The sequence below is a fragment of the Delphinapterus leucas genome, chromosome 1, assembly GCF_059928025.1.
Source record: "Delphinapterus leucas isolate spDelLeu-1000000601 "Yukka" chromosome 1, BTC_Dleu_Yukka2, whole genome shotgun sequence".
Taxonomy (NCBI): Eukaryota; Metazoa; Chordata; class Mammalia; order Artiodactyla; family Monodontidae; genus Delphinapterus; species Delphinapterus leucas.
The window spans coordinates 45,749,687-45,871,582 of record NC_143129.1 but is presented as its reverse complement, the minus strand read 5'-3'; the positions used below and the strand labels follow the sequence as shown (position 1 = coordinate 45,871,582).

The 121,896-nt window shown below is 38.1% G+C and overlaps 1 protein-coding gene, 1 long non-coding RNA gene and 1 pseudogene across 7 annotated transcripts; 1 reads left to right on the top strand and 2 right to left on the bottom strand.

Moving 5' to 3' along the window:
- Nucleotides 1–512: 512 nt before the first annotated feature.
- RCOR3 (REST corepressor 3) lies at nucleotides 513–50,833 on the bottom strand. 5 transcript variants are annotated; one of them, XM_022593455.2, is made up of 12 exons: nucleotides 50,499–50,833; nucleotides 50,049–50,105; nucleotides 41,611–41,688; nucleotides 38,922–38,974; nucleotides 37,135–37,296; nucleotides 36,081–36,205; nucleotides 35,239–35,317; nucleotides 25,693–25,911; nucleotides 20,660–20,737; nucleotides 12,636–12,693; nucleotides 3,554–3,795; nucleotides 513–3,094 (listed from the first exon to the last, which is right to left on the bottom strand). In XM_022593455.2, the coding sequence occupies exons 1-12, from the start codon at nucleotides 50,662–50,664 to the stop codon at nucleotides 2,750–2,752; spliced, it is 1,662 nt and encodes a 553-aa protein (XP_022449163.1). In that variant the 5' UTR covers nucleotides 50,665–50,833; the 3' UTR covers nucleotides 513–2,749. The 5 variants fall into 5 exon arrangements, with proteins under 5 accessions (XP_022449163.1, XP_022449162.1, XP_089765505.1 ...); XM_022593454.3 differs by having other exon boundaries at nucleotides 50,496–50,821; XM_089909379.1 differs by lacking the exons at nucleotides 50,049–50,105; nucleotides 50,499–50,833 and adding an exon at nucleotides 41,055–41,405 and having other exon boundaries at nucleotides 41,611–42,366.
- Nucleotides 50,152–67,252, top strand: LOC149750494 (uncharacterized). 2 transcript variants are annotated; one of them, XR_016392780.1, is made up of 4 exons: nucleotides 50,152–51,609; nucleotides 54,134–54,348; nucleotides 60,461–60,617; nucleotides 65,590–67,252. It is a non-coding gene; the product is annotated as an uncharacterized LOC149750494 (long non-coding RNA). The 2 variants fall into 2 exon arrangements; XR_016392781.1 differs by having other exon boundaries at nucleotides 50,154–51,609; nucleotides 66,541–67,244.
- On the bottom strand, nucleotides 61,109–63,172 carry LOC115803092 (small ribosomal subunit protein uS7m pseudogene; annotated as a pseudogene).
- Nucleotides 67,253–121,896: the final 54,644 nt, after the last annotated feature.

Sequence of the window (121,896 nt, the reverse complement as noted above, 5' to 3'; positions counted from 1 at the left end):
CATATTTAATAACTAAACTTGGTACTTTAACCAAAGTATTTGCAACATTCTTAGTATAGTTGAAAATCATGACTGCCAGGTTTTTTTGGCTTGTTCTCTACATCTATTCCTAAAAAGAATGTAGGCCTATATTAAGACAGAATTTGACGTTCTTTCACCTTTATTTTACATTATATTTTACTCACTTTATTATAAGACTATTAAGAAAAAGTGTTGATCATAACCTACTTTTACCTCCATCATATTACACTGGAATTAAATCATATAGAAAAATAATTTTTATTAATATCACCAGATGTATCAACAGCGTGATTTATTTTTAGTTGAAAAAAATACTTGGGTGTAGATTTTTTTTTAAACTGATAAACTTGAAATTAATGAAATGGTCATTAAAAGATTTTCAGGTTTTGCTTTTTTTTTTCCTTTTTATAAAAATCAGTATTTAGAATTTCACAGTGAAGAGGTCCTAAATTTCTCATACAACATGAAATTATATAAAAATAGAAGACATACACATCTTTAACTCTTTAATCCTTTGATTAAGCAGCAAGCATATCACTCTTCCAGGCCAAACACTGCTTAAACAAAAAAGAAAAATAATGACGTGCAAAATATTTACAAAATATGCAAAGCACACAATAAAGACATCTCACTATATACATGTGTCATATTACTAACGAAGCTAAGATTTTTCTACTGTGTGCTCTAGTGTATGTAAATCAAATTACAGCACATCCCTCAGATACAGCACCTTTGCCCATGGTTGGGATAGAATGGATTTTAAATGAATCACAATATACTTAACAGCTGGACAGATGCTGGTGCTGACCAACTTGACTCACATATCCCACACACTGTATACTGAAGGTCTACTGACAAGAGACAAGACAATAGAAGCTGTATAGTATGCACATATGCAAGACAATCTAAATACTTTAAAAAATGCTTTAGATATTTTCCTTTAAGATATATAACTGTCCCCATGGCTATTAAAATAAAAATAAGTATAAATTCTTGAATATTAGGAATTTTAAATCATAAGGTGATCCAATGAGAGAGAAAGAACACATCCTGGAAAAAGTTTTAGATTATGCCAGAACTTAAGGTCCTTATGGAAAGAAGTGGTCTAAACTTCAAAATTAAAACTTATCAATGGATTTAAGTCAATAGCTCGTTAACACTTTAGAGCCAAAGGCAGGGACTACCCAATATTTGGGGAATATATGACATCTCGAAATATAAACTAGGGCCTTTGATGTTGACCATTTCGTGAAATAGTTCTAAATGTGAAAATGTGAATGTGCAAACATTTAGCTTAAGTTCCACTAGTATAGCAATCTAAGAGATCTGTCCCTTTGCACAGGTCATGATTCCAATATGAAATCACTGTATCAAAAATATTAGTAATACATTGTTGAAATACTATCACTTGTAAAATATTCTTTGTAGGTGCTTAATGATTATGTGTTGAATTAAGAAGACTTTAAATTATTTGTTTCTTTATAAAAGGGGTCTCAGCATTTCAAGTTAACAGCACAATTGTGACAATATACTGATACATCTTTGGATAACACAGAACAAATTCTTAAATTTATTTTATGAAATAATGTTGATGATTTAACCCTAAACCAAACCCAGAAGTACAGGTCAGCTGCAAGGAATACACAAATGCATCCAAATAGTACAATAGAGATTTATCAAGAAAACATCCTTTATATTAAATACAGACCATATTAATAAGTCTGACGGCAATTTAAAGTTCAGGACCTAAACACAAAAAGGGTACTGTAAATAAATGCTTCCATAATCACTATCTCCACATAACTGACAAAATATAATTCTCTTCTAAAGTCCCCAATGTAGGCAACTACTAGTTAAAAGCAGATAGCATTTAGAAAGATTAAAAAAAAAATCAAAATTAACTCCATTTTCAAGAAACTTAAAGACACTGTACTTTAACAGATTAAATCCTCATTTATATGTAAAATTATTATTCCGATCCTCTTACTACTGCAAGATGGCAAGTCAATGACCTTTAAGCAAGGACTTTGCACTAGGACCCTAAACTGTGTGTTAAAGAGTTAGCAGGTTCAGTACATTCTTTGTGGGTTCATATAATTGCTTTGCAATTGATTAAATTGCTTTCTTTTAAAGGAATATATTTAAATTCCTTTAGAAAAAAAAGCAAGAGTTTTTGAAAAAAGGGATATGCAGCTATAATTTCTTAAATATGCATTAAATGAACATATGTCAAAATCTGAAATGCAGGCTATCTATTCTTGCACTCCTAACATAGGAAAATGTTAAAAATTAAATTAAAGAGAAAAAGTCGAACATCCTTAACTTATGAAACTTAAGGAGTTTTCACAATTCCTAAGTCAATATTCCTGTACTAAGAGCCTTGACTATGAAGAGGCAGGAATATAAAGATTCTCAATAAAATAAATACAGTAAAAACAAAACAAAACCCCTCGGTATATAGAATACCTAATCTCTTTTCCTTTAATGAGATCATGTCGCTGAATGTATACTCTAGAAAGGAGGCTAACTGTAGGCTTTCTGTTGTATAACATTTCAGTTGCGTGAACTAAAAAATTTCTTAGGCATCTACTTATGCTAGCCCACTGCCACAGAACTAGTTTGCAGCCTCAGTATCTAGGAAGGATTATTCTTTCTTCTTTTGCATCAGTCAGGTGAGCACTGTATAATGATGGGGTGAAAAGTTACTGCAGCTCTGTCCAATTTAATCTTAGTGCAGTGAGGACTGTGAATCTGTCTGAATTCCGATAAGTGATGGTGGCTGTTGACCACCAACTGTGGACAACACTGGTCTTGGGTTTAGACGGGGTGGCATAGAATTAGCAGGGCGAATGAGAGGTGGTGGAGGCTGATTTAAAGTTGGCCGGGGCTGGATGAACCGAGCCTGCTGCTGGAGTGGAGGAGGCTGCCGGTGAAGAGCAGGGGCAGCAGGCAGTGTTGGACGAAGAAGTGGTGGAGGCTGGTTCAGAGTGGCAATGGGGGCTGTTGGTGTTGGAGTGGATGATGGGGCAGGAGGTGACGGACCCAGAGTCCGAGGAGCCTGTGGGGTCTGTGCCTAGAGGTGAAGAAACAAAAATACACGTATGAGATGACAGTTCCTAATGAACTTAATACAATATAGTTTGGGCTGTCACAGGAAAAACAGAACAAAACAAAAACATAACACCAGTGTTTTTTGGAAGCACAAGCTTCTTTTATTTTAAACAAAACAAAACAAAAAACCAAAAACCAAAAAAGCAACGAAGCTACCAAACAGGCATCTTTACTAGTAAACAGCTTAACACTGGAAATAAAAATAAGACTATGAAAGAACAATACACTCTCCATTCTTCAAGGATCAGAACTTAGCATGTCATTATGACTTAAGAGTCACGAGAGATGCACCACTGAGTAAGTGTATTGTCAACCTTTCATGCTCATTTAGCTAGTCCTCTGACAAATTAACCTTACAGAACACCACACAAAATGGTGATTCCTCAACTCATATTAGCTCAAATTCCATACACAAACACACCTCCTCTTCTTCATCAGTGCTCTTCCCTGATGGCACATTAGAAGCACTTTTTGTCTCCTCCCCTAAAGTAGAAGCATCACCATTAGAAGCCTGGGTTCCTTGTTCTGCTTCCCACTCCTGCAATACCTCCTCTAAGTTAAACCGACGCCTGTAGTTTACAAAGAAGTTCTTCACTTGGCCAACAGTCTTGTTGCCAATTACATCTGCAATAGCTTGAAAATCTTTACCATATTTGCGGACACCTGGAAGGCAAAGTAAATAATACACCTGTGAAGGATCAATAAGGAGAGCTGTGTGTACTATACATCATGCACACACACAAGATACCAGCAATGAAAATCCTTTCTGATAAACTCTGCTCATTTCTCAATTCTGAGATAGAGGCTAAGATATCAGGGTCACAGATGAAAACTATCAATTATGTCATTTCATCGAGCCAGCCACTTGCCTTCAACTGAACAATCAGAAACTTACCATTTTTTACATACTCAGTTATTTTCTCCAATCCTCTCTTGAACTCTCAAATACAGTCCATTTATTGTAAAGCATTGAATTCTTTGTTCCATCCTCAATTCCACATTCATTTATTTCCCTAGTAGCCAGTCACCTAAATTTGAGCAACACCGTTTGTAAACAAAACTGGATGGGAACGAACCATCTCTTTTATCCCCTCAATGGACTGAGTGAGTAGTCTTAGGGTTCCCCCATTAAGAAAAGCATTGTAATTTTGGTCTTAACACCAACTTCAACATAATTACTTGCCTATCTTACCAGGTACCAATGAAGAGAAATGAGATAAGAATTTAAACATAAAAAGCAGGAGAATCATCACAATCTGATGGACGAAAAAAGGGGAAACTATTTTTCAGAGTTTGTTGGATTTTAACTCACGTAACAGTTCTAAGGACTGTATATATGAAGGATTCCTAGATATGCTCTGTAGCCTAAAGAATTAGGGTATAATAGTGACTACTTGTAGATACTTGTGCTTAATATCACTACCTTAAATTTAAGAAGGATTGTACATTCAGTTATTAAAAAACCTAACTTCCATAAAATTATGGAAATTTTATTAAATGAGGGATAATATTTGATTTATGAACTTGAGATAGTCAATTATGCTACAGAGTTTAAAGTGAGTTTATATACTCAGATGGACAATAATTTGCTCTTAAGGGAATTCTAAAAGAAATTCACTGACTCATTCTAGAAAGAGATGCACTTAGCTCAAAATATAAAAGCTGTCAAAATTTTTATTTTACAATTTGATAACTGCTTTTTAAAATACCAGAAAACAGTAACTCATTAATTAGAGATGAGAAAGGAGAAAAAAAATATTGATGTCTATGATATTAAAGTCTGTAGTTTAACCTAAGCAGCCAGAAATACAGGAATTTAGATAAACTTAACATGTATACAATCACACATAAGAGAATAATATAAGGACATATTAATACCCCAGCAGAAATGCTAGACATATTCTTACTGATAGCTATTTGGGTGATACACCTATTACCTAAAGCACCAGCATGATATAACTCCTGTTCTTAAATTCTGTGCTTATTTTTTATTGAAAACTTGGGAGTAAGTATCTCTTGCTACATTCAACTTGCTAGACTTGACTCTATGGGGAGTTCCTTTCTCTTAGAGCATTTTGGGTAGGAGGCCTGACATTATTAAGCTATAACCATATCCCATTGTTAATACAGAGTTTTGGGTTTATAAACTATGCTCATTTGCTCTGTTCTCAAAGGGAAAGACATATGCATGACAACAAAGTAATAATGATACTTAAACACTACTGATAATATTTTATTTTATATTCTTTTACAATATAAATGAATTTATATTCTCTTAAATCCATGAGCTGATTTCCAGTTTGAACTTCATAACTGAGTATAAATTCTAATGGTGACTAGGTTCCACCAAGGGTTTATCTGGCAATAAGAACCCAAGGTCATTTCGTATGAAGAATTACTGCTGCATACTCAAGTACTTCTCTACTACTTGTACTTTGGAAAACAGCAACTCAACTTGAGATGACTGCACTGAAAAACAGATAACAATTGGAAATCACACACAGTGTTCTACCAGTGTGCTAATTTTCATAATGGATATTTAATTTACATTCTAGAAATGTCCAATGCTACTGAATACGTGAGCTTAGAAATGAAAACCTTAAATAAATCTAGGATTAGATCTGCTATATTCTTAGCAAGAAGTCACATTAAGAGTAACTCTTGACTCCAAGTCTGACAATATTACAACCCTCCGAACACCCATTTGTTTAGCAAAATATACTCTAAAACCTACCACTAAGCTGTCCCCAAGTCTAACTCCACTATATAACTGTCCCCTCTTCTTCTGACTCTATTTTTTTTTTTTTTGGTCTTCCACTTTATTTTCTCTTGCTCGATAGACCTTGTCACTAATATTGTTGCATTTCCAGAATTGCATGCCCCCAAACCAAAACTACTTCCTATAGGAACTTTAGTTTACCCAGACACTTTGGATTTTCTTCAGTTCACCTAGGTTCTGAGTCACCTAGGTAAGTTTATCATTAACTTGTGTATGCTAGTCTCGTATCAACTACTTTGCAAAGTCTTAAGGCTCAGACCACACTGTAGACTTCTGTAGTCTGGCTAAGGATCTCAATCATGTCCTGAGAATAAGTGGGTCCAGATATTAATGTCTTTAACCTGCAGGATGGCTGGGCCGGGTCTGGAAGAGCTAGAGCTCCTTGGAAGTCTCCTCCGGACAAACAATAGCCTCATCTGTCTGCCTCAGTGTGTTATGAAATTTTTCATAATTTTCTCTGTGTTCCATGATGTGAAAAAAGTTGGAAAGTACTGTCCTATGGAATACAAAGTACCACCAGCATTACTACAACGCAGAGTACAGAGGAAGTGCTCAGGAAATACGACTGATTTTTCTCCTCCATAGGGCTTCATTCTATTATTCTTCCCAAGCTACAAGAGTCACATATGGCTGACTTCTTTATCACTTTCACATTCCCAGTGACGTTGCACATTTTGGCTAGAAGGTGGAATTCTTAAGCTCTGTACTATGGCTGATAACTAGTCAAACTCTAGTGAAACACCAAATGAAGACTTAATGGGACTGACTCCTTCCGATGAATCCCCAGGTAGGCTTCTGGAGGTCAGCCTCGCAAGGTAGTGGTGCTGAGCAACCATCTTTAACAACCTATGATATCAGAGCTACTTTGTTACAACTCGTACCTGAGGAAAGGGTGGTCCATTCTTTTTCCACAGTTTATAAAAAACGAGGTCCATCATATCTCATATTATATCCCTCATAAGAATTGGTGCTAGAATGACTTGGAAGTTCTTACTACAAAACTTGAAATTTCTCCTTCATTTTCATCATTAAATACTGCAGGTATGAGAATTTTGCTATGCTTTAAAGAATGTTCACCTTGATAAAAATTCTAGGCACAAAAAACACATAAAATGGGAATGCTAATATTAATGACCTTGAAAACCCAAATTTGTATTCTAATGAAGGATCAACTTCTCATGGATTTCTTCAATAAACAGACTTTTTTTTTTTTTTTTTCTGGTACGCGGGCCTCTCACTGTTGTGGCCTCCCCCGTTGCGGAGCACAGGCTCCGGATGCGCAGGCTCACCGGCCATGGCTCACGGGCCTAGCCGCTCCGCGGCATGTGGGATCTTCCCGGACCGGGGCACGAACCCGTGTCCCCTGCATTGGCAGGCGGACTCTCAACCACTGCGCCACCAGGGAAGCCCAAAAAACAGATTTTTATGGTCTGAATTATATCCCATATCACAGGCTGAATCAATAAAGTAATACTGTGAGACAATAAGATAGCACAACTATTCCTAATTAGTAACTCTATTTCCTTATGTGAAATACTATCTCTATCACTTTTGATTGACAATTCACTAAAGGTATCAAAAAGTAAACAAGTTAAATCATCTAATCACTCATTATCTCATTATGAAATAACAAATAAATGTAGAATACTTTTTAAATCTCTCTAAAACAAAACAAAAAAAAGATTAAATCTCTCTCACTCCTCCTGAAGATATAAAAGGCTTAGGTCCATCTGAACCACGGTTTTAAATTAAATTTGTGACCTTTAGGGCAAGAGGTCAGTTTTCAAAGGTGAGTGGGAAAAAACTTAAGAGAACCCCAGAAGAGGGAAATTAAATATTTCCCAGGGAGAGGAAAAAATTGTTTTCAGTAAAATTTCTAAATTTCATTTCAAAGTTACAGTGAAACAACATGGCTTCTACACTGGCAGATGAAACCGTATAATCTTTATAATATATACCTTTAAAGTTTTGTTTGGGAATTAATATAAAAACATAACTCATTAGGATATTGTGTTATCATTGTTTTATTTTCCAACCAGTGTTCTATATTACCCAACCAAAAAACAATTTGTATTTTTAGAGCTTTGGGTAGTAAAATAGTAAGTTCAGGAGCATTTGTAATATGGTGTTTCCCAATTCTGTACATGGTATTTAGACGTTTTTTTACTTTGACAGAAAGGATATCATAAATCTGCTTTCAGTACGTTTAAAAAGTTATTTTTAAAATCTTATTTTGGACTCCAAAAAAAACCCAAAGCCAATATTACAGTGACAAGCTACTTCTAGATATAGGTAATGAAAATTTGGGGGATACTTTTTCCTGCTTCTTGCACAAATGTCTTAAAGTGAGCATGTACTTAGTATAATTGGGAAATATTAATTTTTCAAAAATCTATTTTTGAAGTAAGAATACAGTGACATCTAGAAACTCCAAGGATATGGTTCTTTCCTATCAATAAGAGGTTAATTTTAAACTCAAACCATTCAGGAACATGCATTTCTTTTCACCTCCTGTAAATCTTGTCAAGAATTCCTAGTAAAGAAGGTAAAAAAGATATCAACAGCAGTGGGACAGTGATTGGTGCATCTGGGCAATGGCTAAAAGTCAAAATCGTATATTCTCTTTCCAATGTCTAGCCTTTCTCTTCTGAAGCTTCCCATCTTCTTGCTACAAGTTAAATTCCATCCCAAAAATGCTGGGAATTTTGAATCATTAATTATCTGAAGCAAGTGCATCAGAGGGTTGACAATTATACTTTTGGGCCTCCATTCTTGTGATATCAGTTATAACAGAAGAAACTGTCTAATGCAAACAGATAACTTTTAGATGGAAAAGTATGAATCTATCTCCACCTCCTTTTGATCATTCATGTACTGAGGATCATGTAAGGATCGTTACAATCCTTATGCCTTAATCTCTTCCCCCGCCCCCCCGACTTTAGGGACCATTCTAGCTTTTTTTAAAGTAGGAGATAAAATTAGGAAGAAGACAATTTCTAGACTTGCAACTTCATTGCTCCTAAAAAGGAATGAATGTATAAACTATAGGGAGAGAAGGTAAAATTTAACTGTAAGCATAACTCACTTGAACACAGTTCTGTCATTTCCTTTTTTATATGAGAAGGCAAGTAATATATAAAAAAAAAACCTAAAAATTAAAGTTGATGCCTTGATAAAATTAGAAAAATTTTTTGTTGTTTATCTCAATATAGCACAAATATTGTAGTTGGGAAGCATATTTTTTTGGTTGTTTTTTAGTTTTTTACCACTAATGACTAAGAAATGAATACATTTAAGAGGAGACATAAAATAAAAATGTCAAACGTTGTATACCATGCTTCTGCTCCTATACACTTTAAAAAGCAGATGTTTTGCACTATCATTTAAATGTATTGTTACTTTTTGAAAACAGATAATAATTGTTCCATTTTACATGAAAAAAATACACCTAGAATCTAATTCTTTTCTTAATTCTTGCTTAATAAGGAATGTTTATCATATGAATATCAAGACTGATTTTAGGATAATTTCTAAAAGCACCATAGATTAGAAAAAAATATTTATATATATGACATAAGCTACAAACAGGGGTATTTCACCATTAACACAAATATGTGAAGACTATAACTGGTCTTACTGTTAACTAATTTGTTATAATAGAAAATTTAGATACTCAAAGCTGAAACAGATTACAGAAATTGTAGAAATACCATTCTTGGTAAGTATTTTAAGAGGATTAAATTAAATTAAAGCAGCATTTATAATATCCCACTTGGGGACTCTCGAAGAATGCTACTGAAGTTATAACATAGTTAGAATAAAATCAACATAATAAAGTGATAGATTACACAAGTAAAAGCAGACATTCCTATCTGGTCTGAGCATGATTTTCCCCCCTTCCAAATAAGGGAGAAAGAAGGGGAAATGGCTTATTTATTTATTTAAATATTTGTTGTTAAAATAATATTTATTTACAATTTAAATGGCTAGTACTTAGTTAACAACAATATGAGCAGATGGAAGTGGGAAATATATATTTAAGCCCTAGGAAATGATCTTAATATACTTATTTGGTTTTCAGAATTACAACAAAAAGTTTATTTAATGGTAGAGTTATAAATCTCACTTGTGACACTAGAGCCAACATTTCTCTCTCTAGGTCACTGTAATGGTCAACTATGAGCAAGATAAAATAAAGCATTTAACAAATGAATGTCAAATCAGAATCTATATGTAAAATGTCTTGAATAGACAGTTCTATATAAATTAAAACATGTTAGTATCAAAACATAAATGATTTGAAACTGAAGTGGCCAGAAGAATAATATCATATAAAGGCTTATCATAAATAAAGATTAAAAAGAAGAAGAAAAAACCAAAAACAATTACCTGCTAAGTACTTCCGGATTACACATGTTAAAATAAAAAGTGCAATTATGTACCTTAACCACACTGAGACTCAGGTACAGGTGACATTACTATACGATTATACTGTTTATAAGACACACTTTTGAGTATTATATAAATACATGGGCACATGAAGCAAAGATGGTACTTTTTAATTCTCCCTAAAATAACTATTTTGGACACAAATAGCTTAGCTTTGTTTTATTTTATATAACAAAAACAAAACCAAAACCCAAAACAAAACCCAAAAAACCCTAAAAACTCAAAGTGAAAATAAAAATTTCCCACACAGAGTCAAAATAAATATTTAAATAAAAACGAAGACATTAACATACTAAGAGAGTGCTTTCAAAATCCTAAGAACATGAATCTTTCCATACAAATTGCTCCATTAGTGTAATTTATTTAAGGACTACTTTTTAAACGAGCATAAAAATATGACACTGAATATCCCTCAGGAGAGAGGAAATGTTTGATTATTTCTATAAATACTCCATTCTTTTAATATCTATAAGGTGAAATAATGTCCACATATATAGCTCAACTCCATATGTAAATCTTTCCATTGTCCTTCTCTTGAATGCAGCTTTTCATAATATCCAACTCAGCCATAAGATTCAATGGATCCTACCACTTAAAGGAGTACTGTAGAACAGTATCAAATCCTGATTCTGTACATATAGAGAAAGATTAACCCAGACTTCCTAGCCGATTCTCTTAAGAAAACCATTTCACTGGGATAATTTCTTATATGAAGAGTACAGGATTAGTATACTAACCTTTAAGCAATGAAATACTGGAAGACGGGGTTAAATTCTATAGGCTACTCTGATGAAGGGAAACAGTCAAACCATCAGTCAAACCAATGCCTACTCAAATAACTATGTTAGAGCCATAAGACATAATTCTAAATAAATATGAGACAGCCATTGAAAATACTGATTTTTTAATCAAAAATTTAAATTGTCAGTTTTTAGTTTTAAAACAGCTATTATTGAACATTATAAACTAATTAAACTTTGTTCTGACTCATTCAGAAACTTAATTCTACAATTACAGATGTGCTCAATGCACATCCAGCACCCTGCCTCCATCAAATCAAGTATTTCTATTTATGAAATGACTGTATACCAAAGGGAAGGCTGACATTATCCTGTTGGCACTCTCCTGTGACATTTTCAAGTCACACTGGGTGAGTAATTCTTACTCTAATTCAAACTGCAGAGTCATCCATTAATCAATCTTTAACTACATTATTCTCATATCCGAATGATACTTGCACAACATTTTTGAGTTAAATATTTTCTCTATGTTTGAATACTTGGAACTATTTTTAAAGGTATATGTTTCACTGGGGCCCAACCCTCTTATAGTCGTTAACCTAGACAAAAAAGCTATTAGTACTCAATACAGAGGGCTCAGCCAGGAAGAAACAAATTGTAAACCAAACTTAAATCACACAGTCAGTCCTGCAGATAGTTCATCTTGAAAGGGAAAAAAAGTCTACAACACTGAATTAAAACATACAATATGCCCTTCTTTAAGTAACTCAAATACAAGAAAATCCAAGATTATAGTGCTTCCAATTTGCCCATGGGTATTCATATTACAAAAAGTTTTCTGCCATACAATTCATACAACAAAGCATTCTTACAAATAGTGCATTTAAAATTGTATGTGTATATACATATATCTTAAGTCTCTCTTTTGTATAAATAGATATATTTAAAGTCAGGTTTTGAAGCATTCAGTGGCATATCTCTTAAGTAAGTTATATGTATATGTATATACATATATCTTAAGTCTCTCTTTTGTATAAATAGATATATTTAAAGTCAGGTTTTGAAGCATTCAGTGGCATATCTCTTAAGTAAGTTATGGTACACTGAAGGTAAAGCATATCATTAATATTTTCAGTACCTGACATTTATCAAATACAGAGTAATCAGGGAAACCAGAAACAGAAATTAGTTTATGCTTTAAGTAATGAGTTATTGACTGATACAGTAAGAATGAACCCAACTGCAGGAATACTGAAGTAGAGGCACGGAGAGACCAGGACTTGTTCAAGCTTGTCACCACCATCATTTATTTAGTGCTGAGAATGCATTACATGCTGTTCAGGACCCAAAATGCACACAGGCTCAGTATGTCACATCCACAAGTACAAAACAGAATTCATGGTCACCAGGACTTTGTGGTGAACACAAGACCCCTTTCTTGATCCATTTCTAAAGGAAGGGAAGAACTACGGTAGTCACCTTTCATGACAAGTTAAATAATTATTAACAACAGTAACTGCTTATCTTTAATATACCTTGCACTGCTAGAAGCTGCTCCTCTGTGGTCCAACGGGCATTAATTTTCTGATTTGACTACAAAATTAAAGAGAAGTTTCCTAATGAGGATATGAAGACAGACATTTTTCCAAAGTGCTTATTTTTTTTAAACTTTTCACCAAATCACAGACAAGAGATTACTAAAACTCTGATTTATGAGGATTTCATTTTTATAAGAATTAAAAAATATATTCTGAATTACCTTTTACCAACACAAAAAGATAATGAAAGGGAAATGTACCATTTTGGGGGAATGAACAACATTCGCACTTATACTCTAGGCAGAGATATCAAAACTGAGAAAATCTATTAATCGCCTATTTTCCAACTACAATGTTCCTATCATACGTTGCAGATGTTAATTTTAGCCTAGTTTTAAACATTTAAGAGACTTCGTTTTCTTTAGAGAAGGATCTGTGACTCTAAAATTTCTTCTCTTCATATTTAGATTAAACTTGTCCTTACTCCATCAAAAACAGTGTCGCATAAATTACCATAAAACTGTAGATCAAGCCTATGCCCTAAAATATTTCATTTCTAAAGCAGAGAGTGACCCACTATAAGAATAGATTTTCCCCCCAAGACCTCCTACATTCTTTCCAGTATTTTTGTTTAACAAATTTCTAAGTTTAAGATTTTTACTATGGCAGCATTACAATATCAATTAAACAGCTAACCACATTTCACTAGTGTATACCCACTGCTGAGTAATCAAGAACCTTTGGCAGTAGATGGAGGGACAGAAATAAGTATACCGGCTTACAGAGGTTTGCAGTAGAAACTGCCCAGATAAAGTGGCCAATGTAATACACGCACATGCTGGGCAAAACAGTAACAAAGGCTTCCTCTGAGAAGGGTGTTTAGGGCTTATCTCACTTGTAGTCTTAGCAATAAGAGTTTCCACAGTACACAGCGGTTCTGGGTAACACCAACTTTCTCACCATGAGTGAAGAGGTATAAGCAAGCATTTGGAAGAAAGAATGAAACAAAAATTCAAAAAAAAATTAGGAGAGAAGAAAGAAAAAATTAAAAAAAACACCTATAGTAAAGGAGGAAAAAGCCTAAAACACAAAGCACTGAATTCCAGATGATGAGATTATAAAGGGATAGCAAGGCAGGCCAGGCAAAGCCTGGATAAGCCTCCAGATTAGGATACTGGTGATAAGGTAAACGAATAACAGTAAACAGGCAAAGAGAAAGAGGGGAAATAGGACATACAGAAGCAGTAGTAAGGGTGAACCAAGGCTAAAAAAGTGAAAAGAAAAAGGAGATGACAGAGGAAAAACTAGCAGTTAATCCCCCAAGAGGAGTAACAAGAATGAAGTAGGAGCTAATATTTGAGTTAATACCCAGGCAATCTGATGCTACCGTGGCTGTGACAGGTAGACAGAAGAGGCCCTTGGTACCGAAGGATAATTGGTACTGGAACCTATTTAAAACAGGTCCAAATATTTCAGAGTAAATGGTTAAAAAATAAAGGGTTGATTGTAACTTGATCTGAAATATGAAAATAAAACTTAGGAAAATTAGCTCATTAAAAAATAGTCACTGATTCCACTTACATGCTTTAATTTTATTTTTTGGCATACCTCTTCTGACTATACAATGGTATAACATTCTCTAGCTTTGCAATTTACAACATGAGCATAGCATATAGGCCATTTTTGTTTTGAAGACTTCAACAAATTTCTCTTAATTCTTTGAAACCCCTCTTAATTCTTTGTTACTCAAATTATTCTTTTTTAAAGTGCTTGTCTCAGTCACCATCCTCTTTTTTTCCATTGTTAATTCTGCTAGATACCCATTTGTCAACAATTTTGCAAATGATTAAAGTCATTTTCGTGTACTTTCATAGACTTCATGAAGTTTCACATCTTTTGCAAGGCTTACAATTTCATTTTGTATTTGCATTGTATTAGAAAGAGAGTAACAGAGAAGGATGTTGCTGTGATGGACGGGAAGGACAACAGCTAGAGTTAATTAGGGAGAATTGGTGAATAGAGCCTAATTTTATAGGTGCTCAATTCATTAGTGAATATTTTCTTATTTGGCAACTTTTGCTTCTCCATGTATCCCTTAGATTAATGAACATTTGGATACTAAGGATCTCTTGTAATACTACATTGCAAGCTGTTCTTAGGATTAAAGTTAGGATACATGTAGAACATCTAGCACAGTGCCTTAGCAGCAGAAATTGATCAATCGACGTTTGTTAAACCTGAAAGGCATAAACTGGAGGAAAAGGTGTCATTAGTGAAAAGGGAATAAAAGGTGAAAGAGAAATAACAAGCACTATGAAGACTTATTTATCAGTTTACAAGCATATCAGGAGATGGGATGAAGACGAATAACTATTATTAAAATTAAAAAGTACAGAGTATACTGGGGATTCAAAGATGAGAGGGAAATGTCAAAATGATTAGAATAGGGAAAATGGAAAGTTGAAGGGACTGGAGTCTGAGATGGGTTTAAGAATAGGAGAAGTTTCTGAAAGGCAAAAATGAGGAGAAGGCATACCATGACAGGGAACAAGAGGATTTTTGCCAGGAAGAAGTGATAAATAAGCCTGGAAGGTTGGTGATACTTAACTAAACCAAAATACGGTAAGGACCACTTTTGGAAGTGCCATAAAAACCAAGGTTGATGAGTTCATACTAGATTTAATAAGCAATTGTGCTGGACGGGGGGTGGGGCGGTAAGGAGCAAGGGGAGAAGGGTAGGATTATGAGCAGAGTAAGACTTTAAGCCTAGAAAGCTGGGAGAAGGGTGATGCTGTTAAGGATTTAGGATTTGGGAGATGTGGGAAGGCAAGGCTAAGATGAGGAATTTAACTTGGGATACACTGAAAAAAGGTATTAGGCAGGAGGCTAAAACAGATTCATCTATTCAAACACTTTTTTTTTAAGTGTCTGGAAAATGTTTATGAGGGAAAACAATGGAGTCATCTTACTAAAACCAGCCTGTGAATTTTTTTTTTTTTCCTCCCAAAATTACTCTTGAAATGTTCTTACAAAGGTAGCCACGGAGACAGGCACAGTCTCTCAAAAAGTCCACATAGCCAATTATTCCTCCAGCATTGGAATGGGCCACTGTTTCTCAGTTAAATCCCAGATGAAGCCTGTGGCTCGAATTTAGGATAGTACTGAATGAAAAATATAAATACTTATTTAAATACTAGAATATCGCTCAGTTCAAGGAAATGCTCAGGAGGCATATGGAAGCTAAAGCTGACTAAAGGAATGGTGGATTTACAGTTTCCAGCTCATAACTGCTCACTCTGGGGTATACACTCAATAAATGGAGTTTAGGCAGAATTGCCAGTACTACTGCATTCGCTATTACTAAACATACTCTTTTTTATTTGGCTGATAGCTATGGTTGAATTTATGTCATTTAAATGTACATATGATATGACTTTAATATAGCAAAGTGATGAGACTGTATATTTCCAAACAGAAGAGAAATGCATTCTGAGGATAAAAATTTGGAGAATGTCTTTATTTATGTAGAGAAAGAAAAATTACGGCTGAGAAGGGAAAATAATAGTTATAAAAGAGAACATAACTTCTCAAAAGTTAGAGGAAGAAGGAGGTCATCACTATGTGAAGGGCTCAGAAAAAGGCAAGGGAAATGAGTTAGAGCTCATTAGTGGAATTTGGTCATTAGCACCAATATTAATCTTTAAGAAGATGCTTCAGTGGAAAAATGCAGAGGGGGAGTTGAAACTGTATGGAATTTAAAAGTCTATGTGTTACAAAATGGAAACAGTGGAAGAAAGGGAACATTATAGGAGAAAGAGAATCAACATTTAAAAAATACAAAGGATTCCTTTAAGTTACTGATTTTTATATTTTAGACCCAAGAAACTTTGGTAGAGATTTGTTTAACTTAAGGAAAGGACAACTAGACTATATCTAGGAATCTAAAACTGTGTGGCAGTAATGGTGAGCTATGAGGTACCACTGAGCTATGAGGTAATGGTGAGCTATGAGGTACCACTGAGCTATGAGGTACCACTGGGGTTTGCAGCAAACCCCAGTCTGAAATACTGTTGTTTTAAAAATAATAAAATATTAATATAAAACAATCCAGTATATAATAGTAACGATGATAATGTAGAAGGCCCCAAAGAGCCATCTAGAACAATCTATGACATCCTTAGTGAATTCAGCATCTTTACTACATCCTTCCCCTGCTAAACTGTCTTCACATCTTTCCCATTTTTGTCAGTAGTGGATTCATACTACCTCTACCTCTGACTTGGAAGAGTTAGAAAAGGTCACCGCTACTCAGTGTTGAAAATTCCATCCAACATCCATAATGAAAGGATGTCACACACCTATGCATGAAAATACCCAGACTGGGAAATTTTTAGCTTCAAAAAGCACTCCTTATTCAGTTTCTTCCTTCCTAGATTCATTAATCTCCTTGCCCCCCCACTTACCTCCTCCCACAACAAATCAAAGCATAACCAAACATACCACCGCTCCCCACAACACTCTCACATACTTTCTAGGAGATACAGTAACTTCTACTTTGCAATGTTCTCTAGATTTATCACTTGCTGTCCATTCCTACAACTAATACCTGACACTACCCAGTACCCGTTTACCATTTACTTTATCACTCACATGCTTGGTATTTTAGCAGCTCTAAAGTTTCTAATGTATCTTGTAAAACACTGCCAGGATACCTTTTCCAAAATAAAAATTTTGCATTACATCCTTCCTAAATTGAAGAAGCTATAGGGCCTTTCCATTTGACTTAATTTAAGAGGCAAACTTCTCTTCCTAGCTTTCACAAAGACTTTGTTTTCACAGTGTTCTTGCCCACTGACCTCTATCGCAAAGAAGTCCCTGTTAAACTCAACCTTATTAACATCTCTCATACACCCTGTGCATTCATCCTCTGCAACCAAGTTTGCCTTCCCAAGTAGACAATATGCTTCTTGAGAAAACATTGTTTTATACTTCCACTGAATTCTCAATAGTAATTAGCACAATAATGAGCACATAAGAAGTGCTCAGGGAATATCCAGTGCTTTTATTTTTCCCCACTGTATTTATATTTTGAATGTACTGCTCAACACCAAACCATTGTTCACGTTATTCCCTTCACCTGCCCTTTTTGTATGTGCAAAACTCCTACTCATCCTTCAAACTTCAGCTGAAACTTCCCCCTCTAGGAAGTCCTCCCTGATTACCCTAGCTGGAATGAATAATAGCCACTTATTTTCCTAAGATCTTTACTTATAAATCTATAACTTTAATCAGTTTGTCTTATAATATCTAGACTATAAATTCTTCTTTTAAGAAGTAGATGGAAAAAATCTATCCTTCCTCCTTTTTAGGTGTCACCTCTTCCCCCCCCACACACTGCCTAATGCAGTGCCTTACATGAAACAGGTGATCATAAATACTCAGGGAAGTGAATGGACTTTCTTCACCAATATTTTCCCTAAATCAGTGAAAATAACAAATACAACCAAATGAATAAGTAAGCATCTTAGTAACTGTTTACTTCCAGTTGAGTTACATAATTTAGTAGCCTATTGTTTAAAAGGTTAATAAAATTCTTTTATTAGGTATTAGGGAGAAATTTTTTAGGTTAGGTACCAGCTAACCTAAAGGTAAGGGGATAGATTACATGATTTTTCAAGGTCTTTAATATAACTGTTAATCTAGTGTTTTGAAATATATCTATTCAGGTTGCTCTCCCCTGTAAAGCAATAGGAACAATGTGATAAATATAAATATATCCCGGGCATTTTCTAGATGATAAAACATATATACATTTTTCAAGTCATGTGAGTTCAAAATCAACCTCAAAGTAATATATAAACTTCAGTGTACGGATTGTGGTGTGTTAAGATTTTGATTGTTTCATTTTGATCATTATTTTTACAATAAACCAAGAGATATAATAAATGATAACTTCTAAACCAGTAACTGCATTTTTTTTTTTAATATTTTTTAAGATTTTTTTTTTTATGTGGACCATTTTTAAAGTCCTTATTGAATTTGTTACAATATTGCTTCTCTTTTACGTTTTTTGGCCACGAGGCATGTGGGATTTTAGCACCCTGACCAGGGATCGAACCTGCACCCCCTGCATTGGAAGGTGAAGTCTTAACCACTGGACTGCCAGGGAAGTCCCCCAATAACTGCATTTAAATGTGAGAATCTAATATACGCTTTTACTATTATATGAAAACTTCCAAAAGTAAGAGGCAGCATGGCATTAATCTAGGACAGCATGGCATTAAACTGGACTCTAAGCATCTGAAATACAGCCAGTTTCACTATTTACTAGATGTGTGATCTTGATCAAGTCAGTTAATCTCTCTGAGGCCCAACTTCCTCATGTAAAATAACAGCATTTACTTCATCTACTTCTTTGGACTTATGCGATTATCAAAAGAAGCAACATATAGGAAAGTTATAAATGCTATTGTACTTTCACATCTTACTTTATATAATGTTAGTGAATGAGACTATTCTGCAATTTTCTGGAAAATTTGAGATTAGAATTTTATTTCCTTGAAAATTTGGTAGACTTTTTCTGTAAAGTTGTCTTGGCCTGCTGTTTTCTTATGAGAAAAAATGTTATTTGTTCCTTCAATTATTTAATGGTTATAAATTATTCAGTTTTCTTTCTTTTTAAGACACTTTTGGTAAGCCATATTTTCCTAGGAATTTCTAAGTTTCGTTTAAATTTTCAAACTTATTGGCATAAAGTTCTTCAAGATATTCCCATAATGTTTTCAACATCTGCTATATTTTTAAATTTAATTTTAAATTATAAACTCATAGGCATTTTAAGTTTTTTGCTTTTATGCATTTTATAATGCATAATTAAATATTAAATTAATTCCAATACAAAATTTAATTTTTTGTCACAATAATATAACATAAAATAAAGCAGTATTCTTTGTATTACACTATCTTTATTTAAATATCACTAGAATATTTGTCAGTTTACCTGGGGGTTTGGAATGAGATATTAGTCTACATATATTTCATTCTTTTCCATTGCCTGACCTTCTTGAAAGAGACTACTCAAAACAAACAAAAACAACTTCCTTCATAATGATTCTTCCTTTCTGAAAGATTCTAATGAGTAAGATGGCATATGAAGTACTACTCTTCTGCCTCCCCCCATCCCCTCATACATATTTCCTTTGTAGATATTTCAGTCAACCTGTGATTTGGGGGAAAAAAACATCCCATTAAGACCAAGTAGGATTATTTGATTATTACATACATAGAAAAGCAAGTCCAGGATATGAAGCATAACACAGGAGTCTTAAAAAAGAGAGAGAAAAGAGAAAAGACTTTATAATAGAAGTTTCTGTAAAAATATTTGATTGGATTTTATGAGCATTTAAGTACATCCTTAGTCATCACAAATATAAAAAACATATTAAATTTTAGCTGAAGTACAAGTAAGACTTGAGAAAATGGCCAATCTATATCTTGTTTTTGGATTTTATATTTTCCGGGATATGAGTACAAGAATGTAAGTCCACCTACTAAAATCCTAATTGGAAACCTGAGCCAAAATCCAAATACACAAAATTAAAGTAAAATTTTGTTAAAACTGTTAAAATGAGCTCCTTTTTTTGTGATCTTTTCTTCCTGTTACCAATTTACACAGGTAGGAAAGGGCTTTGAACAAACACTGCTCTAGGCCTAAAAATGCCCTGGCTTGTTCATTAATGACCTTCTAGTTTCACATGCACTGGGCCTACTAGTATCGCTATTTTCCCTAATTACTTTGCTTGATAAGAAGTGCTAAGGACAGGGACGAAATGATTTAATGTAAATCATTAGCCAAGTCTCAAGAGAGTAACTATTTAAATGACAAAATAGAGACATAATAAATTATCCATATTATAAAACCTTCAAAGTATTAACATGTAACCAAAATAGTAGTTGAACACTGGATAACTCAAAGAACAAGGTTTCACTGTACTTAGCACATGTACTCCTCAATAACATACCTCAGGAGGTTTGAATTCTTCAATTCCACCTTCCATTTTCTGTTTAAGTGCACTGTTTACTTGCTTAGCGTTCTGAACCTTCAACAAAATAACCCAAAATATGAATTAGATCATCTACTTAGGTGAATTTTTGAGTATTCAATAAGTGAAAAGGATATATATCAACACCCTGTTAAACTGAAGTTCGTGAGGATAGGACACTTATCACACTTAGTGTATGATACAACACTCATTCAAGTAATATACACATCAACTATATACATATCTAACAGACTCATAAATGATAGTGTTTGAATATCTGTAACAATGTCTCTTATAATCCAAGACAACTGGTATATATAGGGATTAAATTCCACCAATATTTCTCATTACCATAATGCTTTGATCAAATAACAATTATTCTAATAAGAATAATAATGATGACAGTGGATAATATTTATTAGGTGTTTATTATGTTAAGCATCATTGTCGGTGCATCATATGTAATAAATCACTTAATTCTCATAACTACTCTGTGAAGTAAGTACAATCAGTTCTGTTATAACCTGACATATGCATTCTCAAAAGCCACTGTACTAGGCAAAACTGCACAATAAAAACCACAGGGCTTATGGGGAAAAGGAGCTTGGGACACAACACTCAAAAACTTCATCAGTGACACGTAAGACAGACACCTAATAAAAATGATAGCATAGTTTTTATACATTCAAATAGTAAAGAAATCCACAAGCGTTACAATAAAGATGATACTTTACCTTAAAAGGTTGATTACGTAAGTGGGTGTCAAAATAACTGCAATTTGTGAGTCATTGGGAAGTGGTTGAAGAAGGGTTATTTGAAAACAGGCAAAAAGTTTTAACAGCAGATGTGGATGTGGATGGCACATAACACACAGTGAATTGAGGTAGCTGGTATACATCTGAAGTGTGTGGGCATGTACTCAGCAAGATGTAGTTTTTCCCTAACAAAAATCACATGTAAGCAAATGCAAAAGTCACATTATGTTCAAACTGTTCCCTAGTATATCAACTGTGTTGGAAAAAATTCATGTTTTCAAAACAAGCATTATAGCAGAACTATTTCTATTGTAACAATTTAATGATGAGGAAGGTAAGGTACAGAGAAATTAAGAAACTCCCAAGGCTATAGAAATAGGAGGTAGAACCTGATTTTGAACCATGCCAAGTTTGAAACTACTATTCCACTAGCAATTTTGTTAATCTCTACCTAGAATATTAAGGGTTAGGATTTTTTGTTTGTTCATTTGTTTATTTTTTTTCTATTTTTTGTTTTTCCGGTATGGACAATCTGATATTTATAAAGTGATGTGCAAAAGTTTTTTTCACCTGAGATCTTAAAAACAAAGCTAAAATGTATAAATCTAGGTTGGTTCAAATGAAGTTAATTCATCAGCCATGTTAGATAGATATAAAGAGATAAAATGTGAAGTCTCAGTTTTTAGGGATTTCATAGATTAGTGGGGAGATAAATAAATATAAAAGTATGATAAGTGCTAAAACACCTAACGTAGTCTTGGAGAGAGAAAGAAGAGAGTAAGTGTGTTTGCATGTGTTAGCAGGTGTGGATCATGGGGAAGATTAGGGAAAGTTTTCCAGAGGAGATGACACCTAAATTGAGTTTTAATGGATTAATAACAATGAAGCAGGTAGACAAGATTGTGGGGAAGGAATGTCTTCCAGGCAGAATAGCATTAGAAAGACATGACAGCCCTAAAGCAGCAGCAAGCAGTTAGGCTGGGGCCAGACCAAAGAATTTGAATCTTGCCTAAAGACTGAAGGAAACCTTAAGCAAGGGAGCAACACAACCATATTTCACTTTTATAACGATAATTCCAGTAGTAATCTGGAGAAGAGAATGGGGTGAAGAAGATAGAAGTTAATGTAACAATCCGAATGAGAAACGTTGAGGACTTCGATTTAAACAGTAGAAATGAAGGGGTGGCGGTGGCTGTGGTGCACAGAGATGGGTTAAGGAATAACCTGGAAACAAAATTAAGACGTCTTTGTAAACAACTGATTGTGGAGAATTAGGGAGGGGGAGTAATCAAGGATAACTCTTTGGTCACTGGTTTGAGTAACTGAGTGTATGTGGTGCTATTCACCCAGACAGGGAATGCAAAAAGAGGAACAGATACCTTGTGGGCACGGAAGAATTCAGTCTGGACACTGCTTATGAGATGCGTCTGGGATACAAAAGTGGTAGAATTTGCAAATCCAAGAGCGCAAATCTTTACTATGTTACACATCAAACGAATATCCAAGAAAGGAACTTAAAGCTTTAAAAAAGTTCCTTTGTAAAAATCAATAGGACTTCCCTGTTGGTGCAGTGGTTGAGAATCCGCCTGCCAATGCAGGGGACACGGGTTCGAGCCCTGGTCCGGGAAGATTCCACATGCTGCGGTGCAACTAAGCCCGTGTGCCACAACTACTAAGCCTGCGCTCTAGAGCCCATGAACCACAACTACTGAGTCCACACACTGCATCTACTGAAGCCCGCGCGCTCTAGGGCCCGTGCTCCGCAACAAGAGAAGCCACCGCAGTGAGAAGCCCGCACACCGCAATGAAGAGTAGTCCCCGCTCACTGCAACTAGAGAAAGTCTGTGTGCAGCAACGAAGACCCAACACAGCCAAAAATAATAAATTAAAAAAATAAATTAATTTAAAAAATCAATAAAAATAGTCTTAAGTGAGGTAGTAGTGAAGTAGTAGTGTTGAGGATTAAGTATGATTACAGGTGACTGAGTACATTTTATTCCTTCATTACTTAAAAAAATTCTGCGAGGGCTTCCCTGGTGGCGCAGTGGTTGAGAGTCCGCCTGCCGTTGCAGGGGACGCGGGTTCGTGCCCCGGTCCGGGAAGATCCCACATGCTGCGGAGCGGCTGGGCCCGTGAGCCATGGCCGCTGGGCCTGCGCATCCGGAGCCTGTGCTCCGCAACGGGAGAGGCCACAACAGTGAGAGGCCCGCGTACTGCAAAAAAAAAAATTCTGCGCACTTTAAAAATATCACAGGCAAAGTGTTTCAGAAGTTCTCTAAAGAGAAGGAGTGCTGTGGGTTGGAAGATGGGAGTGTTGCACACAAGTATGGTTCGACTAAAGGCAAAGCATTCAATCATATATATACTATATATATACTTGAGAGTCCAGGGTCATATAAGTCAAAACAAAGGAATTCTAAGAAGGAAGAAGTGGTTGTCAAAAGAGATAAGAACCAAGAAGAGGGCATTAGACCTGGCAACTTGTTCATAAACAATCTTAAGATAGCTTTTTCAGTGGCAGAACTGCGATGGGATGTAGGGAAGAAATTAGACTGGGAAGCCTCTGAGAATAAGTGGTAAGAAAGCAGAGTAAGCTAATGTGATAGATATTTATTCAGGAACTTTGCTGGAGAAGAAAACAGAAATATAAAAGCAGTTTGGGTGAGTAACCAGGGTCAAGGGATAGAGAAATTTGAATGTTTGGTATAGAGAAAAACTATCTTGGTCCATACTACCCTGTTGCAAGGTTCTTACATTATATGTGAAGTGGTATAATATTAACTCTAAGGATGCACATTGTAATATCTAAGCGAGGATGACACTGTAAGCTAAGGATGCATATTATAATCCCTAGAGCAACTGGAAAAAAAAATACGAAGAGATAAAGCCGAAAAACATAAATATGACCATGTTATACCTCTTTTAAATCCTTCAGTGGTTTTCTAACTCATGATGAATTTTAAATTTCTTAACATGACCTTCCTATAAATTCCTGTCTAGCTCTGCTGTAACCTGCTAAAGGCAAGTGGAAATTAATGAAGAGTTTTAAGATGAGTCATCTGGATTACACCAGGATTTTAAAAGGATAACACTAATAACAATGTGTAACATAGAGCTGAAGAGAGATGGACAGCAAGGAGAATCAACAAGACAGGGATTGTCAGATAAGAGGTGATAAGGGCCTGAACAAGGGTAGTAGGGATGAGATTAAAAATAAGGGGATTGATTTAAAGGAAATTTCAGAGATGAAACTCACATAACTTACCACTTATGTTTGTGTGTGTTGGGGGAGTGATAAAGGCAAGGGATGAGTCAAGGATGATTCAGATGTTTCAACAGACAAGGAACACAGAAAGAAATCTTTTGGGGGTTAGATGAGATGTCTAGCTCGCAGCTGGAAATGTAGCTATAGAGCTTGGGAGAAAAGCCACAGCTTGAGAAGTAGACTCAGAAGTCTCTGGCAAATAGTGTAAGGCTGGTTAATTTAGAGCAAGAAAGTACAGACTTAGAAGAGTACCTAAAACAAGAGAAACAAACAAATAAATAAAGGAAAACATGACTGAGAAAGACCGGAGACCTAATAACAACCATTAATTGAGTACATATTATGTGCAAGGCAGTAATGTTTTAAGCACTTACCATATACTATCTTGTTTAATTCCCCCCAAGCAAAAATATTATTATCCTCATTTTGAGATGGGAAAACTGAAGTTGAGAGAAGTTGAACAAGCTCCTCTATGGTTGCGCAGGAAGTAGACAGTGTAGCTAGGGTTAGAACTTAGGATCACTGACTCTAAAGCCTAACTTAACCACTACCTGATTATGATAATGATACTTTTAAATAATATTGCTGCTACTACTACTGGTGATAATGATAATAATGAAGAGGGCAGCCATTATTCACCGAGCATTCAAAATGTGCCAAACACTGCTGAACAATCTACATGCATTATCTCAAATAATTCCCAACCACCTGTGAGAGAAGTATGATTATTACGCCCAATTTTATAAATAAAAAAATTGAAGCTTATAGAGACTTCAGTATTTCCCAACATCACAAAGCTAACAGGTAGCAATGCTGGGATTCAAATCTAGAAAGACAGAGGCATCTTATAACTTGGAAACAAGGTAAATAAAAAAACAAAACTTATGTAAATGAGTGGCTGAGAAAATCTGCAAAAAAACTTGAGTTTACTGAGATAAAAGTATATAAGCAAAATAGATAGAATCATCGAAAATATGATTTTTATAAAATACCTGACGTTTTAAAGAGATCAACTCCATGTCCAGTTGCCTCAGGATGGTGTTGGCTGCATTGGGGCTACAGGAAACAGCTACCACATCTTCCTGGGTTAAATACATGCCCTTAGGTGGACGGCACTTAGAACGCTGAGAATGATGGCGGTGTTGTAAACTCTGATATTCTCTCCTCCCAAGTCCAATCTTGCTAGTTTGGACAGGTTGGTCAGTATTACCCTGGAAGAATAAAGACAGAATAATAGGTCATTTGGTTTTTACAAATGTATAAACTGAAAACAGTCTATTACTAGTAGAAGTATCTGTTACACTAAGTACACCTACAAAATACTTCTAACCAATTATATTACATACAAGTCCAAATTCACACACACACAACAACTCATCAATTAGGAGGAAATGAGCATATACCATAACGTATCTTTGATTAATCCACTCAATAAAATGTTTGGTTTCTATGCCCAGAGGACTATGAACAAATGAAAAAATAAGGTGGACTCTAAACTATTTCTGTTTGCTTCAAGATGGGATATATTTTCCCTCAGCAATAAAGGGGAGGGGGAAGCTATAACTTATTAAGTGCAAAGTTTTAAAGAAAGTAAAAAAAAAGGGCAAATTAGGAATCATGACAAGTGGCAAATTAGACAACTGGTAAAAAAGAGGTAACATCTCATTCTCACTTTAGCGCTGGTGAAAGAGAACTATGCCTTCTAAAAATTAAAAAGGGCACAGGGTTATTTTAATCCTAACAACATTTCTAGACTCCAAGTCTATTTATCCGTGAATAAAATAAAGTTCAAATCTGCATTTTGGAAGAGGTTAGGAAAGTTCTAACAATGATCACCATAAACTCTTAAGGAGAATTTCATTATTACTTGCAATATTCTTAAAGTGTGATGTAAAAATACAATGTTATTCTGTGCTTCTGAGACAGGAATCCATTAGAAACTTGTGTCCATTAGGCTGAAGGCTATTTCACTGAATAGACTTAATAATCCAATTCTTTAGAAAAGAAACTCCAAAAAAAGTCACAAAATAATTGTATAGTGAAGTATAATCCACCTTGTTGCTTAAAATGCAACTCAAAGCAACACATGGCAGATTTGATGTTCAGGGAAACTCCTCCCAGTATAGCACTTCTAAAATTGCTAGATCAAGTATTTTTTTTAAAAAATAAATTTATTTATTTTTGGCTGCATTGGGTTTTTGTTGCGTGCGGGCTTTCTCTAGTTGCGGTGAATGGGGGCTACTCTTTGTTGTGGTACATGGGCTTCTCATTGTGGTGGCTTCTCTTGTTACGGAGCACGGGCTCTAGGCACGAGGGCTTCAGTAGTTGTGGTGCACAGGCTCAGTACTTATGGCTCATGGGCTCTAGAGCGCAGGCGCAGCAGTTGTGGCGCATGGGCTTAGTTGTTCCATGGCATGTGGGATCTTCCTGGACCAGGGCTCAAACCCGTGTCCCCTGCATTGGCAGGGGGATATTTAACCACCGTGCCACTAGGGAAGTCCCTAGATCAAACATATTTTTTAAATCTTTTAAGTTAATTTCTGAGCTGGCAGAGAGGTGAGGAAATCCCTCAGAGACCAGAAATGATGAGAAAGCAGGAAACCAGAGGGATAAGCAAGGATGCAGGAGCTGACATTTGCCTAGGCTTCAATGGACAACAGGTGCAGGGCACAGGAGATAAAGCCAGAACTCTGGAAGGGGACTCCATCATTGTGCAAAGTAGGAAAAGTGCCCCTGCCCTGCAGAGGGAGAAGATGATTAAAGAAAGTCATGCCTACTTCATCTTTGGCCGAAAGGAAAGGAAAGAAACCAAAAAGTCTTCCCTAAGAATCCCTAACCACAGGCCTATATTCAGGCAGGTTTGGGGACTAAATTTACAGGAATGTCTGGCCTGAAAAACTCCAAGTCGAAAATGTACTCTGAAGTGTCTCAGGTTGGTAGGGCCTTCAGACAGTTAGCAGAAGTAAAGGCAAGCTATCCTCAGAAGAATGCACTGTAAAACCAGGTCTCAAAAATTTTCAACAAATATGTTCCAAGGAAAATGAGCTCACAACCACAAAGTGCCAAACAAGCCTCATGAGTGAAACACAGCAGAAAGCCAACAATAGAATTATATCTGCAAAGATGACAAATATTACAATTACTAGGTAAAGAGAATACAATAAATGTGTTATATGTGTACAAAGAAATAAAAGAACTGAAAATATGGAATATTCTTATAAGAAATGAGTCTATCAAAACTGACCAAGCAGATATGCAAAAGAACCAAATAGAACACCTAGAAATAAAAAATATTATAAATAAGATTAGAAACTCAATGGATGGGTTACTTAGCCGATCAGACAGAGCTCAAAAGAAAATTAGTGACTTCAAAAGCACATATGAGAAAAATGCCCAAAACATAGTACAGAAGTATGGAAAGACAAAAGGATGGAAAATATGAGTGGTTAAGAGACACGTGAAAAGTCCATTACATTTCTAAAAGAATTCCCAAAAGAAAGAATAGAGAGAATGAGGGAAGAATCTATATTCAAAGAGACAACAAATGAGAATTTTACAGAACTTAAGACAGGATTCAGAAAGTACAAATGAATCCGAAGCAAGTTTAAAAAAAGAAATCCATACCCAGATACATTAAAATGAAACTACAGAACACTAAAGACAAAGAAGAGATCATAAAAGCAGACAAAGAGAAAAGCTAAATTACCTCCAAAGGAATGGTAACTAGCCTGACAGCAGACTTCTCTAAAGCAATGACAGAAATCAGAAAGCAGTAGAATAATATCTTCAAATAATATCCATCAACCTAGGAGTCTAACCCCAGCAAAACTAAGTGTTCAAGAACAAGGAAGGACATTTTGGACATTCCAAAACTGACTGTGTTTATAATCAATAGACTCACTAAATTAACCTGTAAAAGATACACTTTAGAAAAAAGAAAAATTATTTTCAAAGGAAGTTCTAAGATTCAAGAAAGAATGATAAGCAAAATTAATTTTAAGCATGTGAGTAAATCTAAACTAACCCCGACTATGTGTTTAATATGAGATACTTTAAAAAATAAGATGTAACTAAAACTTGGCAAAAATAGCATATAAATCAAGAGGATAGTGGTTGAAGTCAAAGCAGCCTAAGGGTCTTATATTAATTAGAATCCCATTAAAAACACCAATATTAGGCTTTAAGTTAAATATGCAGAATAAAATTTCCAGAATACACAGTAAGAATAGAAATATAGAAACATTCCAAACTAGTAGACAGTTAAAAAAAAAAAATCAAACAAGAGATGGATTCTTAATCCAAAAAGAAGGCCATAAAGGAGGGGAAAGAAAACCAGAAAAAGCAAGTCAAATAGAAGGTAAAAATAAGAAAGAACAAAAATACAAATATCAATGATCATGACTGGTATATAGGAGCTAAACTCTCTAGATAAAATATAAAACCCAACCTATATGCTCCTGTAAGACACATACTTAAAATGTGAGGACACAGAAATGTTGAAAATAAGCAATAAAGATATACCAGGCAGGGCTTCCCTGGTGGCGCAGTGGTTGGGAGGCCGCCTGCCGATGCAGGGGACACGGGTTCGTGCCCTGGTCCTGGAGGATCCCACATACAGCGGAGCGGCTGGGCCCGTGAGCCATGGCCGCTGAGCCTGCGCCTCCAGAGCCTGTGCTCCGCAACGGGAGAGGCCGCAACAGTGAGAGGCCCATGTACCACAAAAAAAAAAAAAAAAAAAAGATATACCAGGCAAACACTTAACAAAAGAAAGGTGATAGAGTTATATCAGACAAAATAATCTTGAAAAGTAGAAGACATCAAAAGAGATGAAAGGGTCATTACATATTGATAAAAGGTTCAATTCAACAAGATAAAACAATTTCTATACACCTAATAACAATAGCTTCAAAATATAAAATGTATTATTTCTCAATAATCCATCAGATAAGCACATAAACACCAACTGAAACAACCCTAGCAAGTAGGCAAGCAGTAACAGAATATTGATTTCAAGCATATAACTGACAAGCTTCAATTAAGACACATAAAAAACCTGTAACCAATAATTAGAGTATGTATTACTCTCAAGCACACATGGAAAAACATTTATGAAAATTCGACATTCTAGACTTGGAGGTTTTAAAACATATCCTCAAATTCCTCAACATTTCAACCACTGAGAAGTGGGACTCTCTCCCATTCTCCTTGATTCTGGACCAACTTTAGTAACTCACTTAAAACCAACAGAATGCAGTAGATTTGGGGATGATTACTTTGGAGGCAACCAGCCATGGTCAGAAACCAAATTACTAAGGGACCACCAGGCTAGAGAGGAATGCTAGCTAACAGCTAGTATATCAACTACCAGTCATGTGAGCAAGTCAAAAACCTTTAATAACATCCTACTTGATGTGGAAACGTAAAAATCATTCTCTCTAAAGTCAGGAATAAGATAAAAATATTTGCTATCATAACTTCATTCAACATTATACTGGTGATTCTAACCAGTTCAGTAAGGGAAGAAATAAAAGGTATTATAAGGACTGAAAAGAAATAAAACTGCTGTTATTTTCAGATAATATAAACCTCTATATAGGAAATGCAAACTAATCTACAAACAATTAAAGATTCATTTCTCTCCAGTTTATATGTAGATTCAACGGAACATCAAGTAGCACTTTCCTACTTTGAAGTTTGAGAGCAAAAGTCCAAAAATAGCCAAGGACTTTCACCTTTAGAAGCACTACCAAGTAATGGGACTCATCCTAGCAGCTATCAAGACTTATAAAGTTATAGTAATCAAGACATTGTGTGACTGACAAGGGATATATAACTGACAAGAGAGCCATACATATATAGAAACCTCATCTATGATGAAGCTGACATGGCAGACCAGTTGAAAGAAATGAACTCGCTTCCATATTGGAAAACAAATAAATAAAAACGGGTCTCTATCTCACAACATAAACAAAACCTAATTACTGAAAGATCAAGGACTTAAGTGTAAAAAACAAAACTTTAAAACTTAAAAATTTTATACATTGTCTTTAAGAAAAAGACAAAACCAAACCAATAGATAAAAAACAAACACAAATAAGCATTAAAAAAAGACACAATAATAGACAACAGATGGAAAAATAATCGGCCTTATTAGTAATCTCATGAATGAACTGAGAACACAATGAGATACCATTTCAGGTTATCAGATTTCTAACATCTTGAAAGTCTTACCACATAAAGTATTGGCAAGGAACTGGATAATGAGTACTCTCATAGCCCAACAGAAGTACATCAAATGTAGAAAATGATTTGCCATTACCTAGGAAAGTTAAACATGGTTATACCCTAAAATACAGTAATTCCACTCCAAACAATCCTAGGGCATTATTACTCACTAAGTCACTGCTGGCATTTTGGTGGAACAATCTGTGCTGTGCATTTCAGGAGAGCTGGCATCCCTTTCCCATTATATGCCAGTGGTGCCCATCAACCAAAAACACATCCATAATTTTTAAATGCCCTTTATGTGAGTAATACTAAACCTAGCTGAGAACCACTGTCCCAAAGGAACTCTTATATATATGTATCCAGGGTATGTTCTTATCAGTATTGTTCATAATAATAAAAAGCTAGAAATGATGTCCATTAATTAGAGAGTGGTTAAGTTGTAGCATATGCATACAAGGGAACACTGTAATACAGCAATGAAAATGAACTGCAAAAACATGTTGGACAGCAACAAAAAAATGCGGGTAGCTGAACACATACAATATAATTCCATTTAAATCAAGTCTGAAATGTACAAAACTAAATGTGAGTTGCTCAGAGATACATAACTTTGTGATAAAACTATAAAAAAGGGAGTGAATAATTGATAAATTTCAGGATAGATGTTCCCACTGGAAAGAAGGGAGGGGTGCAATAAAGAAAACATACACAAAGGACTTCTGTTTCTTGAGCTCAGTCATGGACACACTGGTGTTTGTTTTATTATTATTCTTTAAATTGTACATAGTCTATGGTATGTATAGTTCATAATTTTTAAAAGTTAAAAATAAAAACCTTTCCATATAATGTGTCAACAACATGCAGAAGCAGCTATAAAGATGTGTGTTAAAGGCAATGCTATAGTATCATTCCCTGAGTGGTGTCCCTATCATCTGTGAAAGAACAGAGAAATGAATGAAGCTGCTGACAAACAGTACGAGCCTCGGACCACAACCTTGCAGTATGTTTTTAACACTTTTTAACTTTTACTCCCCTCACTACATTTGCTAACAGGATGAGATCACAGGCCAACAAAAGACCAAATGTGTAAGTACCATCTTGCATAGTTGGAAAAAACAGTATTCCACATACATACATTTCCTACATAACTAAACCCAAATCCCTAATCTCTCATATTTGTACAGTAATTAAGAATTCATAACATATATTCTCATCTGTTAAAATAAATTTGACTGAAAGCCTACTATCTACCAGGCCCTGTAGTTAAGACACAATTCTTGCTCTTTAAGGGCTTACCACCCAGGGATAGGTAAGCAGGTGAGGGGAAACCAGATGTAAACAAGTACCACTTAGCTCAATGAGTACTGCAACGGATTTAAAGAAAACTGAGGAGGTGGTCAATTCAACATAAGGCACAGGAGAGTTCATAGACAAGCTACATGTTGCAGAGTTATGAGGAATTTGCCTGGCAGATTTGAGAAGAAAGGGAATTCTAGAAAAAAAAATGGACCAACAAAGAACAAAGGCTGGGGGAACTAAAACACTTATCTGAAACTCTCTTAGGAATGTGAAATAAGTGGGGTGGGGCAGGGAATGCCTAACTAGAAAGACTGTTTTATCCTATGGACAAAGCCATGGAAGGGTTGCAAACAGTAAATTTGGTTTTAAAAAGATTGCTTTGGCAGCAGGGTGAAGAATGGACTTGGAAGGCGTGGTGCAGAGTCTGGAGGCATGGAGATAAGGTAAATTAAGATAAGATAGAAAATGTCAGTAATTCAGAGAAGAGAACCTAAAAATAAGGCAGTCACCTAGAAGACCAAAGAGAAAAGAACAAAATTTACAGTTATTTGAGAGAGAGAATTAAAAATGGTAATGACAAAATGAACAGAGTAATTGAGAAAAAGAAGTCACTAAAACTGAGACACAATGGTTAAAAAGGTAGACAGGAATCAGAGAATGGTGTTAGAAAACTCAAAAAGAGATTTTCAGAAGAAGGGAGGGGTCAATAACTTGAAATAATACAGGAAGCACAAGGAGAGTACACTGAGAAACCAGTCCTTGGATGTGGCAGTTAGCAGGTCACTGCTGGCCTATCAGCAGTTTCAGAGAAGTAAAGGGACAGAAGTCTGACTGAAGTAAACTCAAGTGAAGCCATGCTAAGGAGGATAATTCTTTCTAGACTGGTTGGGAGATAGTCATGCTTTTAAACGAAAGACTAGAGCTTACTTCTGGGCTGCAATGAAAAGGTTGAAAGTATGACAAACAGAAGGTCCTAGAGGCAATATGAGGGGATAAGATAGGTCAAACAAGCAGTGAAATTATACAGAACAAGGGGAGGGGCCTATCTTGAGAGAGAGGCATTCAGCTCAGACTGTTCATTCAGTAATTTCATATTACTGGATTTCTGACATTTTAAAAATCTGATCCTATCAAGTACCAGCAAGGAAGTGGACAATGAGTACTATGTGAAGTGCTAGGGGATACCAGATGTTCCAGTGTTGCTGAGGCCCTGACTTCAAAGAGTTCACAGCTTAGTGGGCAAAAGTGGGCAAAAGACAATAATTTTAATATAACATCCTAAGTGTAAATATACTCAGATAAAAAGGCTAGTATGGTAGCACAGAGGTTAGGGGAAGGGCTGGAATTTAAGGGTGTTCCTGCTTGATATTTTCTCCATGAAGTAGAAAGTGAAGTTATCTGCTAAGCTTTTTTAGGGGAGTGGAGAGGTGGTAGGTGATGTGTAGCAAAGGATGAATGTTCAAACAGTTGCTTACATAATAAATTTTATTCAAGATTTATTATGTACTGGGTACTGTAATAAGTACTTTTATACATATTACCTCTTTGATTGTCAGAACCTTTTAATTTTACCAATGGAAAAAACTGAAAATTACAGGTTAAAAAAAACTGAGAGGTGCTAAGGGCTACACTGAGATTGGAAACTACTTTTTGTAAGTAGCAACAATGTACATGATCCTGCAATTTTCTCCTGCTACACCAGACCAAGAATAGCAATTGATCCAGCATTGTGGGTTTATAGGGTTAGAGAAGGAATAGCAGAAGGGTGAGAGAAATGGGGAGTCAAAGATACTGGGAAGAGAGCAACTTAAGTAATTGGTCATTTGGTCTATGGTTTAGGGAAACAAGGAGACTTGGAAAAGAAATGAAGGAATCAAGGAATTTGAGAACATTTAGCAGTAGTAAGAAAATCAGTAAAATATCAAGTTAAGGGTAGGATTTATTAAATTTCATTGATGAAAGATGACAAGGGCCAGAATGGGCCATGGCATTGAGTTCCTTAAGAGGAGGAATGGGAGTCATATTGGATGAAGTCACATTCTCCAATTTTCAATGTTATTTTCACTATTCCACAGCTGCCAATACATCACAAGCCTTTACCCATCAACATTTGGTCTATTTTTTTACAATTATGTAATTCCTTGCCTTAATAAATGAGCATGCATATCAATTTAAAACTTTTCTTTTTAATGATTTTAAGTCATCGTTATTATCATTAAATTGAGGAATATGAGTGCTCTTCTAGTTGGGGATTCTTCCATGTCTTCCTTTGATGCGGCTTTCAATTTTCACTGCTGTCAGTATACCTGGTACTAATTAATAATTTGTTATAACATGGAATAAACTAAATGTTTTCCAAGAATATTCTACACCTAATATTGTATTATCTGAGGGTGGTTCTACTTCTTTTCTATGGATTAAAGAATAGGCATCGGGCTTCCCTGGTGGCACAGTGGTTAAGAATCCGTCTGCCAATGCAGGGGACATGGGTTCGAGCCCTGGTCCTGGGAGATCCCACATGCCACAGAGCAACTAAGCCCATGCACCACAACTACTGAGCCTGTGCTCTACAGCCCTCGAGCCACAACTACTGAAGCCCGTAAGCCTAGAGCCCGTGCTCTGCAACAAGAGAAGCCACTGCGATGAGAAGCCCACACACCGCAACAAAGAGGAGCCCCTGCTCACCGCAACTAGAGAAAGCCTGCGTGCAGCAACAAAGACCCAATGCAGCCATAAATAAATAAATAAATACATTTATTAAAAAAAAAAAAGAGTAGACATCGTGGCAGGGCTTTTATACTTCGGAGTGGATGAGATAACCCCAAAATTACTTAACTCACTGGCTAATTGGAGTTCTAGATGTTATCGTTTTTCCAAAAACCTCCAATTAACATTGAAATTTACTACCTTTTAACCCATTATATAAAAATGTTTTTCTTTATATGAAGTACTATTCGTTTTTTGGAGTGGATTTGTAGAACAATTATAAGCACCCTAATGATTATCATTACCTCTTTCTTGGCTTCTTTTTTGGGATCATAATCACTATCGTTTCCATCCATTGGGTGTGTTTCTTCCACATCATCATCACTGAAAAAAACCAAAGATTAATAAACTTAATTCACTTCCTTTTATTGTGTTCCAGTGCTCTCATCAAACTGCAATATACCTGGCTAATAATTTTACTAAATATTCCCCAGGAGTTGTCCTTGGGAAGATGAGCTTTTATAGTTTAGATTTCTGTAGTGTTTAGAAACATTTACCCTTTTAGGTATATAGAATCATTTAAGCAAACGTTTCTAGCTAAAAAACAGAGACCCAATAGGAAAGATATTTAGAAAGAAATATCATTTGGGAAAAAGAACACATTTATTAATTTGATATAATACTTATTTTCCAACTGGAGAACTGAAATAATAAGTTATTATATCAAATTAATAAATGTGTTCCAAGTGGAGAACTGAAAAAACGATCTTTTATACTACCAGAAAGATACAGCTACAATAATGTGGACCTCAGTTACTCAGATAACTGTGGAAAGACCATCTGCCAGAGAATATATTTCTTAATATATTCTAAATATATGTATTGAATACATCAGTACTGAAAGGAAGCATTTGTGATTAGTTAAATACAACTCACATATAACTCAGTTGCAAGGTTTGCTGGCTATGATTAACAGTTAAAGAGTTGAAGAGAGTTCTTACTATTAAGATTTCTGATCACTCAGTTCTTCTCGTCAGAGTGGAAACATGAATGTAAGGATAAGAAGCATTTACACTGTATTGTGATAATTGTTCTGCCTTAGGAAATACAAGCAATACCTGTAACTACATAAAGGCATTCAACCCACCTGTCACCCTGATTATGTCTATTGGCTAGTTTACGAGCCTGGCGATCCATCAAGCTTGTCCTAGATCGAGTTTTTTTCCAGGAATAGTAATATTTCACAAGGCTAGCAATTGTCTTATCTGGAAGCTTGAAAAAAAAATCATGTTAATATCAAGCAAGTTTATTCATAAACTCTGATTAACAGAATGAATAATATTTCTATTATTCTTTGATACTTAGCAAACAAAAGCATAGACAAAAAATATTTTCCCAGGTACCTTTATGAATTATAGAGCTAAAAAATGCAGCTATAGTCATAGCACCCCACCATACCTATGTCACTCACATTTCTAAATAAATATTCCTATTTATTCTGAGCAGGGAAAGGAGAGATAAAATTAAAATGATAAATGATGCAAATAGACTTAAGCTACAAAATGACTAATGATCATGCACTGCTTTGTCATACTGGCAAACAAGCACACACACTTCCAATTAAAAATGTTCTCTTTGATTATGGAAGACACTTAGATATATTTGCAAACATTATCTAATTTCCATTCATTCAAGTTAAAAGAGTTTAATGTAGCAACTTCTCAGATTTATATTATTTTGACACAATACTAGAAATTTAACAACTAGAAATAGCTTTTCTTTAAATAAAAAAAAAGCAACAGCACCTGAACAATGTTGAAATAATACAGAATTTCTAAAAATTGGTTTTCATATCCAAAGGAATATAAATTTGAAAATAAAATCCTAATGTTAGAAAAATGAAACATTTAAAAATAAAATTGAAATTTTTTTCCTGAAATGACAGACATATTTAATAACTCTATTAAACATATACTTAAGTCATAATAAATGTTAATTTATTACAATGAAATGACACATAATGATCATGCATTAGAATAGTAGAAAATAAGACTGTATGTAAAATATACTTATTTAAAAATATTTTTAAAAATTAAAATTAGATTGGAAAACTTTTTTGTTTTTAATAATTAGGAAGTGTTTAACAATAGAATAAGTTTATCACTCAGGTATGAATCACAGTAAGAGCAAAATTACCATACCATTTGCTGAATCCTGTGAAAGCTCTTCCCATGAAAACTAAAGGCTTGTTCAAATAGGACTTTATCTTCCACTGTCCACTCATCCGGAAAGGGAGTGAAATTAGGGAGATCAGCAAGGGACTTCTCAATGTTATGTTTATGCCAGAACAACATGCCAAGTGCCTTTGAAGAGAAATCATTCCCCTTTGGTTTTAATGGACTTATGTTCCATCACACTTAAGAGAGTTAAACACAAATTAGGTTAAAATCTTAAGCCTATGACTTCAACTGAAGACACACTCACAGTTTGGGGCTTTTAATCAGGGGTGCCCAGGTAGCAGACCTCATTTATTTATTTCTTTTAATCAGGGCCTCAGAACAGTAAATGTTCTTACATACCATATTTGCTGTAGAATCTAGAAAAAGTGAGCTGAGGAGAGTGGCTATAATTACTAAAGCAGGTTTGTAGGCTCATATCAAGACTTTCACTCACATTTATTCATTTGTCAATGTGTAGAGAAAAATATGCTAAAAGGAAAAATAACCTGTAAGTCAATACTTAAATGAAACTATCAATTATAACACAAAACTAGAAGTGCTCAGTCAAGACTCAGTAGAGAAATATTTAGGTTTTAACCTGTTACAAGTGTATCATGGGCTAAATACTTCTAAGAAGTAAGAGTACCTCAACTGCAACTTTAACAATATTTTACCACATATATTTTTAAATGTTCTTTATTATCATAATATACACAAAGAATTATTATGAGGCATATTAATAACTTCAATGACTTTATTACCAAATCATAGGAAAGCCTGAAATGGATAATTTCTAACAATTCAACAACTTTCCCTTCTATCGTAAGTAAGCGGTAGGTCTTTATCTTTACTATAAGGTACAGAGTATCATTTAGGGGATAAAGATTTATTTCTTAAGAAGAGATACAGCAACTTTTTAAATAGTGAGTTTTAAATTTCTGTACTTTGGTAATACTCCTTGAAAATGAAAATGAAAATATGTATAGTCACATTTTGAAGGATTAACCTTCTCAAACAAATATTAGAAAGCAAGCCGAGGCTTAAAAACAAAATACGTAATCAAAGTCTTCAAAATCCACAGAATAGTTAACTACATTTAGATAAACATCTCAGCTTCACTGAAATGACTTTCTATTATTTAATCATGTTACTAACTATAAAGTTAGCTCTTAATAATCCAGGTTACAGAAAATTCACTTACTTTATATTAATTCTGATAAAGGTTGATTTTTTACTCAGTCAAAATGAAATTTAAGAATTTCTATTTCACTTTTACTTTTCCATGTTCTCCATTCCCTTATTACTAGGGATATATATATCTCCTTTTAAAGTTATCTAATTTTTTTTAAAGCCCTTTGTGAATGATTTCCTTCAAAATCTAAAAATCTTAAGTATTTCTTTAAATTAAAAGTTTAACTTTTAGGACTTTTAGGTTAAAAAGTCAAAGAGAATTACCTCTACTTAAAAATATTTTCCCTTTTTCTTGAGCATCTGCTACAGTAGTCCTGAAGGCTTTCAGATACTTTAAGAACTCAAAACAGATAAGAAACAGAGGTGTCGAGAGAAAAATGTTCAAGTCCTTGAGATAAATAATGTTTATAAAAGCAAAATCCTTGATGATGAAAGGTCAGACTTTGCTAGGACTTTTGTAGTAGCTATAAAGTTGGTTGAACTTATGCAGTTTCTTAAGACAGAAACTATCATGAGATGTTCTTTGGATGTGATAAATACTGAGGCAAACTTTAATATTAAAATGTTTCTCTACATACCTGTTCCACATTGTAGCCATGTTTCTCCTTTGCAATTGCAATATATTCATCCACTGTAATGAAACAATGTTATATAATTAATTATTCTCATTTACTTCATTTGCCCGGTTGACTCTTTATTTTTTTAACAAAGCAAAATTTAAAAACAATTACACTCTAGGGGTAAAAAAATAGCCAAAGTCATTTTCCATGAAATACTATAAAAAAGACTTTCACTTCTATGACCAGGATCAGAAGTTCACTTGGTTTAAAATTTTACTTAGTATGAGTTATCTCTGTGACCATACAGCATCTACTTATTAAATTCACTGACATTACTATAATTATTTTTGTATTAAAAAAAAGACCAATCTGTGGTTAGCCAATAAAGCCTAATTACAGTATAAAATATTAGGTAACTTCTATTGCAGTCTTTATTTGAAGAGACAATTATTTAAGACCCCATCTCATGTTTAGAGTTTTCCCAAAGCTTTTACCTTCCCGTTTCTGATTACTGTATAAAGGATGGTTTATCTATAGTTTTGCCAGCTATACATAATTACAATTTATATATACTTCAGTATTCCTAAAATTTTCTTCAGCTCTTCTGGCTAGCTATACAAAAGATGTTTGAATATTCCATTTTTCTTCATCCTCAATTATTGTAATCAAGCCAGTAGAGTTGTTTAAATAAGCAGTTTCTATGATGATATATATACTGGCTATTTCAAGGCTTCATTGCTAAGAAATCTGCCACTTCACATTCAGCAGGACTCAGTTTTACGTGAAGTCCTTCTTGATCCTATATTTTATATATATATATATATATATATATATATATATAAATTCTTTAAGCACATTTTTGAGAAGCAGTGGTTGAGAATTCTAATCCTAGAACAGCTGGGCTACCTGGACTTGGTTCCCAGCCCTGTCACTTGTTTTTGGATTTTAGGCAATTAACTTGACCTTTTTGAACCTTAGTTTCCTCACTATAAATAGTGATAAAAATAGTACTATATTTAATACTATTCCTCCAAGGATTAAATGAGCTAATATATGTAAAGTGCTTGAAACAGCATCTGGCCCATTTTAAGTACTTTCTAAGAGTTTGCTGTTATTAATAGTACAGTACAGTTTAATATATAAATATGCTGTTATAACAATAATGCTGTTAAGATTAACTAATTTTTATGGATGTTATTATATCTCCCTAAGACTGGAAGCTTTTGATGAAGAAAATCCAAATATTATATTCTATTTAGAACCCATAGTACTTAAACATATGACAGGTCTAAACACATGCTGATTAACAAAAATGTCTTATAGTCCTATAAATAGAAGGCTGAACAATACCAATCACCCTGTGGTTCTCAACCCTGGCTATGCACTAGAATCAGTAGGGGAGCTTTAAAAAAGTAAGTCCTGGCTCCACCCCCAAGATTTCTGATTTAATCAGTTTGAGGTAGAGGCCAGACATCAACAGAATTTTTTTTAAAGTTCCCCTAAGTGATTCCAAGCACAGCCAGGGATGAAAGTCACTACCCTGTACCTTCAGTTGGATATTCCACATGGACACACCACTACCAGGACATGTTGGCTTTCTGAATTTTGTTTTCCATTTTGCTAAGAAATGCACCATTGTATAAAACAGTGCTAAAACAGCAAACGCCAATGACACCCTAATGCTCAGTTTGTGACTGAAAACCTCTGCCTATAATGAAGATTGAACCAAAAAACCTGATCGTCTCTTTCAGGTTTCTCAGTACACAAAATGTACAATTTTGTGTTTTCTGTTAAGAATACCTCAAGGGCATATAATTCCTAGGTTACCAGCTAGACTTTTTGCTGGTATTCTGAAGCTCTTAAATAGGAAGAATTATCAGGTATGCAAAATAATACCCCGTTTTCAATTTTTAGTTCTCTTACTGCATCAATAAGTATGACTAGACTTACTATGCACATGATATATAGGACATCATTAATTTTCATGAAACTAAATAAACCATCATGGGACATCTTTAAGATTTAGTAAATATTTTTAAAAGACAAGCTTATTTTACAGCCACTAGAATAGCTGTTCAGTGGTTTTTGTTTGTTTGTTTTAATAAATCAAATGATAACTGAATGGAGGGGTGGGGATCTTAGTTTTGTTACCTGCACGTTTCCTATATCTGATGTGCCGCAAAGGATCAGGTCCGCTACATCACATTGAAGTCTAAAGCCACACCATGATTCAAGAAGTGCATGGTCAATGATCCAGAAGGTCTCCGTCCAGAAATGGAGAGCACAAAGATGACCTGATTGATGGCTGCTGAAGTCAGTTCTTTCCCCTTTCCTCTTTAAAATGGTAATGATAGTGGGCTCTTGGAAGTTTGAAGGCATTTCTTTACAGCTTCATATACTGAGGAATAGCCTGTGCAGATGTCTACATAGTAACTCCCTCCCCTGCTTGAGGATTTAAGCAGCAATGCCATCAGATCCTAGGTATTTTCAGTCTTCCTGGGCCTGACACAAATTGGAATGATCAACCCACTATCTTTCAAAAGGAAAAACATTCTAACATAACAAGCTCCATCAAAAAAACAAAACAAAACAAAGACAAACTGATTTCTTATGAGAATCTAAGAGACCCAAAAACAAATATAAGTTGCATTTTGAATTGGTTGATAGATTCCCTATTGACATAAACATTCAATTTCAGAAAACTTACATTTGGCATCTGGGATACTGTGATATGGAGACCATACAAGCATTCCTCCATTGTCTTTATCGGTGTACTTTGTAGCACCTGGGGAAAAAATTAATTATTTTGAATATGATGAACTTTACATTCAAAATAAGTATAAACAAAGTAAGTTTTATTTCTATTTTAGTACAGTACCTGCAAAAGAGGACAAAGAAACAAAGTACAGGAAAACAAAGGAAGGAAAACAGATATACACTAAATATAGTAAATATACCACTTATAGATACCAACGAAATTTCACAAACACTGAAGCTTACCCTCTTTAAATTAAAAAGAAAGACTTTATTAAGTACATTTTATATCCCTATTTCTTAACGGGTAGTAAATCTGATTTAACCTTCTATACGTTACTTAGGAGTCATTAAAAACTCTGGCTTTAAAACTAGAGCAAATACCTCAGGTGATGAGTTAATTGTTTTGCCCATATCTAAATGGGCCAAGATTATTATAATTTTTAAATACCTGTATATGCTTTTTATGGTTTTTATTTAATCTTGTTCTCCTTGCTAGGAATCTGCCAGTTATTCCTTTTTAGAGTTAATTTCATTTATTACTTTTTATTTTTATAAAAGTTTGTACTCTGTGTAAGAGGAAAACAAAGTCAAACCATGGAAAAGTTAATAATGCTATTTCTCCTTAATGTAATCTGAGTCTACCTCTAATCTAGAAGCATACTATTGCTGTTTCTAATTTTTTTTTTTTTTTTTTTTGCGGTACGGGGGCCTCTCACTGTCGTGGCCTCTCCCATTGCAGAGCACAGGCTCCGGACGCGCAGGCTCAGCGGCCGTGGCTCAGGGGCCCAGCCGCTCCGCAGCATGTGGGATCCTCCCGGACCGGGGCACGAACCCGTGTCCCCTTCATTGGCAGGCGTACTCTCAACCACTGCGTCACCAGGGAAGCCTGCTGTTTCTAATTTATTTCTAATCTGTTATAATCTAAAAAGTCAGAAAAATCAAGCTCTATTGAAACTGATTTAAGTTAAGAATAGACAGAGGGGCTTCCCTTCCCTCGTGGTGCAGTGGTTGAGAATCTGCCTGCCAATGCAGGGGACACGGGTTCGAGCCCTGGTCTGGGAAGATCCCACATGCCACGGAGCGGCGGGGCCCGTGAGCCACAACTACTGAGCCTGCGCGTCTGGAGCCCGTGCTCCACAACGGGAAGAGGCCATGATAGCGAGAGGCCCGCGCACCGCGATGAAGAGTTGCCCCCGCTCACCGCAACTAGAGAAAGCCCTCACACAGAAACGAAGATCCAACACAGCCAAAAATAAATATATATATTAATTAATTTATATATATAAAAAGATTTATTAAGAAATAAAAAAGAATAGACAGAATGAACGAAAGGCCTGACACAGCTATCCCAGAGCCAAGTCCATGCCAGTAGGTTCTGTCTTTAAATACTTGATGGTCCTTTCCTGGCTTCTTCCTAGTTCTTAGGTGCATTCAAGTTAATTAAAACTATGAGCTGTTGTGGCCTCTCCCGTTACGGAGCACAGGCTCCGGACGCGCAGGCTCAGCGGAGAGGCCCGTGTACCGCAAACAAAAACAAAAACAAAAACTAAGAGCTGTTGATAGCCACCAGCAACTAATGCCTAGAATTCCAAAATTACTCACAGAAAACATTAATATAATTCTGAGGTTAAACTGTAATCATTTATAAAGTTATAAGATATTCAGAATAAAGAATATTCATTTCCAGGGGTAAAAGTAACTATTATTATACTCCCAATTACAGACTTTATCAAGCAATAATTTAATGTCATTCAGCCGTTCTTTATTTTTGGAGAATCATAACACATCACTACTGCATATTCAATCAACAAATTTTAGTTAGAGAATGACACACTGTTAGTGCAATATGAAGCTAAAATTGTTAAGTTATGTATGTCTTACTATAAGGAAAAATTAGGTATGGAGAAAAAAGTATTGAGAGAATACTATAAAAGTATTAGAAAAAAGCATAATAACAAAATAAACCTAAAAGCAAAACATATTGCATTTTGTCATAACTATCTTTAATAAGAGGATAAAAATAGGAGCTGAGAATTTAAGAAAATGCAAGTTAGAAGTACATTATCTAAAATTTATATTCAATAAAAATAAATTTTAAGCTGTCTTTAGAAAACTTCTTTAAAAAATATTAAGATATATATTTAATTTTTAACCACATAAAATAAAAACACAAAAGCAAAATAGCTAAACCACTCAGTGGAAATAAAACAGACATCTAAGTTGATCAGAAGCCTTTATTTAATTAATAAAATCTATTGCTATTTCTAGTGAGTATCCTAAACTTCAATCCTTTAGTATGGGACTGATTCATTTTCACTATGGACTGTGACAAAGATAATTTAAATACTACTTAAAAGAACATGGAATGCAACAAAGAAAAGGCTTCCATTAAGTCTCAAGTCTTGATAGCATACATGCTTAATATTTAGACATATTTCCTTGCATCTGATTCTTGTATTACAGAAAATCTGAATTAAAATATTTTCATTAAATATCTCTTCTTAAACAGATATAAACTTTTTATTTTTTTTTTTGTATTCTTGCCCATGAAGAACAACAGTTAAGTTTCCTCAAAAATTCTTAGCACTGTAATTAAGGGCCCGATCTTCTCACAGAAACTGGCATCCAAACTGTGGGGACTAACAGCTCTTCTAATATGGGTGTATATATCTGGAGTATAGAGAATGCCTAATTAGGCATTTCACAATGTTCTTTCCCTGACTACTGACTTGAATTGGGCTCCACCATTTTCAATCATATATGTGTCCCACTAGGACCAAAAGATGACTGATGTTTATAGGAAATGAGAGATAGCTTAGTATAATGGTTAAGAGTGTAACCACTTATAGAGCCAGACTCCAGGTTTGCATCCCAGCTCTGCCACTTCCTAGCTTTGTCACCTTGAGCAAATTTACTTAATCTGTCTCTGCGTCAGTTTAACCCATCTTTAAAAATAGGGATAATGAGAGCACCTTCTTCACAGAGTTGTTCGAAAATGAAGTGAATTCATATATGTAAAGTACCTGGCATGTGGTAAGCACTACCTAAGACTTATGATTACTACTATATGCTTACTGAAGACAGTTCTTTAAGTTCCCTTCTTTCTGTACTCTGGAAAGGCTGCTTCTTACCTATCAATCAAATAAAAATATAAATGTATAAAATCTCATGGGGCTCTAACTCAAACGGCTGATGACCTCTCTTACCAACCCTTTGAAAATGAAACTGAATAGCTGAAATGACTTTTTTGTTTTACTGACAACTCAGACCTGATTCCTCTCCTATAAAAGAATAGGAGAAAGTAACTTGCATTATTAAAAACAATTTACCTCTCAGGATGATTTGCATTCAGTAAAGCTTTACCCTTTCCATCATAAAAGTTGAAGTAAACCAAAATATTTAAAGGACACAAAACCACAATTTTTATTTTGCTTTTATCTATAACAATGTTTAAGATTATACCTCAAAACTGTCTGATATTCAGAAATAATACTGAGAATCCAATTTGACTCAGCAGCAAAATAACCAAGGCCTTAGAAGTAGCCTGTCTTCTGAATGGATCAAAAATAAACAAACCAAAACTTAGACAGCAAGTAACCACAATTTTAAAAGACTATAGTAGCTCAACAGCTATGAAAATAAAATTATTGAGCAATCAGTTTTTTTAAGTATTAAATGAAGCAAAAGTTCAAGCCTTCTGAAAACTTTTAGATCTCCTTAACTGCAGTTGGTAAAATACATTTATTAGACCAATTTGGGGAAAACCAACAACAAAAGTATAATTTTGATTAGGATTTCTATACAATAGCAAGTTTCAAAGTAAGTACAAAAATATAAATCTTCTATTTAAGATTTCATTTAAGACATTCCAACTAAGGATTTTGATGGAAATCATGGAACAAATATTCTATATAAAGAACTTAAATACTGAGATCAGTAAGACACTCCAAATATTTTTAAAATATACTTAATTCACCAATTTCAAACCAAGGTAAACAAAGACATTCCAAGCAGTACACAAGCATTAATAAGTTTTCTGGGAATCAGTTTTCAGGACTTCAAACTTCCCTATGTTTTCTTTCCCAAGACAATCTGCCTGAGAAATCACCTGCAGTCTAAGCTGTACACTTATTCTACTTCTGACCTCCTTCTTCACAAACACCCTTCCCTCACTTTAAAAAAAAAAAAAGGCAGGTCTCTCACCCATCCCAAATCTTACAAGAGTACACTGCCTAACATTTAAAAACATCTATGATGCCAAACGAACATCAGCAAAGCTCTCTTTTACTCAAGGCACCATGACTATTACAGTTTTAATTAATTACACATTAATTATAATAACTCAAAGCAGAAGAGATTTAACACTTAGAACCTTATGTTCACAAGAATACATACTATGACCGTAGAGAAATTGGATAGGTGATCAATAAAGCACTTTCAAGCACAAAAATGTATTATAAAATTCTGTGAGGAAAATGCATGGAAATGATTTCAAAAACAAAAGGAACAATGTTAGAAGACTGTTCATATATTTTATAAAATAGATACTACCACATCACTATCGTATTTACATTTAATTGGATGCATTTAAAATAAGTATATAACAACTTTATTTCAAAGTGTTAACATTTTCAGTACACTGAAGATTACATTTTTCAACTAATAAACTCAGTGACAAATAACAGATGTCAACTTAAAAATATGTGAATCTGTTTTTTCAAATTTCTTCTACGAGTATGCAGGCAAAATATTTTGAATGCCACTGCTTTATATACATGAATTTTTACTTAATCTTGTCATATAGTTAAGAGTATCTCCCTTTTACAAATGAGAAAACTAAGGCTTGGACACATCAGGTACCCAGTTCATCCAAGGTCACTACGCCATAGTGGCTAAAAGGCATATGATAAGAGGTAAGACTCTTAATCACCACACAAAACTGCTCCTCGTGACGTAAGCATAGTCAGTAGGCACTAAATAAAAGTTGGGGAGGGCCTAGCAAAGAATCAAAAGGAAAAGAGTCACCTAAAAAAGAATCAAAAATCCGCTTAGTAAATTTTTATAATGGCATTCTTAGCAATGGTCCATCAATTAACATAAGCTGTTCCTAATCTCCTAACTTCAGTAATTCCAATTTAAATCTCAGTTCTTCTCATATTTTGTACAATACTCATTTTAATAATTCATTCTTTCTGTGCTTAATTTCTATCATCTCCTCCAATAAAAATAACCTCCACAAAAAAATCCTCTTTTAATTTTCCTACATTCTGATCATCATAATCTTGATACCTCAGGAATTTTTCTTCCAAATGACTTGGATGGCTATGGGTGGGCAATCTTCATGAAGAAAGGCTGAGTGGTTTATGAGACTAAATAGTATGAAGAAGAGAAAAGGAGAGGAGCTGACCATTTCTCAATTTCTATCATTAATTAATAAACATCTTTTCCTCTTTATCTCTTCCAAAGAAATATGTTTAAGTTCTCACCCAATGATATTGATTGACATGGAGTAAAAACTTCACACACCACCACAACACTTAGAATAAGATAGAGCAGTGGTACTATGTTGAATGGCATACAGGCTCAAAATTTCCTTGTAAAAGGTGTCTAATAATTGATAATCTACATTTGCTTGACAAGATTTGCCTATAACAACTATAGAAAAGCCCACCTAAGTTTAAATGATAACTGGTTTTAGTTGTGTCCTTGGGTTGAATATTCTGCAGATTATTAAGGAGAAAATGAATACAGGCATAACTCATTTTATTGTGCTTCACAGATATGTCCGTCAAGTCTATCAGCACCATTTTTCCAATAGCATTTGCTCATTTCATGTCTGTGTCACATTTTGGTAATTCTTGCAATATTTCAAACTTTTTCATTATTATTACATTGTTATGGTGATCTGCAATCTTGGATGTTACTATTGCAGTAAATGGTTAGAATTTTTTAGCAATAAAGTACTTTTTAATTAAGGTATGTACATTGCATTTTTAGACCTAATGCTATTGAACACTTTTATATGCACTGGGAAAACTATAATTCGTGTAACTTGCTTTATTGTGACATTTGCTTTATTGCAATGGTCTAGAACCAAACCTGCAATTATCTCTGAGGCATACTTGTAGATGAAATTAAAGAATATCATATTTGTCCTTATTCTAATAAAAAGTATCAACTATATAGTCTGAGTAAATTATTGAGAATATAACTTTAAAAATTGTAATATTTGTGATTTTTCCCTCAAATATTCTACTTAGACAAATATTCTACTTAGACAAAATATAACATAAATTGGATAATACAAATAGTGGCCATGTGAAACCACATAAAAAGTATTCTGTACTTTCAATGAATTATTTTTCAAACTTTGAAATTTGTTCTAGTATTTGTTTGCTTGAAATTTTTTCCAAAAGTTGCTACAGTGATCAGGCTATGGCATGCATAAATTTGGTCTAGCATGAAGTCTGGGTCTTAAATACAAGATCCTTAATCAACTTGTGTACAGCTGTCTATGAAATATAAACCTATCTAATGGGGCAAAAAGATGGGTATGCTTATTACGCTGCTGAGTTCTAATTTGGAAATAAGTTTATTCTAGAAAAAGCAGGATACCAATGAAAGCCCCAAATCAGAAAGGAATAAATGTATGCAGAATCATTCTTCACAATTATGAAATTTAATCTTCATTGAGTAACTGCCATTTGTCCACTCATACAACCTTGGCAAGAATTCCCCTAAGTATTTTTGTTTCCATTTTACAGCTAGAGAAACTGAGGTTTAGGGAGGGCCAGTGACTTGCTCAGGGCACAAAAATAAGAGATGAGTGATTAATTCAGTCTGTCTTAAGCCAGAGCAAGCACTTTCCAAATGTCAAGCTAAAACCTGAGGCGGCACTGTAATATGAAAGTGCCATTCACCTACTAGCTACATTAATAAAGAAAATTAGTCTCACAACAGTTAAAATTATTTGAAGCCCTCCAGCACACACACTGATAGCTTTTGAATAAAATGTATCAAAGCCATGTGATTTAGAAGGCAGCTTTTGAATAAAATGTATCAAAGCCATGTCATTTAGAAGGCAACTCTGATCTAGTGAGCACTCTTGTATCATTGTTTTTACCTGTTGAAAATAGCCTGCATTGACAATCCTTTTAACACACATTATTTTACCCTCTCCCTTGGGACAAGAAAAGCTGTCTAAACCCTAAAAATCTTTAAATGGTTGGTAAATATCACTTTGCATTGCAGTAATGGGCAGGAGAGGAATGAAAATACCCACCGAGACCCTATAATCAAATAAACATGCTATTTCCCCCCCCAAGAAATACAAGTAAGCCCTATTAATATCTAATATAGAATTCGAGAGTCTGACAGAGACACATTGCTCTACGCGGGCAATGGGCAAAAACAAGAAGCGAGGGGGTGGGGAAGCCCCTTCAAAGTCTGCCCAAAGCCTGTACTGAAGAGGGTCTGTGGTGGGCTGGGGGGAGAAGGAAACACGCTCCACTCCGAGAGGCTCCAACAAGGGCGCCTCCATATGCGGAACTCTCGCCCAATCCCCGTCCAGGCTGAAATCCCGTGACCGCCAGAGAGCCTGTTTGGAGAAAAGTAGACAGGGAGCCCGCAAGCTGGGCTGGCAGAGGACGCTGGAACCTGGCTGCTAGGGGAGAAAATGTCTCCTTGGCAGCTGCAGTCACTGTCCTGTGGTCTGACTTCCCAGGGCTGGCTCTGGAGCGAGGTGTGCCTCTGGCTTCTCCCCACCCTCTTCCCCCAATCCCATTCGCTCCGCGGCTCCTACACTCCGCAAAGCTGTCGCCACCAAAGCTACACCACCTAGCCAAAAAGAAAGAAAAAAGAAAATCCCGTGTGTGCGCGGGTCGGGCAGGGCTCGCCCTCGGCTTCGGCCGGTGACAGCAGCCCGGGGATCGCCGCCCTGGCAGAGCGCGGGCCTCCGCTCCCGGGGGCCGGTGGTGTGGCAACTGACATTTGCATGGTTCTTCCACACACAGCCCGCACACCCTCTCCTCTAGCTCTCGGCCCCGCAGCCGCTCCACCCCCGGCCTCCGACCCCCGAATCCGCCGAGGGGCCGTCTTCCTCCGTTCACCCCGGGCTCAAGCGGTAGAAAGGTGATGCCACCAGCGGGCAAGTGGCCTCCAAAGGAACCATGTTAACCTTGCAATGCACACATCTGCCCACACGCCCTGTGTCACAGCCCTGCCAAGCGTGACAGCCTCCCCGCCAAAGATGCCTGTCCATCCCAGCCCCGCATCTCCTCCCAACCGCACACCCGGACCCCAACCCCACCCGCCCGCCCTCTACCCCTTCCACCCTAAACCAATCCCAGAAAAGGGGAGACAGGATTTTGCTTAAGCAAACAGATCTACCTGGATCAAATTCAGGGATCCGAGCTTGGTATTCAGCTCCGACTCTCATCCCAACATCTGCAAAGCAAGGTCAAAAAAGAAAAAAAGAAAAAGGCGTGGGGGCAGAAAAAGAAAGAAAAAAGAAAAAGGAAGAGACACTTAATAAAATATGAAAATTGCTGAAGGGAGGAAAGAAGCGGCGGGTGGATGGGAAGATATTAACTCCGGGCACTCCGGGAGATGGCAGCGGATGGGGGCGGGGAGCTGGGGGGGGCGAGGGCGGAGGATTGGGCGAGGGCGGAGGACGGGGGTCGCGGCGGGTGCTGCTGCACTGCACCGGGAGTTCGAGGCTACCGCAGCGCCCGGGCTCCGAGGGGAGAGAGGGCGGGAGCGCGGCGAGGGGAGGGGGCTGGGGGAGGGGAGGAGGGAGGGGGGCAGGCGGGCTGGCTGGGAGGAGTTCGAGGCTACCACCGTGCTCGTCGTCGCTGCTGCAGCCGCTCTCGGGCTCCGAGAAGTGCAGCCCGCCGTTGGTGGACGAGGCACCGCTGCCACCGCCGCCCGCCGGGCTCTTGGCGCTGCCGTTGGCCGATCGGTTCTTCCCCAGTAACTCGGGCCCTTTCTCCATCATGCCGGGCATGGTAGAAGAGGGGAGGGGGAAAGGTGAGGAGAAGAGGTAGGCGTCAGGGTGACGGGGGAGATGGCTTACGAGCGCGGGCGGGAGGGAAAGGAGGAGGAGGAGGAGACGGCGGTGGCGGCGGAGGAGGAGGAGGGTGTTAATATGGAGCCGCCATAACCGCCCCGGTCCGGCAGTAGCGCAGTCGCCTCACAACAACCCGCCCCGGCCCCGCCTCTCTCCCCTCCTCCTCCGCCCGCCGGCCGCCCCGCGCGGTCCCCGGCGCCCCTCTCGGCCGCGCCGCGCTCTACGGCGCCGCTGGTATCACTCCGCCCCGCAGGGAGGTTCCGGCCGCCGGGCGGGGGAGGGCAGGAGGGGCGCCGGGGAAGAGGGGGAGGGGAGGGGAAGCCCCGCTCGCCGACGGACCGGGCAACCCCGACCGAGCGCTAATAAAATCGCCGTAGAGGCGCGGCCGCCTCTCGGGCTTCCTTTCTAGGGGGCGCTTCGGCTCGCGGGCGGAGGCGCACGCGAGGCATCCGGACTCTTTGCCCTATCTGGGCGGAAGGAACGCGGCCGGCCTGAGAAAGGGCCTGGTGAGACCCTAGGCGCCCGAGTTATGAGAGCGGCCCCCCTTTTTTCTGGAGGGTTGTGCGGCGCGATGTCAGGACAGGCCTCGGCAGGAGCGCGGCCCTCTTGAGATGCTGCGGAGGACCGGCTGCCCAGTTTCATGGCTTCTCCAACAGCGTCGAGCTAGGGTCGTGCGCTTGCCCGCGGTGGAGTCGGGCGGAGTAACAGGGCGGTCTTCGGGTCCCGAGGCCCAGGTGGCCGGAGAAGTAGGCTCGATCCTAACCATCCAGACGCTGCAGTTTTGTTTCTGATCCTCAGAACTGGGGCCTGATTCCCTGGAGAGACTGAGGCTTCCGAGATGAGTTTCCAGTGCCGAGCAATACAGCTGTATATTGCTAAAAGGTGGTTGTTTTTGTTGGGTTTTTTTGGTAACCTTTCTCCTCCGTTTTCCTTCTCTTACCTTTTTTTTTTTGGTCTTTGCTATTTCATTAGGGGAGTGGGTGCTGTCAGTTGTTAAATAAAATTAGGACAGGGTCCTTGCTCTGTTGGCGCTTTCTCAATGCGCTGACCTGCGGTCGAGCCTTGGAGGAGAACTCTGGAGAGGGCGGAGGCCCGGAGTGGAGGTGAGGCCAGAGCTGCAGTCTGGCAGGGTTTCCAGCCTGGCAGGCGATGCGCTCTGTAATGCTTTCCTGAATTTCATTAGGCAGGAGTAGGAACTGCATTTTTCGTTCACCAGATTTGAGGACGTCTGCTCTGCGCCAGGCTGCCTGGCATTGGGAGCTACTTAGGATTTTCTTCTTTTTTAATTTTTTGGGGGTTTTGGTTTTTTTTAATTTTGCTCACCAGTAAGTAGAAGTGAGGACTTGTTGTGAACATCTAGTATGCAGATGTATGCAGAGTGGTATTTGAGGTCCACAGTAAGGTATTCTTCAAACACTTAAAAATAAAGATTGTCCTGGAAGATTTCTATAGTAGGTCAATGCAGAATGGATCGAACCAAAAATAAGCCTCTCTGGCCAGAAAATAGTTCACTGAAAGAAACAACATCCCTAAAGCAGGAATGTCTAAATCAGGAATTGAGCCAAGAAAAGCCTGGGAAGTAAGTATTTGACAGCGTCTCAGTCTAAAGGGGAAGGTCTCCTGAGCAGGTACAAAACCTATCTGGTTCTGGTAGTGGAGGTAATTTCATCTCTATCAAAACCTGATATGATGTCATTAAATATTTGAATCATAAAACTAAACCTTTTATTCCTTACCAAATACAGTTCTGAATATTATTTTAATTCCCATATAATTTTTCTACAAGGAATGTCTTCGCCGAATGAAATGAATAGTCGTTTCCCTTGACAGTTATATTTTTCATTGTGAATTAACACATTGGTATTTTGGTTTTCATACACAAGTTCTAATGATCATGATTCAGCATCTCTGGTCATGTAACACAAAGGCCAGACCCAGAACTGAGTGAATTCACAAAGATAAATGTCACCCTGAGGCTGCTTGGCCAGCCAGCTTTCTGACACCCCAACTTTGCAACACCTTCCAGCAACTTTTCTACAGAAAGGAATTTTCATGTATAGATCAGGACCAAAACATTGTGAAAGTTTGGGGACTTCTGTAACTTTTATTTATTAGTAAAACCCTTAAAGTGAGAAGATTTCACGATTTTCTTGAGCATAGCAAAGAAGGCAGAGCAGGCCAGACTGCATTCTACTCGGATGAAGAAGGGGTCTTGGGGTATGAAATTTAAAAAAAAAAGGCAGGGAAGCAAGTTTCTGTTTTGCCCCTGAAGAAAAGGGTTCTGAAGAATAATAATAGGCCTCAAAATGGTATCCCAACAGTGAACAAGGAGAGTATAGAAAGAGAAAAGTTTTAAGAAAATTTGGGGGATGTCTGTAAGGGATTAGAGGAAGAAAAGAATCTGGACAAGGAAGAAGCAAGCATTAAAAAGGGTTAATAATATCTAAGGATGCAGTCATGAGGGGTTTAAGAAAAGTCCTTTGGATTTGTTAACTAGAAGGATGTTGATTATTTTGTTTGGCTGCTTTTTTATTGTATTAAAATTTTCTAATATTATTTTCATTATATTTTAAGTTTGGAACAGACAGTACATTTTCATAGTTACAAAATCAAAATGTATAAGAATTTATAATTCACTCTTGTGCTAGCCCTCCCAGCGACTGTAAAAAGGCAAGGTAGAAATATATAAGGGTTAGAAAGAAATATGTAAACCTGTTATTTGGAGAAAGGGTGATAGTCTCTATATAAAATTATAATAATTTATAAACCATTTAGTATTAATAATGAATTTAGCAAGTTGATACAGTCAGTATGTAAAGATCAGTTATATTTTATGTACCAGCACTAAACAATTAGAAAATGAATTTTTAAAAAAGTGATACCATATACAAATGCACCAAAAATATTGAATACCTAGTGTATTCGTTTCCTGTGGCAGCTGTAGCAAATTACCACAAACTTGGTAGCTTAAAATGAATTCATCCTCACACAGTTCTAGAAACCAAAAGTCTGAAATCAAGGTGTCAGCAGGGCCATGCTCCCTCCAGAGGCTTTAGGGGAGAATCTGCTCCTTGCCTTTTCCAGTTTCTGGTGTCTGCTGGCCTTCCTTGGCTTGAGGCCACAATCACTCCAACCTCTGCCTCCATCTTCTCATTGCCTTCTCCTCTGTGTGTGTCTTGAATTTCCCTTTTTCTTTATTATGTAAAGACACTACTGGCATTTATGGCCCATCTGGATAGTCCAGGATTATCTCCTGTCTCAAGATCCTTAATCATATGTGTAAAGATGCTTCTTCCAAATCAGAAAACATTTTACAGTTTCTGGGGATTAAGACCTAATGTCTTTGGGGCACCATCCCACCAATTGCACCTAGGAATAATTTTTTTTTTTTTTTTTTTTTTTGTAGCGGTACGCGGGCCTCTCACTGTTGTGGCCTCGCCAGTTGCGGAGCACAGGCTCCGGATGCGCAGGCTCAGCGGCCATGGCTTACGGGCCCAGCCACTCTGCGGCATGTGGGATCCTCCCGGACCGGGGCACGAACCCGTGTTCCCTGCATCGGCAGGCAGACTCTCAACCACTGCGCCACCAGGGAAGCCCTAGGAATAAATTTTAATGAAAGAGGTACAAGAACTCTGTACTGAAAATTGTGTTATTGAGAGAAATTAGAGAAGACCCAAGTAGCTGGACAGATATTCAATGCTCATGGATCAGAAGACTTAATATTGTAAAAATGTCAGTTCTCCCAAATGATCTATAGGTTCAGTCTAATCCCTACTAGAATCGCAGCAGATTTTGTGTGTGTGTCTGTGTGTGTCTGTGTAAATTGACAAGCTGACCGTAAAATGTATATGGAAAGTCAGAAGATCAAGAACAGCCAAGACAATCTGGAAGAACAAAGTTAGGGGATTTATACTACCAGATGTTAGAAAGTAGACCAATGGACCTGAATAGGGTTCCCAAACAGATGCTTATGTGAACATTTTACTTATGCAAAAGTTGTAAATAGATTGTGGACCTAAATGTAAAAGATAAAATAATAGTGTCTCTAGAAAATACTTACGAATATATATAGCAGCCTATATACATGCTTAGAGGATGGGGTGTCAGACTCTGAGATGAAAGGGAGACTTTATCTCTTGTGTGTTCTGTTCACGGTTGGACTCTTACCATGTGTATGTATTACTGTTCCGAGGAAATAAATATTTAAAGAATCACTTAATAGACAAAACACAGGTAAATATAGTTTAAAAAACAATATTAAGACAATGTAACAAAGTAAACAATGTTACAGTTATTAGAAGCTGGGAAGTAGAATGGAAGAGGAAAGATGGAAAGGCGATAGGGGTTTTATCCTCATTTTACAAAAGGAAAAAAATTTAAGCATGGTGATGATTGTGGGCTACACCTTGATTCGCCAACTACAATAGGCACACAGGAAGGACCTCCACAGAGGCCCTGTTTTATTCATTTCCAGGTTCATAGTGAGTGTCTTTATGACACCACTTTTGCTGAAGAGTTTATTGATTTGCTCTTTGGTTCTCCTTTATTTTTACTTTAGCAGTGCCTGTTTTGGAATAAGTTTAACTCCAAGACAGAGTCAGGCAGCATGGCCAGGAGACTACCCACCACTAAGCCACTTATGTTGGACCAGGTCTGGTGGGGACAGTCCACACATGTTTTCAACAGGAAGGAGGAGCTGTGTGGTTTTGTTTTGTTTTTTAGAGCCCCTGATCCCCAGGTGGGGTGGGGTGGGGGGAAATCATACCTTAAGAGCTGAAAGAAACTTCAGAGTTCTGGTAACCCACTTTCTCTTCACCCCCTGGAATATTTACCGTTTCTGAAGCTAGTCTTACAGCCTCCATTTAAACAGATACAGAGATAGGTAACTGCATCACAAAGTAGATCATTTCATTTTTTTAAAGATGTCTAGGTCTTAGAAAATATCTCTTTTTTTTTTTTTTTGGCACTCAAAGCTCAACTACATATAAGAGAAACCCCAAATAACAGTGTCAAACAAAATGAAAATTTATTTCTTTTCATGTAAAAGGGATCCAGAAGTTGAAACTCCTTGGCTGAAATGACAACTGCCATGAAGGTGTCAGGCACCCAGGCTTCTTCTCTCTTACCCCTCCTCCATTCCTGGAGTGTCACTTTTGCCCTTATGATCCAAAGTGGCTGCTAGAGGGCAGTCATCACGATCACACTCCTCACAAGAGGATAGAGGAAGAAATGCAGGAGGGCACACCCCTTCTCTTTAAGGAGATTTTCTGGAAGTACCATATACCATTTATGCTGATATATCAATGTTCAGAACTTAGTCACATGGCCCACTAACCTCAAAGGAGGCTGGGAAATGTCAAAGTGGTCTGCTAAGAATCAAGGCTCTGTGGCTAAGGATGAAGGGAAAAATGAGTACTGAAAGGCAGCTAGCAAGCTTTGTCACATGGGTCCTTTAAATATTTGAAAACAGCAATCATGTCCCACTTCAGCTTCTCTTTTAGGGTAAACATCATCATTCTCTTTGACAAATCGACAGTGATACTGTTTTCAGACCCTTCACCTCTTCAGCTGTCCTATTAACATGCTCTAGTTTGTGTTGAGTACTTAGAATAAGACACCCCCCACGACAGTGTGAGATCTAATTGCTACAAAATCAATTTCAAATATTTTGACCCCTTTTCTTTGCACCATATTTTTATTAATCCATCCTAAAATTAGCTTTCTTGGCAACAACTGCACATGGTTACTAAATCTAGAATCAACTGCATCCTCCAGGCTTTTACATTTGTTAGTGTTTTGCCTGGTCTCTTCCCACTTAGACTCCAGTAGATTTTTTATTTTCCTTTTTTCCCCCCCACTCCCCTCCCTCCTCAGTAAATGAGTTTAAATGTATTGCCATTTAATTTCACCTGGCTTGTTTTAGCTTACCTGAAACTTTTGAGAACTTTTTGAATTCTGACTTTCTTACCCAACATACTAAATGACTTGGCTGTGGGCATTTCTACCTGTGATAAATGAAATTTATCTTTAAGGTCAGGAACAGTGACTTAATTTATATTCTCAGCATTGGGTACAATGCCTATGCATAGTAGATGTTTGTTTAAGGAATGAATTACGCAGTTAGACATAAAGAGCATTTTCTGGAAGAATTTTTTTTTAAGTTCTGGAATTGTTTGTGAAAGAAGACTATGAAATCTTCCTGTCTTTAAAAATAATATAGACTTTTATCTGGGAGAATTATATTTAAATGTGTATACAGTCTTTTAAAAGTAGGCAGGTGACTTAAACAATTTTGCTAAACTTCTAAATCATACAAATATGATTTTATAATGATTTGTTTGGCTAAATTTTTTAAAAAAAGAAAGAGAAAGACTAGACAGTGAAAAGTTTAAAGTTTACATTTTAATTCTGCCCCTGATACAGAATATACCAACTCATTCATTTCTTTCCCTTGGTTTCACAAATTATAAAAGAGAATTCACAAATCAATTTTTCTTGCTTAAAAAAGGTGTTTGCAAGAATATTCATTAGGGACTTCCCTGGTGGTGCAGTGGTTAAGAATCCGCCTGCCAATGCAGGGGACATGGGTTCTAGCCCTGGTCTGGGAAGATCTCACATGCCGCGAAGCAACTAAGCATGCAAGCCACAACTACTGAGCCCATGTGCCACAACTATGAAAGCCCTCGCGCCTACAGCCTGTGCTCTGCAAAAAGAGAAGCTACTGCAGCGAAGAGTAGCCCCTGCTTGCCACAACTAGAGAAAGCCCACGTGCAGCAATGAAGACCCAACACAGCCAAATATATATATATATATTTTCATTAAAACCAGTCTATAGGGAACTATAGAATCCAAATTGTGAGGTAATCTGAAGATCCAGGGATAAGATTAGATGTGTCAACCTCTGAAACGAATACAAACTAACATTAAATTGACTTTTGAAAGTAACTTGAAAATGTTTCAGAAACATGCTGCTCATGAGATTAGGGGCTCCTAAAATAAATTCTGGGAGATTGGAGATAGTAATCTAAATATAATGTATAGAATAATCTATAAATTTGGCACTTAGACATTGACAAAAACACAGTCATTGGCACATAGTAAATATTCAGATGTTAATTATTATTAAATATAGAGATTAGAAGTAAAATCAAAGCTTCTCCAGAACTGACCAAGGAGATGGCACCCCAAATATATACAATGGTCTCTTTTTTGGATAGAAATATTCCTAGAGATAACTATACAAAGAAAGGTTCCCTAAAGAATCTCAATTTATTAGGATATAAACAGGATTTTTAAAAAGTAACTGTTAAAAAGTCCCCCTTTCCCTCTGGATACAGGGTTTCTTAGCTACATCTTGATCTAATTCCATTACTTTTGGTTATCAGAGTAATGCGGTTCTATTTAACATAGGCCAAATTTGTGGGGTTTGCAGTGGGTATGGGACCCTCCCCCCTGTCATCCCCCAGCCCTTTGAAGTGGGTCCAGGGAAGAAGAAGAATGGAGGCAGGTTGTCTTCTTACTTCACTATTCTTAGGGTGGTAACCTTCACTCTGTCATTACTGCTGCTTCTCTAACACTTGCTGGTTATGGCAGTTCCAAATTCTGGGGGTGTTTTTGTTGGTCTTCAAAAGGCCTTTCCCGGGGTAGGGGGCTGGGGGCGGGGTTGGGATGAACTGGGAGATTGGGGTTGACATATATACACTAATATGTATAAAATAGATAACTAATAAGAACCTGCTGTATAAAAACTAAATAAATAAAATTCAAAAATAAAATTCAAAAATAAAAAACAAAGTAAATCCCCCTCTGCCTCAAAAAAGGCCTTTACCTCCTCCACTGTCCCTCAGCCCTTACTGTGGGTGACTCACCTTACTGGTCTGTAACCCTCACCTGGTGGGCAGCCCTCTTAAATGGAGTACTGAAAGCATGGTAAATATAAAATTTATAGTAATGGGAGTTATTAATTGAGACAGTTATTAGAAATTATTACTTCTCATTACTTCTGAGCCATGAATTGCATTTTGAAACTAAAGTGTTTTAATTATAAGATATTTAAGCCTCTGTGAAGCATCCAACATTTTATAGTTTGAGATGTAATGATAATGGGTAGGATGAATTAAATTGTGAAGAAAACTCCTACCTTTGTTTCCAACATTTAATTTTATATATGATTTAAGCTAAGAATACTGCAAGGAGATGGATTATAAACAGAATGAATATATGCCAGTGTGAAAACCAGGACTTAATACTATTAATAAATACTATTGTATTAGAACTTGAGAAAAGCTTCTCTACGAAGAAGCAACAGGAAACAGTCAATTTTAGGGACCTCAGCATATAAAATAAAGGCTTGTTGCTATGATGTCTCTGTCTCTTTCTGCCTCCCCACACAGACACCCCTCATTTCTCATCTCTCAGCTCTATTCTCTCTCTGTTTACCTTCATTCTTTATTACTGCAAGCAGCCACTCCCAGACAGGAACTTCCTTTAAGCTCATTAAATAGCAAGGAGTGCAGGAGAAACATGGTATTTTTCTAGACCAGTGGCTTTCAAACCTTTTGTTACCCACTGCAATACATATTATATTGTCAACCCAATACAGACATATAAATGTGTATCAGTCAGCTATTTGTTTGTAATAAAACAGCCAGAACATCTTAGGGATATACAAGAGCAAGCATTTCTTTCACTCAGTTGTGTGTTGGTTAGGGTCAGCTGATCTATGCTGGACTCAGCTGGGTGTCACGGCTGATCTTGGCAGGGCTTGCTCATGGGTCTGTGGGTTGGTGGGTGGTTAGCTGATATAAACTGATCCTGGCTGGTGGGGTCTAGCTTGGGTGGTTCTGCCCCATGTGTCTCTCATCCTATTATTGATTCTCGTGGACTAGCCTGAGCATATTTTTCTTATGGAAATGGCAGAGGTGCAAAATAGTAAGCCCAGTTGCACAAATATTCTTCAAACCTTTGATCATGTGACATCTAACATTCCACTGGCTAGAGCAAGCCAATGGCAAGCCCTAAGTCAAGGACAGAAAAGTATACTCACGGAGATAAGGGGAATGAATATTTTTAAACAATAACCTATCAAAAATGTATAAATATAACTGAATCAAAAGTTCCATAAAACAATTCTTAGCAAGTAGTTTGGGTCAAGATCTGTAGTTTGAAAAACAGTTTTCTAGAGGCATGTTGATTCAAACATACGTGATCTATGTCTTAGAAGTGTAATCTGAACACCAAACTGAGTTAATTCTGACAATTCTCTCTCCAGCCTCACTTGACTGGGGTAGGATGTTGGTGTGGGGATATAGTGAGATTTGCATTCTTGTCACTCCAATCAGTATTACTCGATGTGTAGTCCACAAACAAGCTAGTCCACTGACGGGTGCCAGCCCACAAACTGTTCATTACTAGACCGTAACCATAGTGAGGTAAGGTTCCAGAATATAAACGAACACACTGTTTATTTCATTGAGAAAAATCTTACTTAAAAAAAAAAAGAAAGTCCTCTGAATGAAACTGCGTGCTTATTGGTGTAGTTGCTTTACACTTTCATGAAACTTCCTTATCTCAACCTCTGATCAGTAACAAACAGTTCACAGACCAGCATTACCCAAGGAAGACCCAGAATCTTCTAAACAGGAATCTCCATGAAATAGTTATCTTGTGTATCTGAGACAAAGAAGGGATGTTTTGGAAAAGTAGATTCTTAAGCGTTTCATAAATATTGTAGGGGAAGAAACCAGTAATGAGAAAGGAGCTGAAGAAACAAGAGCAGAGAGAGATTAACTGATGGAGCAAAACTTTGAAGAATGAAGGAGCGACAAGGACAAGGTGGTCTTGACCAAGAGGCAGTACACCTCATCCTCCTAAAAAGGAGATACTTGTAGGTAAGTCTGTAGGAGAGGGTGCTGGACATTTGGGGTATTTCATGCCTGAAGGTATCATTCTTGTCTATGAATTAAGGGTCAAGATCATCTGCTGAGATGGCATCTTGTTACTGCCGTTTTGGAATTGGGGGGATTTGAATTAAACTCAATTGATTTAAAATCCTAGTAAGGATTTTGTTCCACTTTATTCTATTTACTTTATAAACATTCAGTTTCCTATTTAACCTAAAGGGTTTTTTTTCTCACAACCTGTGCATTTTAAATAAATTTTTTTTTTCCACATCAGAAACTGCTTTTTATACATTTTGTACAAGGACCACTTTGGAACCAAGCATGTTTCCTCCAGTTGGTTTCAATGAATGGCAATGCCACATCACATGCTACACTAGCTCAGGATGAGAATTTTCTAATAAACTTTTTCTGATACTTTTTCTCCTTCCTTTCATATCACCCAAAGATCCACCCCAATCTGAAGGAAGAGAAGGGCTGGATGAGCCCTAAGTTTCTTGGGGGAAATCCAAGTTGATATGTCCCCTCTTTGCAAGGGGATGGGGCAGGGAGAGCGAGTTCTAGCCCCCAAAGAAAGGACTAACAATCAGTAAACATGCTGCTCCATCCTTCTTATGAGGCCCGCCTGCCCTTGAAAGGGAAGTATACGCTTAACCCACAGGTGTTCTGCAACATGGAGGTGGCTCACGCCGTTTCTTGCAACAGAGTGCGCTGTGTTCCTCCCAGCTCCTGCGCCCACCCCTTACCACCAGCGGTAGTGGGCCCGCGCGCGGTTAGCCTCGGCCGTCTTGTGCGTGTCGTGCTTTCTGTTTACCACAGGGCCCCGCTTGTGAAAAGCCTCCAGCAGCTCCCGAGACAGCTTCTCCGGCATCAGCATCCGCCGGAGCTTCATTCTCCCTACATGCAGTAATCATCCACTTCATGGCCAGGAAGTGGCGACGCTGGTCGGCTAGCGGCACAGGGACCTGATAGAAATGGCCACCCTTGAGCATGGGTACCAGCCCAATCACAGGCTCACAGTTTTTCAGTGCTTGTTGGAAGATGGTGTAAGGGTTGCATTCAGTGGTTGCCTGTTCTTCTGCAGAAGCAGCGTGGTACTTCTCAAACTGCTTCCTTTTCACAGTTTCCAGAGTCTGCGTCATGAGGGATCTGGCCAGTATTTTGTTTCCTCCTTTCATCATCATGTTGGTGAATTTACTGATCACTGGGTCTTCAAACACAGAGCTTGTTTTCGTCGCTGGAGCAGCTTTGATAACCGGAGTCTTCCTGAGCTCCCGCTCATACTTTTCCTCCTCATTCAGCTCGGCCGAGGGCTTGCGGTAATATGCCTTGTCAATCTGGGGGTCCTGGTATTCAGGACCATAGCGGCTCCACCTCACCTGGGTCAGCCCTAGAAGCTGTAGGACAACACTCCGCACGCCCAGCAGCAAGCCCGACCACCCTTGTGCAGCCTTCACCGCGGCGGCAGCCAACTTGGCTGGCCAATAAATTTCTTTTCCTCAATATTTTGTTATGAGAATCATCAAACACAGAAATGTAGAAAGAATTATACAGGGAGAATTAACTTACCTACCACCTGGATTCTACAATTTATTTTTATGTTATGTCAATCTCAGTTTGAGGCCAATTTGGAAATGGGGTTTCCCTGGTGGCGCAGTGGTTGAGAGTCCGCCTGCCGATGCAGGGGACATGGGTTCGTGCCCTGGTCCGGGAAGATCCCACATGCCACGGAGCGGCTGGGCCCGTGAGCCATGGCCGCTGAGCCTGCGCATCCGGAGCCTGTGCTCTGCAACGGGAGAGGCCACAACAGTGAGAGGCCCGCGTACTGCCAAACAAACAAACAAACAAACAAAAAAATTCGGAAATGGAATGGTTATTTTGTTTACCGAAGTTAGTAAATACTAGTGAAGACTTTGGGAAAGGAATCATTTCTAATTCAACAGGTCAAGTATGAATGTTCTTGGCTTCTGTTTTGATCAGGGTTCTTCAGAGAAGGTGGATCTACCTATCATCTATCTATCTATCTACCCATCTATCTATCATATGTATATTGGCTCCTGTGATTATGGAGGCTGGAAAGTCCCAAGATCTGCAGGGTGAGTTGGCAAGCTGGAGACCCAGGAGGGCAGACGGTGTAGTGCTAGTCCAAAGAGCCAATGATTCAGCTCAAGTCTGAAGGCAGGAAAAATGCTGATGTGCCAGTTCAAAGGCCATCAAACAGTAGGAATTCTCTCACTTGGAAGAGATTCAGCGTTTTTGTTCTATTCAGGTCTTTAACTGATTGGATGAGACCCACCCACATTGGAGAGAGCAATCTGCTCTACTCAGGCTAAGGATTTAAGTGTTAATCTCATCCAAAAACACCTTCACAGAAACACCCAAAATAATGTTTGACCAAGTATCTGGGCACCCCGTGGACCAGTCAAGTTGACACATGAAATTAACCATCACAGCCTCTTTATGCTGTGTATACTTAGGAGAACAGTATTCATCCCCAACCTACCTCTCAGGTTGCTCCTTCCCCACCCTCCCAGAGGAAAAATCATTGTCACACTCTTGTTTCTGGAAGATATGGCATATTTACTTTGTAAGTTTTGTGAACCCCCCACTGAATATCCTTAGGGGTTTAACACCTCACTGTGAATAATACTATTTTAAACAAGTCTTATGTAATTGTATATTTTTTTTCTCTACAAACACATATAAAACTATTTTCAATTTCTGTGGAATGGAATAAAATATAAATATACATGCAATTATTTTAACCAACCAAATGTTTTAAATTTTTAACTATTATAAAGCAAGAGCTGTGTTTTAAGGTGTTAAGTTGTTAGGTTTTCAGACTAACTCAGTCTTCATATTTTTCTTCCTATTTATTAATAAACCAGAAATGGCTTTCCTGGTTCTTAACTTTTTTTCTACTTTTTCACAATTTCTTAGTTTGAAGGGGCAAGTAAGTCACAAACTACATTCAGTGAATCTAGAGTCTTTAAAATTCATTTCTTCATTATTCCACAAACATTTATCCATCATAATTTTGAGCTTCTGCTGTACAATGAAGTGAATCAACTACATGTATACCTATATCCCCTCCCTCTTGGACCTTCCTCCCACCCCCCCATCCCACCCATCTAGGTCACCAGAGAGCACGGAGCTGAGCTCCCTGTGCTATATGGTAGGTTCCCACTAGCTATCTATTTTACACATGGTAGTGTATTTATGTCAAACTTCATCTCCCAATTAGTCCCACCCACCCCTTTCCCCCCAGGTCCACATGTCCATTCCCTACGTCTACATCTCTATTCCTGCCCTACAAACAGGTTCATCTGTACCATTTTTCTAAATTCCACATATACACATTAATATATGATATTTGTTTTTCTCTTTCTGACTTACTTCACTCTGTTTGACAGACTCTAGGCCCATCCACATCTCCACAAATGACCCAGTTTTGTTCCTTTTCATGGCTGAGTAATATTCCATTGCATATATGTACGGCATCTTCTTTATCCATTCATCTATCGTTGGACATTTAGGTTGTTTTCATGTCCTGGCTATTGTAAATAGTCCTGCAATGAACATTGGGGTACATGTGTCCTTTTGAATTATGGTTTTCTCAGGGTATATGCCCAGAAGTGGGATTGCTGGGTCATTATGGTAGTTCTATTTTTAGTTTTTTAAGGAAACTCCATACTGTTCTCCATAGTGGCTGTATCAATTTACATTCCCACGAACAGTGCAAAAGGGTTCACTTTTCTCCACACCCTCTCCAGCGTTTATTGTTTGTAGATTTTTTTTGATGATGGCCATTCTGACCAATGTGAGGTGTTACCTCATTGTAGTTTTGATTTGCATTTCATGTGCCTCTTGGCCACCTCTATGTCTTCTTTGTGAAATGTCTATTTAGGTCTTCTGCCCATTTTTTAATTGGGTTGTGTGTTTTTTTGATATTGAGCTCCATGAGCTGTTTGTATATTTTAGAGATTAACCCTTTGTCTGTTGCTTCATTTGCAAATATTTTCTCCCATTCTGAGGGTTGTCTTTTCATCTTATTTATGGTTTCCTTTGCTGTGCAAAAGCTTTTAAGTTTTATTAGTTCCCATTTGTTTATTTTTGTTTTTATTTTCATTACTCTAGGATGTGGTTCAAAAAAGATATTGCTGTGGTTTATGTCAAAGAGTGTTTTTCCTGTCCGGGCTTACATTTAGGTCTTTAATCCATTTGGAGTTTATTTTTGTGCATGGTGTTAGGGAGTGTTCTAATTTCATTCTTTTACACGTAGCTGTCCAGTTTTCCCAGCACCACTTATTGAAGAGGCTGTCTTTTCTCCATTGTATGTTCTTGCCTCCTTTGTTATAAATTAGGTGACCATATGTGTGTGGGTTTATCTCTGGGCTTTCTATCCTGTACCATTGATCTATATTTCTGTTTTTGTGCCAGTACCATACTGTCTAGATTACTGTAGCTTTGTAGTATAGTCTGAAGTCAGGGAGCTTGATTCCTCCAACTCTGTCTTTCTTTCTCAAGATTGCTTTGTAGACCTGGTCTCTAGTGATGGAGCCTGTGAGTGCACAAGGACGTTAAATACAGGGCTGAGGGCCACACTAGGATGAGCTTCAGTAACTATGGAAACATGGAGGGGGGATCCTATAAGACTTTCTGTAGGACCTGATGTCTGAATTGAGTCCTGAAGAACAAGCAGTAGACAGCCAGATGGAATAAATAGAAGGGAGTATTGGGCAAGAGAGGAACAGCATGTGCAAAGGCCCAGGACCTCCATCTTTGGGTTATTCTAGTCCATCTTTTCTGTGTTTTTAATCTCTCTCTTTCCATTTGGCCCCTTTTCCATGTCTTATAAACATGTTAATGTTTCTTATATTCAAAAGCAATGCAAAAAATAATCCCTTCCTCAACATTGTGTCCTCCTCAGGCTACTGTTCTGTCTTCCTCTTTCTCAATGTAGGCATGCTCCTTGAAGGAATATAGGACCTACCTCAAGTCCCTTACCTCCCGTTCCATCTTTAACCTGAGGACACAGGAGACCTTCATGGAAAAGAGGGGAGGGTTACAAGTAAAAGAACAAATGGTAATTCTGGAAGGTGAAGGATAATGGGAAGACAAGACTTCACCCTGTATGTGTTCAAATGAAAGTTCTGAGAACTTTGGTAATGAACAAAGAAGAAAGACTTTTGAATAACTTTCCAGATGTGTTCCAGGCAATTGTGATAAAGAAAGGGGATTTTGTTGAAGTTTTAAGTAAGTTTTCTCCTTGGGGATTTTCTTCTGAGGGTATAGTAAAGATCTGAATTTCTATTTTAATTACTTCAGGTTGCTGGATTTGTGATTCTTTTAATGCTAGAACTGAACCGCACATCTGCCTTGTATTATGTGGATTACATTTCACTTTTAAGCTAGTAAATGCAATATTGGTTTTTGGGGGTTTTTTTTCGTTACATGGGCCTCTCACTGCTGTGGCCTTTCCCGTTGCGGAGCACAGGCTCCGGACGCGCAGGCCCAGCGGCCACGGCTCACGGGCCCAGCCGCTCCACGGCATGTGGGATCCTCCTGGACTGGGGCACGAACCCATGTCCCCTGCATCGGCAGGCGGACTCTCAACCACTGTGCCACCAGGGAAGCCCCAATATTGGTTTTTAAAAAATTTTTTAGTGTTTCATATACTATGATATTTTAAGGTACCAGAAGATCAGTATTTTTTGTTGGAATAAAACCATTATTCTAAAAATGTCTGAAATTTGAATCATTTACATATTAAACTGGATTACAGTTTCTAATCAAACTGTTTCACTTATTTAGATAAAATTCTTCACTGCCTCCATAATTCTTAAGAGGAAGAATTAATGACAATTGAAAGGAAAATCTCCTATTGGAAGAATAATACTTATTTGTGTTCCAGGAACTTCTGAACAAATAGAATATGAAAATGCCAGTATTGAAACTAAGGCAAGAAACTCTCTGCATGGAATCCCGCCATGAAACTGAAGAAGCCAAAAGAGAACTGTAATATCTCTTTTGAAAGAATTAGAACAACAGCTTGCTGTCAACAAAAAGGTCACAACCCATGGAAAAGATAGCTATTAAAAATATGTCATCAAAGTCAACAAGAGATAGACAGAGACAGAGATCTTTGGAGATGGAGTAAAAAGAAAATATATGGAGTTAGCTAATAACCAATATGTCCTCTTCCAACTAGTGTAGAATTAGAAAGAGCTTTCTCAGCAACTGGAAAAATGTGCACAAAAATAAGTTCACTGTCTAATAAAAACCAATTGACACTTAAAGAAACATCTTTCTTTAAAAAAAGATATATTTCATCTTATATTTTTCATGATTAATTACATTTTCTTTATTTCATGTAGTGTGTATATTAGTTTGTAACACTTTATTTTACCGGCCAACAACTGATATTGGTAATGATTTATATTTAATGTTTAAATTTTTGTAATTTTTCATTTTACTTAATGTATGATTTTAAAATTTAAACTGCATTAAATACCTAGTATTACACTTTAATTTTATGAATTAAAAAGCTTCAAAAACGAAATACTAGTATATTAGTTATTATTTGAATCAAGTATCCCAATTCTGCAATTATTCATGTTCTCTGGTATTGCAATGATTTTTTTTTTTTTTTTTGCGGTACGCGGGCTTCTCACTGCTGTGGCCTCTCCTGTTGCGGAGCACAGGCTCCGGACGCGCAGGCTCAGCGGCCATGGCTCACCGGCCCAGCCTCTCCGCGGCATGTGGGATCTTCCCAGACCGGGGCACAAACCCGTGTCCCCTGCATCGGCAGGCGGACTCTCAACCACTGCGCCACCAGGGAAGCCCTGCAATGATTTTTTTAAAGATGAAGTTCTCTCATAAGATCATCTCTGATTCCACCCCAGGGAAACTATGGGTTTTACTCCCCTGAGTAGATTGTGCAGATGCGTTGATAATAACTACAATACTTCATTGAAATGATGTATTTATCTGTTTCCCTCTATTGTGTCACAAAATCCTTGAATATTTATAAAACAGGAAGTAATTTTCTTAATTACAATGGGGAAGTACTCTTTTCAGGTTTGTTGAGTGTTTGTTTAGTATGGGGAAGGACTTGAAAGCTACACCAGCTCTGGATATTACAACGAAATTGAGTTGTGGACATTCCCTGGGACAGACTGGGCTTCCCAAAGGTACAGCCAGTCAGCTAGCTCTGCCTTATTTTCCCTAACTTCAACCATGTCTAAAACTGAGGAGGACCATCTGTGCTATGTAATAAAAAGTTATAGTCTTTATGCCATAATGATAATTTTGAAACTTAATATATTCAAAGTCTATACTTATAAAAATAATTTTAAAATGTGTTTAAATCTCATTTAAAAAGGAAAAACTCATTTTGATTATTTTCTTATTATCTAACCTGTTTGGTAAATAGCTTAGTCATGATCAAAATAAGATAATGTATATGGAAACAACATGTAAATTGTAAAATGCTGCACAAAAGATTCTAAGAGCCATGGTTAAAGACAGGAAACATCCTCTTCTCTCCCCCAGAGGGAATCATCCTAAATCTGTTAATTTTTCTTAATAGATTTTCATTTCCAACCACACAAACTCTTGATACTGGTTTTTGAAACCCCATTAAATTACAGGCAGAAATATAGCCCTACACTGATCCTTTAGATCAAACTTTTCCTCATACCAGGCCGGACACAATTCCTAGGCCTGCCTCAGGCTGCCCTATGCCTGACTTAGGATTCTAGTTTTTAGAGAGGTGGAGCATTCTTTGCTCATTTGCCTTTCCTTCATTGTAGCATTAGGCTCAAGCATGAAACCTTTCTCTGTAACTTTTCTTTGAAAGCACCAACAAAGTTAGCTTCAAAATTATTTTATTTTTTTAAACATTTTTTCTTATAAAGTGTTTATATTTATTTATTTATTTATTGGCTGCGTTGTGTCTTTGTTGCTGCGAGTAGGCTTTCTTCAGTTGTGGCGAGCAGGGGCTACACTTTGTTGCGGTGCACGGGCTTCCCATTGCAGTGGCTTCTCTTGTTGTGGAGCATAAACCAGCCTATCCTGTATATTTCTTTTTTTTTAAATTTATTTTATTGAAGTATAGTTGATTTACAATGTTGTGTTAACTTCTGCTGTACAGCAAAGTGATTCAGTTATACATATGTATACATTCTTTTTTATGTTCTTTTCCATTATGGTTTATCACCAGATATTGAATATAGTTCCCTGTGCTATACAGTAGGACCCTGTTGTTTATCCATTCTATATATTGATATCATAGTTTGCATCTGCTAACTCCAAACTCCCAATCCATCCTTCCCCTAACCACCTCCCCCTTGGCAACCGAAAGTCCATTCTCTATTTCTGTGAATCTGTTTTATAGATAAGTTCATTTGTGTCATACTTTAGATTCCACATATAATTGATATCATATGGTATTTGTCTTTCTCTTTCTGACTTACTTCACTTAGTATGATAACCTCTAGGTGTTACCGAGTCTAAGCTTGTACTGCTCACCGCACAACAGGCCAATAATCAAGAGACGAGTTGTTGGGGCAAAGAATAGCAATTTTATTTGGAAAGCCAGAAAATAGAGAAGATGGTGGGCTCATGCCCCAAAGAACCATCTTGCCTGAGTTAGAATTCAGGCTCTTTTACACTAAAAGGGGAGGGAGTAAAGTCAAACACTTCCTGGTTCCCATCAGCCTCTGGAGGGGATGTGTTAATTTCTTCTTCCCTGCAGTCATTCACAGGTGGGCCTGGTCATGTTATTTCCTGTGAGCTAAACAAAGGTATTTTAGCTTAAAGTTCATTACCTGGGAAGCAGGATTCCCAGAGATGGGCCATTATGTATAATTTAAGCTTATAGGCAACATCCCTTTAGTGATTAACTTGTAATAAAATACAAAAGGTTCTTCCCTACTACATATGTCCATACATGTTGCTGCAAATGGCACTATTTCATTCCTTTTTTTATGGCTGAGTAGTATTCTACTGTATATATGTACCACATCTTCTTTATCCATTTATCTGTTGATGGACATTTAGGTTGCTTCCATGTCTTGGCTATTGTGAATAGCGCTGCTATGAACATAGGGGTGCGTGTATCTTTTTGAATTATAATTTTGTCTGGACATATGCCTGGGAGAGGGATTGCTGGATCATATGGCAACTCTATTTAGTTTTTTGAGGAACCTCCATACTGCTTTCCATAGTGGCTACACCAATTTACATTCTCACCAAGAGTGTAGGAGGATTCTCTTTTCTCCACACCCTCTTCAGCATTTGTTTGTATCATGTCTATTTCAATACCAATATCGATATAGAAAGAATTTCAATCTAAAATGGAGCCAGAGGATATAAAATGGAAAGTCTCATTCATGTGCTTTCAGAAAAACAAAACTTAAGGAATGAAAAACGGATTTCCTGATATACTGAAAACTGAAAATGTTGGAATTTTCTTAAATGATAGGGAGTTAATGGGGGGTTATGTCATATCAACTTTGGAAAGTTTTTGCTTATGGTTTCCAGAGTTATGAATGGGAAATGACCCAGGTTGAGTTGGTCTTGCCAAGGGAGCTGAAGGGAGCTTTGTTTGTATGACTGGACTGGTTTTGTCTGCTTGAATTTTCAAAGCTACTCTCTCTTTGTTTTGATTTTAACAGACTCCAACAGAACCCTCCCCTCTTTACATTCCCATCCCATAAATACAGCCTACCCCAAACCCTCAGTGGACTCATCTGTAGCTTGCTATATTTTGTGTGTCCTGAATTGCAGTTTCTCTGCTATTCTCGAATAAACTCATCTCTTTGAGCTTACCTCAGTTTACCTCTTTATTTAGGTCGACAAGTAAATTCAGTGAGCATCTAAGATTATATTCTCCCTCTCTTGTTCTACCACCTTCACAATTCATTTTCACATTTACTCTCCAGACTTCTGCCAGCATAAATTAGCAAAATCTTGTGATTATTGAGAACTGTAATCCTTCTCTTCTTGTTTTAAACTTGTAATTATCAAACAACAAAGTCCTACTGTATAGCACAGGGAACTATATTCAATATCTTGAGATAAAGCATAATGGAAAAGAATATTTAAATATATATACACATATAAAATACATATATATGTATTCATATATATGAGTCACTTTGCTGTACAGCAGAAATTAATACATTGTAAATTAACTATATTTTAATAAGAAAAATTGTAATCATCTCTCAGGGGATTTCTGGCATTGCCAGATATTGTCTGATGCTAACTCAGCATCATCCCTGCCCTTCTAAGAGTTCGCTTATATTTCAGAATCTGAAAACTATGTTTCCCAGAACCCCTTGCCAGCAGAGTTATGGTTTTGATTCTTCCAATAAGAGTTATTCATGCTAGATTTTGGAAGACAACGGAAATCATTATTGCTCAGCCTCAACAAGCAGGCATGTGGTCTCCAGCAGACATTAAATGTGAGATTTTGCAATGACTTCTGGGCTTTCTACTGAGCACCATCTGCTTTGGTGCTATAGGCTATTGAGATCATTAGTGGTAGTTTCCTGCAATTTTCTGATTTCCAAAGATAACTGATGACTTTACCTGTCTATTGCCCTCTTTGGTGCTTTCAAAAGTTTTGTAAACACCTAATTCCTTTCACTAAATACCCTCCTGCCTGAAATGCCTAGAGAGGTTTCCGTTTCCTGACTAGAGACTGATAGACTATGGTCTGACTCTAGTTATTGACAGCTATTTAGGTATGGTCACCATTCAATCAGAGGAGATGTTAAGCTAATCAAAATAGATTCCAGTTATGAGCAACCAGTATAGCTTCACTGGTAATACTAGCTGAGTTTCAGCTCTAGTTATGAAACTGGAGCAATGAGATATGTATATGAGAAAGGCATGAAGGACATTGAGACAAGGTCTTCACTGTTAAAGTAACAGCCTCATCTGATAGATAATAGGTAGCTGCACTGACTAGAGTAGTATAGTAAGAAATATATGTGGTCTTTGTCCCCAACAAAAACATTTGAAATTTCCTGAGTGATAGAAATGTCTTTTGTCATTCATTAGCTGTCTCTTTTGAGTGTGCCTGAGTTTATGCTAATGAGATGACTTAGCGTGGGTTCCCTAGAGAGCCTTGAGATAGGGCTGGTCACCAGAAACACCAAATGATTAGAGAGTTGGAACTTTTAGACCCACCCACTGACCTCTGGGAAGAGGAAGAGAAGGGCAACTGTAGATTAAGCTCTATAAAACTCTTCAACAATAAGAGTTGATGAGCTTCTGGGCTGATAAACACTTGGAGATGGGGGGAGAGTGGTGTGCCAAGAGAGCATGGAAGCTCTGTGCCCCTTTCCACATACTTTGCCTTATGCATCTCTTTCATCTGGCTGTTACTGAGTTATATCCTTTTATAATAAACTGGTAATCTGGTAAGTGAAATGTTTCTCTGAGTTCTGTGAGTTGCTCTAATAAATTAATCAAAGCCAAAGAGGGGATTGTAGGAAGTTCTCATGTATAAAAAAATATTTATTAATATATTTGCTTCCACTATTTCTTTCTGGGCTCATTTTCATTTTACAAAGAAGATCCTTTAGTTGTTTTTTCACAAAGAACTTATTACTACTGAACTTTCATAATCCTTTTATGACTGAAAATGCTTTCATTTTACACTTATTCTTGAAAAATAGTGTGGTAAACTCTGTTTCTCCTTCACATCTATTTTTGTCATCAATACCATGTATTTTAACTCTACATGTATTTTACATATATTTTAACCTCAACAAGATATTACCATTGTTTAAACAGTCAATATTCATTTACTTTTAACCATATATCTACCCTTTCATCTGTTTTTTTTGTTTGTTTGTTTACTTTTTTAAAGTTTTATTTATTTATTTTTGGCTGTGTTGGGTCTTCATTGCTGTGTGCAGGCTTTCTCTAGTTGTGGTGAGCAGGGGCTACACTTCGTTGAGGTGCATAGCCTTCTCATTGTGGTGGCTTCTCTTTTTGCAGAGCAAAGGCTCTAGGGTATGCAGGTTTCAGTAGTTGTGGCGTGCAGGCTTCAGTAGTTGTGGTGCACAGGCTTCAGTAGTTGTGGTGCTCAGGCTTAGTAGTTGTGGTGCACAGGCTTAGTTGCTCCACGGCATGTGGGATCTTCCCAGACCAGGGATCGAACCCAGGTCCCCTGCATTGGCAGGCAGATTCATAACCACTGAGCCACCAGGGAAGTCCTTCATCTGTTTTTTTATTGTATTTATTTATTTATTTTTTTTTTGCGGTACACGAGCCCCTCACCATTGTGGCCTCTCCCATTGTGGAGCACAGGCTCCGGACGCGCAGGCTCAGCAGCCATGGCTCACGGGCCCAGCCGCTCCGCTGCATGTGGGATCCTCCCGGACTGGAACATGAACCCGTGTCCCCTGCATTGGCAGGCGGACTCTCAACCACTGCGCCACCAGGGAATCCCCCTTCATCTGTTTTTATATCTTGTGTTACTGAGCTTCAACCAGGGATGATTTTCCTTTGCCTGGAAAATTTTTTTGATATTTCTTCTGGTGTAGGTCTACTGACATTAAATTCCCACAAGTTTTGTGTGTCTGAAAATGTCTTTATTTTACCCTCACCTTTAAAAGGATATTTTAACTGGATATAACTTTCTAGCTTGGCTGTTATTCTCCTTCAGATTTTATTCCATTGTTTTCTGGCTTCTATATTTTCTTTTGAAGAGTCAGCCATCAGTTTTGTTTTTACACCTTTAAAATTATGCATCTCCCTCTCTTCTGCTGCTGCTTTTAAGACTTTTTCTTTTTTCTTTAACTTTTAACAGTTTTACTATGATGTGTCTAGTTATGATTTTCTTTATATTTGCTTTTCTTGAGGATTTTAGAGCTTTTCAAATCTGTAGCTTATTGTCTTTCACCAATTTTGGAAAATTTTCAGACAGTATCTCTTCAAACATGATTTTTGCTCCTTCTCTTTCTCCTGTCACTTTGGGACTACATATGTTGATTTTTTGTCATGTCTTACAAGTCTGTTTTATAATTTTCTTTGTTTTCCAATCTTTTTATCTCTTTTTTAATCTGTATGGTTTCTTCTGTCCTATTTTTCAGTTCACTAATGATCTCTATGGTTGTGTCTAATTTGTTGTTAATCCTATATATTGAGTATTTATTTCTCAAATTTTATTCTTAATTTCTAAGATTGCTACTTGATTTACTTTTATATATCTCAGATCTCTATGTTGTAGTCTTTAACCTAGGGAATAGTCATTCAGAGGTCTTGGCTTGAAAACTGGCATATTGTCTAGGATTCCTTCTCCATTTCAGGCTCTGAACTCCTGTTTTTGTATGTTGAGCTTCAAGAGACTGCCCAAATCTCCATTTACCTTTTAAACACCTTAACAACTGTGAGGTGTTTTTTATTTTTCTTTTTACTGCAACTGTTCCTCTTCCTTCCCCCATTATCTAGAGACTTAGGATTCAGAATAGTCCTTGAGGCAAAATCCTTGCAGAATGTCATACTCATTTCTCTGTGATTACACTCTCTATGGGATCCTGGCTGTTCAAGTCTTAGCTACTCCACTTGTCTGAATTCCAACTTTGGTCTTTCCATCCCCATGTGATTGTTAAAAGCTCTTGGCCACTGCTCTTTGCTGTGCCTCTTATCTCCTAGCTATAAAATGGAAGAGGCCTTCAGAGGAAAAACTGGTGGAGGACGTCATTTATTCCAGTTTATTTCCCTTTCCTCTATGATCTTGACTTCTTGGGCCTGGCTACCTTGGTTGCTCTTCAATGTCTTCAAATAACTGGCTTATTTTTGTGTTTTATCTACGTTTATAGTTGTCCTTGATGGGAGTGTTAATTTGAGAAGAGCTTCTCTTAAGAAGCTTAACTTTAGACTTAAAAACTGGAAGTCTAAAGCCTATGCAGCCTTTTAATGTTAAAAGAACCATACCATTTCCAATTACTATTTATTAGACTCTTTTAGATTTTTAGTATCTTCTGTTACACCAACTAGCAGATGGCTTTCAAAGTTGTTCTCTCCTTGTGAGATAATCATATAACTGTTCATTATATATCTATCTATCTCTTCTATTACATCTATCCCAACAGAAGAGTCTTTGAATAGCAACAAAACAAAAGGGGCCAAATACATTAGCTGAGCAGGAGAAATACAGTTCTTTCTTAAGTAAATCATGATGAATCAAATCCTTGCCTTTTTCCCATTTAGAATCAGGGTAGTGGCCTATAGTAGTGCCTTTTTTTTCTTGAAATAACTTTCTTTGGTCCTACTTTCTATAGCCCTCAGGTAGTAGCTTATCATAGTAGTGACTTTCCAAAAGGCAACCGATACATCTTTGCATTTGCCAGTAGACTATATTCATCATAATTTTAAACTCTTTTTGTGATTTGGCATCCATATAGTTATCCACGATTCCTCAACTGAATGCCTGTCTTTTTTCAGGCACTGAGCATACAAATGGTGAATAGACACATGGCTGTTCTAGTCTGTGACAAAAATGACATGCCTCAGGGGTCTGAAACAGGTAGAACTTAACCACTCTTATTCTTGAATACTGCCATGCTGTTGCACTGTCTTGAGTTATAGTTGATCTGTTTTCTCCATCACTGATGCCTTTGAAACTGTGAGGTTTGTAGGGCTGTTTCCACATTGCATGCTGTCATTCTCTTTTTGGTGGCGATAATGTTTTTTTTTCTTTCTTGTTGCATCTCTCTTCTCCATGGTAACTTCTTGAAGCTGCCAGAATGATGTAACTTTTTCTCTTTTCTTTTTTGTTCAGCCACTTCTGCATGGTTGCCAATGGAAACCAGATAAGTAAGTATTAAGTGTAATATTAATTTAAATATTCTGTGTCTGGATAGAGATAAAGTGCATGACTTTTATGACATCTATTTCAAACTAGCTTCAGGCACTTTATGCATTTACTTTAAGCCTTTTGTCGGGCTGTTCCAGAGTGGGGGTTCCTGGAAGTCTGAGTACCAGATAAATAGGGTGATATGTATGAAGAGAAAGTCCAGACAATGTAGTTCGGGAGATTGGGGGGGAAGACAAGAACTATGGCATATTTTAGATGGTCCTAATTGAAAAAAATACTATAATATGAATGAATAAGGACAGACCTAAGGGTAATTTTTTAACTCATTCTTGGCAGCTTCTGCTTTTAGTTCCCAAGTGGTAAAGAACTAGTGGGAAAGAAAGGCCACTCACTGGATAAAGTCAGCAAACTTCATCCTGTTCAACTTTTCTCTTCAGTGAGCTGATCAGTCCACTTTCAGCTTCCTAAATTCCCACTGACCTTAATTCTGTAGTTTTAATCTGCTCTCTCACTTTGTGACAGTTATCAACTAGTTTCTTCTCCAAACCCACCATTCTATTCCCTGCTTTGTGTTCTTGGGCCCTGCAAACTACAGTTTTTGCTTTACCAGCTGACCCACGCCACCTTAGGCTTTGATAATAGGGGATGCTAGAGGAAAGCTAAGTCTGGAGGAAAAAGAAACTTCCTCCTTCCTGTTTATGATCATTGTCACCAAGCAGTGATTCTTCACCTTAAAAGTGACAGCCCTAAGAGCAGTACTTGCTTCCCTTAATGATTATCTTTGTGAAAACTTAGCTTCCATGTTTGCCTTTTCAGTGTCCTACAAATGACTAACAACTATTTAAGTTAAATTCTCTCTGTTGAATAATTTGTATAGTTTCTCTCTTTTGAATTGGACCCTGACTGATGCATATGTGCCATCTTTTTTCTTCCCTAAGAAGTACCATAGGTTTATGGCACACTAAAGGTATATAGAAGATGGCCAATATTCATATCAATGGGGCTCCATACCTCCTGGATTCCAGGTGAGGAGCATATACAGTTACATAAAGCTTTCCTTATCAGACAGGAACAAGGTAGTATATAATCACTGATTTCTATAGCACAGAAATTTCTCATAATAAATTCAGCCCACCACAGAAAACTGATGACAGCATGGCAAATGAGGTTTGTTACAACCCACTGAGCTTTCCAGACGTGCAGGCTCAGCGGCCATGGCTCACGGGCCCAGCCGCTCCGAGGCATGTGGGATCTTCCTGGACCGGGGCACGAGCCCGTGTCTCCTGCATCGGCACGCGGACTCTCAACCACTGCGCCACCAGGGAAGCCCCCCACTGAGCTTTCTTTTTTGGTTCTTGAAGATAATGGAGTGCTCCAAATGGATGAGGCTTGGAAACTCAGTTGAAGTCAGCTGCAGTTCTGGCTTTCACAGTAGTTTATACTTAGCACTTGTCATAATGTGTTATTAAATAATTATTTGAGTAATTTTTAAATATTTATTTATCCAACTGGGCTGCTTCTTAAGGGCAGAGACTATGTCTGTTTTGTTCCTTTCCATATTTCAAATTCATAGCACAGTGGCTGGCAGAAAGGTGGTCAAAAAATATTTGTCAAATGGGAAGCAGAAGGAAAAAAGATAATTTAAAGTCTAAAGCTCACAGGGGACATATTGTACAATGTGTTCCTTTTTGAGAGTCACTAACTTGTCCATATGCCTAGGACATCATTTTTCTGTAAACTTCTTCACCTATTGTTTAAGGATATCACCAACCAGGGATAGAATTTAGGGAGTGAGTTGGTACGTATTGGTTGTCATTCTACTTCTTTTTCCTAGTAATCTTTTATAAAGGAGGACAATAAGTTTTCTGGTCCCTGAAAAATAGTAGACCTGAAAACCTTTCTGCTAAAAACATCTAGAAGTATTGGATAACAGCTAACAAGCATGGTTTTAAATACATTTCTGAGTTGGGCCTTGATTTTTTATCTACTCTGATATTTCCTCTCCCCTTCCCCATTTTTGAAGTGTTTAGTCCATTAACATTTAATGTAATGATTGATATGGTTTAAGTATGGTGTTTTATTATTTATTTTCTATTTGTCTCCTCTGTTTTGTTTGTTTTGCTATTTCCTCACTTTCAACCCTCTTTGAATTATTTGAATAATTTTTTGAATTCTACCTTTATTTATCTACTAGCTTTTTAACTATATTTTGCATTAATTTCTAGTTGTTCACTCCAGAGGTTATAATACATAGCATTAGCTTTTCACAGTCTGTTTGGATTTAATGTATCATGTCACACACACAAAAAAATGTATAAATTTCCATTTGTATAGTTCCATTTAACCCTCTATCTGCCATTCCTTTATGTTCTGGTTGTCATGTGTATTACATCCATACATGTTATAAACCCCAAAAGGTAATGCTATAATTTTTGCTTTAAACAATCATGTTTATTTTAAATAAATTATAGGAAAAATAGAGGTATATATTTATCGGGTATTTACCATTCCTGATAGTCCTAATTCATTCCTGAAGATCTAAGCTTTCCTTTGGTGTCATTTCTCTTCAGTCTGATGAAATCCCTTTAGCATTTCTTCTTTAGTGCACATCTGGTGGTAGTGAAATCTCTTAGTTTAACTTTTCTTGGAAATGTTTTTAGTTTTCTTTAATTCTCATAGGAGATTTTTGTTAGATACAGCATGGTAAATCAATAGTTTCATTCTTTAAGCACTTGAAAAATATTGCTCACTGTTTTCTGGCCCTCATATTTTCTGGAAAAGTCCAAAATCATTGAATACTTTTCCTCTTGTGTGTAATGTATTGGGGTTTTTTTGGGTTTTTTTCCTGGCTGTTTTCAGAATTTCCTCTTTATGTTTGGTTTCAGCAGTGCATTGGTTACCTATTGCTGTGTAGCAAATTATTTCAAAACTTACCAGCTAAAACAATACACACTTACTATCTCACAGTTTCTATGGGTCAGGAATCCAGAATTTGGGCACAACTTTCTGAGTCTCTCACACATTTCAGTCTTCTCAGGTTTGACTGTGAGGAACCTGCACATAGTTCACTCATGTGATTGTTGCCAACATTCAGTTCCTTATGGGCTGTTGGCCAGATGACTCGGTTTCTCATGAACTATTGTCCAGAGGCTTCCCTCAGTTCTTTGCCATATGGTCCTCTCCATACAGCACCTCACAACATGGCAGCTTGTCTCATGAAAGCAAGCAAGCAAGAGGGAGAGAGAGAGAGAGTGAAAGACAGAGACAGAGAGACACAGAGAGAGAGTGCTACCAAGAGTTATAATTTTTGTTACCTAATCATGGAAGTGACATCGCATAGCTTTTCTGTATTCTATTCATCAAAAGAAAGTCACAAGATTCAGCTCACACTCATGGGGAGGGATTACACAAAGGAATAAATACAAGGAGGTTGGGGTCATTGGGAACCATGTCAGAAACTACCACAAGCAGTTAGGCTATGATATGTCTAGACATGATTTTCTTTGTGTTTATCCTGACAGACCTTTTGGTTTTATCCCTCGGATTCCTAAGGCTCTGTTAATTTTTTGATAATTTTCCCTGTTTTCAGATTGGATATTTTCTAGTGATCTAACTTGAAATTAACCAACCCTTTCTATTCTCATCTTTGTTCTGCTATTAAGTCCACCCATGAATTTTTTAATTGCAGATATTATATTTTTCAGTTCTAAGATTCCCATTCAAAATATGCAACCATGTTATAACCCTTATTAGGCATTCTTCCTAATTTTTTAGTATAATAGTAGCCTCAAAAGATGGAAGTCATCAGACCTCCCACAACCTCTGGAAAGACTGCTGCTTAGAAGATATTCAACAAATGTTTGCTGATTTGAATTTAATTGTAACAAAGCAAGTGAAAGCAACATCAAGCCATAGAAAGCCCAGGAAGGAAGCAAGAAACAAAAGGTAACATTATTGACTAGTTTTGGGAAGTCAGGCACACTAATAAGTTTGATTAGTAGAGTACAAAAAAGGAGGGTATGTCTTAACTCACAGACAAGGAAGGTTTTAAATTTGTGTGGCAGACAGACTGTAAGGTCACTCCATGACCTCTGTCTCCTGGTGTCCACACCTTTGTGTAATCCCTTCCCCTTGAGTGTAGACAAGATTTATGACTTGCTTCTAACCAATAAAATATGACAGAGGTCATGGGATGCCATTCCTGTGACTATGGTAGGTTAAGTAAAACTCCGTGTTGCTAGCAGATTCACTTACAAGCTCTTTTTGCTGGCTTGATGAAGTAAATGGCAATGTTGGGGAAACCTACTTGGCAAGAAGCTACAGGTGGCCTCCAGCCTCCAGCCAGTAAGAATCTGGGCTGTTGGGCTTCCCTGGTGGCGCAGTGGTTGAGAGTCCGCTTGCCGATGCAGGGGACATGGCTTCGTGCCCCAGTCTGGGAAGATCCCACGTGCTGCAGAGCGGCTGGGCCCATGAGCCATGGCTGAGCCTGCACGTCTGGAGCCTGTGCACCACAATGGGAGAGGCCACAGCAGTGAGAGGCCTGCGTACCAAAAAAAAAAAAAAAAAAGAATCTGGGCTCTTATAGCCACAACACATTGATTTCTGCCAATAGTTCGAATGAACTTTAAAGCAGATTTTCCACCAGTTTAGCTTCCAGATGAGAACACAGCCCAGCTAACACCTTGATTGCTGCCTTGCAAAGGACCCAGATAAGCCACTCCTAGACTCCTGACCCACAGAAACTGTGAAATAATAATGTATGTTACTTTAAGCCACTCAGTTTGTGGTAATCTGTTAGGCAGCAATAGAAAATTAATACAATCTACATTGTTACAGAATTTTGATACCTTTTATTTTGTTGATATTGAGTTTCCTAACTGTTTTTCATACTTAGTATGCTGCTTGAGTTTTTGAAAATGAAATATTTTGAGAGCAGCAGTTTTATAGTGTAATCGCAGGAAAAATAGGACTCTGGGGAACCCACAAGGAAAGCATTTTTTTAAATGATCTGGTGTCAGAAATTCCACTCTTGAGAATTTGCCCATAGAAATAAATTTTCAATAGCTATTGGCAAATTACTCTCCAAAACGAGTATAATGGAAATGTTATAATTCACATTTCCACAACAGTGTATAAGTACCCTTTTTCCTACATCCTGTAACAAATTACTCCTATCCATCTGTTTTAGTTTTCTAGGGCTGCCATAGCAAGGCCACAGAGACTGGATGGCTTAACAATTGACATTTATTTTCTTACATTTCTGAAGGCTAGAAGTCTGAGATCAAGGTCTTCAACAGAATTGGCTTCTTCTGAGGCCTCCCTCCTTGGCTCGTGGTTGGCTGACTTCCTCATATGTTTTCACATGGTCTCTACTCTGTGTGTTTATATCCAAATTTCCTCTTTATATAAGGATACCAGTCATATTGGATTACAGCCCACTCCAATGACCTCATTTTAACTGAATTACCTCTTTAATAAAGACCCTATATCCAAATACAGTTACATTCTGAGGTATTGAGGGTTAGGACTTCAACATGTGAATTTTGGGGAAAAGACACAGTTCAGCCTATAACACCATCCCATAACACCATCCTTTATGGCTCAGCTTAAATATCACTTCCTCAGGGAAACACTTCCTGACTCTGAAAGAAGTTTGTATCCCTCTGTTTTATATATATACACACACACATATACATAAATGTTCCTACACTTCTCCTTTATGACATATCATAATTGTAATATTATCTCATTTTTGTAAAACAAACCATGATATTCTCCTTTATATAAAGTTTGTATATTTGTGTGTAATAATATGAAAATGGAGAAAGGTATAGAAAGATACAATCTAGACTGGTAACATTGGTTACATGGGGACTAGAGGGGAGGGTCCAGTAAGAAGAGTGGGAGAGATACAGTAAGCAAGCAAACAAAAAAAAAAAACCCTAAATCAACAACAAGAGCTGAAGAAATATGATGTCCATGTATGCATGGATAATATTATACAATTTATTATTCAAAAAAATTTTTTTCATTGCCTATCTATTGTTGTATGGACAAAGAATTGCAAACTCTAAGTGACATTGGAATAAACATTTCTTTATCTTCTATATCTGTGGCTTAGCTGGGCTGGCAGAGAAGACATCACTCAATGTGGCTCTCACCCTCTTCCTGGGATCAGCAGGAAGGCTGGGACAGGCTCTTCTCATGGAATGGCAGAAGCTCAAGAGGTCAAGAGGAGATGTGAGAGGCATCTTTGGGCCTCAGCTTGACACTGGCACATTGTCACTTATTGGCCAAAGAAAGTGACAAAATCAAGGGATGAGAAAGTGTACTCTAAGCCTAGACTTGGGGATAGGAGAGGGAGTTAATAATTCTGATCTAATCTACAAATGTAAATATAAATTTAGAGTTATGCATTTCTAGGTGTACATAAAGAGTTTTATGAAAGACTAGACCTCAAATTAATAGGAGTTTTGTGAACATGGTAGATTTTGAAATCGTTTTTACTTTAAAAAATTTTTATTTATTTATTTATTTATTTTTGGCTGTGTTGGGTCTTTGTTGCTGTGCACGCGCTTTCCCTAGTTGCAGTGAGCAGAGGCTACTCTTTGTTGTGGTGTGCAGGCTTCTCATTGCTGTGGCTTCTCTTGTTGCAGAACACGGGCTCTAGGCATGTAAGCTTCAGTAGTTGTGGCACGTGGGCTCACTAGTTGTGGCTCATGGACTTAGATGCTCTGCAGCATGTGGGATCTTCCCAGACCAGGGCTCAAACCCATGTCCCCTGCACTGGCAGGTGGATTCTTAACCACTGCACCAAAAGGGAAGTCCCCTACTTTTTGTTTTCTTTACTTATGTGTTGTTTAAATTTTTGCCATCCATACACTTTTGTATAATCTTACCATAACAATAAAGATATTTTATTGGGGGATAAAAGTAATTTTTTCAGGTGAGGGTATAGTGGGAAGAGGGAAGAGCAGTGTAAGCAGAGAATGCCCTCCAGATTCAGGCCAGCTTGACACACAGCCATGAATCTATAAATAACTTAAGCAAAATATTTTCTGTCATCATGCAAAACCACTGAGTTGAGTCATGTAGATACTCAACTATAACTTGGTATATTATCATCCTAACTTAATTTAATAATTATTTTATACTCTGTAAGAAAATATACTAAAGCAGTGGATCCCCAGAACCTAACTTATCTCTAACCCCTCAGGGAGATTTTCAAATTAAATAAATTTCAAAGCCTTATTGATCACTCAAGTCCATGACATGGGGCTTAGAAATCAGCATTTTCACCCAGCTTCCAGACAATTTTTATGATTACCCACATTTGGAAACCCTTGGATAAAGCTAATTTTGTAGAGTTTTTCCTGCATGCCCTCTTCCACACAGATGAAAAAAGCAAGGAAGAAACTAATGACCATAATTTGGGGGAATAGGGGAGATGGAAATGTTGAGAATGCTTGGATATGCAGGAAGGGAACTCCATGAGAGAGAAAGTGGAGGAAAACGAAGGAAGATGCAGCTCCTCTGACAAGCTTGTCAAGTTTGTCTCAATGTGGAGAAGCAAAACCAAACTGACAGACACTTAACAATCTGGACCAGTTTTCAAAAGTTCTTTGTATTACAGCCAAAGGAATTTGAAATTTACAGCCATCCAAGGTAAAGTAATTTCCTCCTCGTATTTCACATGGGTAAAATGTGCTGAGAAAAGTAAACCTAGACTAAAAGTACAGAATACATATTTCTTGTCCTCTTGCCCTTCCTAAGGGCTGAAAAATTCCATTTCTACCCATTGCATCTTAAACATCTCACTTGCTCACTTTTGGATGGAGTCTTATACTCCAGGCTATAAAAGATAAACACAAAGTCCTGTCAGGTACAAAGATCCCAATTTTTAGCCACAAATTTGACCAATTTGTCCCTTGTGTCAATAATTAAGAGGGCCAAGAAAAGAGTGAAGAACAAATAAAAATGTGATTAGAATTACAAAAGAAAACACAAGTTATGAAACTCAAACTAGGGTCTGGTTCTACTGAAATGTGCTGACTCTGGTCTGGGGGAAATGCCACTCTACTGTGGCTAGACCCAAGGAGTTCAAACATGGCCCCTTCTCTCCCTCAACTTTTCCATCCATTATTCTTCCCTAACGTCTGCCATTCACCACTATATTAAACGTGGTGATGTCTTCATAAAAACAAAAGCAAAACAAAACTTCCAGTTCTCCTAGATATATACCATAAAATACTCAAGGTTAAAAGCGCTGCCTTCCCTTCTCAAGGGGCAGAAACTTAACCACATGAATATCACTTCTCTTTAGGTCGTTTTGGAGAATATTTTTTGTAGACCAAATTTACTTAGTAATTTTATAAAAACAGCTGCACACTCACTTCCAATTTGAACTAGCGAAGTGCTTTTAAAATCCTTTAAGTTCATTTGAAGTGCAGTTAAATATAGTGCTCCAATTTAGTAAATGTGTGCAATTTGTTTTCAGATTTCAATTGTTTCAGTTTTGTTCCAGTGTCAGGCTAGGCTGCCACAATTAAAACAGTCTTAGAAATAAAAGGATGAGTCCAGTTAAATAAATATTTTTGCGTTATATTTGGTCTCACTGAGAGAAGAGTTTTTTCCTTCTGATAAAGGGACAGCAGGTTGGGAAGTGCTATGTCAATGATGTTTATGAGTTAAAAAGTTGTTAATACAGCTTATCATCTGATGCTTTGAAATGGAGGTGGGGAAAGGAAGCAGAATGCTTTAGGTGATTATTTTAACAATATGTTAAGCCATACTCTTATTCCAATTTCCAAGATAGTGACCCAGAAAGAGATAAAAGAAGGAAAGGAAAGATTCAGCCAAAGAACGACTTTGGAATGTTTGAAAACTGGGTCAGATGGCAGCATTCCTCCCATTGCTCTTCCTAAATTCAAGTCCTCGAATGCATCTTGTTTCTCAAACAAACAGAGTTTATTTTGCCTTAAGGGAAGTCCTAGGAGTTTATTTTTTTTAATGCTAAGAACTTAACCAAAACAGCAAAGCAATTCAGATTGTTTTCATTGTTTTAAGGGGACCAATGATAGTGTTAGGGACTGAATGTCTGTCTCTCCAAAATATTTAATGTGATGGTATTTGGAGGTGGTGTCTTTGAGAAGTAATTGGGTTTACATGAGATCATGCGAGAGGGACCTGCATGGTGGGATTAGTATCTTTATAAGAAGAGGGAGAGACACTAGAGTTCTTTTTCTCTCCCCCATAAGAGCAAGGAGATAGCCATCTACAAGCAGGAAGAGAGTCCTCACCAGAAACTGAATCTGCCCGCACCTTGATCTTGGACTTGCAGCCTCCAGAACTCTGAGAAACAAATGTCTGTTGTTTAAGTCACCAAGTCTATGGTATTTTGTTATAACAGCCTGAGCTGATTAATACAGATAGGTTAAAGAGAGTAGTAGTCATGGGATGTACAGGACAATCTTAAAAGTAAGTGATGGGACATGTAGCCCGAGCATAACAGAAATAAAGGTAGAATAGGTACAAGTTAATCAGCTGGTCTTGTGAAAACCAGACGTAAAAGGAATATATAGGACTTCTACTTCCAACCATTACTGAAATAATTGGTCTTGAATTTCCTATCCTACCTACAATAAGAAAACCAGACAAAACATATGTTTTCAAGATATTTCTTTATTTTTGGTTTTCAGCAGTTTGACTCTGATATGCTAACTAGCTGTGGTTTTCGTTGTATTTATCCTGCCTGGGATTTGTTGAGCTTACTGGATCTGCTAGTTAACATGTTCCACCAAATTTGGGAAATTTTCAGCTATTATTCATCAAATATTTTTCCTATCCCATCCTCTCTCTTCTCTTACTCTGGGACTCCAATTACATTGTCCCATAGGGTTTTGAAATGGTTCATTCTTTTTTCTCTTTGTTCTTCATATTGGATAATTTCTTTGGATCTTTTTAGTTCCCTGATTCTTTCTACTGCCATCTCAAATGTGATGTTGAGTCCATCTAGCTAACTTTCCATTTCTATCATTCTACTCTTTATTTCTATTTGTTCTTAAAATATATATATAATTTCCACATGTCTGTTGAGATTATCTATCTGTTCACACATCAAGACCATGTTTTCCTTTAATATTTGAACACATTTAAAAAAATCTTTATTGCAGTATAATTGCTTTACAATGTTGTGTTAGTTTCTGCTGTATAACAAAGTGAATCAGCTATATGTATACATATATCACCGTATCTCCTCCCTCTTGTGTCTCCCTCCCACCTTCCCTATCCCACCCCTCTAGGTGGTCACAAAGCACCGAGCTGATCTCCCTGTGCTATGCGGCTGCTTCCCACTAGCTATCTATTTTACATTCGGTAGTGTATATATGTCCATGCCACTCTCTCACTTCACCCCAGCTTACGCTTCCCACTCCCCATGTCCTCAAGTCCATTCTCTATGTCTGCGTCTTTATTCCTGTCCTGCCCCTAGGTTCTTCAGAACCTTCTTTTTTTTTTTTTTTTATTCCATACATATACGTTAGCACACGGTATTTGTTTTTCTCTTTCTGACTTACTTTACTCTGTATGGCAGACTTTAGGTCCACCCACCTCACTACAAAAAACTCAATTTCATTTCTTTTTATGGCTGAGAAATATTGCACTGTATATATGTGCCACATCTCCTTTATCCCTTCATCTGTCAATGGACACTTAGGTTGCTTCCATGTCCTGGCTATTATAAATAGTGCTGCAGTGAAAATTGTGGTACATGACTCTTTTTGAATTATGGTTTTCTCAGGGTATATGCCCAGTAGTGGGATAGCTGGGTCGTATGGTAGTTCTATTTTTAGTTTTTTAAGGAACCTCCATACTGTTCTCCATAGTGGCTGTATCAATTTGCATTCCCACCAAGAGTGGAAGAGGGTTCCCTTTTCTCCACACCCTCTCCAGCATTTATTGTTTGTAGACTTTTTGAGGATGGCCATTCGGACCTGTGTGAGGTGATACCTCACTGTAGTTTCAATTTGCATTTCTCTAATGATTAGTGATGTTGTGCATCCTTTCATTTGTCTGTTGGCAATCTGTATGTCTTCTTTGGAGAAGTGTCTATTTAGTTCTTCTCCCATTTTTGGGTAGGGTTATTTGTTCTCTTCATATTGAGCTACATGAGCTGCTTGTAAATTTTAGAGATAAATCCTTTGTCAGTTGCTTCCTTTGTGAATATTTTCTCCCATTCTGAGGGTTGTCTTTTCATCTTGTTTATGGTTTCCTTTGCTGTGCTGAAGCTTTTAAGTTTCATTAGGTCCCATTTCCTTATTTTTGTTTTATTTCCATTTCTCTCAGAGGTGGGCCAAAAGGGATCTTGCTGTGATTTATGTCATAGAGTGTTCTGCCTATGTTTTCCTCTAAGAGTTTGATAGTTTCTGGCCTTACATTTAGGTCTTTAATCCATTTTGAGCTTATTTTAGTGTATGGTGTTAGGGAGTGTTCTAATCTCATACTTTTACATGTATCTGTCCAGTTTTCCCAGCACCACTTATTGAAGAGGCTGTCCTTTCTCCACTGTACATTCCTGCCTCCTTTATCAAAAACAAGGTGACCATAGGTGCATGGGTTTACCTCTGGGCTTTCTATCCTGTTCCATTGATCTATGTTTCTGTTTTTGTGCCAGTACCATACTGTCCTGATTACTGTAGCTTTGTAGTATAGTCTGAATTCAGGGAGCCTGATTCCTCCAGCTCTGTTTTTCTTTGTCAAGATTGCTTTGGTTATTTGGGATCTTTTGTGTTTCCATACAAATTGTAAAATTTTCTGTTCTAGTTCTTTGAAAAATGCCATTGGTAATTTGATAGGGACTGCATTGAATCTGTAGTTTGCTTTGGGTAGTATAGTCATTTTCAAAATATTGATTCTTCCAATCCAGGAACATGGTATATGTCTCCATCTGTTTGAGTCGTCTTTGATTTCTTTCATCAGTATCTTATAGTTTTCTGCATACAGGTCTTTTGTCTCCTTAGGGAGGTTTATTCCTAGGTATTTTATTATTTTTGTTGCAATGGTAAATGGGATTGTTTCCTTAATTTCTCTTTCTGATCTTTCATTATTAGTGTATAGGAATCCAAGAGATTTCTGTGTACTAATTTTGTATTTGCAACTTTACTAAATTCGTTGATTAGCTCTAGTAGTTATCTGGTAGCATCTTTAGGACTTTCTATGTATAGTATCATGTCATCTGCATACCGTGATGACTTTACTTCTTTTCCAATTTGTATTCCTTTCATTTCTTTTTCTTCTCTGATTGCCGTGGCTAGGACTTCAAAAACAATGTTGAATAATAGTGGTGAGAGTGGACACCCTTGTATTGTTTCTGATCTTAGAGGAAATGCTCTCAGTTTTTCACCATTGAAAACAATGTTTGCTGTGGGCTTGTCATATATGGCCTTTATTATGTTGAGGAAAGTTCCCTCTATGCCTACTTTCTGCAGGGTTTTTATCATAAATGTGTGTTGAATTTTGTCAAAAGCTTTTTCTGTATCTATTGAGATGATTATATGGTTTTTCTCCTTCAATTTGTTAATATGGTGTATCACATTGATTGATTTGCATATATTGAAGAATCCTTGCATACCTGGGGTAAAACCAATTGATCATGGTGTATGATCCTTTTAATGTGCTGTTGGATTCTGTTTCCTAGTATTTTGTTGAGGGTTTTTTGCATCTGTGTTCATCAGTGATTTTGGCCTGTTGTTTTCTTTATTATTATTATTTTATTTATTTTTTTATGGCTGTGTTGGGTCTTCATTGCTGTACACGGGCTTTCTCTAGTTGTGGCGAGTGGGGGCTACTCTTCGTTGCGGTGCATGGCTTCTCATTGCAGTGGCTTCTCTTGTTGTGGAGCACGGGCTGTAGGCACGCGGCTTCAGTAGTTGTAGCACGTGGGCTCAGTAGTTGTGGTTCCTGGGCTCTAGAGCACGGGCTCAGTAGTTGTGGCACATGGACTTAGTTGCTCCGTGGCCTGTGGGATCTTCCCCAACCGGGGCTCAAACCCATGTCCCCTGCATTGGCAGGTGGATTCTTAACCACTGTGCCACCAGGGAAGCCCTGGGATTTTTGTTGTTGATACTTCTTTTTTCTGTAATTGCGTTAGTTGTAAGGTTAGGTTGTTTATTTGAGATTTTTCTTGTTTCTTGAGGTAGGATTTTATAGCTATAAACTTCCCTCTTAGAACTGCTTTTGCTGCCTCCCATAGGGTTTGGGTCATTGTGTTTTCATTGTCATTTGTTTCTAGGTATCTTTAGATTTCCTCAGTGATCTCTTGGTTATTTAGTAGCATATTGTTTAGCATCCATGTGTTTGTATTTTTTACAGTTTTGTCCTGTAATTGATATCTAGTCTATAGTGTTGTGGTCAGAAAAGGTACTTGATACAATTTCAGTTTTTTTTTTTAATGTACCAAAGCTTGATTTGTGACCCAAGATATGATTTATCCTGGAAATGTTCCATGAGCATTCTGAGAAGAAAGTGTATTCTGTTGTTTTTGGATGGAATGTCCTATAAATATCAATTAAATCCATCTTGTATAATGTGTCATTTAAAGCTTGTTTTTCCTTATTTATTTGTATTTTAGATGGTCTGTCCATTGGTGAAAGTGGGGTGTTAAAGTCCCCTACTTTTATTGTGTTACTGTTGATTTCCCCTTTTATGGCTGTTAGCATTTGCCTTATGTATTGAGGTGCTCCTATGTTGGATGCATAAATATTTACAATTGTTATAGCTTCTTCTTGGATCGATCCCTTGATCATTATGTACTGTCCTTCTTTGTCTCTTGTAATAGTCTTTATTTTAAATTTTATTTTGTCTGAGAATTGCTAATGCAGCTTTCTTTTGATTTCTATTTGCATGGAATATTTTTTTCCATCCCCTCACTTTCAGTCTGTACGTGTCCCTAGGTCTGAAGTGGGTCGCTTGTAGACAGCATATATACTGGTCTTGTTTTTGTGTCCATACAGCCAGTCTATATCTTTTGGTTGGAGCATTTAATCCATTTACATTTAAGGTAATTATTGATATGTATGTTCCTATTACCATTTTCTTAACTGTTTTGGATTTGTCATTGTACAAGAACAACATTTCTCTTGTGTTTCCTGCCTAGAGAAGTCCCTATAGCATTTGTTGTAAAACTGGTTTGGTGGTGCTGAATTCTCTTAACTTTTGCTTGTCTGTAAATGTTTTAATTTCTCCATTGAATCTGAATGAGATCCTTGCTGGGTAGAATAATTTTCATTGTAGGTTTTCCCCTTTCATCACTTAAATATTTCCTGCCAATCCCTTCTGGCTTTCAGAGTTTCTGCTGAAAGATCCGCTGTTAACCTTATGGGGATTCCCTTTTATGTTATTTGTTGCTTTTCCCTTGCTGCTTTTAATATTTTTCCTTTGTACTTAATTTGTGATAGTTTGATTAATATGTGTCGTGGCATGTTTCTCCTTGGATTTATCTTGTATGGGACTCTGCACTTCGTGTACTTGATTCACTATTTCCCTTCCCATATTAGGAAAGTTTTCAACTATAATCTCTTCAAATATTTTCTCAGAGCCTTTCTTTTTCTCATCCCCTTCTGGGACCCCTATAATTCAAATGTTGCTGTGTTTAATGTTGTCCCAGAGGTCTCTGAGACTGTCCTCAATTCTTTTCATTCTTTTTTCTTTATTCTGCTTTGCAGTAGTTATTTCCACTATTTTATCTTCCAGGTCACTTATCCATTCTTCTGCCTCAGTTATTCTGCTACTGATTCCTTCTAGAGAATTTTTAATTTCATTTATTGTGTTGTTCATCATTGTTTGTTTGCATTTTAGTTCTTCTAGGTCCTTGTTAAAAGTTTCTTATATTTTTTCCATTCTATTTCCAAGATTTTGGATCATCTTTACTATCATTACTCTGAATTCTATTTCAGGTAGACTGACTATTTACTCTTTTTTTTTAAAAAAAAATCTTTATTGGAGTATAATTGCTTTACAATGGCGTGTTAGTTTCTGCTTTATAACAAAATGAATCAATTATACATATACATATGTTCCCAAATCTCTTCTCTCTTGCGTCTCCCTCCCTCCCACCCTCTCTATCCCACCCCTCTAGGTGATGACAAAGCACCGAGCTGATCTCCCTGTGCTATGCAGCTGCTTCCTACTAGCTATCTATTTTACGTTTGGTAGTGTATACGTGTCCATGCCACTCTCTCACTTTGTCCCAGTTTACCCTTACCCCTCCCCATATCCTCAGGTCCATTCTCTAGTAGGTCTGTGTCTTTATTCCAGTCTTACCCCTATGTTCTTCATGACATTTTTTTTCTTAGATTCCATATATATGCCTTAGCATATGGTATGTGTTTTTCTCTTTCTGACTTACTTCACTCTGTATGACAGAATCTAGGTCCATCCACCTCACTACAAATAACTCAATTTCGTATCTTTTTATGGCTGAGTAATATTCCATTCTTTATATATGTGCCACATCTTCTTTATCAATTCATCCAATGATGGACACTTAGGTTGTTTCCATCTCCTGGCTATTGTAAATAGAGCTGCAGTGAACAGTTTGGTACATGACTCTTTCTGAATTATGGTTTTCTCAGGGTATATGCCCAGTAGTGGGATTGCTGGGTCATATGGTAGTTCTTTTTGTAGTTTTTTATGGAAACTCCATACTGTTCTCCATAGTGGCTGTACCAATTCACATTCCCACCAACAGTGTAAGAGTGTTCCCTTTTCTCCACACCCTCTCCAGCATTTATTGTTTCTAGATTTTTTGATGATGGCCATTCTGACTGGTGTGAGATGATATCTCATTATCATTTTGATTTGCAATTCTCTAATGATTAATGATGTTGAGCATTCTTTCATGTGTTTGTTGGCAAGCTGTATATTTTCTGTGGAGAAATGTTTATTTAGGTCTTCTGCCCATTTTTGGATTGGGTTGTTTGTTTTTTTGTTATTGAGCTGCATGAGCTGCTTGAAAATTTTGGAGATTAATCCTTTGTCAATTGCTACATTTGCAAATATTTTCTCCCATTCTGAGGGTTGTCTTTTGGTCTTGTTTATGGTTTCCTTTGCTGTGCAAAAGCTTTTAAGTTTCATTAGGTCCCACTTGTTTATTTTTGTTTTTATTTCCATGTCTCTAGGAGGTGGGTCAAAAAGGATATTGCTGAGATTTATGTCATAGAGTGTTCTGCCTATGTTTTCCTCTAAGAGTTTGATAGTTTCTGGCCTTACATTTAGGTCTTTAATCCATTTTGAGCTTATTTTAGTGTATGGTGTTAGGGAGTGTTCTAATCTCATACTTTTACATGTATCTGTCCAGTTTTCCCAGCACCACTTATTGAAGAGGCTGTCCTTTCTCCACTGTACATTCCTGCCTTCTTTATCAAAGATAAGGTGACCATATGTGTGTGGGTTTATCTCTGCATTTTCTATCCTGTTCCATTGATCTGTATTTCTGTTTTTGTGCCAGTACCATACTGTCTTGATTACTGTAGCTTTGTAGTACAGTCTGAACTCAGGGAGCCTGATTCCTCCAGTTCCATTTTTCATTCTCAAGATTGCTTTGGCTATTTGGGGTCTTTTGTGTTTCCATACAAATTGTGAAATTTTTTGTTCTAGTTCTGTGAAAAATGCCAGTGGTAGTTTGATAGAGATTGCATTACATCTGCAGATTGCTTTGGGTAGTATAGTCATTTTCACAATGTTGATTCTTCCAACCCAAGAACATAGTATATCTCTCCATCTATTTGTATCATCTTTAATTTCTTTCATCAGTGTCTTATAATTTTCTGCATACAGGCCTTTTGTCTCCTTACGTAGGTTTGTTCCTAGATATTTTATTCTTTTTGTTGCAATGGTAAATGGGAGTGTTTTCTTGATTTCACTTTCAGATTTTTTGTCATTAGTGTATAGGAATGCCAGAGATTTCTATGCATTAATTTTGTATCCTGCTACTTTACCATATTCATTTACTAGCTCTAGTAGTTTTCTGGTAGCATCTTTAGGATTCTCTATGTGTAGTATCATGTCATCTGCAAACAGTGACAGCTTTACTTCTTCACTTCCAATTTGGATTCCTTTTATTTCCTTTTCTTCTCTGATTGCTGTGGCTGAAAGTTCCAAAACTATGTTGAATAAGAGTCGTGAGAGTGGGCAACCTTGTCTTGTTCCTGATCTTAGTGGAAATGGTTTCAGTTTTTCACCATTGAGGACGATGTTGGCTGTGTGTTTGTCATATATGGCCTATATTATGTTGAGGAAAATTCCCTCTATGCCAACATTCTGCAGGGTTTTTATCATAAATGGGTGTTGAATTTTGTCAAAAGCTTTCTCCGCATCTATTGAGACGATCATATGGTTTTTCTCCTTCAATTTGTTAATATGGTTTATCACATTGATTGATTTGCGTATATTGAAGAATCCTTGCATTCCTGGAATAAACCCCACTTGATCATGGTGTATGATCCTTTTAATGTGCTGTTGGATTCTGTTTGCTAGTATTTTGTTGAGGATTTTTGCACTTATGTTCATCAGTGATATTGGCCTGCAGTTTTCTTTTTTTGTGACAGCCTTGTTTGGTTTTGGTATCAGGGTGATGGTGGCCTCGTAGAATGAGTTTGGGAGTGTTCCTCTGCTACACTTTGGAAGAGTTTGAGAAGGATAGGTGTTAGCTCTTCTCTAAATGTTTGATAGAATTCACCTGTGAAGCCATCTGGTCCTGGGCTTTTGTTTGTTGGAAGATTTTTAATCACAGCTTCAATTTAAGTGCTTGTGATTGGTCTGTTCTTATTTTCTATTTCTTTCTGATTCAGTCTTGGCAGGTTGTGCATTTCTAGGAATTTGTCCCTTTCTTCCAGGTTGTTCATCTTATTGGCATAGAGTTGCTTGTAGTAATCTCTTATGATCTTTTGTATTTCTGCAGTGTCAGTTGCTACTTCTTTTTCATTTCTAATTCTATTGATTTGAGTCTTCGCCCTTTTTTTCTTGATGAGTCTGGCTAATGCCTTTTTCAATTTTGTTTATCTTCTCAAAGAACCAGCTTTTAGTTTTATTGATCTTTGCTATCGTTTCCTTCATTTCTTTTTCATTTATTTCTGATCTGATCTTTATGATTTCTTTCCTTCTGCTAACTTTGGTTTTTTTTTTTTTCTTCCTTCTCTAATTGCTTTATGTTCAAGGTTAGGTTGTTTATTCGACATGCTTCCTGTTTCTTAAGGTAGGATTTTATAGCTATAAACTTCCCTCTTAGAACTGCCTTTGCTGCATCCCATAGGTTTTGGGTCGTCGTGTCTCCATTGTCATTTGTTTCTAGGTATTTTTTGATTTCCTGTTTGATTTCTTCAGTGATCACTTCGTTATTTAGTAGTGTATTGTTTAGCCTCCATGTGTTTGTATTTTTTAGAGATCTTTTCCTGTAATTGATATCTAGTCTCATAGCGTTGTGGTTGGAAAAGATACTTGATACAATTTCAATTTTCTTAAATTTACCAAGGCTTGATTTGTGACCCAAGATATAATCTATCCTGGAGAATGTTCCATGAGCACTTGAGAAAAATGTGTATTGTGTTGTTTTTGGATGGAATGTGCTATAAATATCAATTAAGTCCATCTTGTTTAATGTATCATTTAAAGCTTGTGTTTCCTTATTTATTTTCATTTTGAATGATCTGTCCATGGGTGAAAGTGGGGTGTTAAAGTCTCCTACTATGAATGTGTTACTGTCAATTTCCCCTTTTATGGCTGTTAGTATTTGCCTTATGTATTGAAGTGCTCCTATGTTGGGTGCATAAATATTTACAATTGTTATATCTTCTTCTTGGATCGATCCCTTGATCATTATGTAGTGTTTTTCTTTGTCTCTTGTAATAGTCTTTATTTTAAAGTCTATTTTGTCTGATATGAGAATTGTTACTCCAGCTTTCTTTTGGTTTCCATTTGCATGGAATATCTTTTTCCATCCCCTCACTTTCAGTCTGTATGTGTCTCTAGGTCTGAAGTGGGTCTCCTGTAGACAGCATATATATGGGTCTTGTTTTTGTATCCATTCAGCCAGTTTATGTCTTTTGCTGGGAGCATTTAATCCATTTACATTTAAGGTAATTATTGATATGTATGTTCCTATTCCCATTTTCTTAATTGTTTTGGGTTTGTTATTGTAGGTGTTTTCCTTCTGTCATGTTTCTTGCTTAGAGGACTTCCTTTAGCATTTGTTGTAAAGCTGGTTTGGTGGTGCTGAACTCTCTCAGCTTTTGCTTGTCTGTAAAGGTTTTAATTTCTCCATCAAATCTGAATGAGATCCTTGCTGGGTAGAGTAATCTTGGTTGTAGGTTTTTCTCCTTCATCACTTTAAGTATGTCCTGCCAGTCCCTTCTGGCTTGCAGAGTTTCTGCTGAAAGATCAGCTGTTAACCTTATGGGGATTCCCTTGTGTGTTATTTGTTGTTTTTCCCTTGCTGCTTTTAATATGTTTTCTTTGTATTTAATTTTTGACAGTTTGATTAATATGTATCTTGGCGTGTTTCTCCTTGGATTTATCCTGTATGGGACTCTCTGTGCTTCCTGGACTTGATTAACTATTTCCTTTCCCATATTAGGGAAGTTTTCAACTATAATCTCTTCAAATATTTTCTCAGTCCCTTTCTTTTTCTCTTCTTCTTCTGGAACCCCTATAATTCGAACGTTGGTGCATTTAATGTCCCAGAGGTCTCTGAGATTGTCCTCAGTTCTTTTCATTCTTTTTTCTTTATTCTGCTCTGCAGTAGTTATTTCCACTATTTTATTTTCCAGGTCATTTATCCGTTCTTCTGCCTCAGTTATTCTGCTATTCGTCCCTTCTAGAGTATTTTTAATTTCATTTATTGTGTTGTTCATCATTGCTTGTTTCCTCTTTAGTTCTTCTAGGTCCTTGTTAAGTGTTTCTTGCATTTTCTCTATTCTATTTCCAAGATTTTGGATCATCTTTACTATCATTATTCTGAATTCTTTTTCAGGTAGACTGCCTATTTCCTCTTTGTTTGTTAGGTCTGGTGGGTTTTTATCTTGCTCTTTCATCTGCTGTGTGTTTTTCTGTCTTCTCATTTTGCTTATCTTACTGTGTTTGGGGTCTCCTTTATTCAGGCTGCAGGTTCATAGTTCCCGTTGTTTTTGGTGTCTGTCCCCAGTGGCTAAAGTTGGTTCAGTGGGTTGTGTAGGCTTCCTGGTGGAGGGGACTAGTGCCTGTGTTCTGGTGGATGAGCCTGGATCTTGTATTTCTCGTGGGCAGGTCCACGTCTGGTGGTGTGTTTTGGGGTGTCTGTGGCCTTATTATGATTTTAGGCAGCCTCTCTGCTAATGGGTGGGGTTGTGTTCCTGTCTTGCTAGTTGTTTGGCATAGGGTGTCCAGCACTGTAGCTTGCTGGTCGTTGAGTGAAGCTGTGTGTTGGTGTTGAGATGGAGATCTCTGGGAGATTTTCGCCATTTGATATTACGTGGAGCTGGGAGGTCTCTTGTGGACCAGTGTCCTGAAATTGGCTCTTCCACCTCAGAGGCACAGCAGTGACTCCTGGCTGCAGCACCAAGAGCCTTTCATCCACATGGCTCAGAATAAAAGGGAGGAAAAGTAGAAAGAAAGAAAGAAAGAAAGAAAGGGGATAAAAGAAAATAAAATAAGATAAAATAAAATAAAGTTATTAAAATAAAAAGTAATTATTAAGAAAAAAAAGTTTTTTAAAGTACAAAAAAAAGAACAAGAAAAACGGATGGATAGAACCCTAGGACAAATGGTGAAAGCAAAGCTATACAGACAAAATCTCACACAGAAGCATACACATAAACACTCACAAAAAGAGGAAAAGGGGAAAAAATAATAAATCTTGCTCTCAAAGTCCACCTCCTCAATTTGGGATGATTCGTTGTCTATTAAGGTATTCCACAGATGCAGGGTACATCAAGTTGATTGTGCAGATTTAATCCGCTGCTCCTGAGGCTGCTGGGAGAAATTTCCCTTTCTCTTCTTTGTTCGCACAGCTCCCGGGGTTCAGCTTTGGATTTGGCCCCGCCTCTACGTGCAGGTAGTCTGTGGGCATCTGTTCTTCGCTCAGACAGGACGGGGTTAAAGGAGCCACTGATTCGGGGGCTCTGGCTCACTCAGGCCGGGGGAGGGAAGGGCATGGAGTGCGGGGCGAGCCCGCGGCGGCAGAGGCCGGCGTGACGTTGTACCAGCCTGAGGCGCGCCGTGCGCTCTCCCGGGTAAGTTGTCCCTGGATCCCGGGACCCTGGCAGTGGCGGGCTGCACAGGCTCCCCGGAAGGGGGGTGTGGATAGTGACCTGTGCTCGCACACAGGCTTCTTGGTGGTGGCAGCAGCAGCCTTAGCGTCTCATGCCCGTCTCTGGGGTCCGCGCTGTTAGCCGCGGCTTGCGCCCGTCTCTGGAGCTCCTTTAAGCAGCTCTCTTAATCCCCTCTCCTTGCGCACCAGGAAACAAAGAGTGAAGAAAAAGTCTCTTGCCTCTTCGGCAGGTCCAGACTTTTCCCCAGACTCCCTCCCGGCTCGCGTGGTGCACTAATCCCCTGCAGGCTGTGTTCACGCCACCAACCTATGAGTTTATTTTTAATGGCCCCATTCACAAACTAAGATGCTCTGTAATTTGCAACTCTTCTGTTGCTTTCCCAATACCAACTGAGCATTTGATCGCCTATTTTCATGTCATTTTCTAACCCCTAGGCTTGCCTACCACTCCATGTCAGCACCCTCAGTGTCTCTCTATCATCTCCAAGATCAACTCTTTATTCTTGGTTTATGTAACCCACATGTCAATTTAAAATCTATTACTCACTGATGCCTAAATAAGGTTATGTCAAACCGCAAGAAATCCAAGTTCTTCTTCAAGAGTCTCTGATCCTTTTGCATGAACACTCCTACTTCTGGGCTTGAGTTTTAGTGGGTAGTGCCTCTGCAGCAACTCAGATATTTAATTCTGCTTCTTTTCAAGTTTACAAACAGTTAAGGAATCCCATAGAACTTGGCTAGAAAATTAGCTGACACAAAGCTAATCTTGGAATGGTTTACACTAAATTAATGCAAATGACTTCAAATTGAATATTAAGCATGCTTCTTTTTGAAATGCCTTTTAGTTACTCAAACACAAAGAATTTTTACTGGCTCTTCACCCTTCCTGGTCTCCAACTGCACACCATATTCCTGATTCTCCTCTTCCCCTCCATTTTCAGGAGCTAAAACACGTTTCTTTCTTTGCTTTAGGAAGATCACGCTAGCCACCTTCTAAAATGTTTACCTTGGTCTCTGCTGACATCCATGTGGTCTATCACCAAGCAGCAGTACAAGTACTGGCTCAAAAAAATTATAGTAACCTTCTTAAGAAGAATTCTGGTGCCAGCTCTTAAGATAATACATTTTTCACTTCCATTATATCACAAAGCCCTTTTGACCTAATTTTGCTTACCCTTCCAAGCCTCATCTCCCCACTACTCCATGTGCCTTTTCTGCTATCAACACACTACATTCTTCCCCCTTCCCATATTTTAAAAACATGTCACTACTTCTTCTGGAAGTATATATGTTTATATTTATTTAAAATATACATATATATTTCAAAGGAAAATCATGCCTTTTATACAAATATAAAATAAAAACACATCAAAGATTTTATTTAACTCAATTAATGAGGGAGCTAGTAAGATGCTACAACTGGTTCAAAGGAGAATCTAAAGAGTAGCAATGTAATAGGTCATCAGAAATATTTAAATGAATTTTCTTCAAAAGTGCAAAACTGGCTTATTCCACACTGGGGGAGGAGAATCAACTGAACATCCATCAGAAACAATTCATTTGTACATTCCTGGACAAGAATCATTTGTATTGCTATAAGTTGTCTACAAATTACAAAGTTGTAAATAGCTCAAAGATCATGAAAGACACAAAGACCCCCTAAACCAGACACCTTGGAAGGATATGCTAGACACTGCCTGGTTTTCACTGAAGGCATCCCACAACATTTTTGGTCCATTTCTAAGGCTTTCACATTTTTTTTTATACTCTCTCTCTTTCTACCATGTTCTGCTCCTCTTTTTCCCCATTTGGTTTACCCATGCTGGTTCCCAGTGGTTAACTCTTTTCTTTCTAGACACTCCCACCCCATCTGTTTAATAACCTAACAGCAATGTGTTCAGAATCACTATCAAGCTAACCAGTGGTTTGCAAAATAATTAATTTCTTTCTCCTTTTGAACAAAATCAGGAAAATGTTTTCTTGTGCTTAGGCTTCTGGTGCCTCTAATGTTTCATTCAACTGGGCTTGGAGACTTGAACTAGCTTTAACTAGCTCTACAGTTTCTCAATATATATTCCCATATCTTAGACTTCAATTTCTTCTTTATGACTTTGGAAAGTTGAGTACAGTTTAAATAGCATTCTCTTTAACAAAGAAGGTAACAGCAAAGGGGACCTTTAGTAATCCCATTTTCTCTGTCATTTGTTCTATTTATATGCATACATATTCTCCAAATGGTGTTCCTCTGCCTTGTGTATTCATTTACTTGCTCTAAGAATAAGATTTTGGCCACCTACAGCATTTTCCACAATTCTCAGAATATTGAAGGAGTCAGTCTCTGGCATTTGGTTCACAGCTTGATACAACTCTCTGGCATTTATCTTTTGTCATTTCTGTATTTATGTCCTTCTAAATTTGAACTACTTGGAGAGCCATAGATGCTCTGGTTTCTTTATGTTCTTTCTTCTTTATTGGGGTGATTTATAATAGTACTTTTAGAACTGTGTTGTAATAGTCAATAGTTATTTTAAAGAGGTAAATTGAATTAAGACTCCTGATAATTCATTCGACGTAGTTCTGAAACTGAGCAGGACCCTGTGAGGCTCCTGGGTGTGAAAGCCTTTCTGTGTTCCCCATTCCCATTTCTTGTTTGTAGGGAACAGACTCCAGCCTCCATGACCTTCCCTGAGTTCCAAAGGGCAGATTCGAACAGCTGCTAATCAGGGAAGGGAGGGGGTGCAGAGACAAGGGAGGAGACCACCTGAAGTCAGATTAAAGGAGTGCAAACCCTGCACACACCCTGATCCTTATTAGCAACTCCACCCTTGAGCCACTGTTATAAAACTCCTCACCAAAACCTCCCCGGTTGGGACACCCAGATTTTGACATCCCAGCCTGCTGTGTCCCCCTTTGTGTTCCCCCCTGGCAAAACAATAAAGCTGTTCTTTTCTACTTCACCCAAAACTCTGTCTCTGAGATTTGATTCAGCACCTGTGCATAGAGGCTGAGTTTTTGGCATCAGTTCTTACTAAAAGATACTTTACTAAGTGACTTACCAAGTAGCCACAGAGTGGGCCTGTTAATGCTGAGATAGTATTTTCAGAGAAGGAGGGCCACAGTGAGTAATCAAAGTGGCATTTGAAGAGCAGAGGAAAGTAGACCCCATGCTGGTGAGAGTGAAATCTTGTGAGAGCAAGAACTTGTGTTATGTAAACAAACCAAAGCTATCTAAAGAGAATCACAATGATTTCCCAGTGACTTAAAAGCACAAACAGAAATTACTACTCAGTTGGATTTTCATTTCTGTATTGTGCCCTGTGTTAGGCACAGAGAGGGAGGTCTTATGCTGCTCTCCAGGATTTTGGGTGCAGTTAGACAGTCATTTTTGTGATTCAGGCTATAAAAACTGCTGCTCACAAGGCTGGGCGGACTGAGGATCCCTAGCCTGGGGTGGGGGAGAAAGGCACTACCTAAGACAGACACCAGGTGGGTGGAAAGCTAGGCTGAGGTGGGTAGCTCTCACCTTAAGCATGTTGTCATCAGTAGACACCCTCAAGGCTTCTGCCCACTGCTTCTCTTAGGCGGCCTCTGCTACAACTTCTGGAAAGGTGTGTGTGGGGGGAGACTTTAGCTTCAAAGATAAACTCCCAGAATTCATGGTTTTCCTTCTTTCTCTTCTCATGCAGTGTCCCTCTTCCATCCCCCTGAATTATAGGCAGTTTAGTTGCATAAATTATTTTTAGAAAACTAAAAGGGAAAGGCAGGGCATCAAGTGTGTGACCAAAAACAAATCAACAAACAAGTGGACAATGGAGTGCCAGATATTGCTCTCAGTGCTTTACATTTATTAATGTATTTAATCCTCATCACAACCAAGTGAAGCAGATAATACGTATGTGCATTTTGAAGATGTGCAGCGTATATAAAATTACATGTATCACTCAGCTATTTAGCCTTGCAACGTAATGATCCATTCAAAAAGGGACTCTTCTTGTTTTACACGATTTACAGTCATGTGTAATCCCAAACCTTGGTGGGTTTAGGGGGAGTTAGTGAGGGAGCCCTTGTTTCTGAGTAACTGAGTTAATTTCTGCCCTCTAGTCCAAAGCATCCCTCCCACCTCCCATTCCTTTTTTTTTTAATTCCTAAGGGAATAAATTCCACATGTGAAGACTGGTCACATTTTTCTGCAGTTGGCCACACCCAGAAATGTTGATTTAGCATTTCATACCACTATTGAAATCACGCCGAATCTTCCAGCTCCCTATAGATCATGTCAAACTTCATGACCTGTTTCTTTATTTGTTGATCTATCCATGATCCTCACCAGCAATATAGCCATAATAGCAGATCCTCAGATGGCTTTGTGTATATTATATTTGATGAAGATATTTCACTGATATAAGTTGATATTAAGACTCTTTTTTTTTTTAGGACTCTTTTAAATATTCTTTTGCATTATTTGAAACTGCATACAATAGGGTAATGAGCTCTAAGTCTTTTTTTTTAGGATAACTAAGAAACTTTACTATACCCCCAAAGACTGTCAGAAGCTACCGTTGTTCCCTTAAGAATAATAATAGCTAACACTTCCACAGTGCTTGTACTGTGCCAGGCACTGCTCTAATTTCTCTCTATGTATTATCAAATTGAATCCTCACAATAACCTACACAAGCAAAATGAGTTTGACTTGCTTTCCTGTCATTTTCTTCTAATTCCAAGTCTCATGTGAATGCAGTAAGTAGTGGGACTTATGGCACTTATGCTTATACTTGGTTACAAGGGAGGCTGGCAAGGCAAGCCGCTGTCTTTGCTTTGGGAGTTAGGACTCATAATGAAGGAAATGAACACAATATAGAATGTGTTTGAAAGATGCTAGGAAACCCTAAATATGAATAATACCACTACAGAGACACAGGAGGAAAATCAGTCATATGGCATCACAGAAGCCAAGGAAAAAGTGCCACCAAGAGGCCCAGTACTATGAAGATTGAGAATTGTTCATTGACTGTAGTGACATGGAAGTCACTTAGTGACTTCAGTGAGGATCATTTCAGCAGAGTGATGGGAGGGAAGGGAGATGGATTGGATGGAGAAAAGAATAGGAGGAAATGGAAGTAGTGCGTTTAGGCAATTCCCTACAGATCAGCTGTGAAGAAGAGGAGGGATGCACTTAGGTTAGGTCACAGAAACGCTGTGGCTTCCATCTTGGGCATCCACTTGTGCTCTCTCACTCAGCCATTCTGAGGGAAGCCAGCTGCCATGTTGTGAGCCACCTTATGGAGAGGCTCACATGTCAAGGACTGACAAAGTAGCTTCTGGCTAACACCTGTGAAAAATTAAATCTTGCCAGAAAGTCTTGGCGGGGCTTGGAAAGAGATCCTCTGCCAGCTGAAACTTCAGATGGGACCACAGGGCTAGCCAACAGCACGACTGCAGCCTCACGAGAAGCCTTGTACCAAGACACCCAGGCTAAGCTGCATCTGGATTCCTGACTCATGTAAACAGTGAGATAATAAATATTGGTTGTTTTGATGCCTCTGCCTGAGATGGGAATCCACCAGTGCTGGTGGGAGCTAAGTGCTAAAGTGTGGGGTTAGGAGAACAGATCTGGGGAGACCACTGTTGGCTGTGTGGATACAACAGAGGGGATAGGAGTGAGGAGCTCTGTGGCCAGGAATGCCCCTAGAGGAAGTGTGGTCTGCCTAGGAAATGAGACACTGTGGTCAAGTGGTGCGCAAAGGGCAGGGCCGCCAGTACCCCCACATGCCAACCCCTGCCTCCATGGGCACTGGGAGGGACTCCCACCAGAGCGAGTGTGCCCCAGTCTCTGGTCCCCTGTCCATCAGAGGGAAAAGACTCAGCTCTACCCACCAGAGTGTGCAGGCACCAGTCCCTCCCACCAGGAAGCTGACACAAGCCCCTGGACCAATCTCAACCACCAGGGGCCAGACAACAGAGCAAGAGGAACTACAACCCTGCAGTCTGTGTAAAGAGACCATAAACACAGTGACTTAGACAAAATGAGACAACAGAGAAATATGTTGCAGGTGAAGGAGTAAGGTAAAAACCCACAAGACCAAATAAATGAAGAGGAAATAGGCAATCTACCTGAAAAAGAATTCAGAGTAATGATAGTAAAGATGATCCAAGATCTCGGAAATAGAATGGAAGCAAAGATCAAGAAGATAGAAGAAATGTTTAACAAGGGCCTATAAGAACTAAAGAACAATCAGTGAAGAACAACACAATAACTGAAATGAAACATACACTAGAAGGAATCAATAGAATAACTGAGGCAGAAAAAGGATAAGTGAGCTGGAAGATAGGATGGTGGAAATAATGGCCATGGAACAGAATAAAGAAAAAAGAATGATAAGAAATGAGGAGAGTCTCAGAGACCTCTGGGACAACATTAAATGCACCAACATTCGAATTATAGGGGCCCAGAAGAAGAAGAGGAAAAGAAAGTGTCTGAGAAAACATTAGAAGAGATGATAGTTGAAAACTTCCCTGACATGGGAAAGGAAATAATCAGTCCAGGAAGCACAGAGAGTCCCATACAGGATAAACCCAAGGAGAAACATGCCAAGACACACATTAATCAAACTAACAAAAATTAAATACAAAGAAAAAAAATTAAAAGCAGCAAGGGAACAGCAACAAATAACACACAAGGGAATCCCTACAAGGTTATCAGATAATTTTTCAGCAGAAACTCTGCAGGCCAAAAGGGAGTGTCAGGACATGTTTAAAGTGATAAAAGGGAAAAAACTACAACCAAGATTATTCTACCCAGCAAGGCTCTCATTCAGATTCGACAGAGAAATCAAAAGCTTTACAGACAAGCAAAAGCTAAGAGAATTCAGCATCACCAAAACAGCTCTACAAGAAACACTAAAGGAACTTCTCTAGGTGAGAAATACAAGAGATGAAAAAGAATCACAGAAACAAAACAATTGAGAAAATGGTAATAGGATCATACATATTGATAATCACCTTAAATGTAAATGGATTAAGTGCTCCAACCAAAATACACAGACTGACTGAACAGATACAAAACAAGACCCATATATATGCTGTCTACAAGAGACCCACTTCAGACCTAGGGACACATACAGACTGAAAGTGAGGGGATGGAAAAAGATATTCCATGCAAATGGAAATCAAAAGAAAGCTGGAGTAGCAATTCTCATATAAGACAAAATAGACTTTAAAATAAAGACTATTACCAGAGACAAGGAAGATAATGATCAAGGGATCAATCCAAGAAGAAGATATAACAATGATAAATATTTATGCACCCAACATAGGACCACCTCAATACATAAGGCAAATGTTAACAGCCATAAAAGGGGAAATCGACAGTAACATAGTAATAGTGGAGAACTTTAACACTCCACTTACACCAGTGGACAGATCATCCAGACAGAAAATTAATAAGGAAACACAAGCTTTAAATGACACAATACACCAGATAGACTTAATTGATATTTATAGGACATTCCATCTGAAAGCAGCAGAATACCCGTTCTTTTCAAGTACACACAGAACATTCTCCAAGATAGATCACATCTTGGGTCACATATCAAGCCTTGGTAATTTTAAGAAAATTGAAATCATATCAAGTATCTTTTCCAACCACAGCACTATGAGATTGGAAATCAATTACAGGGAAAAAAGACTGTAAAAAACAGAAACACATGGAGGCTAAACCACAATCTCCAAATTCATCACACCACCATCCCACCCCACCACTTTCCCCCCTTGGTGTCCATATGTTTGTTCTCTACATCTGTGTCTCAATTTCTGCCCTGCAAACCGGTTCATCTGTACCACTTTTCTAGATTCCACATATATGCATTAATATACGATATTTGTTTTTCTCTTTCTGACTTACTTCAGTCTGTATGACAGTCTCTAGATCCATCCACATCTCTACAAATGACCCAATTTCGTTCCTTTTCATGGCTGAGTAATTTCCATTGTATATATGTACCACATCTTCTTTATCCATTCCTCTGTCGATGGACATTTAGGTTGCTTCCATGTTCTGGCTATTGTAAATAGTGCTGCAATGAACATTGGGGTGCATGCGTCTTTTTGAATTATGCTTTTCTCTGAGTATATGCGTAGGAGTGGGATTCCTGGGTCATGGGGTAGTTCTATTTTTAGTTTTTTAAGGACCCTCCATACTGTTCTCCATAGTGCCTGTATCAATTTACATTCCAACCAACAGTGCAAGAGGGTTCCTTTTTCTCCACACCCTCTCCAGCATTTGTTGTTTGTAGGTTTTCTGATGATGCCCATTCTAACTGGTGTGAGGTGATACCTCACTGTAGTTTTGATTTACATTTCCCTAATAATTAGTGATGTTGAGCAGCTTTTCATGTGCTTCTTGGCCATCTGTATGTCTTCTCTGGAGAAAAGAGGTCTATTTAGGTCTTCTGCCCATTTTTTGACTGGGTTCTTTGTTTTTTTAATATTGAATGGCATGAGCTGTTTATATATTTTGGAGATTAATCCTTTGTCTATTGATTCATTTGCAAGTATTTTCTCCCATTCTGAGGGTTGTCTTTTCGTCTTGTTTGTAGTTCCCTTTGCTGTGCAAAAGATTTTAAGTTTCATTAGGTCCCATTTGTTTATTTTTATTTCCATTACTCTAGGAGGTGGTTCAAAAAAGATCTTGCTGTGATTTATGCCAAAGAGTGTTCTTCCTATGTTTTCCTCTAAGAGTTTTATAGTGTCCGGTCTTACATTCCAGTCTCTAATCCATTTTGAGTTTATTTTTGTGTATGGTGTTAGGGAGTGTTCTAATATCATTTTTTTCCATGTAGCTGTCCAGTTTTCCCAGCACCACATATTGAAGAGAATATCTTTTCTCCATTGTATATCCTTGTCTCCTTTGTCACAGATTAGTTAACCATAGGTGCATGGGTTTATCTCTGGGCTTTCTATCCTGTTCCATTGATTTATATTTCTGTTTTTGTGCCAGTACCATATTGTCTTGATTACTGTAGCTTTGTAGTATAGTCTGAAGTCAGGGATTCTGATTCCTCCAGCTCCGTTTTTTTCCCTCAAGACTGCTTTGGCTATTTGGGGTCTTTTGTGTCTCCATACAAATTTTAAGATTTTTGTTTTGGTTCTTTTAAAAATGCCATTGGTAATTAGAGGAATTGCATTGAACCTCTAGATTGCTTTGGGTAGTATAGTCATTTTCACAATATTCATTCTTCCAATCCAAGAACATGGTATATGTCTCCATCTGTTTGTATCATCTTTAATTTCTTTCATCAGTATCTTATAGTTTTCTGCATACAGGTCTTTTGTCTCCTTAGGTAGGTTTATTCCTAGTTATTTTATTCTTTATGTTGCAATGGTAAATGGGAGTGTTTCCTTAATTTCTCTTTCAGATTTTTCATCATTAATGTATAAGAATGCAAGAGATTTCTGTGCATTAATTTTGAATCCTGCAACCTTACCAGATTAATTGATTAACTCTAGTAGTTTTCTGGTGGCATCTTTAGGATTCTCTATGTATAGTATCATGTCATCTGCAGTGACAGTTTTACTTCTTCTTTTCCAATTTGTATTCCTTTTATTTCTTTTTCTTCTCTGACTGCCGTGGCTAGGACTTCCAAAGCTATGTTGAATAATAGGAGTGAGAGTGGACATCCTTGTCTTGTTCCTGATCTTAGAGGAAATGCTTTCAGTTTTTCACCATTGAGAATGATGTTTGCTGTGGGTTTGTCATATATGGCCTTTATTATGTTGAGGTATGTTCCCACTATGCCCACTTTCTGGAGAGTTTTTATCAAAAATGGGTGGTGAATTTTGTCAAAAGCTTTTTCTGCATCTATTGAGATGATCGTATGATTTTTATTCTTCAATATGTTAATATGGTGTATCACATTGATTGATTTCCATATACTGAAGAATCCTTGCATCCCTGGGATAAATCCCACTTGATCATGATGTATGATCCTTTTAATGTGTTGTTGGATTCTGTTTGCTAGTATTTTGTTGAGGATTTTTGCATCTATATTCATGAGTGATATTGGTCTGTAATTTTCTTTTTTTTGTAGTATCTTTGTCTGGTTTTGATATCAGGGTGATGGTGGCCTCATAGAATGAGTTTGGGAGTGTTCCCTCCTCTTCAATTTTTTGGAAGAGTTTGAGAAGGATGGGTGTTAGCTCTTCTCTAAATGTTTGATAGAATTCACCTGTGAAGCCATCTGGTCGTGGACTTTTGTTTGTTGGAAGATTTTTAGTCACAGTTTCCATTTCATTACTCGTGATTGGTCTGTTCATATTTTCTATTTCTTCCTGGTTCAGTCTTGGAAGGTTATACCTTTCTAAGAATTTGCCCATTTCTTCCAGGTTGTCAATTTTATTGGCATAGAGTTGCTTGTAGTAGTCTCTTAGGATGCTTTGTATTTCTGCAGTGCCTGTTGTAACTTCTCTTTTTTCATTTCTAATTTCATTGACTTGAGTCCTCTCCCTCTTTTTCTTGATGAGTCTGGCTAATGGTTTATCAATTTTATCTTCTCCAAGAACCAGCTTTTAGTTTTATTGATTTTTACTATTGTTTTCTTTGCTTCAATTTCATTTATTTCTGCTCTGATCTTTATGATTTGTTTCCTTCTACTAACTTTGGGTTTTGTTTGTTCTTCTTTCTCTAGTTCCTTTAGGTGTAAGTTTAGATTTTTACTTCAGCTTTTTCTTTTTTTTTGAGGTAGGCTTGTATAGCTGTAATCTTCCCTCTTAGACCTGCTTTTGCTGCATCCCATAGGTTTTGGATAGTTGTGTTTTCATTGTCATTTGTCTCCAGGTGTCTTTTGATTTCCTCTTTGATTTCTTCAGTGATCTCTTGGTTATTTAGTAACCTATTGTTTAGCCTCCATGTGTTTGTGTTTTTTACGTTTTTCCCTGTAATTCATTTCTAATCTCATAGTGTTGTGGTCAGAAAAGATGCTTGATATGATTTCAGTTTTTTAAAATTTACTGAGGCTTGATTTGTGCCCCGAGATGCAATCTATCGTGGAGAATGTTCCATGTGCACTTGAGAAGAAAGTGTAATCTGCTGTTTTTGGATGGAATGTCCTATAAATATCAATTAAATCCATCTAGTCCATTGTGTCATTTAAATCTTGTGTTTCCTTATTAATTTTCTGTTTGGATGATCTGTCCATTGGTGTAAGTGAGGTGTTAAAGTCCTCCACTATTACTGTGTTACTGTCGATTTCCTCTTTTGTAGCTGTTAGCAGTTGCCTTATGTATTGAGGTGCTCCTCTGTTGGGTGCATATATATTTATAATTGTTATATCTTCTTTGATTGATCCCTTGATCATCATGTAGTGTCCTTCCTTGTCTCTTGTAACATTCTTTATTTTAAAGTCTATTTTATCTGATATGAGTATTGCTACTCCATTTTTTTTTTTTTTTTTGTGGTATGCGGGCCTCTCACTGTTGTGGCCTCTCCCGTTGCAGAGCGCAGGCTCCAGATGCACAGGCTCAGCGGCCATGGCTCATGGGCCCAGCCACTCCACGGCATGTGGGATCTTCCTGGACCAGGGCATGAACCTACATTCCCTGCATTGGCAGGCGGACTCTCAACCACTGCGCCACCAGGGAAGCCCCTCCCTGTTTCTTTTGATTTCCATTTGCATAGAATATCTTTTTCCATCCCCTCACTTTCAGTCTGTATGTGTCCCTAGATCTGAAGTGGGTCTCTTGTAGACAGCATATATATGGGTCTTGTTTTTGTATCCATTCAGCTAGCCTGTGTCTTTTGGTTGGAGCATTTAATCCATTCACGTTAATGGTAATTATCTATATGTGTGTTCCTATTACCATTTTCTCAATTGTTTTGGGTTTGTTTTTGTAGGTCTTTTTTTTCTCTTGTGTTTCTCACTTAGAGAAGTTCCTTTAGTGTTTGTTGTAGAGCTGGTTTGGTGGTGCTGAATTCTCTTAGCTTTTGCTTCTCTGTAAAGCTTTTCATTTCTCCATCGAATCTGAATGAGATCCTTCTGGGGTAGAGTAATCTTGGCTGTTGGTTCTTCCCTTTCATCACTTTATATCATGCCACTCCTTTCTGGCTTGTAGAGTTTCTGCTGAGAAATCAGCTGTTAACCTTATGGGAGTTCCCTTGTATGTTATTTGTTGTTTTTCCCTTGCTGTTTCCAAAAATTTTTCTTTGTCTTTAATTTTTGCCAACTTGATTACTGTGTGTCTTCGTGTGTTTCTCCTTGGGTTTATCCTATATGTGATCTCTGTGCTTCCTGGACTGGTGGCTATTTCCTTTCCCATGTTAGGGGAGGTTTTGACTATAATCTCTTCAAATATTTTCTTGGGTCCTTTCTCTCTCTCTTCTCCTTCTGGGACCCCTATAATGTGCATGTTGTTGCATTTAATGTTGTCCCAGAGGTCTCTTAGGCTGTCTTCATTTCTTTACATTCTTTTTTCTTTATTCTGTTCCACAGCAGTGAATTCCATCATTCTGTTTTCCAGGCCACTTATCCGTTCTTCTGCCTCAGTTATTCTGCCATTGATTCCTTCTAGTGTAGTTTTCATTTCAGTTATTGTATTGTTCATCTCTGTTTGTTTGTTCTTTAATTCTTCTAGGTCTTTCTTAAACATTTCTTGCATCTTCTCGATCTTTGCCTCCATTCTTTTTCCGATGTCCTGGATCATCTTCACTATCATTATTCTGAATTCTTTTTCTGGAAGGTTGCCTATCTCCACTTCATTTAGTTGTTTTTCTGGGGTTTTATCTTGTTCCTTCATCTGGTACATAGCTCTCTGCCTTTTCATCTTGTCTGTCTTTTTGTGAATGTGGTTTTTGTTCCACAGGCTGCAGGATTGTAGTTCTTCTTGCTTCTGCTGTCTGCTCTCTGGTGGATGAGGCTATCTAAGAGGCTTGTGCAAGTTTCCTGATGGGAGGGACTGGTGATGGGTAGAGCTGGCTGTTGCTCTGGTGGGCAGAGCTCAGTAAAACTTTAATCCGCTTGACTGCTGATGGATGGGGCTGGGTTCCCTCCCTTTTGGTTGTTTGGCCAGAGGCGACCGAACACTGAAGCCTACCTGGGCTCTTTGGTGGGGCTAATGGCAGACTCTGGGAGGGCTCACACCAAGGAGTACTTCCCAGAACTTCTGCTGCCAGTGTTCTTGTCCCCACGGTGAGCCACAGCCACCCCCCGCCTCTGCAGGAGACCCTCCAACACTAGCAGGTAGGTCTGGTTCAGTCTCCTATGGGGTCACTGCTCCTTCCCCTGGCTCCCCATGTGCACACTACTTTGTGTGCCCTCCAAGAGTGGAGTCTTTGTTTCCCCCAGTCCTGTCGAAGTCCTGCAATCAAATCCCACTAGCCTTCAAAGTCTGATTCTGTAGGAATTCCTCCTCCCGTTGCCAGACCTCCAGTTTGGGAAGCCTGACGTGGGGCTCAGAACCTTCACTCCAGTGGGTGGACTTCTGTGATATAAGTGTTCTCCAGTTTGTGAGTCACACACCCAGCAGTTATGGGATTTGATTTTATTGTGATTGCGCCCCACCTACCGTCTCATTGTGGCTTCTCCTTTGTCCTTGGATGTGGGGTAACTTTTTTTGTTGAGTTCCAGTGTCTTCCTGTTGATGATTGTTCAGCAGTTACTTGTGATTGTGGTGCTCTCGCAAGAGGGAGTGAGAGCACGTCCTTCTACTCTGCCATCTTGAACAAATCCAATTTGTTGTTTGTTTTCATGTATCCTGCCTTTTCAATTTGAGAATTTCTTTAATTGTGAGATATTTGATTTCTTTAATTCTGGAAAATTTATTCTCATTATCCCTTTGAATGTTGCTTCTTCCCTATCTATGTTTTTATTCCTTAGGGAGTTCTTTTCAGACCTATGTTTGAGCCTTTCACTCCATCCACTTATCATTTACATTTCCCATCTATTTATTTCTCTAGGCTACGTTCTGTGTAATTTCCTTTTCAGTTAGTTGGATCTAGACTACTGTTTAAAATACCCAGGGGATTTTTAAATTTCTGTGAATATTTTAAATTTTCTTTATTTTTTTCCAACTCTTCCTGTTTTTTATTTTTTGTCATAGTGTCTTGTTTTCACCTTAAGGATTACATTTCTTTCTTATTTTCTGAATATTTAAAATACGCATCTTAAAGTCTCTTTCAACTTGCTCCAGTCTGCATTGTTCCTCAGTTGTCGTCTTCTCCAATTTTTAATTTGACCTAATTTACGGTGTAGAATTATTTTTGGTATAATTTGTAATTATGTCTGTATGCTTACTATTGGGGGTAATTTTTATCAGTTGGACCTTAAAGTGTACTGGTTGGTATAAGTTTTTCCTATCAGGGCAGTTTCTTACTGGTTTCTGACAGGGTCATGTGACATTTCTGTATAAATTTCTTGGCACAAAATTCCCACACTGTGAGGGTAGCTGGGAAAATTCTATCCCACATATGTGGAAAACTTGGTCAAGGGGTTCTGATTTGTGAAGGTTAACTGTTTCCACCCATGTTCTGGACCAGCTGAGAGCTTGGGCTGGTAGGTTCTATTTTTCCAGGTTCCTGAGTCCATCAGGGATTCAGTTCCAGTTTCCCCACCATGAATGGGGCCTGTGTCCTCAGCTGACATCATCACACAAATACTAAAACTGCAGACGCTAAGGAGCATTTCTTTGGGGTTACACTCCCCTGTTCTACCCCCTGTATTCCCACCAACTTCTATGGATTCCTTCCTATTTTTGACCTCTGAAATTTCTCCCTATTTGCTTTTGATCTTGGCTATATATTAAAGATAAGCTTAAAAACAATTTATTTGGCATTTCTATATGTTTGGGGTAGAAAGGCAATACTTACTAGCTCAGTCCCTATCTGGATTGTAACTTTCTAATTATTCTTTAAACCCATCCTAATGTGGACAAACCCCACTATTCCATTGAAAATGTTTCTACTAAGGTCTCAAATGACCAACTAACCATTCTATTTGGTGGACATTTTCCAGTTTTATAGCACACAGCATATGATTGTGTTCTTTACGCTTCCCATTTAAAGATCCTCGCCCTCTGACCTTCTATGAAATGGCTTCTCCCAGTTCTCTCCACTTCTAGGTTGTTCCTTTTCACTCTCTTTTGAAGGCTATAACCTGGTGATTTTCAATCTCTGGCTCCATCCAGATGTTTCTCTTGGGCTCTGCACCTGTGCAACCAACTGCCTACTTGATATTTCTCTGCAATGTCTCTCAGGCACCTCAACCTTTTCAAAATGGAATACAATTTTCCTTAAATATATTTAAAGAAGTGAAGAGGAATAGAGTTATTTTTATTGATCATGAACTTCAAAGGAGAAATTTTATATGAATGTAGAAGAATAGTGGTTTGGATATGGTAGTGAGGAACTGGATGAATTCTCATCTCAACTTCTGGCTTCTAGGTACATGGGCTATGGCAGATGAATATCTTCCAAAGGAGTAGGGTCTGTGGGACTCGAAGGCCTTAGGGGAGAGCCAAGTCTCAGTGAAGAGAACGCAGGAAAGTCTTTAGTGAAGAGATCAAGCTGAAATGTAGTTTGTGGACAAGGACAGCAAGATTTGGAGGACACAACTGAGAGAGGAAAGTAGCTGAAAGTAGAGAAATCATAAAGAAGCTAAGAGCTCACTAAGTGTTTACCGAGCTTTGTGAGGGCAGGTGCCACTCACAACCATCTTTTCTTCCTTAGAACCTAGTCCAGTGTCTGGTGTACACTAGACCCCAAACAGATGTTTGTTATAATAAAATGAGACTGTTGTAAATGGCTTTTCATTATTTTTCAGGAGAAGGATGAGGTAAAAGATCCTGTTCTCTTTTGATAAGAGGAAATGAGAAAGAAGGATAATAGCTTTGGGCATTTAGAAGGATATAACCCAGTTTGACAAACATTTAAAAATGCCTATTAGGTTAGCCGCAGTTGAGTGTCACACACACATTAGTGCATATTTTCCCTGCAGTCAATTACATTCATGGACTATGATTCTTCTTGAGGCCGATTCTCATCTTTTTCCCAGCACTTGGTGGGAACAGGGTGGGGAGTAGATATCTATAATACAGAATAGATCTTTCCAATGGATATGGCCTGCCCAACACTTCCTATATGTCTATTAGAAAATACATTTTGTGAACAGAAATTACATATAATAAATAATAAGTCAGTCATTGGGTTATAGAAGCTGAAATTTCCCATACTGCATATTCCCCCCCGTCCTTTAGATATTTCACTCATGGTGTCCGGGTAGGTGAAATCATCTCCAGGTTCAGTTTCTCCTAATAATGCCACTAGTTTTCTGATGAGGAAGCACTGCTGCTTGCCCATTCTGGCTCCCAGGACTTCCAGGACTCATAGGCAGCTCTCTCCTATGTCTGAGGGGTTCTTGGCTTTCTGAAATATGTCATCTATATCTCATGGTCTTAATAAAAGAAAAACAATGTAATTCCTGTCTTTGTATGATGCCATCTGCCCCTCTGGTGTGTAACATTGCCTTCCTCTTCATTTGATAAATTTTGTTGCTGTGCTTTGAGATTTTTCTGTCCTCTCCTGGAATCTTTTCCCAGCCAGTCTGTAGAGCTCTATCTCCATGCTCTCTCTGTAGCGTTATACCTTCATCATTATGAACTCATTTTGTGAAGTCACAAATTACACCATGGCTTAATTATATTTATGAGAACAGAGATTGATAAAGTTCATCTGTGTTTCAGGGAGCTTGCCATCTATTGTATGATACAGACATAACCATGTGTTATAATCGAGGGGTAACTGCAATACTGAGGGTATAGGAGAGGAGGACCACTGAGACACTGGCTACAGACATTGGTGTAAAATTTTAGAAGTTTTCATTTCATACTCTGTATTGCCCTTGGTAGAAGTTCTAGACAGATAGAACCCAATTTCTTCAGGGAGGGACGGAGGCAGTTTAATTGGAACTCTGGTCCCAGGTACTTAAAGCTGTCCCTTTGAATGAAAAGTGGCTTTGCCTGTTATGTGAAAATACAGAGGCTCTTTGCTAAGGCACAATGGTGTATTGTGGATCTATTACAAAGTTGTTACCAATTTTGACCAATTTGTAAGATTAAAGTTTGTTCTAGCTGAGTTTCCTACATTATAGTGCTAGATCTCAGAACTTTTAAGCTGAGCAGCTCCTGGAATTGAATACAGAGTAGGTAACAGAAGGTGGGAAGTAAGAGGTAAGAAGCATAGTATATGGTACTGTCAAGCCAGCCCCAACAAAGATGGTATGTTTACCCAACAAGGAGCTACTGTATAGCACAGGGAACTCTGCTCAATGTTATGTGGCAGCCTGGATGGGAGGGGAGCCTGGGGGAGAATGGATACATGTATATGTATGGCTGAGTCGCTTTGCTGTGCACCTGAAACTATCACAACAATGTTAATCGGCTATGCTCCAATTTAAAATAAAAAGTTAAAAAAAGATGTTGTGTTACTGAACACGTGCAACCTAGGCCTACAAATATCAAAGAGAACCTGCACAGGGCGGAACACAGCTTTATTCCCACAGTCAGACAGTGTTGAGGGTAGGCCAAGGGAGTGGGGGAACAGAGGATGTGCTTTTGTAGATGCTGTGAGATATCCTCACACTTAGTAGTGATGGTGGTTAAAGATTGCTGACTTTTTAAGTGTTAAGTCTTTTAATCTCTTTGAGTGTGCCACTAAAAATTATTGCATTCAAAATGGTGCCAATACACACACACACACACACACACACACACACGAACACAGAGCACGCAGAGAGCCATGGAGTAGCACATCTGAAATTAAAATGGAAGATATCTCCTTGTTTCTTTTTCTTATCAGGTAGCATACCAAGGCTTTAACATCTCTCACCTCAAATGACTATAATCTGTTTCCTTTATACTCGAGCCCTGAAACATGAGAGCTCATTAAAATCTGAGAAATTTTATTAATTCTCTCTGATAGCTCCCCCCCATTCTTTTCTTTATCTTCATTTCACAAGCAGGATTATGAAGTTGCCTGATAGGTTTTTAATATCGTCATGAAAAGTCTTCCCTTGGGCATGTTTGTGCAGTAGATAACATAACCTTAAGAACCTTATTCAAATGAATGTATTCAAATGAAGTGGGCAGACGCCACTGAACCAACTCAGCATCAATACATTTCAAAGGTCTCATCGACACTGTTATCTCATTTGTAATAGAACAAAGAACCACTAGACGGAGCTAGGGTTTAAGAAATCACAGCTTTGAGTTGGTGACAGCTGTGCCGGGTAGGATGTTATCTTATGGAAGAAGTGTATCATTACTGATTTCAAAGCCCATGCAAGCCTTCCTAACTCTGCAAACAGCCGTCATTTGTTTATTTTGTGTCTCCACAAGATGAGACACAGGGTGATGTCTGTAATGGCCCAATTTATTTAGTCACTCTAATGATGACGTCTGACCTTGGTGTAGTACTTCACAATTTAGAGTGTTGTCCCCTACATAATTACATTTGATCTTCACAGCAACTCTGAGAGATTGCTGGGCAAGAATTAGTTCCTCTGTTTTGGAGATGAATAAACTTGAGATGGTATCTGCAATACATTAGGATGCGTCAGGATGGTTAACCCAGACAACTGAGGTTGCACAGTTTTTTTCCTCTTACATTCTTGTGTAGACTGTTGGTTGCCCCAGCCTGGAACTAACTAGAATACTATCAACTCATTCTTTTTGTGGGGCATTTCTTTAGTCTCTGATCACACACCCTCTGGGGACACATAGTGAAAAGACAGATAAAGCCTATGTGCAGGTAGAAATCTCCCCAAACTGGTGAACAAACTTGTCTGAGCTCCTGCCCAGAAACCTTGGGTTGATGTGATTCTTATAACAGGAGGCAGATGTGAAGACCAGCACATCCTCAGCAGGGTGGCCCATCCATCAAGCCAAGGCTGTGCTTTTTAATTGATGTCAAATGTCTGGGGAAGCTGCCCCCCCATGCCCGCCTGCCCCCCCGCATTTGCCCTCAGAGGGAAGCCCCCCTGTTTATATGTTTGTCAGACACACTGTCCCTGTGTCCTAACGTCACACACTGATCATAACAGGTTGTGCTTCAGCTAAAAAAACAACAACAACAAAACTTTCTGTATCTATACATGTCTCTTCTTGGTCTTTTAGTAAAATATTCTCTGGATAAGAGTGGAAATCAAGTCAGTCAGCAAGCAAACTTGTCAAACGTCTGGAGCCTGCATTTTTGCCTTTGGTTATCTTTAAAAACAAACCAAGACAGCTCTTCTGGAGCTCACCCAGTCACTCTGCAAGTCTGACCGCTCACAGTACTTCATTAATTAGTGGTCAAACCACTGGCTTCAGAAACCAGGTGGGGCAACTTTCACAACTGAGGCTAAGAAATCCTAGGGGCCAGCAGGAAGGTGTTCAAAGAGCCTCAGAGGTTCCAAGGGCTCCTGCCTGAAACGGAGCAAACGAGGAGAGGTACAGCATCATGCTCCCCCTCGACTCCGTGCGACATCGTTGGGAATTAACCCACTAAGACAGCTGTTCCTCTATCCTCCTCTCCATCCAGCCCAAGACGCGTTCTGAACACATTTCCCGTCCGTGTCCAGAGAGTGGCGCTGCCCGCCCAGCCTTGGCCCTCCGCCGCGTTCGGCTTCCCAGCCGCTGCGGGAGCGCCCCGCTAGGTCTCCAGCAGGCCGTCGGGGGGCACGCGCCCGGTAGGGGGCGCTGCGGGCCCGGGCGCGGCGGCTCCCTCCGCCCACCCGGAGGCGGCTGCAGCGAGGCGAGCCCCGCGCGAGTGCAGTACGAGGCGGGCCGCGGGGAGGGAGGCGCGAAGAGGGCGCTAGGGCGGCAGCCGGTGGGAGCCGCCGCCCCTGCCCGGCCGGGTCCCCGTGGGGCGCATGGGGCGCTTCGAGCCGGGATCGCTCGCGGGCCCCGCGCCCAGCTTGCTGCTGTCCTGAGAAGCTGCGCCGGGACGCCCCCAGACCCCGAGCTGCCGGGAGGATGACCATGGCCGGTGGCAGGAAGGGACTGGTGGCCCCGCAAAACACGTTTCTGGAGAATATTGTCCGGCGGTCCAATGGTAAGAGATGCATTCGGATTTGTTACCCCTGCTTTTTATCTGTGCCTTTATTGCAGACGCCTCCCGCCGCTCGGCGCCAGCAGATGCAGCAGAACCCCGAGGCTCTGATGGGAGCTGCGGCGCGGGCGCTGGGGGCTGCCTCCCGGGGGCTAGGAGAGGTGGGCAGGGCAGGGCGGGGTCTGATGAGCCCCCATCCCAAGAGGAGAGCTCTCCTGGGGTCGCTTTTTGGGCCTTTCTCGCATCTTCTCGGTCTCATCTGCAGGGAGTGTGACAGTTGATGAGCAAAGTACTGGGAAAAGTGATGGGAAGCTGGTCTCATTAGGAACGGCAGCGCGTTCCCCCATCGGTACTGCCCGCCCCTCCACTTAGGCTCTCTGGGTTCTCTGGCCGTTCCCCGCGGCGCCGCCTCTACCGGGAGAGAGCCCCAGTAGAGACCCGCAACTCCGAGTCCCGGCCCCCGAGGGACGGGAGGATGCGGCTGCTTCCACCTTCCATCCAGGCAGCTGAAAAGTATGAATGTAGGGACGTGGGAACCTAGGGACGGGCTGCAGGCTGCCCGATTCCACCTCCTCAGCCACCCAACCCTCCGAGGTTAAGTGAAGTCTCCTGAGGGGTAGAGTTTCCTGGACTCAGGTGGAAAGTGGAGGGGCACAAGTGCAGAGCTGGCCAACTGGTCACAGGTACAAACCTGTCGTCGATCCTCTCTTCCAAACCACAGCAGTGTTTTATGTCTATAATTCTTGCTCCCCTATACATTCCCAAACTCACCAAACCTGTAAATGTATCTATTATTCAATAAGGCAGTGCTCCCAGATCCTCTCTTTCCCAGCGGCATTAAGACGGCATGAAGCAGTGGGAGGCGAGAGTCCTAGGAGCAGAGATGGAATGGAAACATTTCAAAAGCCTCTAGTACCCACAGCAAAGCTTCCTGGGGAAACCACTTACAGAGCAGATAGGAACCCAGCAGTTGGAAGGTGCAATGCACACCCTTTCATCAAAGGGCTAAAATGAAAGAGGACAAGCCTAGAGATGCTCTTTACAGGCTCCTCGTTCCAGAGACAGATGACATTCTATTAGGAGGAGGTGAAGAGCCAACTCAGGAAATGGGCTTTAAAAATGTGTAAATATCACCATTACGGAGCCTTAAGGAGCTTGTGTTAAAACTATGTGCTTCTATTGGGATTTAGTTAGGGATTCAGGGGAAGGGCATGAAAGTGACTTATGCTACTAGGAAATACTCTTTAATTTAAAAAGTGATCTAAGTTTATCTTATAATAAAAAACTTAGCAACTAGGATAGCAAATCGTCATGTATCATTCAAGTACTTAAGAAAATGATCATTTATCGTGTGACTTGAAGAATTTTGGGTCAATCACCTTTCCTTTCAAGGACTTCCTCACTCAAACTAAGGTGGCTTTTAGAACAAGGTCACAGCCATTACCTGGGGAGGGAAGGGGATGATAATTACTACATGAACAGCCACAGTGAACCCTTCTGCCATGAAAAAGCTGGAGCTGTTCGTGGCTTAAGTAAAATCACCATCTAAGAGTTAATTTGCTGTGATTGCTTTGTTGTTGGCCTGTTGAGGGAGATGAAGAGAGTCTTGCTATTTGGGGATCCCATTGCCAGCGACATAAACTTTCTCAGAAATATCAATGACAATTCCATGTTTTAGTGAAGAGGCAGTGTTCTTTAAGTTAGAGGTGAAACTGCATCTAACATTTACCTTATTCTGTTTTTGAGTGGAGAGAGTGGCAAGAGAATCTTAAACGTAGCAATCACAAGGTTCCTTAGGCTTGCGGGAGGAATTTAAGAATCCTGGAGCTAATACCACAATAAAATAATAAAAACCATGAATTCTGGAGCTGACAAAATTACAAAACATCCTGGAGCTGAGAAGGCAGAATACCTCCTAGCTTAGTTGATCTTCTTGGACACCCCCCTTCCCCCCACTGTAAGCAGGCATAGACTGTCAGTAGAATAAGTGCCTGGCAGCGTTGTTAGCACTGGCCTTTTAATTTCAGCACCAGTTCCAACAGCTGGACTCTGATTAACCAACCAACCAAACAACATCAACAACAAAACCAAAACATCTATAAGCATTATGTTATTTTACTGTGATGGAAAAAAATCTATTTAAAAGTATTGATTGTCTCCTAAAATCCACCAGCCCCTTTTGGGGGGGGCATTAAAGTATTTAAATAGCATTTTACCTTAAAATAGCAATACTTTATTTATTTATTATCTTTATTGGAGTATAATTGCCTTACAGTGGTGTGTTAGTTTCTGCTTTATAACAAAGTGAATCAGCTATATGTATACATATATCCCCATATCTCCTCCCTCTTGCGTCTCCCTATCCCACCCTCCCTATCCCACCCCTCTAGGTGGTCACAAAGCACCGAGCTGATCTCCCTGTGCTATGCGGCTGCTTCCCACTAGCTATCAGTTTTACATTTGGTAGTGTATATAAGTCCATGCCACTCTTTCACTTCATCCCAGCTTACCCTTCCCCCTTCTCATGTCCTCAAATCCATTCTCTACGCCTTCATCTTTATTCCTGTCCCACCCCTAGGTTCTTCAGAACCTTTTTTTTTTTTAGATTCCGTATATATGTGTTAGCATACGGTATTTGTTTTTTTCTTTCTGACTTACTTCACTCTGTATGACAGACTCTAGGTCCATCCACCTCACTACAAGTAACTCAATTTCATTTCTTTTTATGGCTGAGTAATATTCCATTGTATATATGTGCCACATCTTCTTTATCCATTCATCTGTCAATGGACACTTAGGTTGCTTCCACGTCCTGGCTATTGTAAATAGAGCAAAATAGCAATACTTTCTGATCATTTTATTGGGTATTTTCTCCTAGTGGCCCTATGCAGTATTATTGTTCCTCTTTTACAGATCAGAAAACTGAGTCCCAATAATATTAAGTGACTTATTGAAAGTGGCAGGCAGACAGTGCCTGAGGCAGTTCTTTAGAGGGGATCATTCATCCTTCTTGTAGCATCATTGTTTCTCCAGCCATTATGACTTAGCCTGTGGAACTGTTTTTATCATCCTTAAAAAAAATCTCTCATTATATGCTAATGGATAATAGAACTGGATTTTTTCTGGCGCATTTGAATATCTGGTGTCTGGGAAATCATCAGACTGTCAGCTGAGACAGATCTTAGGTGCTCTGTCATCTGCCTTTCCTTCTCTATCATTGTATAAATGAAGAAATGAAAGCAAGTACACTTTCTCAAATACTTAAGGGCAGAACTGATGAGACCCTAAGCTCCTTGACCCCAGCATCATTTTCCTTATGGTACACCATGAAACGACCTTCCTTGTGTTACCATTATTTTCTCTAGAGGAGCACAGTTTCCCAGTGGAGATTAAATAAAATGTTATAACAACAGGAACAGCAGCCATTTTGGCTAACAGCCATGCCACCACATCCAAACAGAATAATAGGGCAAAGGAGAAGCTAATTCCGTTTCAAGGAAGGACAGTATTTTCACCTTTGTCAATGGTTTAGCTGGAGCCATAGGGAGGATAACGGCACTTATCTGTGCACCTGTTGTAAAGTATTAAGTTACTTTTCATGGAACATCCCTTTGATACTCATAAGCCAGCAAAGGAGATGCAGTGTCTCCATTTTGGATTTCAGGAACTAAGAATCCTCAGGTTAAGTAATTTACCTACAGCTGGTTAGTAAGAGGCAGAGTTAGAAAAAGGCAGTTAGAGGCAGCTCAGGGAGTAGTCAGCAGTTGTTACTGGTTTGTTCATTCAACAAAGATTTATTGAGCATATTTATCGGACACTGGGGATATAGTGGAAAACAAGAAATCCTCCTTACCCTTAGTAAGTTACATTCTATTGAATCTTGGTCCAAGGATCCTGCCCCTATTCCACAATGTTTCCTGTTTGCAACTCTTATTTAAACCTGACATTGTATTTTGAAAAAAGTTTAAAAGATTACTGGTCTTGGTGGGACTAAAATCTAGTTTAACTTTCTTTGATATATTCTGAAACCATTTGAAGGTGCGATTTGATAATTATCTTTTTTTTTTTGCATAGTTGTAAGTAATCAGCAGGAACAATTAGCATCCTAGATGGGGTTTGATTTTGTTTATGATCATTTCAGATCCTTCTATGGACTTCATGGCCACATAGGCAAAGCCAGCCTGTTTCTCTTTATATTCATGGTTGGAAAGTGTTACTCCAGAATATTTTTTGATGGTTGCTTAAATCTGTAGGCACTTACTGTCAGAATGCTCACTGAAGCAAATAGATCTGTCTTAGGAAGGCTGGCAGGCCTCAGTGCCAGGAAACTACAAAAATATTACCCTAAATGGTCCCATTCTAGGCGGAACATATGTTTTAGTGTTCGGAAACCTATATCAAACAATGGTAGGTGCCAGTTAAGAACCCATGCGTGTTAGCAGGAGTGAAGCACAACACATTTTGGCACAGACTTATGTACATGTGTAATTTACAGATTGCTAAATCAGCTGTGTTTTTGTAACAGTTAAGTTGGTTCAGGTTGTTGACGTTAAGTAGTTAGCAAACAGGGTGAGAGCCACGGGTAATGTGTCTCAGAGAGGGGCTGAGCCGTGGGAATATTTATAAAACAGAACACTGGTTAAAATCCATTGTTACTCTGAATGGGCAATGGGTGATAATCTGGATTACTACCAGTTCAACAGAACTTGTTTTTTTCTTGTAATATGTTCTAAGATGACCTTCAACCCTGGCTCAGCTGTCTTTCTCTGAAAGAGTCACAAGTTTAATCTATTGACTGACATTGGCTGGGGGATTGAGAGGATGAAGCCTTGTGATTTAACGTAAGGCAACAAGGTTTCTAAACTCCGTGATATTTATAAAATCCATATATTTTAATAATCTGTCATAAAAGAATAGATGCATTTGAGGAACACTGCGGTAGATGGAATCTTTGGCTTCGTTCTTTCCAACACCAGCTCTTCATTTATGATTGGGCTTCCTTTGGCAGTGGTTTCTTCACCATTACCTTGAAGCTCCTCAATTCGTCCCTTCCTCTTT

What these genes read in the sequence shown, in the direction of transcription:
- RCOR3 (XM_022593454.3), bottom strand. Translation starts at nt 50,664, where the DNA reads ATGCCCGGCATGATGGAGAAAGGGCCCGAGTTACTGGGGAAGAACCGA. An exon ending in GCAGCTTCTAGCAGTGCAAG is followed by an intron (nt 3,796 to 12,635) that starts GTATATTAAAGA and finishes TTTGCCTTCCAG; the next exon opens with GTGTCCGCAAATATGGTAAA. An exon ending in GCACTGATGAAGAAGAGGAG is followed by an intron (nt 3,095 to 3,553) that starts GTGTGTTTGTGT and finishes CTTCACCTCTAG; the next exon opens with GCACAGACCCCACAGGCTCC.